The 144,179-nt window shown below is 36.1% G+C and overlaps 3 pseudogenes; 2 read left to right on the forward strand and 1 right to left on the reverse strand.

Annotated features, from left to right (window-relative positions):
- Positions 1 to 36,724: 36,724 nt before the first annotated feature.
- LOC122738659 lies at positions 36,725 to 117,309 on the forward strand (annotated as a pseudogene).
- Positions 56,628 to 56,776, reverse strand: LOC122745116 (annotated as a pseudogene).
- Positions 117,310 to 135,359: 18,050 nt separating the features above from the next.
- The window catches only part of LOC122738660, an 18,189-nt pseudogene continuing 9,369 nt past the window's right edge, over positions 135,360 to 144,179 (forward strand).

Consider the following 144,179-nt stretch of genomic DNA (forward strand, 5'->3'; position numbering starts at 1 on the left):
TGAATGTGTTGAATATAATGTCCACTGTCTAACTCTTTTAACATCACTAAAAATTGAGTGGGAGGTAGGTGCTCTTCAGAGGATCCCTCATTTTCCAAAATGTGTCACTCATCACCTTTTAGGATAAAAAATGCTGGGGACTCTGTATTTCAGAATAAACAATTTCAGAATAACAACCTGTGGTTAACATTATGTGCCTTGCTTGTACCAACAATGTAGAAGTTGTCCTTTAATCAGTTTGTAAACATGTGTTCTGAAAATTTCCATCAAAATGACAGGTTGGTTGTGCAATTTTGTAAGTCAAACACTACATATTATAATCATAATGTGCTGCAGGACAGATGTCTTTAGTCCTCTGCAGACTTATGTTTCTTGTCAACACTAGTGATAATAAAGCATTCTCATCAAGCAAAAATGATACTGTGACTATTAGAATTATTATGTCCTCTGCCCAGAAATATTATGTCCTTACCCTGAAATTTTTACTCTTTACCCTTATAGATTGCCATCCCAGCCCCACTTTCTAGGTCCACCACTCTTATATTCCACCAACTCAACTCTCAATGTGTCCAACCCAAATCCAAACCTCTACCAATATATCCTATGTCCATAAAACAGGTAAAATTCCCTCCCTAAACTCTTTCTAACTTTGACCCAAGAAAAGAAATAAAAATATAACACAGACCTTATGTGAAGATGTATTTACACACACACACATTTAAAACAAAATGCCTTTATTTACAATGTGATCCAAACTTTTCCATTGGGTTTTCAGAAGTTATCCACAATTTAAATAGTTTTAAATAGTTATCTCTTCTTTGAGACTTTGGGTGGTGGAACTCAACAGAAATGCCACAAGGAAGTGATGTCTAAGTCCCAATTGTTCCCTGTAGTGTCCCCACTGAAAATTATAGTATATTCAGTTCTGTTGGGCCTCTCATAAAAACAGGTCACCCCTTTGAAAGGCATTTGGCTGAGCTGGGCTGGTAGAAAAGTTAACAAAGTGAACTGTGCTAGAACCCCAGCCAATGTACCTCACCCAGTCCCCTAACTTGTACACCAATAACCCCAGCTTAGTTCATGATGTGACATTTTTTTGCTACTGCAATTTACTCAGCAGCAGTACTATGGGTTTTCTCCACCCTCTATTGAGGTTTACATTACCTAAGGTTCCCTGTGCAATGCTGTCCCATCCTTATCCTCTATGGGGAGTTTAGGCAACTGCACAGTGTTATCCCTCTCAGATAGAAATATCCTCCCTTTCTGGTACACTCCTCAGTACATATGCTAAAATATCCTTGTCAAATATGTCTTGGAGGCCATCTACTTACCATATGTTGGAAAATAAGCCTTGCAGTTGTAGAACAGTTGACATTCCCTGTAGCACCAAACAATAATCTTAGGAACATGTAAGAATATATTACAGCCATTTTCTCTTCACCATGGGGTTAGTGTACCAGAATCAGTTACAGAAAGTCAATGCTTATTCCAAAGCTTGTTGTAGAGATTGCATCAGCCATGCATGCTCAAAAGAGTTGAGACTATTGGCTATTACCAGTTGTCTCCTTTAAAAGGAGAATTTCTCATTCTCAGGATTTATGCTCACTGATCTTTGCTCAGAAAAGGAACTAGAAAGTTAGCAAAACTTGTAGGTTGAGAATGTCCTGTCTCCTGGTAAGCTTAGAATATTCTCCATACACTTCTCTTGCCTTCCCTTTCAATTTGCCACCTGGAATTCCTATTCTATAATGAATAAACTTCCCCTTATTTTGAACCTTTTCCTCTCATCCTTCTTCTTTCTCACTAAAATTTAGTTCTCAGTGAATGCTGCATCCCTGATTATGCTTTCGAATACTGTCAGCACCTTCAGCCACACCTTGCACTCAAGTACTGGGTCAGAATACTCCTTACATCACATGCCAGTTCCAATTTCTCCCTTAGAACAGCCTCCTTTGAAGTTTACTTTTCAGTATATGCTAAAAATAATGTTCAGTCTATATAGATCATAGCTGATGTTAACTGGACCCCAGATCATTCTCCATCCTTTCTAAGGGAATTCAATACCTGACTGCTGTTTTCTCTTTCAACATCTGCCTTTATTTTAGGGAAACTTTTAAATTTCCTCTTCTGTTAATACAGGCAGTTTATATTTTTGTGAATATTCATCCATTTCATTTAGATTGTCAAATTTATTGGAATACAGTTGAATAAAATAGCTCTTAGTTATTGCTTTAATTTCTACTTCATTGGTGGTGAATTCACCATTTAGATTTTTGATACTGGTAATTTGTGATGGAGGAGGCTAAAAGGGTTAACAGATATCCTATCAATAGTAGCTATCAATATTACCTAAAAGGATTAACAGAGAAAGAGGTTTGTGTTCTTACAGTAACCAAGAGGGTTCAATCCCTATCAACCCTTACTATCAACAGAGACAGTAACTAGGGACCATTAACTATTTTTTTTTTTTGCCAGGCAATGAGGGTTAAGTGAGTTGCTCAGGGTCATACAGCTAGTAAGTGTCAAGTGTCTGAGGCTGGATTTGAACTCAGGTACTCCTGAATTCAAGGCCAGTGCTCTATCCACTGAGCCACCTAGCCGCCCTGACCATTAACTATTAATAGTCATTAATATTCCTAGATGACAGGAAACCTAGAAACCAGATCTTAAGTAAAGAGATACTATCAACACAGAGACACTCTGAGATGGACAAGTCCTTGAGAACATTCGCAGAAAAGGTCAAATTTTTCCTTAAGTTCACCTTGTGATGTGTAAACTCCAAAAACACACCTCCAAGGAAAAAGGTACCCACTTCGGGGGTTGACTTAGGACCCCAGGAAGTCCAAATTAGTATAAGACCTTCCATGAACCTCCCATAAGGAGGAGACTAAGATAATGAGGAGATAAGCCACTTTTTCTAACTATAAATATAACCATTTTCATCCTCCTATTCAGGTCACCTCCCTGGTATTCTCCCTGTGGTCACTCATAGTATTGCAACAAAACTTGGGAAACAGTCACTGAGTCTTGCTATTCTTTGGGACACCTCATGCTCAATTTGATCCATTAATCCACCCTCCCACATCAATTTGGTTTTCTTCTTTCTTTTTTTAAAAATCAAATTAACAAAAGGTTTATCTATTTTATTTTTTCATAAAACCAGCTCTTAATTTTATTGATTAATTCTATAGTTTTCTTTTAATTTTATTAATCTCTCTTTTAATTTTCAGGATTTCTAATTTAGTATTTAATTGGGGATTTTTATTTTGTTCTTTTTCTAGGTTTTTTAGTTGCATGCCCAATTCATTGATCTCCTCTTTCTCTACTTTATTCATGTAAGAATTTAGAGATATAAAATTTCTCCTAAGAACTACTTTTACTTCATCCTATAGGTTTTGGTATATTGTCTCATTATTGTCATTATCTTAGATGAAGTTATTGATTGTTTCTATGATTTGTTGTTTGACCCACTCATTCTTTAGGATGAGATGATTTAGTTTCCCATTAATTTCAATTTATCTTTCCATGGCTTTTTATTACATGTAATTTTTATTTCATGATGATCTGAGAAGGATGAATTTACTATTTCTGCCTTTCTACATTTGACTGTGAGATTTTTGTGTCCTAAAACATGGTCAATTTTTGAGTATATTCCATGTACTGCTGAGAAAAAGGTCTATTCCTTTCTATCCCCATTCAATTTTCTATTGACGTCTATCATATCTAACTTTTCTAAAATTCTATTTACCTCTTTAACTTCTTTCTTATTTATTTTGTTAGATTTATCTAGTTCTGAGAGAAAGTTCAGATACTCCACTAGTTTAGTTTTTCTGTCTATTTCCTTTTGTAATTCATTTGACTTCTCTAAGAATTGGGATGCTATACCACTTGGTGCCTATATGTTCAGTATTGATATAACTTCATTTTCTATCATACCTTTTCGCAAGATACAGTTTCTTCCCTTATCTCTTTTAATTTGATCTAATTTTGCTTTTGCTTTGTCTGAGATAAGGATTACTACCCCTGCTTTTTTTACTTTAGCTGAAGATAATATATTCTGCTCCAGCCTTTTACCTTTATGCTGTGTGTATCTCTCTGCTTCAAATGTGTTTCTTGTGAACAACATATTGTAGGATTCTGTTTTTTAATCCACTTTGTTATTTGCGTCCATTTTATGTGAGAGTTTATCCCATTCATATTCACAGTTATGATTACTATTTCCCTCCATCATATTTTCCCCTTTTGTACATTTTTTACCTCTTTCCCCTTATTCCTCCCCATCAATGTTTTGCTTCTGACCCCTGCTTCCCCCAATCTGCACTCCCTTTTAGCAACCCCCCTTCATTTTCTTTCCCCTTTCCTACCCTGCTTCTGCCCTCCCTTCAGTACTACCTTTTCCCCCTTACCATTTTACTTCCTTAAAGAGTAAGCTAAGTCTCTTTATCCAAATGTGTGTATATGTTATTCCCTCCATGAACCAAATCTGATGAAAGTAAGGCTAAAACAATGCTCAACCCTCCCTTCTTTCTCTCTATTATAATAGGTTTTTTGTGCTCTTCATATGAGGTAATTAACCCCATTTCACCCTTCCTTCCCTCTCCTCCCTTTATTCTCCTTTTATTCTGTTAGGGGAACTTTTTAAGTTTTTTTTTCAAATACTTTTATCTCCCAGTTCCTCAAAAACTTTAATCCCATAATCAGTATATTCTTCAACTTTACCTACACTGTGTGAAAAAGATTGTCACAATCTAGATGTCATCATTATTCCTGTGTTCTTCCTTGATGAACAATTCTGGTATTCTTCTATCTGATCTTAATCTGTAGTGATTCCATCTCTATGTATCACCCTCCTAAATATATTCTTCTCCTTTATTGTAACTTCCAATTTATTTACCATTCAATAATCTTTCAAGTTATTGTCTCTGACTAGATGCCCTCTGGGGATCCCTTTCTACTCTGAGATTGTGATTCTATGAAAAATAATCCCAATAGGAGAGTCTGAGAAGGCCAGTGTGTGAAATCAACCCACAGGATAGAGGTGAACCTAATAATATCTCTCAAGAAGTTGATTCCTATTCCAATAGGAACTGGGGTTTAGATTAGAGAATACTTTCAACTCTGAGATTCTATGACTATAATAGGTCAGCGATGTTCTGCCACCTATTCTTGAATAACCATATCAAACTTGGAGATTTGATGGGAAGTGAGAAAGCTGAAAGGCTTTGCAGGACAATTCTTTCCCAAAGGACAGGGTTTAGGCAATTTTTCAGAGGGTACTAAAATGAGGTTATAGGTTTCACTCAGATACATACACACATACATACTAATATATACATATACCCACGAAAATTTTTGTAGGGAAAAGTGTGGTCTATATTCAGAACAATATGGCAGATTCACACAAATTATCTTACTTGAGCATCACATCTGGGAGATAGGATGGCTTGGTCCACTATTTTCTATTGGAGGATATTGGTATTTAGTGAACATAAGTGATTTTCTTGAAGTCATACAACTAGCAATTGACAGAAGTAGAATCAGAACCCAGATTTTCAGATTCCAAACATAGAGTCTATACAGGTCACATTCCTTTCCTCAGATTTTGTTTTATTGGAGTTAGTTTGCTGGTTCTCATTGTGGCTTTGATTTTGGCTATTTTCTTTTTATGAAAGATGATATAGATAGCTATGGAGAGAATAAAAATATAGATTAATCTAATACATCATTCAGCTTTCAAATCATCTGCTTTTTTGCATTTTATTGTTTGAACACTGTAGTGATACCTATATTAATGGATTCTTTGGAAAGTACCTTGTTAAGGGGTAAAATTCTAGCTAGTCTGTCTAAAATATTTAATGAGTGGTAGCCAATAAATTATAAGCTTTAGCAAGAGTTAGACTTTTAAGCATTTATTAAGGAGAATAAGAATTTGGTAAAGAGAGAGAAAGGCCTAGATTCCTATCTATTAAAGGGAGAGCACATTTCTAGCTCCGCTCTCCACCCGAGTCCAGAGGAAAAAGCGCGAGACTGAGCGCCAGTCTCTTCCTTCCTCCTCCCACTAGCCCGCGTCACTTCCTGACTCCTGGTCTTGCCCTCAAAGACCTTCCCTTCATGGGCAGAACTCTTCTACAGTAAGTATCCAGCAGGTGGCGTTATTCCAATCGTTACAGTCCCCCCTGTTGTTCCTCAAGAAACAAAATGTTTCCTTGACGGAACAGTAAAAAGAATATAATAACTATTGCTAACTAATAATATGTGAACAACAATATAGAAAAGGAAGAGAGGAAAGTTTTGTCCAGAGGGGCGATTTTTTTTTTGTCCTCATGAACCGACGCTTTGACATTGGTCTTGCAAAGGGAGGGCCTCTGCAGAGAATACATGTTACAGATGGTGTATATTATAACAGAAAGAGAAAAGAGAAAAAACAACAACAACAAAAACAAAACAAAACTGTTCATTTAAAGTCTCTGAAATTCTTTTTTCAGATGTCCTCTAGGTATAGTCGTAGAATGGAAGTCTCTTCAGGGGTTGATGTGTGGATGCTGGTAATCAGCCAGGAAAATTTCCTACAAAATTGAGCTTAACACAACTTTAAAATAGCTTTGTCAATAATCAAATCAAACAATGAAAGTTCTCAAAAACATGTCTAAGGGAATTCAGAATCTTAGTTGTTACACATGAAACATATAATAAAACAAAAATTGAAACATCCTTTAAAATTATATATTACTATAGTCCCCCCTTTTGGAGGGTAATTGAGAAGACAATTGCTGCAATATTAATTTTTTTAAAATAATTTTTATCTTTGTTTCATCACCTTTTGCATCATCTGCCTAATTATCCTCATGCCATTATGAGAAATTACAAATCTAATATAATTGGTAACAGATGTCAAGGCCAAATTCAACACTGTTATTTATCATGACATCTGAGATAATTATGGGGGTTACCATAAAAGAACAGAGAAATGATGGGATATGAGCATTCCCACACTTGAGCAATATATACTGTCCATGCAGTATGCCAGGCTTAAAATAGGTGGATGGAATATATGTCCATGCCACCGAACATATTGGAGGAAACTGAGTCAGACTTAATCAGATGCATGGGATTGAGATGTCCATGGCATCAGGCATATAGGAGGGAGCATAGAAGCCAGGTGTAGGAGTGAGATGGGTGGGATGAATACTTCCAGCCATCTGTACAATATTGTGGGGAAAAATAAAATAAAATATTAAACCAAGAGAATCCAACCTCAACATTTGTCAAAAGCCGTTCCCTCGGCCATACCTTGACTTCATGCATGTCTCCCCTCATGTGACAGTTCAGTGTCTGCTCTTGCATGTATTCCTCTTGTGATTGGATGGCATCTTGGCCAACTGGCATCTGATAACTCAGAATAAAGGCAATTAATATCTTAAATGATAAGTTCCCATAATCCAAGTCTCATATGGATTTAAAAATTGAGGATAATAAATGATTGCAAAAAATGTGAATACATCTTGACTCAGAACACAATATATAATTATGCAACAATTTCAAATAATACCCCTTTTTTTAACTTAGTATACAATTACTTTTTTGAAAAATCTGAACATATTTAAATACAAGTTAAAGCACAACACAATCTCAAAGAAAACTTTTACAAATGTTCCCCTCTTTTTTTTTTTTTGGAATATGCTTATCAAAAATAATACTTCTAGAATCAATTTACACTTGCCATGGCAAACAATTTGCCAGGGAAATGCTTTAAAGAGTTGGATCAAATAATCAGTTGAGAAAAAATAACAAAAACAAACAACTCAGAATATGGGAGCACAATACTCCTAGAATTAACATTGTATAATAAAATCAAAACCATCTTGCAATGTTTCAAAATTAGATAGACAAATGAATAGAAGAAAATACACATGGAACAATAAAATACAGTGAAATTCAAACTAAGGAAATCTAAATGAATATGAACTTAATATCAATAAGAGTATTATAAAATATAAACTTGATCACATGACTATAAAAAGCTTTTACAAATATTCTCCTTGTTTTAGAAACTAAGTATAAGACACAATCTCAAAAGCATGAAAATCTCTATGAAAATAAACCCATACCATTAATTTCAAAATGTATATATAATAGCATAGAAATCCTATGTAACCTCTGAACTGATACTATTACTCTGAGTGAATTCAGAACACTTTTGATTCCGGTATCTAAAATCCCCAATACTCATATCAGTACCTTGCTGCTTACTTCTACATTTCTGTAAAATATATACCCTTCCATGGCAAAAGAAGCAGAGTCTTGAACTATGTTGATTGTCATTCTTATTCATCTTAAGTTTTTCTTCTTTAACCCCTCTATATTGTCTGTCGGGCTTTTCACCATACAAATGCTTCATAAGATTACTAATTAAAGACAAAAGCAGGTTAGCAAAATTATGAACAAAACGAGCATATCTGGAATTTAAAGAGTTTTCTAAGATTGTCTCAAAAGCACAGCCAGGCTGGGGAAGGGCTGAGCCTGAAGCTGCAAATGTAGTTAGAGAAAGTTGCGCATGAGCATTAGATCTCTGGACTTCCCAGGCAGGGGAAGCAATGGGCTTGGCCATGGGAGGAGTAGAGGGTGGGGTCTGGGGAGGAGGGGAGGGACCAGTGCAATTTGAATCAGACTTGATTTTGAACTCAGGCCTGGATTCCTCTTCCCCCACTTTGCCTCCAGGTGCTAGGGGATTAAAAGCTTCTAGAGGGTGGGTCATTGCCTCCAGGCATGCAAAATTAAAGCAACAATTACTGTTAGAACTGGGAAAAGCTGCGGGAATCTCTTCAGGTTTCTCTGAAAAGGCATGGTTGGGAGAGGGAGAGATATTTCCTTGTGTGAGTAAGTTGCTGGCTCTTTTAACAAAAATAAAAAGAAAAATAGAAAATCCACAAAAACAAAGCATTAACATGATCTTATCTCCCATTTGTCTGGTTAAACAGACTAAAATCAAAAATAGGGTAATTAGGGAGTTTAAAAGGTCCATTCGAAAAAAATTTAAAGGGAAAACACCTGGCAATTCAGCAGTACTTCAGATTTAAAGGGTTAGGGTAGGGGAAATTTCTTACCCAACCGAAAGATCAGAAGTGAGGTTCAGCTTTCCTCTTCGTGGTCAGCCATCTGTTAAGGGGTAAAATTCTAGCTAGTCTGTCTAAAATATTTAATGAGTGGTCGCCAATAAATTATAAGCTTTAGCAAGAGTTAGACTTTTAAGCATTTATTAAGGAGAATAAGAATTTGGTAAAGAGAGAGAAAGGCCTAGATTCCTATCTATTAAAGGGAGAGCACATTTCTAGCTCCGCTCTCCACCCGAGTCCAGAGGAAAAAGCGCGAGACTGAGCGCCAGTCTCTTCCTTCCTCCTCCCACTAGCCCGCGTCACTTCCTGACTCCTGGTCTTGCCCTCAAAGACCTTCCCTTCATGGGCAGAACTCTTCTACAGTAAGTATCCAGCAGGTGGCGTTATTCCAATCGTTACAACCTTTATAAAAGTCTACCATGTTAGATTATTTTTAGCAGTCTAAGAACTTCAGGGTGGGATGAGGGCTGTGAGGATGAGGTTAACTAAAGTTTTTGGGTCCTCTAATGTGCTTTATTCTATTCAAGAACAGAGATTGAGGACACCTAGTTACTATCCTCTAGTTAAGTTAGGGAAGGTCTAGAAATTTGTCATTCTTTCTGACCCTTTTGTACTCCTTCCTATTCCTTTTCTTGTTACTTTGGAATCACAGATTCAAAGGAAACTTCAACAGATCCTCTCTTTTGACAGATGAAGAAACAGGCTTTGAGAAGCTCACAATATCATAATGAATTATTGATAGCAATGTGACAAGAATCCAGATGTTCTGACTCTAACTCTTAAGATCTTTTATGACATTTATATTTTTATCTCCCTCTTTCACTCTCCCATTTTCTCCTCTTCTTTTATTATTTCTTCCTCTCTTTACATTTTCCCTTCACCTCTAAGGTGCTGGATTGGGGGATGTGTCTATCTATATCTATATCTATATCCATATTCATATATAGATATAGATAGATGCAAAAGATATAAAAATAACCTATATTGAACTGAATGGTCTAGAAGCTATAGGTACAAATAAGTCTTTTCAAATTGGCTAAGGTAGATTCTAGAAATTATAGACTCTTCCACTTGAAGTTTATCTCTGGAAAAGAAAAGCTAACATGAAAGAACCAATTCAGGGCACATAGGATCTGGGGAACTGAGTCTGCTTCTTCTCCTTGAAGCGTCCAACAGTACTAGACCCAGGCATGCAGTTTTAGCTAAGTGCAGTGCTAGGGGAGTTTGGCTTCTAATGAGAGGAGGATGACAATCCATTTTCACCTACTCATCAATTTATAAAATCCCTCCACCAGAGCCTGAAGACATATTCAAAGTGTAGATTTACATTTCATATACAGAATTTCCCCAAAGGAGTAAAGTAAAAAGTTGTACAATGTACAATACAAATCAGGTATTAGACAGGTAATAATTTGTTAAACCCAAAAGAAATGTGAAACATGAAAGATTCTCTGAAGCACACCTACACAGCAGAACCTCTAACTAGAAACCTGGACAGGTGGTTGATACCTAAATTTTTAAAAAATTTATTTTATTTTAAGTTTATGTAATAAAACAAGATTTCAATAAAGTATAATAAAAAGATGACTACATGTGAAACTTCAAATCTATTATGTACAACTTGCTATTCCTTTTAAGTAGATAAAAAGGTTATCATGTAAATAATACACCTGGCCAGGTGGTTGATACTTAAAAACCATCTCAATATAAATCAGTTTGCCAAGACTGCTAATTAGACATTTAATCTTCATCTCAATTCTACACTGTCCAAAATACTTCTGATACATATCTACTTCTAAAACACTCCAGGACTGGGACAATCTCTTTCTTGGTGGTTATCTTTTCCAAAGAAGAAAGTTCCAGTGCTTCTGTTCAGTTATACTCATTGAATCCAGGCATTCTGTACCTCTCAATTTTACAAGGCTTCATTTAAGCCTATATATACCCACCTGGATGTTAAATGTTCAGTGCTACATTTTCAAAAAAGGAAATATAAATTGAAAAAAAAAGTCATTGACCTTGCACAAACTTGCCTAGTAGACTCCCTACACTACCCCCTCATGGTCAATCTGGAGATAGAACTCAGAGAATGTAAATCCTACCAAAGTGTGGTGTTCATGATTGTCTGCAACATTCAATATCCTAGATGAATTTTTCTCTTATTGCAGGAGACAGATCCAATATACATTTTATCAGCAACAAGACCATAAACCCTGGTAACTTTTGTCTCCAGCCCAGCATTCTGCTGCTCACCTTCTGTGTTAGGAAACAAAGAGCTCAAAGACTCTTTATTCCGGTTTAGGAAATTTTAAAATTTTGCTTATTACTGTCTTTAGTTTTTGTGACAAACTTATGGACAAAACTGGAATAAAATAATGAGAAAACTTATTATGACCAGTCCATTTTGCCTCCATTAGTCCTTTTAAATTACATTTTACATTATCAGTAGGAAATAAGGGCATAAGAAAAGACTATTTGCCAACAAAAACAACTGGCTGTTTTTAGGTGATAAATGTTTCTTGTCAAAAGAAACATTTAGCTTTATAAAAGAATGCCACAATAAATTATTCATTAAGAATAACAGCATATCCAAGCATAGGAACAATTGCATTTTCCTTAGAGTAGCAGTTATGTGCTTAATTTAATACAGGAAATCAGTACTGGGTATTTTTGTATTTAATTAAGAATTTTTGATCATCAAAAGCCTTCTCAGTCCAATGTGTTCACATCTTATGATATTTCAAATATGACTTTTAACTAATACTTTTTGGAATCACCAATAGCCTGGCTAACCCCAAAATTAAAGGGTCTTTTAAGACTTCCTTGCCGATACAACTTTCCTGAAGTATATATTGACTTTATGTGACTGAGTTGAAAGAACAACAAAGTTTTAAATTTCATATACACATACACATGTATAGAGAGAGTTGGGCAGGGGGTAATTTAATTATTTAATTATTCATCTGCAAAGTAATTTAAAACTGTTGAATTAGTAGTGCAGTATTTTAATAGAAAATAAAAACAAAACTGGGAACCATAGTTCATATTCAACATTGAAACTAGAGAATTACTTCAAACACTTGTTCAGCTCATCAGTGAAAACATTTTCCAAAGTTTTCTGAACTTTTCTTTTATCAACATACCTATGACATACCTATATCCTCCTTCATGAAGGTTTTTCCTAACCAACCTTCATTTTATGATATGATTTTTCCAAAATAATTCATCCACTTTGAAAAATCAGGTCCATAGGTAAGATATAGTTTTCCTTGGTGCAGTTTCCCCCCCAAGATTTCATTGGGTAAAGGAGAACTCTTATTAATCAATCAATCAATCATAAGCCTTTATAAAGCATCAGCTACATACCAGAAATTATCATAGGTATTGGGAATACAAAGCCAAAAATGAAATAATGTCTTCCCTTAAGGAGTTTACATTCTAAGGAGAGAGAAAAGATGAACATATGTGGTGTATACTAAGCAGATACAAAGAAAGTAAAAGGAACCCTTGGTTAACAAAGGGGTAACAAAGTGTAAACTCTTCTTTTTTCTTAAATGTTTAGAATTTTATTTTTTCCAAATTACATGTAAAAACAATTTTTGACATCATTTTTTTAAACTTTGTGTTCCAACTTCTCTTCTTCCCTCTCTCCCAACCCCAACCCCCCCCCCCACACCAAATTAAAGCAATGCAATATACATTATACATTAGTAGTGTGGTAAAAAGTTTTTAACAGTTGGTTAGGGAATATGGAAAGACACCAGTTTTTAAAGGACCACCCTTTCGGGGAGGAGACCGACAGCCGTGCATGGGCCACGCACGCCAGTCCAGCTGCTAAGCACTCCACTTCTGGGGTGCGAGCTTAAAAGGCAAGGAGAGAACGGAAGTGAGGTCTTTTCTTTTTGGCTCTCCTTGTCCGCTGGCCATGCTGTACACACAGAGGCTGACAGAGGTTGGACTAGGCCCGGCTCGCAGTAGCAGCATGTGCTTGACGCGGCTTTTCTCCCCAAAGGTGGCCTTGGGTTTTTGGTGAGTTTTATACAGAATATAGACTAAGCCTAGACTCAAGACTATTTGTTTTGTATTTCTACTTTCCTATCCCTCTAATAAACATCACCTTGTAATTTCCAAACAATAAAAGCTCTAACTAGAGACCAGAGGCTTCGTCCATTTACTAGTCTGGGAGATAAATAAGGGAAAAGTTAAAAAAGAGAGGCTAATGCTCTAGTATCCAATTTTAAATCTCACAGGAGTCATGCAAAACAACTTCACATTAGCCAGGTTGTGAAAGAAAACAGACAAAAACAAAACTTCAGATTAAGGAATTCTACCTCTTCCCTTTCCCATGCCACAATTCATTCCTCTCCCCCTTCAATTTTACCCTAAAGATGTCATCATAGGGCAGCTAGGTGACACAGTGAACAAAGCACCCACCCTGGACCCAGGAGGACCCAAGCCCAAATCTAGCCTCAGACACAAGACACTCACCAAACCTGACTGCACCCCCACCAAAATAAACAAAAAAATTAATGCTTTACAAATAACATTCCTTCAAAATCAATTCCTACCTGTGTCCTCTGTTTTAATTTATTCCTATCATCTTCCCTAATACTAAAAAGCTATTATGATTTAGACATATCATTTTCCTATGGAGGAATGTAAACAGTTTAACCTTTTAACATCTCTCATGATTTCTTTTCCTGTTTACCTTTTTATACTTCTCTAGGCTCTTGCACTTGAAAGTCAAATTTTCTATTCAGTTCAGACCTTTTCAACCCAAATACCTGAAAGTCTTCTTTTTCATTGAAGTCACATTTTTTCCCCTGAAAGATTATACTGCGTTTTTCTGGGTAGGTGATTTTTGGTTATAATCCCAATTGCTTTGCCCTCTTGAATATCATCTTCCATGCCCTCTGATTCTTTAATGTAGAAAATGCTAGATCCTGTGTTATCCTGAATGTGGCTCCACAATACTTGAATTGTTTCTTTCTGGCTGCTTGCAATATTTTCTCCTTGACATGGGAGCTCTGGAATTTGGCTATAATATTCCTGGAAGTTTTAATTTTGGGATCTCTCTCAGGAGGTAATCAGTGTATTCCTTCAATTTCTATTTTACCTTCTGCTTCTAGAATATAAGGACAATTTTCCCTGACAATCTCTTGGAAGATGATGTCTAAGCTCTTATTTTGATCATGGTTATCAGGTAGTCCAATAAATTTCAAATGATCTCTCCTGGATCTATTTTCCAGGTCAGCCACTTTTCCAAGGAGATATTTCACATTGCCCTATTTTTTAAAAATTCTTTTGCATTTGCTTTACTGTGTCTTGGTTTCTCCTAAAGTCACTAGATTCCATTTGTTCAATCCTAATTCTTAGGCAATTATTTTCTTCAGAGAGATTTTGTATTTCCTTTTCCATTTGGCTTTCCAAGATGCTGAACTTTTTTCTCATGACTTTCCTGCATCAGTCTCATTTCTCTTTCCATTTTTTCCTCTATCTCTCTTACTTTGTCTTCAAAGTCCTTCTTGAGTGACTCTATGGCTTGAGACCAATTCATATTTTTCTTGGAAGTTTTGGATGTAGGAACCCTGACATTACTATCCTTTTCTGAGGGTGCACCTCAATCTTCCTTGTCACTAAAGAAACTTTATGGTTCTCAACTTTCTCTGCTTGCTCATCTTTTACTGACTTTTAACTCCCTCTTACAGTGGGGCCCTACTTCCAAGGTACACTGTCCCAAGACTCAGAGGGTCCCAGGTGTTTTGGTTTAAAGAAGAGTAGGTACTTCACTCACCTGGCCTGTATTCTGGTCTGAAGATAACCTCAGGCCAACTTGCTAATTAACCAGTCAGCAAAACTTTGTGTTCTTTGGTTGTTTGCTCCAGCAAGCCTATTCCCCTTTCCCACCTGGGCCTCCTGCCACTCAATGTTTCTTCCTAGTTCCTGCTGGGGTAGGACTACCGAATTCCTCCTTAGGTCCTGCAGACACCCCTCTATTCCCCCACGCCCCACACCCAACTGTAAGCTTAGTTCCAGAAGACACTGGCAGTGCATCTGATACGTAGGCTTGGGCATAAGTTTGTCCGATGCAGCCTGCCTGGAGCTGGATCTATGTCAGCATGATCACATGGTTGGACTCCTTTAGAAACCCAGTACATGGGCACCCTCCTGTTGAGCTTCTAAGCTGTCTTTGGATGGAAAATAATCTCAGCCCATCTTTTTGAAGGTTCTTCTGCTCCAGGGACTGTTTTATGGATGTTTTTGGAGTAATTGTGTCAGGACCTCTGAGCGTTTAATGCTTTTCCTCTGCCATCTTAGATCTGCCCTCCAAAGTGTAAACACTTTTTTTCCATTTCATGTAGTCCATGCCATTTCATTATCTCCTCAGTGCTGTAATTTCCTTAAGTGGACAGGAGAAAATATATTTTTCTTGAATTCTTCCCTGACCATTGTCCCTTTCTTTAGCCCCACTACATTAGTAAAATTCAAACATCCTTGCTTCAGTCAATAAACATTTATTAAGCTCCTCCTTTGGTATTTTGCTAAGAACTGGAAATTAAAAGAAAGGGAACAGTTCCTTCTGTCAAGAAGCTCACAATATGGTGAGAGAGACAAAATGCAAACAGCTACATACCAAAAAAGATATATACAAGATAAATAGGAAATAATCAACAAAAAGAAGTCACTAGAATTAAGGCTGATTGAGAAAGACTTCCCATTGAAGGTGGAGTTTTAGTTTTGACCTGAAAGAAGCCAGGACAGCCAGGAGGCAGAGATGCAATGAAACCATTCCAGGTATCAGGAACAGTTGGTAAAAATGCCCAAAGTTAGGAGATGGAATATCTTGTTTGAGGAACAGCCAGGAAGGAAGTGTCACGGAATCAGATGTTCAATGGAAAATGGGTTGACACTAAATTAATCACTTTAAGTAGAACTGAATGAGAGAACACGGAGCTTGTGGTGAACTCTAAAGTATTTAGTTATTTTATTTATTTTGCATAACTCTCATTTCTTTTCCCATTTTTCTTCTACCTCTCATTTTATTTTTCATATCCTTTTTGAGCTCTTCCAAGAAATATTTCTGTTCTTGAGCCTAATTTACCTTCCCCTTTGAGCCTTCACATGTAGGTATTTTGACAGTGTTGTCCTCATCTGAGTTCGTTTTGATCTTCCTTGTTGACAAAGAAGCTGTCTATGGTAAGGGTTCTTTTCTCTTTCTTACTCATATTTAGGGCTATTTTGTGACTTAAAGTTCAATTCTGCTCCTGGGGCCCAGAGAACACTGTTGTAAGCTATAAGCTTCTTATGCTGGGGGCCCAGGGGCCCAGGCCTCTGACTCTTTTTCTTTCTTTCACTTACTTTCTCCTCTAAGGTCTGTGTGGCTTGCTTTCTGTGCTGGGATGGCTTGGCTTAGACATGCCTGTACTGTGTGGGTGGTTCTCTAGCTTACAGTTTGCTCTCTCAGCCAGGGCTGGGGAGTCTCACAACTGGCCTGCTGTGCCACCCTCCTGCTAAGCCAGGACCATGGGGCCTCAGCTGCTGATCTTTTGTGTGTGTGTTTGGCATTTATAGCTCTTCAAAAATTAGACTCTTTCTAATTTTTAGAAAATAATTCTTATACCTTATTCCTCTCTGTGGATTCTATGATCTAGTTAGGTCTAATTGACACTCCATTTTTCCATGCCTTTTCATTTATTGTCTCCCATGTCTAGAATGCTCTATCTATCACCTTTTCTTTTTTCTCTGGATTTCTTCAAGACTAAGCTCAAATATTATCTTCTTCAAAGGCCTTGTGTACATCCCCAAAACTTCTAATGTTTTTCAATTTCACATCACTTTCATGTATTCTTTACATACATATATATACATATATATATATATATATATATATATATATATATATAGTATTTTTGTATGTACATAGTATTCTTTTTTTGTGTGTGTGTGAGGCAATTGGGGTTAAGTGACTTGCCCAGGGTCACACAGCTAGTAAGTGTCAAGTGTCTGAGGCCGGATTTGAACTCAGGTACTCCTGAATCCAGGGCTGGTGCTCTATCCACTGCACCACCTAGCTGCCCGTACATAGTATTCTACATGTTGTCTCAGCCATTAGAATGTATACTCTTTGAGAGCAAGCACTGATTTTGTTTTGTTTTGTTTTGTTTTTGCCTACCCATAGCACTTAGCACAATATGTAGCACATAATTGTTCATCCTTTATTTTTGAAGAGAACTGGCATTGATTGATTAATCGGTGATTCTAAGTCAGAAAACACAATTTTAATAAAAGAGTCCATTATTATGTTCTTATCCACTTATCCCTTTTTTGATCCTCTTCTTTTCCTTCAATACAACTCTAAAAAACTCCACTAGGAAATAATACAATATCCTTTTGGGTGTTATCCTAAGCTTTCCACACCAGCCTCAGCTTATGCTGAGCTTTGGCACTCTGGGCACTATTCTTAGAAGACTATTTCATACAACATCAGCTGACCTTGCTTTCAGATCCTGTACACAGCTTTTAAAAAATGTAGCTTTCTTGGTAAGTTCCCTGTATGTCATCAAGCTGGTCTCTTTAAATGACAACTGATTTTCTTCCTTTATTGTTTCTCTTCTTGTCTTCAGAACTTCATTCTTGAGATCATTCTATACCTTTGTGGGATGACTTCCCCTGCTGAATTCCTGAACCCTTTGAAATCAGTTGTCTCACAATGTAAGATACATATCAGATTGTTCATAACTTTCCTTTCATTCTCTTTCATAGGTTCTAAAATGAGTTGTCACTGCTACATAAACTTTTCATAATTTCCACCCAGAATCTCCATGTTGGTAAGAATCATCCAAATTAGAATTTCTACTTAACCCTTTGAAGGGTGAATTTATTGCTAAAGAAATCATTAAGCCATTAATTGCTCTGTTCCTGTCAGAGAGAAAAAGCTACATCAGATGATATCCAGATAATTGAAGGCCCCTATACCTAATGTATCCTACCTTTATGGCAGGCTCATGATCTATTTCCCAGATTCCTTCTGTATTTCTGAATTCCCTTAAGTTCTTTTAGAATATCCTATTCGCTTTTCTTCCCCTGTTGAATTTCTTATCACTCATCTTTTAACGTGCAGCTCAAATATTCTCTTCTCACTAATGATTCTAGTAAGTAACAGTATTCCTTTTTCATGTCTCATGTAGCAATTTGTTTTGGACCTCTAAGTGAGATACAAAACAAAGCATTAAATTGTAGTTCTCTGGAAATATCTTTGACTAAACCACAAGCTCAGATAGATACAGTAAGTATCATATCTAAATTTTGTCTCTTAACTAGTACTTAGCATACTGTTCTGCACAGAGTGGGTAATAAAAAGTATGAATTGCTTTGATTAAGTAGTATGGTGGACAGAGAACTAGCTTTGGCACCAGAAATACTGTGTTAAACATCTTGGTTTTGCTATTTACCACTTGTGTGACTTTGTACAAATCATTTAATCTCTCTGATCCTCAGGTTCCTCAAAAATAAAATTAGGGGTGATAGATTTAGAGCTAGATGTGACCACAAATGTCATATATTCTAATCCCTTATTCTTCAAAAGAGAAAACTGAGGTTAAAAGAAGTTAGGTTATTTACAAAGGAATAAACCTAGTGGTAGAACTCAGATTTGAATCCAAGTCCTCTGATTCAAAATTAGCATTTCTTCCTCCTCTTCCCCAACCCCACTTACTTCACTGCATCCTTCTATGTCCTCAGGCTTGGAACATATGTTCTCTAAAGGCCCTTTTAACTTCAATGATTATGTGGCCTACCAAATAAGACCTATGACCATATTACATCAATATACTTTATCGTAATTCCTCTAATTTGTACTGGTGACTGAATAAAAAAGAAAGAATATATGTTTTGCTAGATATTTTTAGAAGTGCTTCTAGGGAGTAATCTCAGTTGGTTAAAGGGTAGTGTTAATGGGGCCTAGACTACTATTTCAAAACTTATAAGGCAATTAATTATGCAAAGTAGTAGATATTTTGTTAGTACTTAAAATTGTGCAAAGCACTTTAAATAATTCTCTCACTTGAGCTTCATACCAGTCTTATGAATGAGGTAAAATAGATATTATCATCTCTAACTTTCAAATGAAGAAATTAAGGATCAGAGAGGTTAGTAAATTGCTCATGACAGAAGTGGTATTTTAACTCAGGTGCCTTTTAGTTCTAATCTGTGAATTTGTGATCCTATTTATTCCTTGCATCTATGAAATAGATGCTATAAATGTTATTAGAAATTTATACATGTGATAGGGGTTTCATAAAATAAACTGATTTGTCACACATAAATTTTTGTTCCTGGAGATTTAATGCCTAGCAATATAAACTGAAATAGTATTTAGTGACTTCCCAGTCCATGGTCACATAGCTTAAAATGTACAAAGGAGGATTCAAACCTAGGACATAATAGATTCTAGCAAGTTCGGTAAGTTTATTTGATATGCCACAAGCCTTTTCCTTTGTTATATACTGCCATTCTATCCTGCTGCCCCCCCCCCCAATATATGATGTTGGTCAGAAGGTGGATCAGGAGAGAAAATGTCTCCTAATAATTCATCACCTAGGTGGCAAAACCAAAAATGCCCATTTTATCGATAGGAGATCATTAGTGTCATCCTTAAAAATAAGGTACAATATAATAAAATATTTGCATGTAATTAAAATTCATTCATAGCAATGTCTCCTAAATGGGATTGAATTGAAATTTATTAAAGGGTAATTTCTAATGAAGAATTTCCTGAGATTTTATGAAATCCATGGTGATGAGTCAATACCTTTGCCAGGTGGTGCCTAATACTATAAAATGAAGACCCTATGCACTAACAATTATGGATTTGCATAAATACCAATTTACTCAAAAAAGAATTTAAAAAGTAACTCAGTTGATGTCAATGAGATTCATGGGTTCCAGTAGTCAGAAGCTAAAAATGAAATTATTCAGGTGGTGTTGTGAGCAGAGCTTGAACATAGTATGTTAATAAGGTATGCTCTACTTCTTACTCCTTGAAACTTGTTGCTAAGCAATACAGACTGCAGAAGTGTAGGAGATATGAAAACATAATTCAGTTACGGAAACAATAAAAATTGATACAGTTTTCAAAAGAGGCTGCAATCAAACATAATTTCAGACAGAAACCACTCTGTAAGTGGCATGAGGGCTGCCGAACAGTGACAAATTATTCAGATTTATGAAGGGTTGATGTGAAATGGGTAAGAAGCTGATGTAAAATTGAGTTAGCATCCTTGCCATCCGTCACTTCACTAGGGCAGGACAATAACTATAACCACAATAAAATTACAGGGAGCCACGCATAGGCCAGAGATTGATTTCACCAATATCAAACTATTAAATCAAAGGTAGATTTTAAAGTCCACAATTTGTAGGTGTGGTACTCAATTCACACAAAACTGTGGATAAATTTAACATGTGTATTTACTTCTAAAAATGACTATAGCTTTAAAGAAACATCAACTCTGTCCTATTATTCAGAGTTTTATATACATAAATAGAATTTTTATTAGACAGTGAATTTTAACTTATTTTGAGCACTGACTTCCTCAACTGTAAATACAGATAATAATACTCATATAGTTAGGTCCTAATTAATGCCAACAATGAATCTCATGAAATGGTTAAATTTGTTAAAGTTTGCACTATTCAAAATTATAATTATGTAAATTATGGTAATTAGTTCTAGCCCAATGGAAACATGCAATAAAAATGTGGATAATGCAGCCACTTCATGGGATTCAATTTTTACACTAGTCAGGACCTTTCTATAGTATTTACCTCATGAAGTTGTTATGAGACTCAGATGAATTCATGTATGTAAAATTTAAGGAAAACTTTAAGAGCTATGTAAATTACAGTTATAATCAATGTTATCTGATTTTTCTCATCTTTTTTGGTGGGATTTATATTAGAATTGTCTGAGGACAAGTCATTTTCCTGTTATTCTTCTGTTATGTTTAATATTCTGTGGATGACTACTCTATAAAGTGACTGCTTTTTAAATTGAAAAATAATATTAAGATAAAAGCTTACTTTCTGTAATCACATTGAAGTCATCTTCAGGACTACTTCAAGAGCAGGAAGTATGATCAATGTGTCAATTACCTTATCTCATTCCACTGTGGTTTTTATTTCTTCTGGTAGATCTCTATATTTTGAAAGGTTTTTATAGCATGCCATTTTGAGATTATGTGTATTTAGTAATAAAGTCTGTTTAAAACATTATTAAATTTTGGTGGAACAATACTATGTTTTTTGGGTTGTGTGCAATAATTCTGTATGTAATGTGGCTTCAGTCAGTGTTAGACTTTATTTGTGACATTCTCAAAGGTATTGGGAGGGTCTCTATATATACTAAGATTTATATTTTCTTCTTGATGGTGTTATGATCAATGTGTCTTGCCTAGAAAACACTAAAGAGTTTACAAAATATCACCTTTGCCAGTTGGTTTGATTTGACATTCCAATTGAAGCTCAAAGCCTCTGTTTTTTCTTTGACATATCTTATGGATTTGGGCACATCAAATTTAAATTACATTTTTATATCACCAGAGAATGAATCCATAAAATTTAAGAACTATTTAATGTTATTTGGGTAGAGCCATTTAGTGATGCTATCCATCCATGTATGTGCAGGTGATTAATGAGATTTTTTGGTACAACATCCTCTTTAATTTGGAAGTCATATTCACTTCTATTCAGGACTTATGATAATGAGTTTAAGACTATGCAGAACAATTACAGGCTTAAACACCATCCCTGGAAAATGCCACATTTTATATAAACTCTTCTTGCAATTATTGTGTTGGTGCCATGTTTTTAAATAAAGAATAGTTTTCCATATGGAAATATGGAAATGCTCTAACTTTCTTACTATACTTAGGCTTCTCTCTCTCTCTCTCTCTCTCTCTGGTGGGGCAATGAGGGTTAAGTGACTTGCCCAGGGTCACACAGTTAGTATGTATCAAGTATCTGAGGCTATATTGAACTCAGATCCCCCTGAATCCAGGTCTGGTACTTTATCCACTGAGCTATCTAGCTGGTCCAGATCTCATTTGTATATTTATAATACTTAAGTCTTCCATGAATAAGGGTTAACCTAACCAGTGCTATTGCCAGTGCCTAACTGATGTTTCAATTATTGATGACAAATCTTTATAACTACTGTAGTGGTCTTAAGGTATGGAGAGTTCCAGTTGCATAGCATTCTTCTCCCCACCCTCATGCTCCATCTCATGGTTGGGATTTGAGGGGTTATCATTATCATGTTCATCTGCTTGATTTTTTTCTTCATGATTATTGTCATCATTACTGGTATTATTATTGACATATTGCTGATTCCCATTCCTAGAATTCTAGATTCTAAGTGCTTTGGGTTTTGGGGGGTCAAGGTTAACTACCAGAGTCCTTTGTTGTATTTATAATACATTTATTTGAATGGAGAAGGAGGTGTTGGTTATTTTGTAATTAGAAACTCGTCTCCCATTTCAAGATGACCACTGAAATTTCTATTCTGACGGGAGGGGTTATTGTTGTTTATACCTATTCTTTAAAAAATATGAGATTCGGGGAACAAGTTGAAAGTATTCTCATTTAGTTCTATTGCCAAGAGTCAAAGAACTCTTCCTGAGGAAGCATGGGGAAGTTCTCCTTTTATAGGAAGGATGACCATTTCATATTTCTTCAAAGTCTGCCTATAAATTAATTCTCAGAACAAGTAAGACTTGTCCTGAGATGCACCAAGTTTTTACCCCCAAAAGTAAAATCTCAAAACATTGACTCCGGATTCAGGGGATCTGGGTTTAAATATTAGCTCTGCCATATAACCTTGGTGACCTCAATAAATCACTTAATCTTCCTGAGACTCAGTTTCCTCAACAGAAATGTGGAGACTAAACTTGATGGCCTCTAAGGTCTCTTCCAACTCTAAATTTGATTCTGTCATTTAGTTTTCAGTGTTTTTGCTACAAAAATTCTGCCATTAATATTTTTGCACATTTATACTGTATCAGGATTATCTTTCTAGTAGAGTATTGCTGGGTCAAAGAGCATGTATGATTTAGTGACTTTTTATCTCCTTAACTCCTCATTTTCAACTTACCCCTTCATAATCATTTACTTGCTATGTCTTTTCTGTTGTATTTTTCTCATTATTTCTCTTATCTGTCCCCTTTTCTCTATTCACATCACAATCACTCTAGTTCTCTCCCTTAATACTTTTTATGTGGACTATTGCAATAGCCGACTAATTAGTTTCCTTGTACCTAGTCTCTTACCTCTCCAATTCATCTTCCACAAATTGTCAAATTGACTTTCATAAGATAAGAGAAGCATGAGTGGTGTCTTATTAGCTCTAGGATAAAACACCAACTCATCTGTTTGGCACTTAAAACCTTCACAATCTGACCCCAGCTGATCTTTCCAAATAAATTACACATTATTCCTCACATACTACAGTCCAACTCATCTACTTGTTTCATGATCTTCCTTCTTCTTCCTTAATGTGGAAATTTTCAATTGGCTTCTTCCACTGGCTATTGCCAGACCAGGGATAACATTCTATTTTCTCACCTCCATTATTTGGTATTCTTGGATCCCTTTAAAGCTCAGCTCAAATGTCATCTCATTCAAGAGGTCTTTTGTGATTTCTCCATGATTTCTCCTGATTACCCTATTATTCATTTCCTCAAGAAGAAGCTATGAACCATATTTTCCATTTACTTCCAATATTTGTCTCTTTTTTATTCATAGAAAAATGTCAATAAAAAGAAAGTTTAGTTCCTCTAATTGGGTGCCAACTCATGTTCATCAGGTACTGATTACGCATTAAGATTACTAATAGTTATATTAAATTAGTATTTGTAGATCATAGGTTAATATTTTTATTGCTAGAAGAGATTGTCAAGGAAATAAAGACCAACGGTGTCAAACTGAAATAGAAAATATATACCTGTGCAACATATTGTCTTAGAAAACTGTGAATTAACATTTTCTATGTTGTATTGTATTTGTATTTATTTGGTTAAAGAGTTCCAAATTATATTCTAATTTAGTTCTGGAGTTTTAAAAACTACTTCCTTTGGCCTTTTGTTTGACACTTTTGGTCTAGTCCAACCTTCTAATTTTATAGTTGAGTAAATTAAGACCCAAACAGGTTTCAAACCCAGGTCCTTTGATTCCAAATCTAAATCTGTTCACTGGATCATACTGCCATTTAAATATTGTAAGAAGTATATGATTCTTAATATCTGTCTTCATCTTATAGTTTTATTATCATCACTGTAGAAGCACAAGGGGACCACACAGCACTAAGAACAATTTTATATTTTAACCTATTTCATAAATTTCAGTTTCTGAAACATTCTGTACTTGATTGGCAACTTTATGGTTGTAATCACCTACATATTTAACTAGGATATTCTTTAATTAGACAAGGAACATAGTATAATGCTCTGACAAGTAAAACTAAATGTGTGGTTGCCTTATTCCTTTCCCAGTGTGGGGAAAACTAGTTAGGGATTACTTATAAATTAGAAGCATTAGCACCAGTTTTGGGCATTAAGCATTTATTAGTGAAGAAAGAGAACAACTGGGTCAGATAACCAAGAAAAAGCCTATCTATCCTTGAGTACTCAGCTTCACTCACCTACAGCCTGACTTGCTTTTCCTCTCTAATCTCCTGCCACAAAAAGAAAGATCCTGTACCTGTCTTAGGGGAAGCTCCCTTTGGGTCCAGAAGAGAGGTTGTCCCCACACACTGCTCCAAGCTAATTGACTGGTAGCATTCAAGTCCATTGATTGACATGACTTGAAGGTAGTCTTAAGTTAGTTAACTTCCTTTAGTTAGGAGTTCCTATTTGTGTGTGTGTGTGTGTGTGTGTTCTGAGTCTACAGCTTTTGAGAACAATACTCTTGAGGGCCAGTGGCTTCAATCAAGTCAACTTTAAGTAAGTTAATCAGTAAAGTCAATCACTCTCACTTAATTAAATCAATCCAAATCAATCTCATCCAGGTGGGGCCTTTGGGCATTGACAAATCCCATTATTTTCTCACAGTGCAAAGATCACTAGTCAGGAAACCTATATTCAAGATTCTGTCTCCAACTCTTACCATCTATAAGTCTTCTCCAATCAAAAATCTGCACTGTCAAGCAAAACATCTTCACTCTTTCCAAAATTATATGTATTATTCTGCATCTTGTGTCCATCAAATCTCTAGGTAACCAACATTTTATGGATAAATGGTCATTTTCTGGTCATTAAGAAATAGCCAAAGTGGGTAGCTAGGTGGCACAGTGAATAACGCATTGGCCCTAGATTCAGGAAGACCTGAGTTCAAATCTTGCCTCAGATACTTGATACATACTAGCTTTGTGACTCTGGGCAAGTTGCTTTACCTTCATTACTCTGCAAAAATAGTCAATATCATTTTTAGGCAATTTTTAGCACCTTTTTCTTATGACCAAATGAGTAGTACTTTGGTTGAAATACCAGGTTTTGGAAAGGTAAGCATGGGGAGTTACACAGTTACAAAGGTAGAGTTATTTGTTGAAGGATAAATAGGATAAAGTGGAAAGCATAACTCCATGGCCCAGTACTCCCAGCCTAAAATGGCAGCTTCATCTAGCATGACCTGCCCAACTTCAACCCAACTTAAATGTCAATTATTACAATAGCTCCATCACTTATTATTTGTATGAAGGAGAGAAAACTATACTAATATATTTGTTTTTCATTTTGGCATGTATTCCTATCAACTAATGTCTTTCTTTCCAAACTAATCATGGTATGGATGTCATATGATACTTTGGTTCTAAGCAACTAGGCCAGAAGACTATGAGTAACAGGTCTTAACAAACTGGAAAGGGTTTGAGTACAGGCCTATTACTGGGTAGTTTACTGATTTGTCATAGCTAATTGCCAGAGGGTTGGTTGTTGGGTAACGAATTACTTTTGGGTATAAAAATTCATGAAAGGAGGAGGAACCAGATGGTGAAAAGAAGCCAGGAAGTTTCCTGAGATCTCCCAAATTTTGCTTGGAAGTAAGCCTCTAAATGGATTGTGTAGCTACAGAACCTGCAGAAAAATGGAGTGAAACAGTCTTCTGGCTTAAGAAAACTTAAAAATGACTTCAGGAAAGATCTATCTCACTTGGTTAAAAGGGGAGGGGAGTGCAACACACGCAGAAGGTGTCTGGGCAAGCCTCAAAGGTGAAGATGAATTGGTGTCAAGACCAAAAAACCTCCTTGGGAGAGTTCAAAAAGGATTTTATAAATCATATAAGAAAAGTAGAAGAAAAATTGGGCAAAGAAATGAGAGTTATGCAAAACAGAATTAATAGCTTGTACAAAAAACAAAATTGACTGAGGAAAACAACTCATTAAAAATATAATTGCCAAGTGGAAAAGGAGGTACAAAAGTTGACCAAAGAAAATAATTCCTTCAAAACCAGAATTGGGTATATGGAAGCTAATGACTCTATGAGGCATCAAGAATCAGTCAAACCAAATCAAAAGAGTGAAAAAATAGTAGAAAATGTAAATACTCTATTGTAAAAACAACTGACCTGGTAAATAGATCCAGGAGAGATAATTTAAAAATTATTGGACTATCTTAAAGTCAGAATAAAAAAAGAGCATGAATAGCATATTTCAGGAAATTATCAAGGAAAACTGCTCCAATGTCTTAGAACCAGGGGGAAAATAGTCATTGAAAGAATTCACTGATCACCTCCTGAAAGATACACCAAAAGGAAAATTCCAAAGAATATTGTAGCCAAAATCCAAAATTATGAGGTAAAGTAGAAAATACTGCAAGCAGCCAGAAAGAAACAATTTAAATAGCAAGGCATCTCAGTCAGGATTACACAGGACCTGGCAGCTTCAACATTAAAGGATTGAAGGGATGGGGGCAGCTAGATGGCACAGTGGATAGAGCACCGGCCCTGGAGTCAGGAGTACCTGAGTTCAAATCCGGCCTCAGACACTTAATACTTAACTAGCTGTGTGACCCTGGGCAAGTCACTTAACCCCAATTGCCTCACTAAAAAAAAAAAAGGATGTAATAAAGGATTGAAGGGCTTGGAAGATGATTTTGGAGGGCAAAGGAGCTAGGCTTGCAACCATGAATCAACTACCCAGCAAAACTGAGCATAATCTTTCTGGGGAAAAGATGTTCATTCATTTAATGAAACAGGGCACTTAAAAACTTTACTGAAGACAAGAACTGGACAGAAAAATGAATCTTCAAATTCAAGACTCAAAAGAAGCATTAAAAATGTAAAACAGGAAAAATAAACCATGTTATTCAATAAGGTTAAGCTGTTTATATTCCTATACAGGAAGATGATACTTGTAGGTCTTGAGAATTGTATCTCTATTAGGGAAGATAAAAGGAGTATACATAGAGGATGTGAATATAAGTTGATTTTGATGTGATGATACATATAAAAACACTTTAAGGGTTGAAAGAAAGTATTGTACTGGGAGAAAAGGAAAGGGGAGGCAGAATAGGGTAAATTACATCATATGAAGAGGTGCAAAAGACCTATTATGGTAGAAAGAAAGAAGGGAGAGGGTAAGCATTATTTGAACATTACTCTCATTGGAGTTCATTTGGGTAAAGAAATATATCTTACCCTATAGGGAAGTAGGAGGAAAAAGGGGAAAGAAAAAGGAGGGTGAGCTGACAAAAGGGAAGTCAGATTGAAGGAGGTGCTGGTCAGAAGCAAAACACTGGTAAAGAGAGAGAGGATGAAAGGAGAGAGAAAAGTATAAATAAGGGGAAAATAGGATGGAGGGAATTATACAGTTAGTAATCATAACTGTGAATAAGTAGAGGATGAACCCTCTCATAAAACAGAAGCAGATAGCAGAGTAGATTAAAAACCAGACTCCTACAATGTGTTGTTCACAAGAAACATATTCGAAGCAGAGAGAGAGAGACGCACAGACTAAAGGTAAAGGCAGGAGCAGAATACATTATTCTTTAGCTGAAGTAAAAACAGCAAGGCTAGCAATGCTGAACTTACACAAAGCAAAAGCAAAAACATCTAATTAAATGAGGTAAGAAAAGAAGCTACAGCTTGCTAAAATGTACCATAGACAATGAAATAATATCAATACTTAACATATATGCACCAAGTGGTATAGCATCCAAATTCTTAGAGAAGTTAAATAAGTTAAAGGAAGAAATAGAAAGCAAAACTATTCTAGTGGGGATCTAAACCTTCCCCTCTCAAAACTAGAGAAATCTAACCACAAAATAAATAAGAAAGAAGTTAAGGAGGTGAATGGAATTGATAGGCCTCTGGAGAAAACTGAATTGGTATAGAAAGGAATATGCCTTTTTTCTCAGCAGTACATGGCACCTACGCAAAAATTGACTTTGGATCAGGACATAAAAACCTAATAGTTAAATGCAGAAAGGCAGAAATAGTAAATCCATCCTTTTCAGACCATGATGCAATAAAATTACATGTAATAAAGAACCATGAAAAGATAGACTAAAATTAAATTGGAAACTAAATAACCTCATAATAAAGAATGAGTGAGTCACACAAAAAATCATAGAAATAATAATTTCATCAAAGAAAATGACAACAATGAGACAATATACCAAACTTATGGGATGCAGCCAAAGCAGGTTTTGAAGGAAATTTCATAGCTCTAAATTTTTACATGAATAAAATAAAGAAATTAATTAATTGCCCATGAAACTAAGAAAAGCTAGAAAAAGAACAAATTAAAAATTCCCAAGTAGATACCAAATTAGAAATCATGAAGATCAAAGGAGACATTAATAAAATTGAAAGTAAGAAAACTATTGAATTGATAAATAAAACTGAGCTGGTTTAATGAAAAAAATAGATAAACTTCCAATCAATTTCATCAAAAAAGAAAGAAAAATATCAAATCTTTGATATAAAAAATGAAAATGTTGGAATTAAAGCAATAATTAGGATGTATTACCCAATTATAAATAAAATTTGACAATGTAAATTAAGTGGATAAATATAAAAATATAAATTGGTTAGATTAACAGGAGAGGAAATAAAACACTGAAATAAGCCCTTTCTAGAAAAAGAAATTGAAGAATTAATCAATGACCAACCCCTCCCCCGCCCCCGGCAACTCCCAAAAAAGTCTCCAGGACCAGATGTATTTACAAGTGAATTTGACCAGACATTTAAAGAACAATTAATTCCAATGTTATAAAAGTTATTTGGGAAAACAGGTGAAAAAGGAATCCTATCAAATTCCTTTTATGAGACAAATATGGTATTGTACTTATACCAGGAAGAACCAAAACAGAGAAAATTCTACACCAATTTCCCTAATGAATGCAAAATTTCTAAATAAAATATTAGCAGAGAGATTATAGCAATTTATCACCAGGATAATACACTATGACCAGGTGTGATTTATACCAGAAGTGTAGGGCTGGTTCAATATTAGGAAAACTTCAACATAATCAACCAGATCAATAATAATAATAATAAAAACCTAACCAAAGTCATATGATTATCTCAATAGATGCAGTGAAAGCTTTTGACAAAATACAGCACCCTATTAAAAACACTACAGAGCAGCATAGAAATAGAACTTTCCTTAAAATGATAAGCAGTATTTATTTAAAATCATCAGCAAGAATTATATGTAATAGAGATAAGTTAGAATGGGGGATAAGTTAGAATATGTAATGGGGATAAGTTACTTGACCTTGGGCAAGTCACTTCCCAAAAAGATGAGCAGTGAAACAAGGATGTCCATTATCACTTCTATTATTCAATATTGCACTAGATATGCTAATTTTAACAATGAGAGAAGAAAAAGAAATTGAAGGAATTATAATAGGCAATCAGGAAACAAAACTATCACTCTTTATAGATGATATAATGGCATACTTAGAAAAATCATAAAGAATCAGCTAAAAAACTACTTGAAATAATTAACAACTTTGTTAAAGTTGCAGAAAATAAAACAAACTGACATAATTCATCAATATTTACATATATCACCACCAAAGCCCAGCAGCAAGAGAAAGAAAAAAAAATTCCATTTAACATAACTGTAGACAATATAAAATATTTGGGCTTCTACCAGTAAAGACAAACACAGGAACTATGGGAATACAATTCCAAATCCTTTTCACACAAACAAAACCAGATCTAAACAACTCGAAAAATATAAATTGCTCCTGGATAGGCCAAGCTAATATAATAAAAATGACAATTCTACCTAAAATAATTTACTTATTCAGTGCCATACCAATCAAACTACCAAAAATTATTTTATATAACTGGAAAAAAAATAACAAAATTTTTCTGGAGGAACAGAAGGTCAAGAATATCAGGGAATTAATGAAAAAAATGTAAAGGAAGGTAGTCTAGTCATACCAGGTCTAAAGCAGCAACCATAAAAACTATTTTGTACTATCTAAGAAACAGAGTGCCTGATCAGTGGAATAGGTTAGACACATAAAACCTAGCAGGAAATGCCTATCCAATCTACTGTTTGATAAACCCAAAGACTCCAGCTTCTGAGATAAGAACTTAGTATTTGACAAAAACTGCTGAACAATCTGGAAAATAGTATGGCAGACAGTAGACATAGACCAATATTTTATACTGTATACCAAACAACTCTGAGGTACCACCTGACACCTATCAGATTGGCTAATATGACAAAAAAGGAAAATTAACAATGTTGGAGAAGATGTGGAAAAAATGGAACACTAATGCATTGTTGGTGAGCAGAAACAGGAGAACAATGTACACAGCAATGGAAACATTGTGTGATGATCAACCATGATAGACTTAGCTCTTTTCAAGGGGACAATGATCCTGGGGGCAGCTAGGTGGTGCAGTGGATAAAGCACTGGCCCTAGATTCATGAGGACCTGAATTCAAATCCAGCCTCAGACACTTGACACTTACTTGACCCTGGGGAAGTCACTTAACCCTCATTGCCCCTCAAAAGAAAAAAAGGGTACAAAGATCCAAAACAGTTCCAAAAGACTCATGATAGAAAATGCTCTCCACATCCAGAAAAAGAACTATGGAATCTGAATGCAAATCAGAGCATACTATTTTCACTTTTTTGTTGCTTTTTTGTTTCTTTTTACTTGTGTTTTTCCCTTTTATTCTAATTCTTCTTTCACAACATGACTAATGTGGAAATATGTTTAACATAATGGTACTGTATACCCTATATTAGATTGTATGCTGTCTTGCAGAAGGGAGCAGGAAGGGAGGGGCAGAGAAAAATTTGGAATTCAAAATCTTATAATAATGAATATTGGAAACTATCTTTACATGAAATTGGAAAAATTAAAATAAAATACTATTAAGAAAAAATCATGATAGCTTTAATAAGCACTTCTTGTTTATCCTTCATTTTTAGAGGACCAATGACATCACAGGTTGATGTCTTGAATAGTTCATGAATTAGATTTAAGTGAGGCAGAGTTACACAGTCATCAGCCTCCACTTTCTCTCCAAGAGTCATTGAAGTCCAGTGGCAAGAAAAAAGTCACGATGAGAGGTGATGGCCTAGAATGCAGTGGATGACCTTGGTGCCTTTGTTGTCTGACCAAGTTATAATCACTCAACAGTGCCTGCTTCAGCTATCTTTATAACCATTGGAACAAATTTTTCCAGTATCATTCCAGTAGGGGAAGTCTGCACCTACTTAGTGTAATAAGCACTAAGGTATTGAGGAAGTACCCACACTCATGAAATTAAATACCTTATGGAATATTGAAAATATAAGTAAGTTACTGAGATTTATTTTATAGAATGCTTCATTTGGAGGAATCACTAGGGACTCTACATAAAATGTAACTCAGAAATCGGGAGCATCCTTATAAGAATGTAGGGAATGGTGCCAACAATGTCACTGATTCACTGAACTATCATTCAGGCCAGTCAATGATAACATAAAACATATGAAAAATCCTGTTACCTGGTCTGATATTAATTTACAGCTTGATCCCATCATTGATAGAGATGGAGGAATACTAGAAAAAAACATGCTCTTTTTCAAAAAAGGGAAATAGCCTGGTATGATCAGCTAGTGTATATGAGTAATTTTAATAGTAACCTCTGTTGTTGCTTGTCTCTTGTCAAAGAGTACTGTGACATCAGTATGAGGTCTTGACTTGCAGTGAATTGGATTTAAGTGAGGCAGACATGTGCATGGTTGCCAACCTCACTCTCTCCTCCAGAGCATCTGGGTCCAGTGATATTATATATATATATTAGGATGACTAGAGATGGCTCTGTAACATGAAGGTCAATTGGGATTAAGTGACTTATCCAGGGTTATACAGCTAGGAAGTGTCTGAGATGAGATTTGAATTCAGGTCCTCCCAACTTCAGGGTCAGTCCTCTACACCACCTAGATGTCACTGCAATACTTAGGAAGATTCTGTAATCTACTTTCTTACCTGCAAAATGAGCAGCCTACATTAGATGTTTTACATCTATGAGAGCCAAACCTGTTACCCCTGCTTTGCCAGTTTTAGTTCATTTTTCATTAATATTTATACAAAGTTTTAAAGGAAAACATTTTGCTAAGTTTAGAACTTGCTAAAATTCATGAATTTAGCCTTTCTAATGAAGCACAAAACTTGGCATGCTCCAGTTCACTTACCCTTGAGAAAATGCAGTTTCACCTTATAATGCTGAACTGAAGTTTTCTGAGCCCCTTGGACAGAAAATAAATATTTTAATGAATTATTGAATAATAAAATAAATAAGAAAAAAATCAATAAAAACATGATGGTCTAAGTATAAATAAGCCAAATGAGGAATGACAAATGTCCTTCCCTTCTTCCGTTAAAATAAAGTTTTGAAATCTTGGAATAGAAAAATGTCTTCAATGAATTATACAGTCTCTGGTTTGTTAGTATGGTATACTACAGCTAGTGCTGGAACTGGAGTCAGGCAGACCTGGGTTCAATTTCCATCTGCAACATTTATTAGCTATGCAAAGATAGGCAAAACTTCCTATGATTTTAAGATATAGATGAGTTGTGCTTGATGTATTGATAGAATTCAATAACTCAAGTCTCCTAACTTTTGATGACAGAAAGTCCTAGATAGCTGAGGACCTTTGAAAATACTCAGAATAGCAAAATCATATAGAGGGCACTGTCCTAGCCTCCAGAAAGAATTCCATATTCAAAGAACTTATGCTTCTAAGATGCCTCTCTTCTGTTTGTTAAAAGCAATCACCTTGTTTTAAATGTTAGAGTTGATAATGTTGATGAGAAGTTGAAGGTATAGCCTAATAACCCTGTTGGAGAGTTTGGCTATGGTGGGATCTCTCAATATGCAGTTAGTGACCTAAAAGTAGTTCATTGGGGGCAATGAACTTAAGGAATTTCTTGTATTATTTTGCCGTGCCCTTTTTTCATTGGAAGAGTAAACAATGATATTAGATATATTGAGGAGGGGGACACTTTTTCCAAGGAGTTTAGAGTACAGATTATGGTAAAAACCGATAACATCTTTGAAATAGAAAGGAAAAATGACAAGATAGGAGTAATGGGACTAGAACAATGGGATAATAAAAAAGAAAAGATCACAGAACCATACAACATAAGACCCAGTCTTCTTATTTATTCTCTCTCTCTCTGGATGTATGTGTGTGTGTGTGTGTGCACGCGTGCATGAGTGCATGCATGTATGCATACAAATTTAGTTCAGGAAACAAGAAAATGGTTTTAATTAATCATCGCTAGAAACTTCCTTCCTATTTCCCTTCAGAAGTGTCTTTGAAACAGAAATATGCTCTTTATAAAATCCTCCAAAACCTCAACCATTTATACCTGCAAAGGAACTAGAAAGCAAGTTTTTTTTAAACAATATCAGAAGACATGTATTAATTCTAATTAATGATCTAGTTCTGGAATGAGGTGAATATATTTTGGGGTATGGATAGCCTTAAATGGAAGAGGGGAAACACTCCAAATATTCAATTAAGTAAAATAGAACTGGGGCAGGTAGGTGTCAAGTGGATAGAGTTTTGGGCCTGACGTCAGGAAAACCTGAATTCAAATCTGGCCTCAGACATTTAGTAGCTGTGTGACTCTGCTTCAGTTTGATCATCTGTAAAATGAACTAGAGAAGTAAATGACAAATTATTCCAGTATCTTTGCCAAGAAAAACCCAAATGGGGTCACAAAGCATTGGACATGACGGAAAGGACTGAACAAAAACCAAAATAGAACCACTAAGATCACAGGCTGAGCTTGCCTGCTGAGATATTGCACCAACTTAATATAAGCTAATGTTGTGATGTTGACAGATTATTTTCTTGCTCCAAGTAATAATTATTAACTTGGTCTAGCTTTTCCCCCCTGAAAATCTGTTGTCAGAGGTTGCAGCTTTTTATAACCTTCTTTATCATAAAGAAAAAAAATTATATATACCACGGATCATTAAGACCTGCTACTCCATATGGGTAACTAAGAAATTTTAGGTTCCTTCCAAGAGCATTACATTCTTTAAAGAAAATTATCAAGTTCTATCTCTTAGCTGAAAATCAGGCTAAACTTTCATCACTAGCAATATTACTGAGACAAAAATATACATAGCTACAGTTTTGTCTTCCATCAGAAGAATGCCTGAATTGTAGTGTATTGTTTTTCAGTCACTTTCAATTGTGTCTGCCTCTAGGTGACTCTGTTTGGGGTTTTCTTAGCAAACCTACTTGCAGTGGTTTTGCCAATTTCTTCTCCAGTTCATTTTGCAGATGAGGAAACTGAGGCAATTAGGATTATGTGACTTAGGGTCACAAGTTAGTAAATGCCTGAGGCCAGATTTAAACTCAGGAAGATGAATCTTCCTGACTCCAGTCCTGACACTCTTATCTACTTAACCACCAGAGCTGTGGCATAGTCTAATAGCAAAGACTTTCAATCTCACAATACTTAGTTTCAAGCTCAGGCTATGCTGTTAATCATCTAACTTTATAGCAATTGATGGCTTAATTTTCCTATCTCTTGGAAAAAGATATTAACAGATTTCTCTATATGCATAGAAGACATATTATGATACTAATAAATAAGATACACCTTTAAAAGTTTGACATCCTAATCTATAATGAAAGTATAACATAAGAAACAAGAAATTGTGAGATGTCAGGAAGTACTTATGCTTTTTATAACTGAATCGTCTCTATAAAGAATGACTACTAGTCTTGAAAGTAGACAGTTGATGTAGCAGCATCATTTACCTCATGCAGGGTAGTCTAGTTTTTCCTTAAAAGATATTGAAACTATCCTAAAGAATTAGTTTGCCTAGAGGTTTGGAGGAATTTGTTGAGGAGCCTAGGCTTAGAACATTGGTAGCTTCTGGTCATCTATATATAAAATCCAGGTCAAGAGGAATCAAGAGCTGCTTCCCCCAGCCTTGTGCATGCTTCTGACCAATATCATACCAGCCTGGCCAACACAGAGTTAGGAAACGGCATTTATTATGAATCAATTCTATATCCTTCCTCTGGTATGGCTAATTAAACATCTATCTTTTAACTGATAAATGGTTTACTTATACCTCATTTCATTCCAGTCCTGAGTCTGAACAACAAGACTGGCTTGAGTTAGAACTGGCCCACAATAACAGTAGAACCGTTACTTATCTAATGCCACCTTAGGTGGTTGAAAAGTTCAAGTGAGATAATAGATGTGAAAGTTCTTGGCAAATTCTTTTATATTAGAAGAATTATTATTGTATTTTTGCCATTTGGACTCTAGCCTACAGAAGGCCTGGATTCACATAGTGGAATCATGAGGAAAATGAAAATTAGAAAATGGTAGCAAAATGGATTTTTTAAATTGGTGATAAACTCTTGCTTTCTGCAAAAGGGGGAAGTCCTGATAAAGATCCTACAGAAATGGTTGCCCATAGCGGAACATTCTAGCATCACTTTTTCAATTCAGCAGGAAGCTTTTTAGAACCAATTAAGGTTTCTCTTTTTACTTGGATATTTCTCTAAGCAGCTATTAAAAGTAAGGAGTTATGTTGGCCAGCTGGGTTTAAGCCATAGTCACTGCAACTCTTAGCAGGTGTTGGTAGTTATGTTTGTGGCGTTCAGACATCAGTTGCCACTATAGCTAAAATTGAGAATCTCTCTGTTCCCTCTGTCTTTCTGTGAAGTCTGAAAATTTCTAGTCTCCTATAGACCCTCTCTGACACAAACACATAGGATTTCATAGCAGAAAAGGTTCTCAGAGTTTGAATAAATTCTCTCATTTTACCCAGAGAAGGAAATGACTCACCCAACCCAGTAGAAAAACCAACATTGGAGGCAGAGCCAAGATGGCAGAGAAAAGTCACGTAGTTACCTGAGCTCTCCCCAGTTTCTCTTAGAAACAACAATGAAATCCAACCTCTAAAAATTCTGGAGCAATAGACTCCACAAAAATGGAGCAAAGCAATTTTCCATCCCAAGATAACTTAGAAGGACTTCAGGAAAGGTCTGTTTCACTTGGATAAAAGGGAAGAGCAGTCTAGTAAAGGCAGTGTGTGGGAAAGCCAACACGAGTCTCTACGCCATGGCACAGATCATCAACCAAGGCTCTGTGGTCCTGGCTCAGCAGGCCAGTTGTAAATCCTCTAGCCCCAGTAGAGCAGGCAAACCAGCAGCCCTAGAAGCAAGGGCACAACATGCATGACTAGGCTGGGCCATGCTAGTGCAGTGCACAAGCCACCAGCCCCAGAAGTCCCCATGTGGAAAGGCAAGGATCAGACCCTTTGTCCTCAGAGTAAGGAGCTTGGGACTCAAGGAGAAGATGCTCAACTTTTAAAAATGAACAACAACAAAAAAAAGAGCCCTGACAATAGAAGGCTACTATGGAGACAGAGAAGAGCAAAGGAAACTCAGAAGAGGACAACAATGTCAAAATGCTTATATGTAAAGCTTCAAAGGGAAATATGAAATGGTCTCAAGCCCAAAATGTTCTCTTGGAAGAGTTCAAAAAAGATTTTAAAAATCATGTAAGAGAGGTAGAAGAAAAAGTAGGGGGAAAAGTGAGAGATATGAAAGAGTTATGAAAATAAGAATGAACAGCTTGGAAAAAGAAGAACAAAAATTCACTAAAGAAAAAATTGTACATGGAAGTAGCCAAATAGAGAAGGAGGTACAAAAGCTATCTGAAGAAAAAAAATCCTTAAAAATTAGAATTGGGCAAGTGGAATAATGACTCTATGAGACATCAAGAATCAGTCAACCCAAATCAAAATAATGAAAAAAAAATAGAAGAAAATGTAAAATACCTTATTGGAAAAATAACTGACTAGGAAAATAGATTCAGGAGGGGCAATTTAAGAATTATTGGACTACTTGAAAGCCATAATTGAAAAAAGGAGCCTGGATAGCATATTCCAGGAAATTGTTAATGAGAATTGCCCTAAGATCCTAGAAACAGAGGAAAATATAAACATTGAAAGAATCCACTGATCACCTCTTGAAAGAGATCCCAAAATGAAACTTCCAAGGAATATTGTAGCAAAATTCCAGGACAACCAATTCAAGGAGAAAATATTATAAGGAATTAAAAGCCAAGATGGCAGAGGGACCTTACCATTGAGAGATTCTATGTAGGCAAGAAAGACCAAAACACAAACTCAGATGAGGACAATACTGTCAAAATGCCTACATGTGAAGCCTCAAAGGGGAAGAATAATTGATCTCAAGGCCAAAAAGCCTTCTTGGAAGAGATCAAAAAGGCTTTAAAAATCAAATGAGAGAGGTAGAAGAAAAACTGGGAAAAGAAATGAGATAAATGAGAATTATGCAAAAAAATATGAAAAAAGAATCAACAGTTTGGAAAAAGAAGTAGAAAAATTAACTAAAGAAAACAATTCCTTAAAAAATACGATTGGCCAAATATAAAAGGAGGGGCAAAAACTAACTGAAAACAATTATGCCTTAAAAATGAGCATTGGAACAAAGTCCAGCATCAAGAGATAGAAAGAGAAATTTCATTTAAAGTAACACTAGATAATATAAAATATTTGGGAGTCTACTTGCCAAGAGAAACCCAGGAACTCTATGAACACAATTACAAAACACTTTTTACCCCAATCAAATCAGATCTAAATAATTGGAAAAATATCAATTGCTCATTGATAGGCAAAACTAATATAATAAAAATGACAATTCTACCTAAATTAATGTACCTATTCAGTGTCATACCAATCAGACTACCTAAAAATTATTTATATAGCTAGAAAAAATAATAACAAAATTCATCTGGAAAAACAAAAGGGAAATACTGAAAAAAATGCACAGGAAGGTAGGTTAGCTATGCTAAATATGAAGCACTACTATAAAGCAGCAATCATCAAAACTATTTGGTACTGGCTAAGAAATAGAGTGGAGGATCATTGTAATAGGCTGGGCACAGGAAACGCAGTAGTAAATGATTTTAGTAATGTACTGTTTGATAAATCCAAAGACTCCAGCTTCTGGGATAGGAACTCAGTATTTGACAAAAACTGCTGGGAAAACTGGAAGAGAATATGGCAGAAACTAAGCATAGATCAACATCTTACACCTTATACTAAAATAAGGTCAAAATGGGTACATGATTTAGACATAAGAGGTGATACCATATGTAAATTAGGAGGGGAAGGAATGGTATACCTTTCAGATCTTTGGAAAGGAGAACAGTTCATGACCAAACAAGAGATAGAGAATATTATGAAAGGCAAAATGGATCACTTTGATTACATTAAATTAAAGAGTTTTTTGTACAAACAGAAGCAATGCATCTAAAATTAGAAGGAAGGCAGAAAGCTGAGAAACAATTTTTATGCCTAGTACTTCTGATAAAGGCCTCATATCTAAAATACATAGGGAACTAAATGAAATTTATAAGAATCCAAGTCATTCCCCATTTGAGAAATGGTCAACGGATATGAACAGGCAGTTTTCAGATGAAGAAATCAAAGCTATCTATTGCTATATGAAAAAAATGTTCTAAATCACTATTGATCAGAGAAATGCAAATTAAAACAACTCTGAGGTACCACCTGACACCTATCAGATTGGATAATATGACAAAAAAGGAAAATAATAAATGTTGGAGGAGCTGTGGAAAAATTGGAACACTAATGCATTGGTGGTGGAGCTGTGAACTGATCCAACCATTCTGGAGAGCAATTTGGAATTATGCCCAAAGGGCTCTGAAGCTGTGCATACCCTCTGACCCAGAAATACCACTTTTGGGTCTTTTTCCCAAAGAGATCATAAAAAAGGGAAAAGGACCCACATGTACAAAATATTTACAGCTGCTCTTTTTGTGGTGGCAAGGAATTGGAAATTGAGGGGCTGCCCATCCATTGGGGGATGGCTGAACAAGCTGTGGTATATGAATGTAATGGAATTCTATTGTGCTGTAAGAAACGATGAGCAGGAGGAGTTCAGAGAAACCTGAGAAGACTTGCATGAACTGATGATGAGTGAGATGAGCAGAAACAGGAGAACATTGTACACATTATCATCAACATTGTGTGTTGATCTACTGTAAAAGACTTGATTCTTTTCAGCAATATAATGGTCCAAAATAGTTCCAAAGGGCTCATGGTGGAAAAGGCTCTCCAAATCCAGAAAAAAAAAGAACCATACTATTTCTTTTGTCTTTGGTGCCATTGTTTTTCTTTTTTGAGGTTTTTCCTTTTTGCCCTTATTCTTTTCTTTTGCAGAAATATGTTTAATGTTATTGTACATATATAACCTCTATCAGATTACCTGCTCTCTAGAGGAGAGGGGGGAGTAAGGATAGGTAGGGAGAAAAATTACTCTTAAAAAATAAATGTAGAAAACTATTTCTACACATAACTGGAAAATAATAAATACTTTGATAATTTTTAAAAAAATGAGCATTGGGCAGATGGAAGCTAATGACTCTGTGAGACATGAAGAATAAGTCAAACAGAATCAAAAGAATGAAAAAATATAAGAAAAAGTGAAATAGCTCATTGGAAAGATAACTGCCCTGGAAAATAGATCCATGATATAGTAGAAAAGGAGAATAAAATAGTCATTGAAAGAATCTAGCAATCTCCTCCTAAAAGAGTCCCTAAAAGGAAAACTCCAAGGAATGTTGTAGCCAAATTCCAGAATTATCAGGTGAGGGAGAAAATACTACAAGCAGTCAGAATGAAACAATTTAAATATTATGGAGCCACAGTCAGAATTGCACAGGACCTGGCAGCTTCAACATTAAAGGATCAGAAGCCTTGGGATATGATATTTTGGAAGGCAAAGGCACTTGGATTACAACCAGGATTCAACTACCCAGAAAAACTGACCATTTTCTTTCAGAGGAAAAGATGGACATTCAATGAAATAAGGGACTTTCAAGGTTTCCTGATGAAAAGACCAAAACAGAACAGAAAATTTGATCTTCAAATACAAGAATCAAGAAAAGTATAAAAAGGAAAACAGGTAAAAAACTTATTCAATAAAGTTAAACTCTTTACATCCCTATATGGGAAGAAAATACTTATAACTCTTGAGAACTGTATCTCTGTTTGGGCATATAAAAGTAGTATACATAGAGGATATAGGTATAAATCGACTTTGATGTGATGGTATAAAGAAAATTAAGGGATGGAAAAAAAGGAGTATATGGGGAGAAGAAAAAAGGGAGTTGGAACGGAATCAATGGCATCATAAGAAGAAATAAAAACCTATTACAATAGAGGGGAAGAAGGGAGGGGTGAGCATTATTTCAACCTTACTCTCATCAGGTTTGGATCAAAAAGGGAATAACATATACACTCATTTGGAGAAAGATATTTATCTTACTCTTTACAGAAGTAAAAGCGTAAGTGGAAAAAGGGAGAACTGATAGATGAGAAGGAAGAAACAGTGGAGGAAAGGGGAAAGAAAAAGGAAGGAGGCTGATCAAAGGGAGGGAAGATTGAGGGAGGCAATGGTCAGAAACAAAAGACTGGTGAAGAGGGATACGATGAAAGAAGGAAAAAAGTACAAAGGGGAAAATAGGATGAAGGGAAATAGACAGTATTCATAATTGTAAATGTGAATGGGATGAACTGTCCCATAAAATGGAAGTGAATAGCAGAGTGGATTAAAACCCAGAATTCTACAATATGTTGTTTACAAGAAACACTTTTGAAGCAGAGAGATACACAGAGTAAAGGTAAACATTGGAGCAGAATATATTATGCTTCAGCTGAAGTAAAAAAGAAGAAGCAGGGGCAGCAATCCTTATCTCACACAAAGCAAAAGTAAAAATATATCTTATTAAAAGCAATAAGGAAGGAAACAATATCTTGTTAAAAGGTACCATGGACAATGAAGTAATATCAATACTAAACATATATTCACAAGGTGTTACAGCATCCAGATTCTTAGAGGAGAGGTTAAATAAATCACAAGAAGAAATAGTTAGCAAAACTCTACTGGATGGGGCTCTAAACCTTCCCCTCTCAGAGCTAGAAAAATCTAACCACAAAATAAAGAAATTAAAGAGTTGAATAGAATTTTAGAAAAGTTAGATATAATAGATGTCTGGAGAAAATTGAATGGGGATAGGAAGGAATATACCTTTTTCTCAGTGGTACATGGTACATACACAAAAATTGACAATGTATTAGGGCACAAAAACCTCACAGTCAAATGTAGAATGACAGAAATAGTAAATGCATCCTTTTTTAGATCATGATGTAATAAAAAGCCATAGAATGAGAGAAACAATCAATTACTTCATCTTATGGGAAGCAGCCAAAGCAGTTCTGTGTTTTTTTGTGGGGGGGGGGGTTGTTTGGTTTTGTTTTGCTTTGGTTTGTTTTTTTTTTTTTTTGTGGGGCAATGGGGATTAAGTGATTTTCCCAGGGTCACAGAGCTAGTTAATGTCAAATGTTTCAGGCCAGATTTCAACTCAGGTTATCCTGAATTCAGGACCTGTGCACGCTTCATCCACTGCACTATCTAGCTGCCCCCACAAAGTAGTTCTTAGGGAAAATTTTATATCTCTAAATGCTTACATGAATAAAATGGATAAAGCGATCAATACATTGGGAATGCACCTAAGAAAGCTAGAAAAAGAACAAATTTAAAATCCCCAATTAAATACTAAACTAGAAATTCTGAAAATCAAAGGATAGGTTAATAAAATTAAAAGTAAGAAAACTATAGAATTAATAAATAAAAGTAAGAGCTGTTTTTATGAAAAAATCAATAAAATAGATATACCTTTGGTTAATTTGATTAAAAAAGAAAACCAAATTACCAATATCAAAATTGAAGGTGGTGAATTCACCACCAATGAAGTAGAAATTACAGCAATAACTAGGAGCTATTTTGTCCAACTGTATGCCAATAAATTTGACAATCTTAATGAAATAGATGAATATTTTCAAAAAAATATAACTTGCCAGATTAACTGAAGAGGAATAAAAGACCTTAATAGCCCCATTTTGGAAAAATAAATTGAACAAACTGTCAATGAATTCTCTAAGAAAAAATCACTAGCACCAGATGGGTTTACAAGTGAATTTTATGAAACATTTAAAGAATAATTAATTCTTTTTTTTTTTTTTTTTTTTTTTTTTTTTTGCTGGGCAATGGGGATTAAGTGATCTGCCCAGGGTCACACAGCTAGCATATGTCAAGTGCCTGAGGCCGGATTTGAACTCAGGTACTCCTGAATCCAGGGCTGGTGCTTTATCCACTGCACCACCTAGCTGCCCCCAGATTAAATCTAATACTTTATGTATGAATATTTTTGAAAAATAGGTGAAGAGGGAGTTCTACCAAATTCCTTTTATAACACAAATATGGGGTTGATATCTAAACCAGGAAGAGGCAAAATAGAGAAAGAAACTTATAGACCAATTACCCTAATAAATATAGATGAAAAAAATTTAAATAATATATTAACAAGGATACTACAGCAATTTATCACCAGGATAATACACTATGACCAGATGGGATTTTTACCAGAAATACAGGGCTGGTTTAACATTAGGAAAACCACAAACATAATCAACCACATCAATATCAAAAGTAACCAAAATCATCTGATTATATCAATTGATACAGAAAAAAGGTTTTGACAAAATATGCTACTCATTCCTATTAAAAACGTTGCATAAGAGTAAAGGGAGCGGGGCAGCTAGGTGGTGCAGTAGATAGAGCACTGGCCTTGGATTCAGGAGTACCTGAGTTCAAATCCGGCCTCAGACACTTAACACTTACTAGCTGTGTGGCCCTGGGCAAGTCGCTTAACCCCAATTTCCCTGCAAAAACAAAAAACAAACAAAACAAAAAAAAGAGTAAAGGGAGCTTTTCTTATAGTAATAAGCAGTGTCTACTTAAAACCATCAACAAACATATGTAATCGGGATAAATTAAAGGCATTCCGAATAGGATTGGGGTGAAACAGGGAGATGTCCATTCTCACCTCTATTATTAATATTGTCAGAGAAATGTTAGGTTTAGCAATAAGAGAAGAAAAAGGAATGAAAGGAATTAGAATAAGCAAGGAGGAAATAAAACTATCGCTCTTTCCAGATAATATGGTGGCATGCTTAGAGAATCCTAGAGAATCAACTAAAAATACTACTTGCAACAATTAACAACTTTAGCAAAGTTGCAGTATATAAAATAAATCCACATAAACCATCTGCAATTATATACATGACCAACAAAGCTCAACAGCAAAAGATAGAAAGAGAAATTTCATTTAAAATAACTATAGACAATATAAAATATTTGGGAGTCTATCTGCTAAGACAAACCCAGGAAAACTACAAACACAATGACAACATGTTTTTTTCACGCAAATAAAATTGGATTTAAATAATTGGAAAAATATCAATTGCTAATAGCTAGGCCGAGCTAATAAAAAATGACAATTCTACCTAAATTAATTTACTTATTCGGTGTCATACCAATCAGACTACCTAAAATTACGTTGTAGAGCTGGAAGAAATAATAACAAAATTCATTTGGAAGAACAAAAAGTCAATAATATCAAGGGAACTAATGAAAAAATGCACAGGAAGGTGGGTTAGCCATACAAAATCTGAAGCCATATTATAAAGTGGCAGTCATCACAAATAATTGGTACTGGTTAAGAAATAGATTGGTGGATCAATGGAATAGGTTAGGCAGAGGGGACACAGTAGTAAATGATGATACTAATCTACTGTTTGATAAACCCAAAGACTCCAACTTCTGGAATAGGAACTCAGTATTTGACAAAAATTGGTGGAAAAACTAGAAAACAGTATGCAGAAACAAGGCATTGACTACCACCTTTCACCGTTTAGCAAAATTAGGTCAAAATTGATACATGATTTAGACACAAAATGTGATACCATAAGTAAATTAGGAAAGGAAGGAATAGTTTACCTCTCAGATCTATGAAGAGGAGAAGACTTTATGACCAAACAAAAGATAGAGAATATTATGAAATACAAATTGGATGATTTTGATTACATTAAATTAAAAAAGGTTTTGTACAAACAGAAGCAATGCAGCCAAAATTAGAAGGGAAGCAGAAAGGTAGGGAAAATTTTTACAGTCAGTATTTCTGATAAAATATACAGGGAAGGGGCAGCTATATGGCACAGTTGATAGAGCACTGGCCCTGGAGTCAGGAGTACCTGGGTTCAAATCCAGCCTCAGACACTTAACACTTACTAGCTGTGTGACCCTGGGCAAGTCACTTAACCCCAATTGCCTCACTAAATACACACACACACACACACACACAGGGAAATAAGTTGAATTTATAAGAATGCAAGTGGGGCAGCTAGGTGGCACAGTGGATAGAGCACTGGCCCTGGTGTCAGGAGGACCTGAGTTCAAATTTGACCTCAGGCACTTAACACTTACTAGCTGTGTAACCCTAGGCAAGTCACTTAACTGCAATTGCCTCACAACCCTCCCCCCCCCAAAACAAAAACAAAAACAAAAACAAAACGCAAGTGATTTCCTAATTGAGAAATGGTTAAAGGATATGAACAGGCAGTTTTCAGATGAAGAAATCAAAGCTATCTATTGATATATGAAAAAAATGCTCTAAATCACTACTGATTAGATAAATGCAAAATAAAGCAATTCTGAGGTATGACCTCACACTTATCAGATTGGCTAATATGATGAAAAGGGTAAATAATAAATGTTGGAGGAACTCTGGAAAAATCGAAACATTAATGCATGGTTGGTGGAGCTGTGAACTGATCTACCCACTCTGGATAGCAATTTGGAACTATGCCCAAAGGTCTATGGGGCTGTGCATACCCTTTGACCCAGTAAGGCCACTACTAGGTCTGTATCCCTTAGAGATGATAAAAAAGGGAAAAGGGTCCACATGTACAAAAATATTTATAGCATCTCTCTTTGTGGTGGCAGAGAATTGGAAATTGAGGGGATGTCTATTAGCTGAGGAATGACTGAACAAGTTGTGGTATAGGAATGTATTGTAATACTATTTTGCTATAAGAAAAGATGAGCTGGCAGATTTCAGAAAAAACCTGGAAAGCTTTAGGTGGCTTGATGCTGAGTGAAGTGAGCAGAACTAGGAGAACATTGTACATAGTAACAGCAACATTGTGTGATGATCAACTGTGATAGACGTAGCTCTTCTCACCAATATATTGATCCCAGACTATTCCAAAGGATTCATGATGGGAAATGCTTTCCACATCAATAAAAAAAGAACTCTGGAATCTGAATGAAGACTGAACCATACTGTTTCTACTTTTTTTGAAGTTTTTCCCTTTTGTTCAGATTCTTCTTTCACAACATGACTAATGCAGAAATATATTTAGTGTGATTGTACATATATAATCTATATCAGATTGCTTTCTGTCTTGGGGATTTGGGAAGGGAAGGTAGGGAGGAAGAAAATTTGAAACAAAAATATTATAAAAACAAATGTTGAAATGTATCTTCACATGTATCTGGAAAATAATAAAATGTTTTTATGAAATATATAAAAATAAAAAAAAAGAATATCATATAATTAGCCAGAACACTTCAGATATCAAGGAGCTACAATCAGTATTACACATGACTTAGAAGCTTCTATATTAAAGTATCATAGGTCTTGGAAATTATAAGAATATCATATCTGGAACATATCCAATATGTGGAAGACAAAAGAGCTTGGATTACAAGCAAAAATCAACTACCCAGCAAAATTGGATAGAATCTTTCACCGAAAGAGATGGGCATTCAATGAAATAGGGGACCTCCAATCTTTTCTGATTAAAAGACCCAGTGTGAGAAGAGGTTGAGAGACTTTAAAATCCACCCCCACCACAACAAGGAAACCACAATCAGAAGGGAAGGAATCAGGAAATATGTGCTAAAGAAAGTAACCTGGAAGTGGGGGAGGAAACAAAAATACCAAAGATCTCAGGGAGAAGAAATCTTAAAAACCTTGAATATAAACAGATTAAATCAATGGGGCAAAAGAGTAACAGAAGGAAATATGACTTCCAGATCTAGTATTGAGCTCAGATATCAATGAATGCTGAAAAATGAAGGAAAATTATCCAATACTTGGAGACAGAAAACCTTGTAGAATTTGAGGAGAACATGGAGTCATAAAACATTGGTCCTGTGTAGTTTAAAAGAGAAATGAGAATTCTGGGAGCAGAATTTATGTCTTATATAGAAAAATAATAATGAGCAGAACAGAGAACCTTGTACCTGCAATGGCAAGCCTCACCAAAGAAACAGAAAGAACAATAGATTGAGAATAAAAATATAAAGAAGTGAAAGATAGCTTGGAAGAGAAGCAATAAACAAAACATTAAAAAAAAACATACTATGCAAGCAAAACAAATGAATCTTGATGACAGGATGCATAGAATTAACCTAAGAATCATAGATCTTCCTGAATAATATGACAGAACAAAAAAAAACCTTATAATTATAATGAAAGAAACAATAGAACAGAGTTGCTTTAAAGTTCTTAACATAGAAAATGAAATCCCAATGGAAAGAATTCACAGATCACTCCAGAAAAAATCAACAAGTATGCAAACTCCAAGGCATGTGATGGTTAAATGTAATGATTCAACTTGGAAACAAAATATTCTGTAAGCTATTAGGAGTAAGAGCATTAAGTGCAAAGGAAAGGACATATAAACAACACAAATATAAACTTATGCTCACTAGAATAAGGAAGAAAGAATGGGATCATATGTCCCAAAGACCATTGGCGCTCAAGATACAGCTAAGAGTGATGTGCCCTGAAAAATATGAGCCTAAACTTATAGGACAAAAGATTGACATTTGATAATAAAGGAAAGATTGAACTGTTTTTGGTAAGAAAAACAGAACTAAAGAGATTATTTGCTTCTCTAACACTCCAAATAAGAGAATTTCAAGAGCAGTAAGTAATAAATGCAGTGAATGACAGCAACAGAGTAACAAAAGAAAGATCATTAAGATATTTCTTTCTAAAGGAACACAAGAAGATAGAGTGAAGGGGCAAATATGGTAGAAGTAACAGCAATGAAGCAAACTGGAAGCATTATGGACAGAAGCTGGTAAGATCTTGCTTACAGGTGAATGCTTCTTTTGTGGAACTACATTATAACATGGACATGAAAGGGGAAAGGGAAGCAGGGAGATGGAAAGAAGTGAGTAATGAGTCAGGATCAAATTAAAGGCTAGCAATTAGGAGGTGATCTCTGTGGTCTCAGAAAGAGAAGAGCCTATAGGGAAGTGGATAAAGAGGTAAGGAATGATTTAAAAGAAGGGGGAGGAAGCAGATCCTATTTGGGAAGTGGGAGGGTATTCTACTGATGAATGTTCATATAGGTGAAGTAAGATGACTTTACACTGAATGAGGACTGTGGAATTTGTTTTCTGAAAAGTCTACTTGTCTTGGGAGGGGAAGAGTTGGAACCCTTAGGTTTTCCCCTAGAAGTGACTGGCATTTGAAGGAGTGGGAGATCATGGATAAAAGTATATTTCCATCCAAGTATAGAAAAAAAGGCCAAAAAGCATCTATATATCAGTGGGGGTTACGGAAGAAGGGCCCTAACATGGTGCAGTATCTTCTCTGACACTTGCAATGATTAACAATGTGATAAGAGTTAAGCACTTAGGGGGAACCTGTTAGGTAAGCCCTTGAAGACTGCATCAGAAAACTAGAAGGCAGAGCCTAGGATGGATACCTTGAAAGCTATTATTGTATAAAGAATACAGGAAGGAAAAAAGATAGACCAGGTGATTTCAGGGGTCATGATTCAGACGAGTATCTAGAATAAACAGAAATAGAAGATAGATAATGAAGAAATTGAGAGAAATCTTTTTTTTTGGAAAGGGCACAAAAAGTCATTTAAAAACCTAATGAACAGGACTAACCAGAGGAGAGGAAAGGAAGAGGGAATTTACATGACTCAGAGGGGAAGAAAGGAGGAAGAAATATATAACCAGATAAAAACAGGAAAAAGGAAAAAATAAACAAATCTCAAAGGGAAAAATGTAACAAACAAGAAAAGGGAATTGAGGGACAGGGAGGAGGAAAGAGCCAGTGGGCACAGGATCACCTTTAAAAAAGATTAAAGTAAAATAAGTAAAGTAACATAATTCTATGCTTAGAGAAGAAGAAGGATTAAAACATATCTTGAAAAAAATTAGAGACAGAAGAAAGAAACTATTAATGTAGTTTTTATACCTTTAAATGTGAATGGACCAAATAATCCAATAAAATGAAAAAGAGTGATAGATTGGATAAGAAAACAAGACTCTACAATACGTTGCTTACAAGACACAAATTAAAAAAGACATACACAAAATAAAACTGAGGGGATAAAAAATAATTTACTATACATCAAGTGAATCCAAAAAAGACAAGAGTTGCTGTCACGGTTTAGACAAAGCAAAAGCAAATATTCAAAAATAAAAAGGGACAAATAAGGAAATTATATTATACTGAAAGGAATTATTGACATCAACCCACTATCAGTAATGCACTTGTACACTTAAAATATCTAATTATTCAAATTCAAAAAAGAAAACAACATCTTAGCTTCAGGAAGACATACTCAGTAACATAATAGTGACAGGAGACTTCAATATTCCTCTATCAGTTTTCAATGTCTAACAGAAAGAAAAAGAAAGCAGAAATATGGAACTGAACAAACTTATGGAGTAATAAGAATTAAAAGACTTATGGCATCTTCTAAATGAGATAGCAAAATAATATTTCTCTGCAGCACATGGAACTGTTATTAAAAATGACCATTTAATAGGGCACAGAGATACTGCAAACAAATGTAAAAAGGCAGAAATAATTCAATCTTAACAGAAAATGATGCAGTAAGAATGAAAATTGATTCAGAGAGCCCAAACAAAAGCTAAAAACCCAAATAAAGATTTACAATTAAATCTTATATATGAATGAATCAATGAACAAATTGTAGAAACAATAAGTATATAAGAGATAATGATGAAACAACACAGCAACATTTCTGGGATTCAGCTAAAGCAGTCCTTGGAGAAGAAACCATATCCTTATAATCAAACATAAACAGAATAGAAAAAAAGATTAATGAACTGAATTTTCCTGTAAAAAAATGGAGAATCAACAAAGAAACAAACCTAAAATTAGAGTTTAAACTGATATATTAAATTTCAGGTGGGAATTGGAATATTTGGAAACTAAAAACTGCATAAACATGATAAATAAAACTAAAAACTTATTATTTGCAAAGACCAATAAATTAATAAATGCTAAGGTAATCTGATAAAAAACAGTAAAGCAAATCAATTAAATATCAAGTGAGCAAAGTAAAAACAAAGCAAAACCAGAAGAAATAGAAACAATCAGAATATATTATGCAAGTTACATGCTTATAAAATTGTAAACACAAAAGGAGGGATACATGCAAAAATTTAAATAAAAACAATAACTAAACTATCAGAAGACCAGATAGAGCTCTTAAATAACCTCATCTTAGAAAATAAAATAAATATAACTATAAAATAATTATCCAAGAAAAAAAAAGTCCTGGAACTGATGGATGCACAGGAGAATTCTATGAAACTTTAAATGAATAATTAGTGCCCAAACTTCATAAATTATTCTTAAAAATTTGATAAAGGTCCTGAGTATATTCCTTTATGGACAAATATAATCCCAGTACTAAAAACAAGGGAAAGATAAATAGAAGGAAAATGATAGGCCAATACCATTAATGAACACAGATTCAAAAATTTTAAACAAAATCCCATGAAATTCACAATAGCAATTTATCCAAGAAATCATTTGGTATGACCAAGTGTGGTTTATATTTGTGATTGAAATATGTTTCAACATTAGGAAAACAAGCAACATAATGAATCATATTAAAGCCTAAAACATCTAAATCATAAATCCAGAAAAAGCCTTTGACAAAGTATGACAATTTTAAATGATAAAAATGCTATGAAGTTCAGGCAAAGGGAAACCTGCTTAATATCATAAAATGTAGCTATATAAATTCAAAAGTTAGTATCTTTAAAATGGGGGAAATTTAGAACCTTTTCCAACAAATATAGGTGTGAAGGAAGGGTGAGCACTTCCCCCACTATTATTTGATATAGTTTGGAATTGCTAGCAATAGTAATAAGATGAGAAAGGATTTAAAGGATTTATTATTCATAAAAATCACATAAAACTCTCCCTGTTTACTGGTGATATGATTGTTTACTTGGAAAACCCTAGGGAATTAGCATAGATACCAATAAAGACAGCTAATAGGTTCAATAAAGTTATACACTACAAAATAAATCCTTAAAAATTAAAAGCATTTCTATATAATAATGAAACACAAGAAAGAATAATAAAAAGGGAAGTACCATTCCAGATAATTACAGAAAGCACAAAATATCTAGGGATTGATGTCACAAAGCACATAAAAGACTTGCACAGATTAAATTACAAAGCATTAAAAAAAACCTGAACAACCTAAGTAGCTAGAGAAATATTCAGTGTTCATGTCTAAGCCATGTCAATAAAATAAAAATAACACTTATCAAAATTAGTTCATGGTTTTAATGGTAGGCAAATCAAATCATCAAAGGGATATTTTAAAAAGCTTGATAAAATAATAGAAAAATTAATTTGAAAAAACAAAAATATTGAAATACTAAAGGAAATAATAAAAATAAGGAAGGACACAGAGGGAATAGCACTTTCAGACTTCAAACTATATTATAAAGCAGCAATCATCAAAACAATTTAATATTGGTTAAAAATAGATATATCAATGGAACAGACTAGACAAGGGAGATTCAGGAACAATAGAAATCAATAACTCAGCATTTGATAAAGTAGAAAACATGTTTCCTAGGGGAAAATTCCCTATTTGATGGGAAAAAAAGTTAGGAAAACTGTAAAATAGTTTCACAGTAATTAGTCTTGGATCAATACCTTACCTCACCCACCACAATACATTTTATTTTGTTTTGTTTTGTTTTGCTGGGCAATGAGGGTTAAGTGACTTGCCCAGGGTCACACAGCTAGTAAGTGTCAAGTGTATGAGGCTGGATTTGAACTCAGGTCCTCCTGAATGCAAGGCCTGTGATTTATCCACTGCACCACCTAGCTGTTCCCCACAAAACATTTTAAATGGATATGTGATCCTTCTATTAAAGATCACAGCATTAAAAAAATTATAAGAGAAACAGATAATGTGGCTTTCACAACTATGGGTAAGAGATGTATTCTTTTTAAAAAAAAATAAAAGTATTATTTTATTTTCCAGTTACATGTAGAGATAGTTTTCAACATTTGTTTTTATAAGATTTCCAATTTCAAATTTTCTCCTCCCCTCCCCTCCTTCCCCTCCTCCCCAAGACAGCAGGTAATCTGATATAGGTTATATATGTACATAACATTAAACATATTTCTGAATTAGTCATGTTATAAGAGCAGAATCAGAGCAAAAAGGGAAAAAAAAGCCTGAAAAAAGAAAAACAACAGCACCAAAACCAAAAGAAATAGATGGTTCAATCTGTATCCATATTCCACAGTTCTTTTCTTTTTTTTTTTCTGGATTTGGAGAGCCCTTTCTTGTACCATTGTATTGGTGAGAAGAATCTAGTCTATCACATTTGATCAACACATAATGTTGATGATACTGTGTACAATGTTCTCCTGTTTCTGCTCATCTCACTCATCATCAGTTCATGCAAGTCCTTCCAGGTTTATCTGAACTTCTGCTCATTGTTTCTTACAGGACAATAGAATTCCATTACATTCATATACCACAGCTTGTTCAGCCATTCCCCAATGGATGGGCAGCCCCTCAATTTCCAATTCCTTGCCACTACAAAAAGAGCAGCTGTAAATATTTTGTACATGTGGGTCCTTTTCCCTTTTTTATGATCTCTTTGGGAAAAAGACCCAAAAGTGGTATTTCTGGGTCAGAGGGTATGCACAGCTTCAGAGCCCTTTGGGCATAATTCCAAATTGCTCTCCAGAATGGTTGGATCAGTTCACAGCTCCACCACCAATGCATTAGTGTTCCAATTTTTCCACAGCTCCTCCAACATTTATTATTTTCCTTTTTTGTCATATTATCCAATCTGATAGGTGTCAGGTGGTACCTCAGAGTTGTTTTAATTTGCATTTCTCTAATCAATAGTGATTTAGAACATTTTTTTCATATAGCAATAGATAGCTTTGATTTCTTCATCTGAAAACTGCCTGTTCATATCCTTTGACCATTTCTCAGTTGAGGAATGACTTGGATTCTTATAAATTTAATTTAGTTCCCTTTGTATTTTAGAAATGAGGCCTTTATCAGAAGTACTGGCCATAAAAATTGTTTCTCAGCTTTCTGCCTTCCTTCTAATTTTGGATGCATTGCTTCTGTTTGTACAAAACCTTTTTAATTTAATGTAATCAAAATGATCCATTTTGCCTTTCATAATATTCTCTCTTGTTTGATTATAAACTGTTCTCCTTTCCAAAGATCTGAAAGGTAGACTATTCCTTTGTCTCCTAATTTACCTATGGTATCACCTCTTATGTCTAAATCATGTACCCATTTTGACCTTATTTTAGTATAAGGTGTAAAATGTTGATCTATGCCTAGTTTCTGCCATACTCTCTTCCAGTTTTCCCAACAGTTTTTGTCAAATACTGAGTTTCTATCCCAGAAGCTGGAATCTTTGGATTTATCAAACAATACATTACTAAAATCATTTACTACTGCATTTCCTGTGCCCAGCCTATTCCATTGATCCTCTACTCTATTTCTTAGCCAATACCAAATAGTTTTGATGACTGCTGCTTTATAATAGTGCTTCAGATTTGGCACAGCTAACCCACCTTCCTTTGCATTTTTTTTTCATTATTTCCCTTTTGTTTTTCCAGATGAATGTTATTATTTTTTCTAGCTCTGTAAAATAATTTTAGGTAGTCTGATTGGTATGGCACTGAATAGATACCTTAATTTAGGTAGAATTGTCATTTTTATTATATTAGCTGGGCATATGCATGAGAAATTGATATTTTTCCAATTATTTAGTTCTGATTTGATTTGTGTGCAAAGCGTTTTGTAATTTTGTTCATAGAGTTCCTGGCATTGTCTTGTCAAGTAGACTCCCAAGTATTTTTTATTGTTTACCATTACTTTAAATGGAATTTCTCTATCTCTTGCTGCTGGACTTTGTTGTTCATGTGTAGAAATGCTGATGAATTTTGTGGATTTATTTTATATCCTGCTACTTTGCTAAAGGTGTTAATTGTTTCAAGTAATTTTTAGTTGATTTTCTAGGATTCTTTAAGTATACCATCATATCATCTGCAAAGAGTGATAATTTTTTGTCCTTGCCTATTCTAATTCCTTTAATTCCTTTTTCTTCTCTGATTGCTAAAGCTAACATTTTCTAGTACAATATTAAATAATAGGGGTGATAATGGACATCTATGTTTCACCCCTGATCTTATTGGAAGGCCTAAGAGATGTATTCTTAACCAAACAAAAGATAGGAGCAACTAGAAAGGATAAAATTAGTGATTTTGATTACTTGAAATTGTAAACCTTATGCATAATCATTAATGCAGCTAGGATAAGAAGGGAAGTAGTTGAATGGGAAAAAAATATTTGTATCAGATGTCCCCAAAAAGGGTTTAGTATCTAAGATATGTAAACAATTTAAATCTATCATCTATGTATGTATGTATCTATCTGTCATTCCTCAAATTTTAAATGGAGAAAGTATATGTTCTCAAAAGAACTGCAAAGTACTCACCACCACATGAAAAAAATGCTCCAAATTACTACTAGTAAGAGAAATGTATATTAAAACAATTCTGAGGTTTGACCTCATGTTCTGTAAATTAGCAAAAATGACAAAAAAGGTCAATGTCAAAATTGGAGAAGTTGTGAGAAGTTGGGTAGAGTTATGAATTGATACAAATACTTAGAGCAATTTGGATTGTCAATAAAATGACTAAAATCTCCAAAATTTTAAAATCAGACTGTATTACCAGGCTTATACCACAGGGAAGCCATTGATAAGGAAATTGTCCCCACATGCTCTAAAATATGTAGTAGCAGCACTTTTTGCAATAGCTAAGAATTAGAAACAACGTATATACTAATCACTTAATGAGTGACAAAACAAATTGTGATAAATAAATGTAATAAGTCAATGCAGAGTAAAGTAAGAAGGGAAATTGAAACAACATATACAGTAACTACAATGATGTAAATGGAAAGACCCATGACACACCAAAAAATCAAAAGTAAATGTAAGAAAATTATAAAGATCAAATGGAAATTGTATGAAGAGATATAGCAAGACATCCCCAAACTACCCCTTCACAGAGGTCCACTGGTATTACATATTTTTGAACTTTTTCAATGTGTCAATCAGTTGTGCTGCATTTTTTATTCACTCTAAAAATAACTATTTGTCATATAGGATGGGAAGGGAAGAGGGAGGGCTACATAAGATCCTGTCATAATGTAAGAAATGATGGGGCAACTTGGTGGCACAGTGGATAGAGAACTAGCCCTAGATTCAGGAGGACCTGAGTTCAAATCCAGCCTCATACCTTGACACTTACTAGCTGTGTGACCCTGGGCAAGTCATTTAACCCTTATTGCCCTCCAAAGACAAACAAACAAAACCAAACATAATGTAAGAAACAGAAAATATCTATAACTTATAAAATAAACAAATCTGACCTGTCCCTTTTAAAGCATTTCCTATTGAAAAGGTCTTCACTCAAAGGATTTTCAGGAAAAATTTAAGTTTGAATTGAAGCATCTGAGGCATCAGAGTAACTCATTAGGCTATTTACTAATGTGTGGAGGGAATAGGTTTTACATGAGTGGGTAAATCATAGCTCCTTGAAGTATGGAAGCATGTGATCCAACACTTTCAGTTTAGACTCTATCACATTAATGAAAACTGCAATTCAGTTTGGCATTTCAGCTGCAATGTATTCTGGGATAATACCTCCTAACAACATTACTCCCAGTGTCTTTAGATTCTCAAATTCTAAGCCTTTAGTGGCATTAATTTCAGAATCAACATTACAGAACAAAGAAAATATGTTTTTATGCAGCCATGCATATGGGAGGACAATCAGTGCAATCTTGATAGTCATAAAAATTTGATTTATGGTACCTAGCTTTAGAAAATTGTGTTTGTAAATGACAAAAATCCTTTATTCCATTGTCCAGACACATGATAACAAGTAGATGTTTATTTGACTAATAAAACAGTGATCAAGTTTATTTTGGCTTTGCATAACACATATGAATTGTTTAATTCATACTGACTAGAAGTTTGCATTTACAGGAATCTACAGGGAGCCTTGCTATTGCAATTTTAAAAGATATTCAGGTAATTTCTTTTTCCTTAATACCTATGCAATTCTAGACTAATGAGGGGAGAAGTTAGCTAGTAAAATAGATATTGATATACAAAGTCAATTCAGCATTAGATAGGTTCTTAAGTGAAAATGATGTGAAGATGTAATATGCAAATATGCATAGTAAATCATGGCACTGGTCTAAAAATTAATTCAGGCTTTTCATTCATATGACTTCTACTTAGAACAAGTCAGAGGACTGAAGGCATAAGTGCAATTATTACTATGAAATTGAATAAAATAAAGGTAAAAGAAGTGGTATGAAGTAAAATCATAGTTAGGTGGTGTGGAGGATAAAGTATTGGGCCTAGGGTTGGAAAGATAGGTGCTCAAATCTGACCTAACCTAACTCTGCAACCCTGGGCAAATTGCTTAAACCTCTGTATACCTCAGTTTACTTACCTGTAAAATGGAGAGAAGAACACCTACTTCTCAGAGTTGCTTTGATGCTCAGATGATATAACATTTCTAAAGCACACTGTAAACCTTAAAGTAGTATGTAAATGATAGTTAGTATTATAATATAGAGAGACAAGAGGTACTTAGATATCCTCCCCAAAATAATTTTTTCCCCCAGGGGACAGCAGGATTGTAGTTCCCCACTGTCACAAATTATGCAGTTGAGTTTACCCACATTTGAGGAAATCACAAGGATCAGCCCATCCAGAATACAATGGATAAGTCACCTTCATGATCATGGAATCAACCCTGGCAGGTAAGCAGAGAAATTTGTATTTTTAAATTTTTTTAATGTTCTGTGGTTTGGATTTTTCACTATATATGAGTTGGGGGTGGGTCAGAACATGCAAATATGAAGTTTATGCCTGTTTTCTCTCCCTAGAGCTTCTCTTACTCTAGTCTCTTTGATGTCCAGGACCATCCCTTTTTGATCTCTTTTCTTTTGGCTCATTTTAAAATTGGTCAAAAATTCAGTTACTCTCTTGAATATAGAAAACTAGAAGAGTACTTTCTCTGTGCTTCTCCTTTCCAAACACAATCCTTCCATACTCAAGTTCTGTCCACATAGCAGTAGATGACTAGAATCCCTTGGGGTTCTTCCTCCTTTTGGCACCTCCTTAAATTGCTTTTCAGCAAAGGAAGAAGGTAATTTAAAGGTCAGAATGCTGGAGTTGGAGTCAAGAAGACCCAAGTCAAATACCACTTCCTATAATTCTGGGTGAGTTCATATCTCACCTCAGACACTTAGTAGCTGGGTGACCCTGAACCAGTCACTTAACCCCAATTGCCTTTAAATATCTGCCCCAATTCCCAGTCATGCTGGTATATGTCTTGCCACTGAGCCCAGATGACTAAGGAGGAGAGAGTGAGATTGGTGACCTTGCACAGCCCTCCCTCACTAAAATCCAATTCAGTGCAAGTCATGACATCACCTCTTGATGTCATGGTCCTCTTCAAAGAACAAAAGACAAACAATAACAACAAAAACACAAACTTATCAGCTGTAAAATCCTGGGTAGGTCACTCAAACTCTCTCAGCCTCAGTTTCCCTATCAAGATAAATGAGAGGAGGTGGAACCAAGATGGTGGAGGAAAGACAGTGACTTGCCTGAGCTCTCCCCAAGATCCCTCCAAATACCTTCAAAGAATGCCATAAGACAATTCATGGACCAGTAGAATCCACAAAGGACAGGGTGAAATAATTTTCTAGCCAAAGACAACTTAGAAGGCATGCAGGAAAGGTCTGTTGTACCAGGGTGAGAGTGGAGTGCAGCCCAACACAGGCCATGCCAGCACAGATCCAAAGCCAGTGCAGACCCAGCCCCAGCCCCAGACCCAGTGAATCAGTAGCAGGCCTTGGGAGCCTCTGAGTCAGTGGTGGAACTCAGCCCATAGATGGTAAGGGGATTGAACAACTCCAGAAGGAGATTACAGGGGTCTCTTTGCTAACACTGAGGCAGGACTCTGTTTTTTGCCCCTATTCAGATCTAGGTCACAGTCTTGGGTGATGGTCCCAGGTGAGGGAGGAGCACAAGCACACAAGAACTTGCAGCCATAGTAGAGCAAGATTCATTGCTCCCGGGCAGAAAAGCAGGCTTGTGGTTGCTTGCAGACCAGAGCACAGTACAGGAGAGTAGTAAACATACCTCTCCTTAAATCATACCTCCTTGGAAGAACTAAGCACTTATAAATTCCTAGAAGTATCTCTGAAAACAGCTACTCAAACCATCTGAAGCTTGGGACAGTGCACTCTCCACCCTGGAAGCAGTGCCCCACTTTAACAAAGAGTTAAAAGTCAAGAAATGGGAAGATGATTCTCATTATTAGGGCAGTTGGATGGAGTATATTTAGAGAGAAGGCATAGGTCTGAGTTGAACATGAAGGGATGATACCTCTAAAAAATAAAATTAAGGGGTAAGGGGAATGCCCTGGGAGAAAGGGAAAGGGAGAGATGGAATGGGGTAAAATATCTTACATAAAAGAAGCAAGAAAAAGCTTATCCAGTGGAGGGGAATATGGGGGAGGTGCTGGAGAGTGAGTAAACCTTAGTCTCATCAGAATTGGCTCAAAGAGGGAATAACATACATATTCATTTGGGTATAGTAATCTATCTTACCCCGTAACAAAAGTAGGAGGGGAAGGCATTAAGGTGGTGGTGGGGTGATAGAAGGGAGGACAGATTGGGGGAAGGGCCAGTCAGAAGCAAAACACTTTTGAGAGGGACAGAGTGAAAGAAGATAGAAAATAGATTCAATGTCATGGGGAGAGAATAGGATGGAGGGAAATTCAGTTAGCAATAATAAGTGAGAAAAAAATGAAGCAATTTTGTTTGACAGACCTCATTTCTCAAATGCATAGAGAACTGAGTCAAATTTATTAAAATAAGAGCTATTACCTAATTGTTAGATGATCAAAAGATATTAAGTTTTCAAATGAAATAATCCAACTTACCTATAGCCATATGAAAAAAAGCTCTAACACTATTGATTGGAGAGATACAGGTCAAAACAATTCTAGGGTACTACCTCATGCCTATTGGATTGGATAACAGGACAGTAGAGGAAAATGACAAATGTTGTAGGGGATATGGGGAAAATGTGACATTAAAGCACTCTTGGTGAAGTTGTGAACTGATTCAAACATTCTGTAGTGCAATTTGGAACTACATCCAAAGGGCTCTAAAACCATGTATGCTCTTTGACTTAGTAATACTACTACTTAGGGCAGCTGGTGGCACAGTGGGTAAAGCACCGGCCCTGGATTCAGTAGGACCTAAGTTCAAATTTGACCTCAGACACTTGACACTTACTAGCTGTGTGACCCTGGGCAAGTCACTTAACCCCAATTGCCTTACAAAAAGAAAAAAAGTAATACTACTACTACATCGATATCCAAAAAGAGATGAAAAACAAAAAAGCTGAATTTGAAATCGAGGAGATGCCTATCAATTGGGGAATGACTGAACAAATTGTGGGATGAGATTAATGATGGAACACTACTGTGCTATAAGAAATGATGAGCAGGATGCTATCAGAAAAGCCTGGACAGACTTACATGAACTGATGCAAAGTGAAATGTACTATATACAAAATAACAGCAATATTGTAAGATGATTAGCTATGAATGCCTTAGGTATTTTCAGCAATACAATGATCCAAGACAACTCTGAAGGACTTATGAAAAATACCTTCCATCTCCAGAGAAAGAACTGATGGTGTCTGAATACAGATTGAAGCAAAATATTTTTTTAGTTCCTTTTTCTTAAGGTTTTTTTTTTTTGTCTGTTTTCTTTCACAACCTGACTAATCTGGAAATGTTTTGCATGACTACACATGTACAACTTATATTGAATTGCTAGAATTCTTAATGGGGGTGTGGAGGAAGTGAGGAAGAGAATTTGGACACAGAGTTTTAAAAATGACATTAAAATTGTTTTTACATGTAATTTGGAAAAATAAAATTATAAATTTAAAAAAGCAGATAATAATAGCAATTCACAGAGTTATAAGTATCAAGTGAGAATATATATAATATTTATAAAGCAATTTGCAAATATGAAAACACCACATTATATATATATAAAGCCTATCTATAGGCTAATAACATTGATAATGTTGATAATAATAACTAGTATTTATACGCTATAACATTTCTGCATTCAGCTGTTCTCTTATTAAAATTTTAAGAGAAAATCTAAAAATGAGAAACCCTCCATTAAGTCCTTACAATGGTGCCCATTCCACTTCCCCACTGTCTTAATTGTTAGTAAGGTTTTCATTACATCAAGTTATTATGATGGGCCACCTGAATTTGATAGATCTGCCTTCTTTTCCAAAGGCTTTTATGAAACCCTGGATTAATAGGAGCAAAATGACTTTTGACCAAACTTCAAACTGAACCCAGATAGCTAGCAGATAAGTCCCTATCTGCTGACTTCTTTCCTCAGGATCATAAGTCCCTATCTTGTATAAACATTTGGATATCCTACTCCTTGCCAAACCCTTTTGGGGAATCATAATCTTATCATAGTGTTTCATTTAAGTTGAACTATAACTGAAATTGTTAAAACATCCATTCTCGTCATAGTATTTGTCATAGTATTTTAGGTTGATTTGCATCATGTTAATGAAACTGATAACACCCTGTAACCAGTGAGCAAAGAAATATACCCTCAGAAAGAGGGAGTCTTCAAACTCCTTCTTTGGAAGGAGTCTCTGTATGATTCATGCTTGCTTGTTCTTAGGACAAATAAACTAGTACTATGTTTTTCCTGTCTATCTCTGATCTGGTTTTTCCTGGTGGAGACATTATGAAAATAATTTCTCTGATCTTTTTTTTTCTATAGGAGACAGGCAAAAAACCCCAAAATTGACAAAGTCCATGTTTGCTAAAATCTTATATATATATTTTCAACCCATTTCTCCTATTACACTATTAATCTCTGGAAGGACATGAGAATGTTCCCTCGTATAAGAATCCTAGACTTTCTGATACTTTTAGACCTCTATTTGGTGGGGAGAATGGAAGAATTGTCTATGGGCTAGGTCTACAAACTTGTCAGGTATGGATGATACTAAATGATCTCTGAAGACTTTTGAGTTTTTATATTCTTTGCTTTAATAAGAGCTTAGTGGGATGTGAAAAGATGCCTTAACAGGCCTAAAAGGCATGGGAGAGGTACTACAAATAGGATCTATTCTCATATCTATACAATTTATTCCCACACCACTGCCACCCCCAAACTCCAGTCCCATATCACCAACTCGATACTGGATTTTTTAAAACTAGAAATATCTATGGGATATCTAGCATATCTAAAACAAAAATTATTATGTGTTCTCCTAAATAGTCCCTTTCCCCTAATTTCTCTATTTCTGGTAAAGAAACCACTATTTTTCTAATCATCAAATTAATAACTTCAGATTCATCCTTGACTGTTTTCTTTCCCTCATCCCAGACATTGAATATCCATATCTTCTCAATTTTAATTCTACAATATATCTCTTATCTGTCACCTTTCCTCCACTCATGAAACTATTATCCTCATTCATCCCTATTACTTCTCACCTGGATCAGTAAAATAATCTCCTAATTGGGCTTCCTGTCCTCTATCTTTTTTTCCAATTCATCCTCCACATGCTATCAAAGCAATATGCCTAAATATGTCATTCCCTAGCTCAATAAAATCCAGTTGTTCCTTATTGCTTTTAGGATCAAAACAAATTCCTGTTTGTCTTTTAATGCTGTGAACAAATTGTCTCCAAATCACCTTTGCAAATTTGTTTTATGTATGTATGTATGTATGTATATATATATATATATATATATATATATATATATATATATATATATATATATATATATATATATATTTGGTGAGGCAATTGGAGTTAAGTGACCTGCCTAGGGTCACACAGCTACTAAGTGTTAAGTGTCTGAGGCCGGATTGAACTCAGATCCTCCCGACTCCAGGGCCGATGCTCTATCCACTACACCACCTAGCTGCCCCAAAATTTGTTATATTCCTTTTCATGCATTCTATGGTCCAACCAAACCAATCTTTTTGTTTTTCTCACATTCAACTGTCTCCAACAACACCCTAACTCTAATATCCATGAATTAGCACAGAATTTCTTCCCCATGCTTCCATCTGATCTCTTCTTCAAAACTCAGCTTAAGGGTTGCCTCCTATATGAGGTCTTTTCACATCTTCTAAGCTGTTAGTGTTCTTCCACCAAAATTATCTAGTATTTATTTTGTATAAATATTATATGTGTGCATATATACATATATATACACACCCATCCCCATGCCCACCCCCATACCCAAATATATGTGTGTGTATGTGTGTGTGTGTGTGTTTTCTCCCCTAGTAGGACATAAGCTACTTGGGGTTAAGAACTTTTATTTTTGGTTTTGTATCCCAATGTGTAGCATAATGTATACAGTTAATATACCTTGTTAATTGATGAACTGATTGATTGCTATGTCTTAACCAAGGTGGAAAAATGTCACAAGATACAGATGGAAGCTTAGTCAATCCTTAGATTTAGAGATGTTGCCCTTTAAATAAAAGGACATCCGCATCCTCTGAAACTTTCTTTTCTTCCTCTCTTTCCTAAGTTTCACATTTGTGGTGGTAGCATCTTCCATTATATTTTCTGATCCACAAGGAGGAAGTGTTTGGAATGATAGTAGGTTTTCACGGGTATTAGTCATGGAAATACAAATACAAATTTTTGCTTTGAGGCATGCTTTCATAACAGCATACTTCCCTTGACAAGATTTCCAAAAGAAGACCTTCTACTACTTTGCTGAAGTGCCAGATAATTAGCAGACAATGAAGTGGGATTGTATCCACTGGGATAGCATCTTTTCCAAATTGCCTCCAACTCCAGAACACATGCAATCCACACCACTTTGGAATTAGTCATCTGGAAGATTTGCCCTCCTTAGCTTTTAGCCTGATGTGACATAACCTGTGGGTGGTGGCCACACTTTAGGCGGCTCAACACTACCATCTGGAAGAACCTAGATATTTCAACAGAGCTGAAAATCTCAAGAGAAAAGCTTTCCTGAAGTAACTTGTTTTCTCCTTGCTGAGTATTTATTGAGACTCTACAATGTGTTAGGAACTTGAGGAAAATAGCAAATTTGACTCCCTGGTTTTTTTCATTCTGAAAGTTTTAGCCTCTTTTTGTAAAACAAAAACAAACAAACAAAAAGAACCCAAAACTATGTGCATAGGATTTTTAAAGAAAAACTCATAGTCTCCATTTCTTTTTTTCTATCACTGAAAAGATGAACCTTAAATTACTTTGCATTATGAAGTGTATTTGCATTCCTGTCTGCTGAATAACATGAGATCAGTGATAACATTTAGATTGCTGTTTTTCATTTGAACTTTTGTGCCATTGGTTAATTCTATGGGACAGCCAGAAATTTCTATTGGTTTGAAAGTGAGATTAAAAAAAATAGGCTCAACTTTCCCTGTAAAACTCAAATTGAGTTTTCTATCTAATTTAGGAATTAAAGGGAACCTGGAAAGTGAACACCTGTAGGTACTTGTAGTTTGTTCTCAATTTTAGGAATCACAGCAAGGTGTTCTCTATTTTATATTGGCAAACTTCTGTGGTAAAAAGTGAAAGATTTTAACTAAGATTTAAGAGTTGGTTAGCGATAATTGAAGGACACCAGTTTTTGAAGGAATGCCCTTTCGGGGAGGAGACCGTGACGAACAGCCGTGTGTCTGCTAAGCACTCCACTTCTGGGATGCAAGCTTAAAAACGAGGAGAGAACGGAAGTGGTCTCTCTCATCCTGCTCGCGCGCGCGCGCACACACACACACACACGCTGACTCAAGTTTGACCGTGGTCCTTGGTGATCGACCTGGTCCTCCATAATAGCATGTGCTTGAGGTGGTTCTCAGCCTCAGAGGTGGCTTTGGGATTTGGTGAGTTCTATACAGAATATAGACTAAGCTTAGATCGAAGACTATTTATTTGTATTTCTACTTTCCTATTTCTCTAATCAGCATCACCTTGTTTGTTGGCTAATTAATTCCCAAACAATAAAAGCTAAGTAATCCATCTCTAACTAAAGCTCAGAGGCTTCTTTCTCTTACTGGTCTGGGAGATATATAAGGGAAAGGTTAAAGGGGAGTTTAATGCTCTTATATCCAATTTTAAATCTCACACTGCATAGTAAGTGACATTAACTTCTTCTAATCCAATATTAAGAAACTGATTTATAATTGTACAACTATGCATGTCACCATGTCATAAAGTTATCATACCTAGGGGCCAAATTTTAATTGGGGAGTGTTAGTTAGGCGGCTCACAGCAATATTGGGGCAAGGAAGGAGATTAACAGCCTCTTTCAAAAACAGAATAGGATTTATTAATAAAAACAAACTTAAAAACACAAGTAAGATTAATAGAATTAAGGAAAAGGGAAAAAGGGAATGGGGAAAGGAAAATAATATGACCTGAATCACACTACCTCCTGGGGATCCGCAGAGCATACAGCTGCATCCCATTTCTTTCCAGCTCAAATGCCAGAATGACAAATCTCCTCCCCTCTCTTTCCCAGCAGACCCTGGGCTGTCCACACGCAGCCCCAAGCTAATTGGCTGGCAGCCCTGAATGACAGGCACATGACTACCCTCACTGGGCTTCCAGTCATTATAATTTTGCCAGGCCCATGTAGGCATTGGCAAGTGGTGATGACATGAGCTACCAGTGCCATGGGGACAGCTACAGCCAGTGGGGTGGAGCACTGTGCCTATGTGGAGGCACAGCAGCTGAGCCCTGGCCAGTGTACCTGCTGGGTTTTTTTTTTAAATTATAGCCAAAAGATGGGGTCATAAGAACCTCAAATCACAATTAATTCTTTACATACCTTAGCATTACAATTACTAGAGAGTTTCCTCAAAGAATAATTGCTACCTGTAAAAAGCCACTTACAATGAATATAGTTAAAAATCAAAGCAAAATTTCAGAGTTGTAAAAAAGATTTGATTGTGATCTTGAAAATAAAATTAAAGTCATGAAAATGATTTTATTTTATTTATCATTAGCAAACTGAGGGTTGTAATTGCAACTGTGAGCTATATTTTGAATGAAAAAAGAATGATCCAGGGTTAGATTTTTTTTTGTCATTTTTTTTCCAGAAAAATTTTATACCATATCTGTAGAGGGATCAGGGCAACCTCCCTGGAGGCCTATTCTAGTCTTTTGGTTGTCATTTGCCTTCTGACTCTGCCTTCCTTTTCATCTTAATTAGTCCTTATCAGTTAGCAGGTCCATCCATCATCATGCGTACTTTGCCCTCTCTCACAATACTTTTTGTGTATATAAGTGATCTATCCACATTGCCAACATTGTAGTTTGAACATAAATTTCTTATTAAATAAATATGTTAAGTTGGGGTGTAAAAACAAATAAAAGAAATCCACAGATACTTTTAAAACTCTTGGCCTTATGCTGCTATCACATTCATTCCTACTTGTATATCTATAACAGATCTTTTATGACAGTTACAAATATAGGTTAGATACTATTCATGGAGACTCTGAAAAATTTAGGGACACAGAAGCTAAAGGAGCCTCAAGAAACTAACCACAAATTATAACGGCAGGATTGCAGTGGAAGGAAGTTTAGATTTGGACTTAGAAGACGGGTAGGAATTCTTCCTGTGATATTTATTACTTCTATGATCTTGCATAATTATGATAATTCTTTGAACCTATTTGAAAATAAAAATGAGACTACATTAATAATACTTTTCTCATAAGTTTGTTGGGAAAATCGCAGGAAACAATATATTGACAACTCCATTAAAATATCAGTGATTGTTATTGCTATTATTCCCTTATTGATGATTCACTTAGCATTATTGCTAAAGGTTCCGAGTTACCAAAATACTAATATATAATATTTACATCAGTTATAGTTCCCCTTTTCATAGATAACACTTATTTCTGATGATTAATTGCTCTGTTCTTGAATACTAGGCAGTAGAAGGCAGAATTGCCCATGGTCAAGCTTCCAAAAAATGGCTGAGTATCATGAAATATTCCTTCAAATCAATGCTTTTTAAATGGAAAATTCAGGCGAGGGAAACAAAAAACTCCATGGGGAGGTACTCTGGGATACAATGAGGCTATTATGGGGGTAAAATTGCCTAGAATGAGGGGGAGTGGGACAGGTCTAGATTGAATTGGAGGAGTTCAACTGATATGTGGCAGCACAGTGAGTGTGTGTGTGTGTGGGGGGGAGGGCTTGTAGGAAAATAAATCATCTGCTACTCTACTCATTTACTTAATTATTTTTCCTAATGAGGTGCTAAACTCATTCTTTTCTATCCTACTGTTTTCATGCTAAGTGTTCTCAGCACCCAATAAATTTTGGTGCCTTAGAGTAGAGCTCCATTCTCTCAAGTTATAACACTGATGGAGAGAAAAATAAGACAGAACAAGAGAGCCAATTATTTCTAATTCTCCCTCCTCTCCTCTTTTTTTTCTATAGTTGCATCTAGGGGTAGTGTACATTCTTCTCCAGTAGTCCCTGTATTATTTTATGTTATAATTAACAAATAATGAAAGAGCATTATCAAAAATCCTCCGTTCCTACCCATCCATGCCCACTGCCCAAATTCTTTTTTTTTTTTTTTTAAGGTGAAAAGAAAATGGATTAAATTTGAGCTTGGAAAGGTAACATCAGTAATTGAAGGAAACAAAGCCGGAATGATGAATTTTTTTTACCATAAAAAGGAAGGTATATATGCAGTCAGAAATGAAAAGATTTGAGCACTAATTGGATGGGAGGAGTGAGGGAATGGAAAAAGTCAAATATGACTCTATTGGTGGTACTGTCAGCAGAAATAGAAACATTAAGAAGATAAGATGGTTTGAAGGGGGAAATTAGTTCTATTTTAGATGCTTTGAATGAGAGGCTTTTATAAGATATCCAGTTAAAGGCATTCAATAGGCACTTGGTGATATAGGATTGAAGTTCAGGAGAATGTGGGATTGAATGTATAGATAAAGATGATTATAGGGGGCAGCTAGATGGCACAGTGGATAAAACACTGTCCCTGGATTCAGTAGGACCTGAGTTCAAATCTGACCTCAGACACTTGACCCTGGGCATTGCCCCACAAAAAATAAATAAAGATAATTATAGCTATCATTTATTTGCCATTTTAAACTTTATCAAGGAATTTACACACGGTATTTCACTTCATCTTCATAATCACTCTGGGATGTAGGTGCTATTATTAACTCCTTTTTACCAATAAGGGAACCAAGGAACGTTGAGGTTAAATGTTTGGTCAGAATCATACCACCAGGTAGTATTTAGGCAGAATTTGAACACATCATCCTGACTCCAAATCTACCACTCTATGCGTTATGGAGGGGTACCACTGGAGTCACCTCTTTAGAGCTGACTGTTAAAATTTTAGTGTGAACATTTATACCTTAGAAATTGGCAAAGGCTACAAATAAGGACTGGATTTATTGTTTTGTTGATTTCTAGACTTAAGAAAGTAATGTAAAAATGGTATTGAATTGCATCATTGAAATTGTGTCATACAAATGTTTTTTTTTTCCTAGAGAACTGTTTGTTAAATATTTACTAGCATACCACTATAACAACACTGCCTCAAAATTTGTGTAAGTGAAAATTTTTGGAAAATGAGAGAGGCTATAGAGAAGGAAAAGAGGACCAAAGACAAAGCCTTGGATAGTAATAGCAGCTCCCACAGATGTGAAAAGCCTATGAAGTCAAAAGAACTTGAACAGGCTTTCTTTTATCAAAAGAACAATACCTTATTATGTGACTTTCTGTGTTGGTTCTTCATATTATATAATCATCACTAGAGACTGGGCATGGCCTTTAAAATGCCAAGTGGACCATGCAATTAGAATGCAAAATACCCACTAAAAGCATCTGCTCCCTTCACCAGTAGATAAGGGGAAAGCATAAGGGACACTGGGTCTCAGAACTCACCAGAGATGACCAGGAAATACCTAGGACAAAAAGGGTCAAGGGCATGGGATTCTGTCATATAGCATTGCCTCTGCTTTGGACTCACTCTGGCTTAAAGATTCATATAACTTCTATTTTTTCTTTTTTAATTATAAAAGTATTTTATTATTTTCCATTTACACATAGACAGTTTTCAACATTTGTTTTTATAAGACTTTGAGTTCCAAATTTTTCTCCCTCCCTCCCTTCCCTCCCTCCTCCCCAAGACAGAAAGCAATCTGATATAGGTTATATATGTACAATTACATTAAACATAATTCTGCATTAGTCATGTTGTGAAAGAAGAATCAGAAAAAAGGGAAACACCTCAAAAAAGGGAAAAAAAACACACAAGAAGAGTAAAACAGTATGGTTCAATATGCATTCAGATTCCACTATACTTTTTTTTTTATTTTCTGGATGTGGAGAGCATTTTCCAACATGAGTCATTTGGAATTGTTTTGCATCATTGTATTGCTGAGAAGAGCTAAGTCTATCACAGTTGATCATCACACAATGTTATTGTTACTGTGTACAATATTCTCCTGGTTCTGCTCACTTTATTCAACATTGGTAGTCCACTTAAGTCTTTCCAGGTTTTTTTGAAATCTGCCTGCTCATCATTTCTTATGGCACAATAGTATTCCATTACATTCATATACCACAATTTGTTCAGCCATTCCCCAATTGATGGGCAGACCCTCAATTTCCAATTCCTTGCCACCACAAAAAGAGCAGCTATAAATATTTTTGTACATGTGGGTCTTTTTTCCTTTTTTATTATCTCTTTGGGATATAGACCTAGAAGTGGTATTACTGGGTCAAAGGGTATACACAGGCCCATAGACATACAGAGGCCTTTGGGCATAGTTCCAAATTGCTCTCCAGAGTAGGTGCATCAGTTCACAGCTTCACCAACAATGCATTAGTGTTCCAATTTTCCACAGCTCCTCCAACAATTATTATTTACTGTTTTTATCATATTAGCAAATCTGATAAGAGTGAGGTGGTAACTCATAGTTGTTTTAATTTGCACTTCTCTAATTGATAGTGATTTGGAGCATTTTTTTCATATGGCAATAAATAGCTTCTTCATCTGAAAACTGCCTGTTCATATTCTTTAACTATTTCTCAATTGGGAAATGACTTGCATTCTTTTCAATTTGATTTAGTTCTCTCTATATTTTAGAAATGAGTCCTTTTTCTGAAACAATGGCTGAAAAATTGTTTCCCAGATTTCTGTTTCCCTTCTAATTTTGGCAGCATTGCTTCTGTTTGTATAAAACCTTTTTAATTTTATATTATCAAATTCATTCAACTTGCATTTCATAATATTCTCTATCTCTTGTTTTGGTCATACATTTTTCTCTTCTCCATAGATTTGAGAGGTAAATTATTCCTTCCTCTCCTAATTTACCTATGGTATCACCCTTTATTTCTAAGTCATGTAGCCATTTTGACCTTATTTTGGTAAACAGTATACGATATTGGTCTATGCCTAGTTTCTGCCATACTATCTTCTAGTTTTCCCAGCAGTTTTTGTCAAATACTGAATTCTTATCCCAGAAGCTGGGATCCTTGGGTTTATCAAACAGCACATTACTATAGTCACATACTACTGTGTCTCCTGTGCCTAACCTATTCCACTGATCCACCACTCTATTGCTTAGCCAGTATCAAATATTTTTGATGACTGCCTCTTTATAGTATAGCTTTAGATCTCGTACAGCTAGCCCAACTTACTGTGCATTTTTGTGATTTTAGTTAGTTTTGTCATTGATGTGGTTGATTATGTTGATAGTTTTCCTAATGTTGAACCAGACCTGAATTCCTGGTATAAATCCCACCTGTTCATAATATATTATCCTGGTGATAAATTGCTGTAATCTCTTTAGTAATATTTTATTTAAATTTTTGCACCTATATTCATTAGGGAAATTGGTCTATAATTTTCTTTTTCCTGGTTTAACTCTGCTTGGTTTAGGTATCAACACAATATTTGTGTCATAAAAGGAATTTAGTAGAACTCCTTCTTCACCTAATTCCCCCCAAAATTCATACAGTATTAGAATTAAATGTTCTTTAAATGTTTCATCGAATTCACTTGTAAACCTATCTGGCCCTGGTGATTTTTTTCTTAAGGAGTTCATTGATGGCTTGTTCAATTTCTTTTTCCAAAACTTTCTTCTTTCTTTTTTTAAAAATCAAATTAAACAAAGGTTTATCTATTTTGTTGATATTTTCATAAAACCAACTCTTAGTTTTACTTATTAATTCTATAGTTTTCTTACTTTTGATTTTATTAATCTATCCTTTGATTTTCAGAATTTCTAATTTAGTATTTAATTGCGGATTTTTCATTTGTTCTTTTTCTAGCTTTTTTCAGTGCATGCCCAATTCATTGATTTCCTCTTTCTCTATTTTATTCATATACATATTTCAGAGATATGAAATCTCCCCCAAGAACTGCTTTGGCTGCCTCCCATAAGTTCTGGTATGTTGTCTCATTGTTGTCATTTTCTTTGATGAAGTTATTGATTGTTTCTATGGTTTGTTGTTTGACCCACTCATTCTTTAGGTAATTTAGTTTCTAATTAATTTTGTCTATCTTTCCATGACTCTTTATTATATGTAGTTTTTATTGTATCATGATCTAAAAAGGATGCCTTTACTATTTCTGCCTTTCTTCATTTGACTGTGAGGTTTTTGTGCCCTAATACATAGTCAATTTTTGTGTAAGTGCCTCATGCTGATTTGCCCAGACCCCAGAATCCATTTAGAGGCTTGCTTTTATGTTGTTTCTGAGGGAAACTCAGGAGAGCTAAGGTAACTCCCTGGCTTCTCTCTTCCATCTTCTTATTTAACTTCTAATCTCACAAAACTGCCACAGTTTTCCCTCCCATGCATTCTAGTTCCTATTCTATTCCACTAAGCTGGTCTGGCTCCTAACTGCTTGGATATTTGGATTTGGGTGTCTAGACATTCTGCTTTAGCCACTGGGAAGGAATGGCATGGAATCCTAACAAAATGTCTTTCTAAACATAAAGTCCCTGAAAACCATAGAAGGAACAGGGCCAGAAACTCATTATTATTAGCATAATAGACTGCAATACTTATCATTATCACCATCACATTACATTTTGTAAAGTACTTTGTATATATTTTCCAGATGAGCTTATGGACCTGAAAAATATTTCTTCCTGAATTCTCGTGTGGTCTTCTCTTAGCCTTGAACACAGGTGACTGGTAAACAGTTATGCATATGTATAATGATTTTTTCATAAGGAGTAGTGAAGTTGCTGATGAAAAAGGAGAGACCGAAAATTAGGAAGACAGAGGGGATGGATGATCGAAGGGACAATCTGGAGGAGCAGATAGGATCAAGGGTACAAGTATAAGTCTCTTCTGAGAAATGAAAAAAAAAGAGAAATGAGTGATGACCTTGAAGTTATTTGGAATGTTGACTTGGTAAGAAGAGATTACTTACTATGAAGGATCTGTTTTTGTTTGTGATGCTTTTGGGGGGATGAGATTTTGGTGATGGCTTCTGCTGGGGCAAGGGTCAGAGGTTACAGGTTAGGTGATCTGAGGAGGGAAAAGAAAGTCTGGAACCAATGCTGAGGTAATTGAGAGAGGGAGGCAATTAGGGAAGAGTAAAATGATAGGTATATACAACACTGACATCATAGTTGAGATCGCACAATATGGATTTATAATGAGCCCAAATAGCACAAGGGTATAACTCCTTACCTCTTGATTTGGCAGCACAAAAGTGGGACATGGCAAGGTGAATGATGGGTATAAACTGGGGATAAAGACTGGAAATGGGTGAATGGTGTTAGTACAAAGGTAAAAAGGGGATTTAAGCCAGAGGACTGTATAAAGTTGACTTTCTTAATGATTAACTCTAGATTTTGAAAGGAAGGAATCAAGTCCAAGGCAAGAGTAATGACCTATGAAATCAAGGAATGATAGAGGGAATGATAGAGTGCTTGAAAGTGGTGATAAGAATTAAAGAATCACAGAATAAGAGAGTTGGAAGTTACAGCAGTCTGGTCCAATCCATATATAAAAGAAATACTTACAAGGGTAGTGATTATTTAATGATTGTTTCTAACAAAAACGTACTTATGGCACACTGTATTATTAACATTTTCTTCATCACTTTATTGTCTAATTAATCAATACAACAATAAATTAAGCCCTAATTTTTAGGGTTTAATGATTTTGAATTGTAATTACACACAAAGAAAACCTAGCAATCAATCAGTTTTTTTTGAGCTAGTAAGAGCTGGCTCCGGCACACCTCAATAATCTCCATTATAGCAAATCAGACAAGTGGTTTTCCACCCTTTCTTGGTATCAACCCTGTTATTCATTTTGTTATGTCTTTTCTTATGGAAGCATTATTTTCCTTTGCTGAAAAGATAAGCAGCTCTGTTTTCATCAATCATTATCCCATGTACTTCAAGTAAACATTCTATTTTCTCTGTGATTCTATTTTTATTTCCAATAAAGTTTTCAAAAACCTCACCTTTTGGGGCAGCGAGGTGGTGCAATGGATAGAACCCTTGCCCTGGATTCAGGAGGACCTGAGTTCAAATCCAGCCTCAGACACTTAACACTTACTAGCTGTGTGACCCTGGGCAAGTCACTTAACCCCAATTGCCCAGCAAAAAAGAATAAACAAAAATGAAAAAAAACACATCTCACCTTTTTGTTGTCCCTAGCTTCTCTCTGTCTCTCTGTCTCTGTCTCTGTCTCTGTCTCTGTCTCTGTCTCTGTCTCTGTCTCTGTCTCTGTCTCTCTCTCTCTCTCTCTCTCTCTCTCTCTTTTTGCAGGACAATTAGGGTTAAGTGACTTGCACAGGGTCCCACAGTAAGTGTGTCAAGTGCATGAGTCCAGATTTGAACTCAGGTCCTCCTGAATTCAGGACTGGTACTTTATCCACTGCACCACCTAGCTGCCCCATCCTTAGCTTCTCTTAACAGTATCAGCTCATCCTGGGCTTGGTGATCTCTCACACTATTTTTACAGATATGAAGACCATACCACTTATTCATCCATTCTTTTGCCTTGTATGCTTCCTTCTTCTGTATATTTCTTTATTTAAATCCAGGTTTGGTAGTAAATTCCCTGGGCATTCACATCACTGAATATTTTTGAGACAAATAGAACTTTTCTTCTTCACTGAAATTGTCTCTATTTGTTAAGGGAAAGTTCCCTTGAGAATTTCCATCTTTTTTTTCCTCCTGGATAATCTGCAGTTTATTTTTTCCCATTTATTGAGAATTTTATTTTTCCCCAATTACATGTAAAAACAATTTTATGTCCATTTTAAAAACTTTGTGTTCCAAATTCTCTTCCTCCCTCCTTCCATCCCCTACCTCCCTGCTCCTTAAGAACACAAACAATTAAATATGTTATACATGTGTAGTCATGCAAAATATGTCCATATTAGTCAAGAAAATAGACAAAAAAGCTTAAGAAAAAGAAACTAAAAATATGCTTCAATCTATATTCAGACACCATCAATTCTTTCTCTGGAAATGGATCACATTTTTCCTAAGTCCTTCGGAGTTGTCTAGGATCATTGCATCACTGAGCATAGCCAAGTCATTCACAGCTGATAATCTTACAATGTTGCTGTTACTTTTTATACAGTACATCTCACTTTGTATCAGCTAATGTAAGTCTTTCTAGGCTTTTCTGAAACAATCCTGCTCATAATTTCTTACAGCAAAATAGAATTCCATCACAATCTTGTCTCACAATTTGTTCAGCCATTTCCCAATTGATGGGCATTGCCTCAATTTTGAATTCTTTACACCATAAAAGGGCTGCCATAAATATTTTTGTATGTATAAGTCCTTTAACTTTTTGTTTTTTATCTCTTTTTGAATACTGACCTATTAGAGGTATTACAAGCTCAAAGGGTATGTATACTTTATAGCCCTTTGGCCATAGTTGCAAATTGCTTTACAGAATGTTTGAATCAGTTTACAACTCTACCAACAGTGCATCAATGTCTCATTTTCCCCATATCTCCCACAACATTTGTCATTTTCCTATACTGTCCTATTATTCAATCCAATAGGTATAAGGTAGTACCCCAGAATTGTTTTGACCTGAATCTCTCCAGTCAATAGTGTTAGAGATTTTTTCTTCATATGGCTATAGACAGTTTTGATTATTTCATCTGAAAACTCTTCATATCTTTTTATCATTCACCAATTGGGAAATGGCTCTTATTTTAACAACTTTGACTCAGTTCTCTATGTGTTTGGTAAATGAGGCATTTATCAGACAAACTTGCTTCAAAATTTTTCAGTTACTATTGCTTACTGAATTTCCCTCAATCGTATTCCCTGCTCATGTTCTTTAGTCTATTCTGTATGTCTTTTCACCCTTTCCCTCCTAAAGGATGTTTTGCTTCTGACTGGTCCCTCCCCTAATCTGTCCTCCATTTTTTCACCTCTCCTCCTACTTTCCTGCAGATGGAGATAGATTACTATACTCATTTGAGTATGTATGTTATTCCCTCTTTGAGCCAATTCTGATGAGACTAAGGTTTACTCACTCTCCAGCACCTCTCCCATCTTCCCCTCCACTGGATAAGCTTTTCCTTGCTTCTTTTATGGGAGATATTACACCCCATTCCACCTCTCCCTTTCCCTTTCTCCCAGTCCATTCCTCTCTCACCACTTAATTTTATTTTTTTAAAAGATAACATCCCTTCATATTCAACTCACACCTGTGCCTTCTGTCTAAATATACTCCACCCAGCTGCCCTAATAATGAGAAATTTCTGATGAGTTACAAGTACCATCTTCCCATTTAGGAATGTAAACAGTTTAACCTTTTAATATCCCTTATGATTTCTTTTTCCTGTTTGCCTTTTTATTCTTCTCTAGATTCTTGTATTTGAAAGACAAATTTTCTATTCAGCTCAGTTCTTTTCATCAAGAATGCCTGAAAGTCCTCTCTTTAATTGAATTTCCATTTTTATCCTTGAAAGATTATGCTCAGTTTTGCTGGATAGGTGATTTTTGGTTCTAATCTCGGTTCCTTTGCCCTCCAGGATATCATATTCCAAGCCCTACAATCCTTTAATGTAAAAGCTGCTCAATCTTGTGTTATCCTGACTGTGGCTCCACCATACTTGAATTCTTTCTTTCTGGCTATTTGCAATATTTTCTTCTTGACCTGGGAGCTCTCAGGAGGTGATTGGAGGATTCTTTCAATTTCTGTTTAACTTTCTGGTTCTAAAATATCAGGGCAGTTTTTCCTGACAATTTCCTGGAAGATGATGTTTAGGCTCTTTTTTTTATCATGGCTTTCAGGTGGCCCAGTAATTTTCAAATTATCTCTCTTGGATCTATTTTCCAAGGAAGTTGTTCTAATGAGGTATTTCACATTGCTTTCTTTTTTTCATTCTTTTGGTTTTGCTTTATTTTTTTCTTGATTTCTCATAAAGTCATTAGCTTCCATTTGCTCAATCTTAATTTTTAAGGAGTTATTTTCTTCAGAGAACTTTTGCACCTCCTTTTCCCTTTGGTCAATTTGCTTTTTCAAGGAATTCTTTTCCTCATTGGCTTTTTGTACATCTTACCATTTGGCCTAGCCTGTTTTGTAAAGTTTTTTTTTTTCAGTAATTGTGTCTCCTTTACCAAGCTATTGACTCCCCTCCCCCCCTATTTTCTTGCATCACTCTTATTTCTTTCCACTTTTCACTCTACCTCTCTTATTCAGTCCTTTTTGAGCCCTTCTTTGGCCTGAGACCAATTCATATTTTTCTTGGAAGCTTTGGATGTAGGAGCTCTGACTTTTTTATCTTCTCCTGAGGTTGTATTTTGATTTTCCTTGTCACCATAGAAACTTTCTGGGTTAGCATTTTTTTTTCTGTTTGCTCATTTTCCCAGTCTATTTCTTGACTTATAACTCTTTGTAAAGTAGGGCACTGTTTCCAGGGTAGATGGTGCACTGTCCCAAGCTTCCGAAGGTTTGTGCAGCTGTTTTCAGAGATACTTCTAAGAATTTGTAAGTGCTTAGTTCTTCCAAGGTGGTATGATGTGAGATCATACCACCAGCAAGGAGAGAATGGAAGTGAGAGGTCTTTCCTGCTCTCCTGGCCTTTTAAGATCGCACCCCGGAAGTGGAGTGCTTAGCAGCTGGGCTGGCGTGCATAGCCCATGCACAGCTGTTGGTCTCCTCCCTGAAAGGGTGGTCCTTCAAAAATTGGCATCTTTCCATATTCACTAACCGACTGTTAAAGAAACTTTTTACCCACAATGATTTAAGGAGAGGTATGTTTACTACTCTCCTGAACTGTGCTTTGGTCTTCAATCAACCAGAGGCCTGCTTATCTGCTGTGTTGCTGTTAGCTCTTGTGTGTCTGTGCTCCTCCCCTGCCTGAGACTGCAACCCAAGACTGTGACCTGGATCTGAGTATGGGCAAAACAATAGAATCCTTCCTTAGTGCAAGGAAAAAAACCCCTGTAATCTTTTTCTGGCCAATTTTTCTACCCCCTTAACCTCTGTGGGTGAGTTCCAGAAGTAGTTCTTCCTGCTGCTGATTCAGTGGCTCCTAAGGCCTGCTCCTGGTTTGCTGTGGCTGTGGCTAGGTCTGAACTGGGTCAAGGTTTATGTTGGTGAGGCCTGTGCTGGGCTGCACTCTATTCTTATCCTGCTACAACAGACCTTTCCTGATGACCCTCCAAGTTGTCTTTGTCTGGGAAATTATTTCACTTCTCTTTTTGTGGGTTCTAGTGCTCCAGGAATTTTCTCATGTCATTATTTGAAGGTATTTGGAGGAATCTTGGGTATAGCTCAGGCAAGCCACTGCCTTTCCTCTGCCATCTTGGCTTAAGAATTTCAATCTTAAGCATATCTCATCCCTCCTAAGATGACTTCCCAGGAATTATTTTATTACATCACATCCTGCCTATCATTATTTTCAACCATTTGAAATCTGCTTTTCCCAAAATATAAGATGTGTTTAAGACTATGCTCATATTTCTTCTCTTAATTAGAAACTGGTCTCTTTGCCCTAGGGTTCCTATTATTTACTTCCCATCAATAGTTCTGTTAGGGAGAATCAGATATAGAATAGAATTTCCTTTTGTTTATTCCTCTGCCCATTGATAGAGGTACTTTTCACTAAGGGAAGCAAAGAAGTTTACTTTCCAGAGAAAGAGAAAGAGGGAAGGAGGGGGTGAAAGTGAGCTCCAGCAAATGTGGGGATAATTGAAATTCTTTATCATTATTATGCCATGCCTCTGTGCCAAATCTTTGGCTAAGAAAGGGAAAGTCACAGAGACTGATTAAAGGATATAGTTATGCTTATTTCTCTCCATGGATCTCATCTTCAGATATAGGGATTTCAGAGTTATAGGGGAAGTGATGGAGGTGATAAAGATCACTGGTAGTGATGAAGAAGTCAAAGATATATGTTTAACCAAGGACCACACATGAACACCATGGGAACTGAGAAGGTTGATAAACAGGAAGGTAAGTGTATTTTGTAGTACACAAATATGTTTATTTAAGTTCTTGATTTTAAGTGGGTAGGAGAGGGGAGGAATACTTTGAGATAGGTTTTTATAGGTATTTAAATGGAAAAAAGGCTAAATTTCTCCATCTACAGAGTGAGGCAATTTCACTATATCATACAATTATAATTCATAGAGGACTAACATCCTGGTGTGAGGGTTTGCCTGAGCCCTTTTCAAGGCTATTTCATTCACTTCTTTACCTAAGTCTTGCCTGTGGTTCCAAGAAGCTGTAGCATACACAGTAGCCACATCCCAGTAAACCATCTTGGCAGACAGGCTAGAGAAAGTTGAGAGTAACAGTTAAGCTTCAAACCCAGTGGTGAGTTAGGTGGCTGTCTACCCCAAACATGTGAAGACTTACCTCAGCTGAATGCGTGGATGAGAACAATTTGTTCCAACAGCCATGAAGGCAGCTGAAGCAGGCATCATAGAGTGCTTAAAGTTTGGTCAGATATCAAAGATGCCAAGGTCATCCACTGCAACCTAGGATTGTCCATTGTCCTGACTTTTTTCTTCCCCCTGGATTTCTATGACTCTGGAAAAGAGCATGAGGCTGATACTTTGTACAGCTCTGTCTCTCTCAAATCCAATTTACACAAAGTTAAGGCATCAAACCATGATATTATTGTTCCTCTTTGAAAGGATGAACAAAAACAATGATAAAAGTTCGAGATGGAAAGGATCTTAGTGATCAACTAATCCAGGTATTCTTAAACCATTTTGTATCCTTGACCTGTTTGACAATCTGGTGAAGCCTATAGAGTCCTCAGAATAATAGTTTTAAATGCACAATATAAAATAATATTGTTTTACAAAAAACCCTCAGTTATATTGAAAGAATGATAATATTTAAAAAGAAATGATTCATAGAATGCTGGTTTAGAACCTTTATCTGGTTCATCTGTATAATTATGCAAATGAGGAAACTGAGGCTCCAAAAATTCAAGGTCACACAATGAATAAAAAGCAGATCTGGAATTTAAATTTCAAATTCCATACTCTCCTTATTGCCCCATAAGATATTTCAAAGGTCCTTCCAATGCCATAGTTCCAAAGAAAATGAGGTTTAGAATCACCTTTTTTTTAATCTCTTTTTTTCTATTTTATCCATCCTTGCCCTTTCCCCATACCAGATATAAATTAACTTGCAAAATTATAAAGGGGAATAAATTATCTAAGAAACATGCCATATTTCATTCACTGTAGGAGTATATGAGTGTTGTCTATGTTATTTCTTAAAAATATTGGAAAATAGACTATATTAGCCAATGTTTTGATCTTTTCTATTCCACCCCAATAATGGAACTCTCATTTTTCCAACACAGGCCTATTATTTTGCTGTGACTGATTTTCAAAGGTGAAAATCTTTGCCTGATCATGCAATGCTTTTTACCATCCTTCTGAGATCCTTTGTGTTTAGCTACAGTTGAAAGGGTATAGAGTTTCATTTGGTCTGGTAGTTCTTTTTCATTTAGAACAGTGAGCAGAGGAATTAACCCCACTCCACCCCTATACTTCCTTTTTTTTATTTTCTTGCCCTTAGGTACACGATGATTTATTTCAGTTCTCTTTCAGGGATGTGATTTAAAGATTCAATAGATAATACACACTTCAATGTAATTTTTACTGTTTCCTGACTGCTTATATGAGCACCTTTGTGCTGTCCCTAATCCTTTGAAATCCATTTCCTAGTTTCCACTCCACAAATGCTATATAATCATTCTTTTCAGCTGTCTTCCTTGGGAGAAGACATTTGAATGAAAGTATTTAATAGGAGATTTTCTTTATGAGCTACTGTGTAGAATTATATTTTCTCTATAAAAAAGAGAAAAAAACATTAATTTTTCAACAATGCTAAAAGATAAAGGGGAGTTATGCTCAAATTCTTTGCTTTACTCCCATGTTGCCAAGAAATCAAAATAATTCTAAGCAATAATTCTAAATAAGATGTAACCAGTAGAGACCCTGTTTCAAGTTCTGCCTCATATATCACCAGTGTGAGAATGGAAAAAGTCACTTAGCCTCATTGAGCCTCAGTTTCTTTGTATGGAAAATTGGGCAGGGGAGGACAGGATGGTCTCTGCTATTCCTTCTGTCAGTAGAGAGATGATCCTATGTTCAGATACAAACCTGTAAATCAACTTTGAAGACAGCTTTGTACCTTCCTTTTCTGTGCCAAAGTGGCATTTATCAAACTACATTCCCATTTATCTAATCACAAAGCTGCATGAATTTCTGAAGTTTCTAATGCTCAATTCAAATGTAAACCAAAGACATCAGAGGCCATCTATTCAATTTGGCTAACAATCCCCTCTACAATAAAGCCGATGATTGGCCATCCAGCAACTACTTCAAAACCTCCAGTTAGAGGGAAACTCTTGCTCCAGACAGCGGGCCTTTTGTACCAGGATAAGAGCTAGGCAAATTTTTTAGATATCAATCTTATGCAGTTTCCGTAGTTCTGTTCTTTGGGTCAAAGCAGAGCCAACACAATCCCACTTACACATGACAGAAAGCTCTCATTCTCCACTAATGTCTTCTTTAGAACATGTAAGGGAACTTGACCTACATAAGACCATATCTCCTAATAGAGAGGCATCCAGTATCTTTTCTTTTCCTACCACATGAAGTAATGGATGCTAAATCAATCATGTAGTGAGAACAGGCTATGTCTTGAAAACTGACCAGATGGAGAGAGTATTTCCATTTGATCTGTGCTCTTTCCAGATGCTTCCAGAACACAAAGATCACAGTTCACCAACCATGTGAGTACCATGAACAGGCAGTATAGCTGTTGTCTGTTCATTGTTGTTTGTTCTCTATTTGAGATGCCTGTGGTGATCTCCCCATTGACCACAGGAATTTGCGTGATGAAAACCTTAAAATCAGGAGGAAGGATGGTGCTGTCTGCCTGCTTCACAAGGAATCCCAGAGAATCCAGGTTGCTTGGGACTAGAGCCTAAGGTGAGCTTTGGACTTAGAACTTTGTGCTATATAGGAACTGACCTAAATTATGAAATTATTCTCTTCCTCAGATACTGAGATGGTACAAGGAGGGGAAGGGGGTTAGTTTTCACATGTTGGGAAATAAGTTTGAATTTTTGTGATGATGTCTTTGAAGTACATATTACTTTGTAAAAGCTAATCCAACTGTTAGTGGTTAAATGAAGCTGAGGTACAGGGGAACATCCTTTACACTTGAGGGAATACCATCAGTGAGGGCTGCAGCTAATGGCAGAGCCTAGATATCCCTCCTCCATTCCTTTTATTTGCAATTCTGTAAAACATTATTATATTAGTCATTTTGTATAAGAAAACTTGAATAAAAGAAAAAATGAAAGAAAGTAAAAAATAGCATACTTCAGCCTGTGCTCAATCAATATAAGTTCTCTCTTTGGAGGTGGATAGATAGTATGCTTCATCATTAGTCCTTTGGGATTGTCTTGGATCATTGTATTGCTGAGAATAGTTAAGTCATTCACAGTTCATTGAACAATATTGCTGTCACTGTGCACAACATACTCCCGATTCTGCTCACTTGGCTATACTTAAATTCATATAAGTCTTTTGAGGCCTTCTTGAAATCATCCTGCTTGTCATTTTTTTTTGGGGGGGGGGCAGGTCAATGACAGTTAAGTGACTTGCCCAGGGTCACACAGCTAGTAAGTATCAAGTTTCAAGAGGGCTGATTTGAACTCAAGTCCTCCTGAATCCAGGGCCAGTGCTTTATCCACTGGAGCAGCTAGCTGCCCCCTGCTTGTCATTTCTTATAGCATAATAATATCCCATCACCATCACATATCACAGTTTGTTTAGCCATTCCCCAATTGATGGGCATTCCTTTGATTTCCAATTCTTAGCCACCACAAAAAGAGCTGCTATAAATATTTTTGTACAAATAGCACAATTTTTTTGTACAAATCATCCCTCCTTTTTGGGATGTCTTTCCTCCAATCTTTCTTAAGAACCCTGAAGAGGGTTGAAATGTACTATATGCAGCCCTCCGACAGTAGGGGTCAAGATAGGGAGTGTTATATACACATATTCAGTACTTCAAGCAATCTTCAAATATCAAGGTTTCCAGTTATTTCCTCATTTCCTACCCAGCTACTCTCCTCTAGACTTCTCCATCATGCTCTAAGAACCTCTTTCTTCTGGAAGATTGTTTTAGCCTTGGAACTCACAGGTCATCAGCACCCTCTACTTCTGGAATCTCTCCCTCTGTTTAGAGCATGAAGAACTCCTCCTAGAACTTTCATAGAAAAAGTGTACTCTAGGACTTCCTTTTTTTTTTTTTCATTTATCACCTAGCTGTACTCTTCTGAACTTCTCCATCATTTCCTCTTACCTTCCCTCTCCATTTCAGCTTCCTTCCATACCTTGTCTTCCTCCATTTGATTGTAAAGTTCTTGAGGAAAAGGGCTGTTTTCTTTTACATATTTGTCTTCCAAGCACTTAACACAGTGCTTAATAAATATTCATTGGTGAACTGATTTTCTCACTCCTAGCTACTCTCTTCTTTTTGCATCAACCTAGTGGTATTGTTCCTAAACAGTGACACCCTGAACCCAACATGCCAGATGTGATATTATCAGGGCACAATAAAGTGGAACTGTTATCTACCTTGTTCCAGACACTCGCTCTCATTGGAGCTTGGATTAGTATTAGACATCTAAGGTTATAGACAATTATGTATAACATGCTGTATGGTTGGCAAGATCTAGCTATGTTGGCAACAAAGCATAATCAGTTATCAAGCAAAAGAATAAAAGGTAAGAGTAAAGAAAGTGGGGCGGAGCCAAGACGGTAGAGAGTAGCCAGCAAATTGCATGAGCTCTATACTGTTCCCTCAAAAAGAACATTAAATCATGCCTCTAAACAGATTCTGAAACTATAGAACCTGCAAAGAGATAGAGAGACACAGTCTTCAAACCAGAGATAATTCTGGAAAGTTCAGGAAAGGTTGGTCTCACTCGGGCAAAAGGGAGGCTCAGCTCACTGCAGCGCAGCTTGCAGGAGAGGGTGGGGCAAGTCAGCAGGAAGCTGTGGGACACTGTTGAGCAACTGAGGCCCTTGGATCCTGGCACAACAAGCTGGTGGTGCAGCAGAACAGTGGCAAAACCTACCTGCACCAGCCAAGAGGGCAGGTTGCCGGGTTGAGGGATACCCACAGGACAGGCACCAGAAGGACTACTTATCCCAGCTCACTTGGACAAGAAGTGGCCACATCCACCGATCCCAGCGTGCTCTGACAGGAAGTCCAGGGCGGTGACACAGCCCCTATATCCCAGCACAAGAACCTTGAAACAGGGACCCTGGTGCCCCCAGGGGAGACCTCAAATTTTAAAAAAATAATAAATAAAATAAGCTGCATTATGAGTAAAAAACAAAAAAGAACTCTCACCATTGAGAGTTTCTGTGTTGACAGAGAAAAGGCAATCACAAATTCAGATGAGGACAATACTCCCAACTTGCCTACATGTGAAGCCTAAAGAGGGAAGAGGAATTGGTCTCAAGAACAAAAAACCTTGTGGGAGGAGCTCAAAAAGGATTTTAAAAATCAATTGAGAGAAATGAAAGCAACAAAAAAATTATGAAAAAAAGAATCAGCAGCTTGGAAAAAGAAGCACAAAGACTGACTGAAGAAAACAATTCCTTAAAAAATTCATCTGACCAAATGGAAAAAAGGTGCATAATCTCACTGAAGAAAACAATGCCTTAAAAATTCATTTGGCCAAATGGAAAAAAAAAAGGTGCATAATCTCATTGAAGAAAACAATGCCGTAAAAATAAAAGTTGGACAGTTGAAAGATAAGGAATCCATGAGACACCAGGAATCATCCAATCAGAAACAAAATAATGAAGAAATAGAAGAAAATGTGAAATACCTCATTGGAAAGACAACTGATCTGGAAAACAGATCCAGGAGAGATAATTTGAGAATCACTGGGCTGCCTGAAAGCCATGATCAGAAAAAGACTCTAGACACCATATTCCAGGAAATTATTAAGGAGAACTTCCCTGATATTACAGAATAAGAGGATAAAATTATCATTGAAAGAATCCACAGAACACCTCCTGAAAGAGACCCCAAAAGGAAAACTCCAAGGAATATTATAGACAAATTCAAGAATTATCAGGTGAAGAAGAAAATACTCCAAGCAGTCAGAAAGAAGCAATTTAAATATCATGGAGCCATGGTCAGGATTGCTCAGGACCTAGCAGCTTCAACATTAAAGGATCGCAAGGCTTAGAATATGATATTCCGGGAGGCAAAGGAGCTTGGACTGTAGCCAAGAATTTATTACCCAGCAAAACTGATCATTCCCTTTCAGGGGAAAAGATGGACATTCAGTGACATTGGGGACTTTCAGGGTTTCCTGATGAAAAGACCAGAACTGAATAGAAAATTCAATCTTAACATACAAGACTCAAGAGATGTTTAAAAAGGTAAATGGGGAAAAAGTTACTCAATAAGGTTAAACTATTTACATACCTACACAGGAAAATAATACTTATAACTCTTGAGAACTGTATAGGTATTTGGGCAGACAGAGGGATTATACACAGAGGGTATAAATATAAATTGTCTTTGATGTGATGACATAGAGGAAATTAAGGGGTTAAAAAGGGAGCCTATAGGTAGAAGAGGAAAGGGGAGGTGGAATGCCGTGAATTACATCATATGAAGAGGAGAAAAAAAACCCTACAACAACAGAGGGAAAGAAGGGAGGGGTGAACATTGTTTCAACCCTACTCTCATTAGATTTGATTCAAAGAGGGAATAGCATATATGTTCATTTGGATAAAGAAAATCAGCTTATTCTTTAGGGAAATAGCAAGGGAAGGGGAAGGGGGAATGATAGAAGGGAGGTCAAAAGCAAGGGAGAAAAGGGTAAAGAAAAGGGAGAGGGTGATAAAAAGGGAGGGCAGATTGGGGGAGGCAGCAGTAAGAAGCAAAACAGTGAGGAGGAATAGGGTAAAAGAAGGGGGGAAGTACAAAGGGGTTAAAGAGAATGGAGGGGAATAGACAGTAATAACTGTGAATGCGAATGGGATGAATTCTGCTATAAAACGGAAGCGAATTGCAGAGTGGATTAAAAACCAGAATCCTACAATATGCTGTTTATAAGAAACACATTTGAAGCAGAGAGATATGCACAGAGTAAAGATAAAAGGCTGGAGAAGAATATATTATGCTTCAGCTAAAGTAAAAAAAGCAGGGGTAGCAATCTTTATCTCAGACAAAGCACAGGCAAAAATAGATCTCATTAAAAGAGATAAGGAAGGAAACTACATCTTGCTAAAAGGCACTATAGATAATGAAGCAATATCAATATTAAATATGTATGCAACAAGTGGTATAGCATCCAAATTCTTAGAGAAGTTAAATGAGTTACAAGAGGAATTAGACAGTAGTACTATACTTCCCCTGTCAGAATTAGATAAATCTAGCCAAAAAATAAATAAGAAAGAAGTGAAAGAGGTGAACAGAATACTAGCAAAGTTAGACATGATAGATGTCTGGAGAAAACTGAATGGGATAGAAAGGAATATACCTTTTTCTCAGTAGTACATGGCACATTTTCAAAAATTGACCATGTATTAGGGCACAAAAACATCATAGTCAAATGCAGAAAGGCAGAAACAGTAAATGCATCCTTCTCAGATCATGATGCAATAAAAATTACATAAGAAAGAGCCATGGAAAAGTAGAATGAAAATCAATTGGAAACCAAATAATTTAATTACAAAGAATGAATGAATCAAACAACAAATCATAAGAAACCACCAATAACAATATCCAAGAGAATGACAATAATGAGACAATATACCAAAATCTATGGGATTCAGCCAAAGCAGTGCTTAGGGGAAAATTTATAGCTCTAAATGCTTACATGAGTAAAAAAGAGAAAGAGGAGATCAATGAATTGGGCACGCAACTTAAAAAGCTGGAAAGAGAACAAATTAGAAATCGCCAATTATATACTAAACTAGAGATCCTGAAAATTATAAATTAATAAAATTGAAAGCAAGAAAACTATAGAATTAATCAATAAAACTAAGAGCTGGTTTTATGAAAAAAAACAATAAAATAGATAAAATATTGATTAATTTGATTTAAAAAAGGAAAGAAGAAAACCAAATTACCAGTATAAAAAATGAAAGGGGTGAAGTGAACACCAATGAAATGGAAATTAAATCAATAATTAGGAATTATTTTGCCAAACTGTATGCCAATAAATATGACAATCTAAATGAAATGGATAAATATTTACAAAAATACAAACTGCCCAGGTTAACTGAAGAGGAAATAAAATCCTTAAATAAACCCATATTAGAAAAAGAAATTGAACAAGCCATTAATGAACTCCCTAAGAAAAAAATCCCCAGGGCCAGATGAGTTTATGGGTGAATTTTACCAAACATTTAAAGAACAATTAATTCCAATATTATACAAATTGTTTGGAAAAATAGGTGAAAAAGGAGTTCTACCAAATTCGTTTTATGACACAAATACGGGGGTGATACCAAAACCAGGCAAAGCAAAAACAGAGAAAGAAAATTATAGATCAATTTCCCTAATGGATATTGATGCTAAAATCTTAAACAAGATATTAGCAAAGAGATTACAGCAAGTGATCACTAGGATAATACACTATGACCAGGTAGGATTTATACCAGGAATGCAGGGCTGGTTCAACATTTGGAAAACTATCAACATAATCAACCACATCAATAAGAAAACTAACCAAAATTATATGATTATCTCAACAGATGTAAGGAAAGCTTTTGACAAAATACAGCCCCCCATTCCTAATAAAAACATTATAGATCTTAGGAATAAGTGGAGCTTTCCTTAAAATAGCAAACAGTATCTACTTAAAACCATCCGCAAGCATTATATGTAATGGAGATAAGTTAGAGGCCTTTCCAATAAGATCAGGGGTGAAACAGGGATGTCCATTATCACCTCTATTATTCAATATTGTACTAGAAATGTTAGCATTAGCAATCAGAGAAGAAAAAGAAATTAAAGGAATTGGAAAACGCAAGGAGGAAACAAAACTATCACTCTTTGCAGATGATATGATGTTATACTTAGAGAATCAACTCAAAAATTACTTGAAACAATTAACAACTTTAGGAAAGTAGCAGGATATAAAATAAATCCACATAAATCATCAGCATTTCTATACATGACCAACAAAGTCCAGCAGCAAGCGATAGAAAGAGAAATTCCATTTAAAGTAACAGTATATAAAAAACACCATTCACACAAATCAAATCAGATCTAAATAATTGGAAAGATATCAATGCTCATGGATAGATAGAGCAAATATAGTAAAAATGACAATTCTACCTAAATTAATTTACTTATTCAGTGCCATACCAATCAGACTACCTAAAAATTATTTTATTGAGCTAGAAAAAATAATAACAAAATTCATCTGGACAAAGAAAAAGTCAACTATATCAAGGGAAATAATGAACAAAATGCACAGGAAGGTGGGTTAGCTGTACCAAATCTGGAGCTTTACTATAAAGCAGCAGTCATCAAAACTATATGGTACTGGCTAAGAAATAGAGTGGAGGATCAGTGGAATGGGCTAGGCACAGGAACCACAGTAGTAAATGACATTAGTAATGTAGTGTGTGATAAACCCAAAGACTCCAGCTTCTGGGATAGAAATTCAGTATTGGACCAAAATTGCTCAGAAAATTGGATGATAATAGGGCAGAAACTAGGCATAGACCATCTTATACCTTATACTAAAATAAGGTAAGAATGGATACATGATTTAGACATAAGAGGTGATATGATAGGTAAATTAGGAGAGGAAGGAATAGTCTACCTTTCAGATCTTTGGAAAGGAGAACAGTTTATGAACAAGCAAGAGATACAGAATATTATGAAATGAAAAATGGATGATTTTGATTACATTAAATTAAAAAGGGTTTGTACAAACAGAAACAATGCTTCCAAAATTAGAAGGGATGCAGAAAGCTGGGAAACAATTTTTATGGCCAGTACTTCTGACAAAGGTCTCATTTCTAAAATATTTAGGGAACTAAATCAAATTTAAAAGAATCCAAGTCATTCCCCAATTGAGAAATGGTCAAAGGATATGAACAGGCAGTTTTCTGATGAAGAAATCAAAACTATCTATTCCCATATGAAAAAATGCTCTAAATCACTCTTGATTAGAGAGATGAAGATTAACACCTATCAGAATGGCTAATATAACAAGAAAGGAAAATAATAAATGTTGGAGAAGCTGTGGAAAAATTGGAACACTAATGCATTGTTGGTGGAGCTGTGAACTGATCCAGCCATTCTGGAGAGCAATCTGGAATTATGCCCAAAGGGCTCCAAAGCTGTGCATACCTTTTGACCCAGCGATAGGACTTTTGGGTCTTTTTCCCAAAGAGATCATGAAAAAGGGAAAAGGACCCACATGTACAAAAATATTTATAGCTGCTCTTTTTGTAGTGGCAAGGAATTAGAAATTGAGGGGTTGCCCATCAGTTGGAGAATGGCTGAACAAGTTGTGGAATATGAATGTAATGGAATTCTATTGTGTTGTAAGAAACAATGGGCAAGAGGAGTTCAGAGAAACCTGGAAGGACTTGCATGAACTGATGATGAGGGAGATGAACAGGACCAGAAGAACATTGTACACAGTATCATCAACATTATGTGTTGATCTACTGTGATGGACTAGATTCTTCTTATCAATGCAATTGTACAGATGAATTCCAGGGGACCCAAGATGGAAGGGGACCTCCAAATCCAGAAAAAAAAAGAACTGTGGAGTAGAGATGCTGATTGAACTATACTATTTTTTTTGCTTTCGGTGCTGTTGTTTTTCTATTTTGAGGTTTTTCCTCATTGCTCTGATTCTTCTCTTATAATATGACTAATCCAGAAATATGTTTAATGTTATTATGTGTATATATATATATATATATATATATATATATATATATATATATATATATATATCACCTATATCAGATTACCTGCTGTCCTGGGGAGGGGGGAGGGAGGGGAGGGAGGGAGAAAAATCTGAAATTGGAAAGCTTTCATAAACAAATGTTGAGAACTATTTTTTAAAAAATAAAATACTTTAATCAGCCAAAAAAAGAGAAAAGAGGGTAAGAATGGAATCTGTGGATCATGTATTAAGTGAGTGTGAAGAAGGTGATGAACACTGAATGAGCCTAGGTAGGAAGGAAGTTAATCTGAAGGAAGAGGGCACCTTCATGAACTTTTGTGTCTGAATGTGGGACAACTTCTGAATATGAACCCTTGGAAGCACTTCTATGGCAGAGTTTAGGAGCATATTCTTTAGTTTGACCAAAGGAACACCACTGACTTTGAGTAAGTTTTAAGTGAGAGGAAATGGGTTCAACTTCTGCTTTGCCACTTAATATTTTCATAACTTTGGGCAAGTCTATGAATTGTTCTGGGTTTCTTATTCACCAGTTAACTTATCAGAGTGAGTGGGTGTGAACCATGGGTACTAGATTCCCTCCGTGAAACAATTTCAGTAAGTGAGCTATGGTGAGTAGCCTCAGTCTGATTTGTTATTCTGTCACTTATCTGAATTAGCATTTCTAAGTTCTCTGTAGTGTCTGCAAAAATTCAGAGAATGCTCCGGTAGCAGTCAATGAACCTGGAACTTGGAGAATATTTAGTATAAATTTGTGGCATCCAGGTCCTTGATAGAAGACCATACTACATTTTTGTATTCATTCTCAAATTTTCTCTTCTATATCTCTCTTTTAAAAGTCTGAGTTGGTTGATGAGTCCATCCTGCAACCAAGTCTCTTTAGACTTCCTCAATTTTTCTTCTCAATTAAATTATTTCTTAACAATTTCTTTCCTGTCCTTATTGGATTCCCCTTTTAAAACAGCAGACTATTGCCTTTTAATCTTTTCTTTAACTCTGAATTGCACAAATTATGGGATGTATATCATTCCAAACCTGGAGAACAGTAACTTTATAAGGGAATCACAATTGGCCAATTTCTCTGTATTGGTTAAAATAAAGTTCAAAATAGCAATTTCTCTTGTTACTTTCTTCTGAGGAATAAATGAAGTTATCTTTAAGGCAAATCAAGATTTTATCAGCTGTTCTACTTTGAAAATAAATAGATATCTGGATAGTTGATATTGTTTCCTATTATACAATTGTATTTCCATGCCAACTTTTGTGATTTGTTTCTTGAATTAATCATTTATTTCCTCCTTCAGTCTAGGTGGTCTACTATTTATAAAGGCAATATTGTTTTTATTTTTCTCTCTACCCTCCTCTCCAAATTTTCATCATTCTTTCCTCTTCATTTTTTTTTATTTCATCCCAAGGATATATCTTCCTAATATACAGTGCTCCAGGGTAGTTTAGCTAGGTAAGGGTTGGTTTTTTTTTAAATGTGTCTATATGTACAAATCTGAGTTCATAGTTTAATTGCTGCTATTCTTCTTGGACTTTTTTGTTCATAGAGGTGTAGAACTTATCTGGAATGGAGCCTCAGATAACATCTAGTTCAATAATCATTTTATAGAGGAGAAAAGAGACCCAGAAAAGCAAAGTTATTTGCCTAAGGTGACACAATAGGGCCAGATCTGGAACCAGTTCTCTTTACTGGTAAGATCAGAGATTTAGAAGCAGAAGGGACTTCAGAGATCATTAAGATAAAACTTTTCACTTTATTTGGGAGTAAACTGAAATCCATAGAAATTAATTGATTTGCTCAAGGTCACACAAGTAGTAAGTGGCATAAACAAGAGTTCAGCCTAGGTTCTCTCACTCCAAATCAGCACACTTTCCACTACATTGCACTGCTCTAAGCCTAACACTTTTTCAGTTCCTATTTCTAAATGGAAGACAAAGATATTTCTAATGAAAGAAATAACAAGAACTTTAGGAATGAGGAAATAACTTCTTTCATAATAAGAAATCAGTAATTCCACTATAGATTTTTGAAGATCCTTAAAGGATTTTTAATCATACTATTTTAGATTTCATGTTCGTGTCACATCCCTCTGTCCTATACTGGTTTTCATTTTCTATCTGCTCAAGGGAAAGCAAACCTTTAAGCATTTTCCCAAAGCATTCTTTGACCCTATTTTTAAAGTGCGAAACTAAATTAAACTCTGTTTGGCTCTGGGTTATTTTCACTTGTCGGAGTAAGAAATGGGATCATGAATCAAAAACAGTAATGACTCGTGCTTCTCCATGGAACAGAGGTATGACTCATCTGGTTTGAGCCTTTGCTAAGCTAAAAGCATTTAACTCCCACGTTAATGATCTATGATGGTTTTGGAGCAATTCAATCTTAATAGATAAGAGGGAAATGTGTCTATAGATTGCAAGTCAGGCTGATACACAGGTAGGTGATATTTCTGCTCTTATTTCCACCTGTTAAATGAAAACAGTTTTTCTGTTACACCTGGACTCACTGATCTCTGCCTACTTGGTTTATTGTCATTTAGTATAGTTCTTTTCCAAATAAGTGTGCTAAGAAACCTTTTCTAAATTAAATGGCTTTGCTTTATATTTCTATAAGGGCAAGCTATGAGAAGAATTACAAGGCCAAATTACTTACTGTCTTGAAAATCTGGGGGCAGCTAGGTGGAGCAGTGGATAAAGAACTGGCACTGGATTCAGGAGTATCTGAGTTCAAATCTGACCTCAGACACTTGACACTTACTAGCTGTGTGACCCTGGGCAAGTTACTTAACCCTCATTGCCCCACCAAAAAAGAAGAAAAAAGAAAATCTGTCCCACCAAAAATAAATTTCTTAATTTTATTTCCTTGTGATAGTATCTGAATGCATCATATAATAGTTTCACATTTCAATGATAAAGTTAAAAAATCATTTTCATTATAATTGTTATAATTAGGGATCTCAATATTATCAAAAGTTAGTGAAGCAGAATTTCAGACAGTTGCTACATCAGGGTTGTAACCTGGGCAGTCTTAAGAAAGTCTGATTATCACAGACTCACCTTTACAAGATGGCTGTTCTCCAGATAATAGAAAGTTAGTAAGCATAGTTACAAAATTCAAGAAATACAGAGAGAAGAGGAACAAGATATAATACATGGTGCCTGTGCCTACTTTGTCAAATATTGATGTACCAGGAGAGAGATGTAGAAATATGCACTTCAAAGATGGCTTTTGGCGATGCCTTGCAATGAAACCATAAGCTTCCTCAAACTCAGAAGTTTATCTAGAGTTGAGTCACTTTCAACAGGAGGCAAGGTTCTATGATAATGCCATAAATTGTATATAATAATCCATATGTTTATATATCACACATATAAATATATGGACTATAGAATATAGCTCTGTCTATATAGTCCATATATTAATATTGGCTTGAGAGAGAAGAGTCAAGATAGCAGAGTAGGGACAACAAATCAACTGACCTCTCCCAACATTCTCCTCTAGACACCTTGAAAATAACATCTCAAACCAAATTCTGAAGTGGCAGGACCAAAAACATGTCAAGGTGAAATATTTTTCAAGCCTAAGACAACTTAATAGGTCAGCAGGTCAAGTCTGTGAAACCAGGGTCAGGGCAGGCTTGGAGCACAAGGTAGCAGCACCAACAGTAGGTTTTTGCTGTGGCAGTGACAGTCAGTAGCAACAGTAGCTTCAGGAGCTTTCAGCTGAGATATGGTAAGGTGGTTGGACAACTGATCAAAAAGAAATTACAGGGGAGCATTTGTTGGCACTGGGTGTAGTTGGTGCTAATAATGCATATGCAATTCTGAGTCAGAGTTCAGGGTGGAGAGGAGCACCTGTGGTTGGTCACAATGGAGCAGGATCCCTGATTGCAGTTTCAAGGAAGAGATGAATACTAGTACTTATATGAAGGAGAGTAGGGGCCCTAGTTACAGATTCAGGGCAAAGAAGAACTTTAGCACTAATAGCTGAAATCTAATAGACAATATAATTTTAACCCAATATCCCTTTTAAAAGAGAGTACAGAGTGAAACATGGTCCAGTCATGGCTATCTTCCTATTCTCCACAAATGGGGAAATCCCAGTATTCTTGGAGACATAGGGTAGGCCAGATCCTATATAGAAGCATGTGTAGATACATGGATGTCTTTATGTGTGTAAATATTCTCCTGCTCTCTACAAGAGTAGAATTCATACATACATATATGACTGTGTTTATACATATATATATGTGTGTGTGTGTGTATTTATTGGCATATAAATATATGTGTATGTGTTTATGTATAAGTGTATACATATATAAATACATGCAGACTATATTAATTTTGATGCTACTTGGGCTACCCTGGTTTCTTTGGCTTTTTGAAAAATGTTAAAAAAATCAGGAAGTTTGTACCTTCTCTAATCTTTTGTCTCTTTCCTGGTGTTTAAAAAGCCATTAACTATTGCTCAGATTTTACATGTCAATTCTTTCTTTAACCAAAGATAACATTATTAAGGGTTGGGTGACGTGAATTCATCAAGTTGTTGTTCAGTCATTTCAGTCATGTATGACTCTTTGTGACCCTATTTGGGGTTTTCTTGACAAATATACTGGAATGATTTGCCATTTCCTTCTCTATCTCATTTTAAATGTGAGAAAATTGAGGCAAACAGGGTTAAGAGACTTGCCCAGGGTCACACATCTAGTAAATGTCTGAGGCAAAATTTGTACTCAGGTCTTCCTGACTCCTGGCCTGTTACTCTATTTACTCTACTGTGTAGCTGAATTCATCAAGAATCTAACAATTACCAGAGCTCCTAGGTCAAGAAGAAAATATAGCAAAACACCCATAAAAAACATGCCAAATATTATGAAGTCACAGTGAGAATTTTGAAAAATTTAATAGTTTCCGCATTCAACTACCAGAGGGCTTGGAATAAGATGTTCCAGAAAGTAAAGGAGCTAGAATTACAAAGAAGAATAACCTAAGCAGCAAAATACGTATAATCCTTCAGGAAGAAAATGGATATTTAATGAAATAAATGACTTTGAAGCATTCCTGATGAAAATCCCAGAGTGGAATAGAAAATCTGATATTGAAACCAAAGATTCAAATGAAGCATAAAAATGTAAACATGAAAGTGAAATCATAAGGAACTCAATAAAGTTAAACTGTTTGAATTCCTATATGGGAAGATGATTGTTTATCCTTCATTGTCAAAGAGGACCATGACTTGCAGTGAATTGGATTTAAGTGAGTGAGTACTCTGTCTTCCTCACTCTCTCTTCCAGAAGCATTTGGGTCCAGTGGCAAGATAGATATCAGGACTGGACATGTCCCCAAATGGTTAAAGCAGTTGGGGTTAAGTGACTTGCCCAGGGTCAAACAGCTAGTAAGTGTCTAAAGGGAGATTTGAAGTCAGGTCCTCCCAACTTCAGGGCCAGTGCTCCATGGGAAGATGATACATGTAATCTCTAAGACCTTTTATCATTATTAGAGCAGTTAGGAGTTGAAATAGGCACCATAAATGTGAATTGACTTTGTTGGGATGATCTAAAAAAAAATTAAGGGGTGGAAAAGAGAGATGCTTTGGAAGAAGGAGGAAGGGAGAAGTAGAATGGGGAACAATTTCTTCCATAAACAGAGGTATGCAAGTAAGATGTTCAGTGGAGGGGAAAATGATCATGGTGGTGGCAGGCAATGTTTGAACCTTATTGTCATCATAATTGGTTCAAAGAGTCAATACTGTATGTACACATTTAGTTTGGCATAGAAATCTATCTTACCCAACAGGGAAATAGTAGGAAAACAAAGTTAAGAGAAAGGATTGAGGGGTGATAAAAGGGAGGGAAGATTAATTGAGGCAGTGTTCAGAAGCAAAACAGACTTTTGAAGAGAGACAAGGTAAAAAGAGAAAAGGAAGGATAAAGTGAAGAAAATAGGATGGAGGGAAATACACAGTAATCATAACTGTGAATGTGAATGGAATGAATTCAAACATAAAATGAAAAAGGATAGAAGAGTGGATTAGAAATTAGAATCTTTGTTTCTGACTACTTATTTCTTTTACCTACCTTCAATTATATCACCCCTCCCTTCTCTTATTTCCCTGTGCATCTATATAGGACTGGGCAATCTTATGTCTCAAAGGAGACTGAGATTTCCCCCTTTGTAGAGAGTAAGAAGGTAACAATGGCTGAACCATGTTTCACTACTCTCTCCAAAAGGGAATATTGAGTTAGATTTATATCTATTTCTTAGATACAACCTATTTGAACTCTAGGGGTTTGGTTTTGATTCTCTTTTGAAAGTTGAGGATACAAATCAATTTCCCTATTTACTCTGTGTGGAAAGTAACCCTTCCCCAAACCAGAAGAGTGTGATAAAATAGTGGGATTTAGCAGATACTCAAAGGCCCACCTGGAGATTAATCTAAACTGATTGAATTAAGTGAGAGTGATTGACTGCTGATTGGCCTACTTCAAATTAACTAGATTATAAACACACCTGGCTAGTCCTTAAGAAGGTACTGTTCCCAGAAGCTAAAGACTTTGAACTTAACTTGAGTGGATTTGATGATGCTAACCAACCCAGATTGAAGCAGTATGTAAGGACCACCCATGCTCCAGACCTATAAAAAGCTTCTACAATCAGTTTGCTGGGAAGTTCGTGATTGAAGCACCCTCATGGAGGAGGACTTGAGGAAAAACCTGACCAGGCTGGAACTCTAGGCTAGATAGGCCTTTTCTTAACTTTCTGAACTCCATGTGAATACATGTATGCTTTAATAAATATTTAATGCCAAAAGACTGGTGCTAAAGCTTCTAATTTAAGGTTGATCACACAATTTAGATTTTAAACATCACAAGGGCAAAAATTAAGTTCATCTCAGCCCTTTTGACTCTTTCTTACCAAGTGTTTATTATACAAAAGGCAATTAAGTATAATGAACAAATGTTTTTCAAAGTAAACAATTATAACACTAACCTTGGATATTATTTAGATAAGTTTAGATTAAAGAATACTTGAAAGAAAAGATGCTCAAAATCAAAGTGAAATGAAATATCAACTCAATCAAGGAGAGAATGTTCTCACCTGAGAAATCTGTTCTTAGAACTCTCTGAGGGAGAAAAAAAAGGTCATATTGAAATTCTAGCCAGGGGTATGCTAGAGCCAACTCTACCTGGCTTTCAAGAGTTGATTATTAAATTTTCCTTGGGAGCTGACTATTACCTTTTCCTTGTTAAAATTTACACTTTAGAAACCAAAAGTTACTACAAAACAAGGCTTGATTTATTGTTTTGTTGATTATCTAAACTTAAGAAAGTGTTAATAATACAGGTTAAAACTTTAAAATGTGAATATACATCTATTTTTCCTGGAAAGCTAGTTTCTAAAGATTTGTCATTGCTTCCTTATATTGCTCAATAAATAGAGCTCGAGTTCAGAATGTGTGCAGTAGAAGGTTCAAGGAATGAAGTCATCACCACAGTAAATGCCTATTGACTCTAAGATAATCATCATTTTCATCCTTCTCTTCTTCCTCATCATCAATTCTATACATTTGAGTTTCACAATACTCCTGGTGCTAGCTTTCTTCACATGAAGTTCTGATTCTGGTACTGTTTTTAGCCATTCAAAAGTTCTCATCTTCTCTTTCAACTGACCACCCCCCCACACACACACACACCAGTGTCTTTGAAAAGTCACTGCAAATCCAAAGTCATATCTCCCTATGTGTTCATAGCAAGCCTACCTGGGCTTAATATATTGTCTGCAAAGTATATGTTAGTGAATTTGACCTAAATATTTTACAAAAATCTAATAATTATCATTAAAGAGATTTTTAGTGAACATATAGAAAAAAATTCAGCGATCAGAAAGAGGGAGCATAGTTCATGAAGACCAGATAATAAGTTTATTTTATTCCTTTAAAAAAAAGAAACAGGGGTATTAAATTGGATAAAGAGGTAAATACAATTTACCTAGATTTGTTTTAATGAAGTTTTTGATAAAGTGTATTATATTATTTTTGTGAAAAAGTTGGAGAGAAAAAGTCTGGATGATAACATAAAATGATGAATTTGGAGTTGGTTGATGACAAGATTCAAAGATCAGTCATTAATTGTTCGATATCAACCTAGAAGGAAGTCACCTGAGCTCTTTAACATTTTCCTCAATAAATTGGAAAAATCCATGAAAAACTGTTTATTGAATCTGCAAATGACACAAAGCTTGGAGGGATAGCTAACAAAATGGATGTGAGAATAAGAATTTGAAATAATCTTTATATGCTAGAACACTGGCTGAAATGTAAAGTCTTCCAATTGGGATCAAGCAATCAACTTCAGAACTATAGTATGAAGTAAGCATGTTTAGACAGAAGTTTAAAAATATTTGTGTTTTTTAATAGATTGCAAGCTCAATAAGAGTTTTAAATGTTAAATGACAGTCAAAAATGACAGTGATTTTAAGATGCATAAAAAGAAGTGTAGTTTCCAGGAATAAAACAGCGATAGTCACAATGCACTATGTCTTGGACAGATCATATCTGGAATGTTTTGTTTCTGAAATCACAATTTAGGATGCCCATTGTTAAGATGGAGAATGTCTAGAGGAGAACAACCTGTATGAAGAAGGAACTAGAGGGGGCAGCTAGGTGGCACAGTGGATAGAGCACCAGCCCTGGAGTCAGGAGGACCTGAGTTCAAATCCGGCCTCAGACACTTAACACTTACTAGCTGTGTGACCCTGGGCAAGTCACTTGATCCCAATTGCCTCACTAAAAAAAAAAAAAAAAAGAAGGAACTAGAGATTATGCCATAGCAGGGTTACTTGAGAGAACTTATGATGTTTCAAGTGAAGAAGATAAGAAAGTAGTGAACATAATAGCAATCTTCATTAATTTAAGTAACTGTCATGTGGAAGAGGCATAGAACTAGATATAATGGGCAGAATTTGAGAAAAGGAAAATTTATGCTTGATATCAGGGCACAATAAATCATTTTATGTAAGCTCTGAGAAAATGGAATGGGCTACCTCAGAAATTCATGTGTCTTTGATAAATAGGTCCTGGAGACAGCAGAATTGGATAATTAACATATTTCTACTTTAGTGTTAACGCATGTAGGACTTTTGCCATGGTCTCCCATTGACTATAACATTGTTTGGCATTTTAGTGCTTGTCAGAGATATTACATACATGCTAGTGAACTGAATCATCAGATTATTTCTCTCATAAGAACTGTCTGGATCAGTAGTTAGGTACAACATCAATTGCAGATGTGGTAGCCATGATGTTATGTTGAAATTGGTTTAGGAACATATGATCCCCTTTGTTAAAAATGGGGCAGTTAATTTCTCCTTATACAAATCAGAGCACCTCTTTTTGAAGGTTCATAGTAGCATTATCCATATAGACCTCAACCTCTTTCTAATTAGCAAAATAGTTGTATGGGCCTTTTCCCTCTGTCAGAGAGAGTGATATTTGCTTTCACCGTGGATTTAATTTTCACTTATTCAGCATATAAGATTGCAGTGTCAATTAATTTTGCTACCACAACAGCCTTTATGAAGGCACTTATAAGACATATCCTCCTCCCTTATGGGCTCCTATGTACCATTACCTCTTATCAGGGTACCCATTGTACTCTCAAGAAGGCTCAGAATTCAGATAATTATCATCATTGTCACTGAGTTTTCCATAGTCCAAAACTTCCTTAAGCGATTGGTGTAATGGAATTTTGGAATGAACTTGTAAAATAACAGATTTGTCATTACTCCCTGATTGTTAGGATTGAATGCCCTTTCTTCCAGGCTATGTGTCTCTAATAAATTAGCAATATCCTCAAAGAGGGGCAGGCTTTTCCACTCCAGTAATTTCATAGATCCAATATCCAGAAGGATCTACCCAATCAGGATGGCATCTTTTAGATATATTCCCATTTCACCCCTTCAAGCCCTTCTTTTTTCCTTTCTCTGAGAGTTGTTGCTTGAGTTTCAATGTGCCTGTTGCCTTTGCAGGTTCTGTACGAATCCAGCAAATGGTTCAGTTCTCCCCTAATTTTTATTCTACACCAAATTATTTAGATAGTTCTTTCCTAGAAAGATATTGGGGAACCAAAGGGATTGAACTATTGGGAAGGGATTTGCATTTTACCGATGTGGGAGAGATAAAACCATCTTTCTAAAACTTGAAAATAAGAGTTTATTTTTTAAAAATGAAGTTGTCTGCTTAATTTGATGGTAAATTTGTTTCCTAGATGAGGGTGATAAAGAATATTCATCTAACTTCCACAGAAGAAAGGGATAATCTCCAGAGCCAAAAATCACTTCTCCATTTCAAGATTGTTTATATTGTTTTGTGTTTTTATCATATTAGGCTTTTCCTATAGTTTTTAGGGTTGTTTCCAAATTATTTTAGTGTTAGAAGGTCTGCTAGGAAAAAAAATTGGAATTGGATCTAGCTATCAAGGGATAGAATTTGGTAAGTTAGGTACTGAGTATTTTTTTTTTGGAGGGGGGAAGGCAAATGGGACTCAGGAGACTATCTCTGGATAGAAGGTACTGGGTTTCTGTGCCTATGAATTGCTGAGGTTACAGCCTTATTTTTGCTCCTGTTGGACCATGCCTTTTTCTGTACTTTTCCTTTTGTACTTGCCATCTCAATCTCTTTTCTATCCCCCCCCCCCCCATAGGTAGTCCCACCCAGCAATGTTGTACAGGGCATTCATTCTAGTGATTAGTGAACTAGGCTTTAAATGGGTATGGGATCATTTGATCTTTTTGCATATCGAAGTATAAGAGCTATATTGTGGGATGAAATTATAGCAGAAAAATACTTTCAGAAGTGTCTGCCAGAGTTTTTGACCTGGTGGCTGTGGAAGTGGAAAAGAGTGGCATTTTGGCATTTTTACTTCAAAGTTGATTGTTCTAATCATTTAATTAGTAAAATGTTTTTAAATTGTGTTTATAAAATCATAAAATAGCCCTAAAGCCTGAATCATTCATCTAGTTTATGCCTGACCCAGTAAAACTGCTTACTATATGAACTATGGTAGGTACTGGAAATAAAAATACAAAGGTTATGGTCCCTAACCTCAAGGAGCTTACATTTTAATAGGGAATATAGCAGGGGGAAACTAAGCAGTACAGTGGATAGAATGTTTGGCATGGAGTCAGGAAGACCTGAGTCCAAATCCAGCACCAGAAACTTACTAACTGTGTGGTCCTGGGCAAGTCATTTAACCCTTTTTATCTCAGCTTCCTTATCTGTAAATTGAGCTAGAGAAGGAAATGGCAAATCACTCCAGTACCTCCTATTAGGGGATATAGCATACCCACAGGTAAATAACTACTTAGAGCCACAGAGATTTGGGAAAGATTGCTATGTGCAGAACAAATGGTACAGTCGAGTTGTAGCAGAGAGCAAATGTAAGGAAATTGTTTATAATAAGCCTACAAAGCTGGTTTGACTCTTCAAATCCATTTAAAATCTGAAGCTACATGATTCTATGCCACCTCTAGCATAGAGATCATTTACAGTAATGACTCTGTGTCACAAGGTCAGTGACAGCTGTGTCCTAGACGTTTTTTTGAGCCCTTCCTTTATTTCTCATGTATTGTTTAGGCAGCTTTTTCCAGGACTCTTCTAGATAGATAATATTATTGAGTTGTAAGAATTTTCATGAGGTTTGATATGTGTAATGATTGGAATGATGCTACCTGCTGGAGACTTATTGTAGAAAAGCTTCACCATGAAGTAAAGGTCTTTGAGGGCAAGACCATGAGTCTTTTCTTTGGTGTCAGGAAGTGATGTTTGCTGGTGGGGGGAAGAAGGAAGCGCCTGGCACTCTGATTGTGGCTTTTTTCCTGGGGACTCTGGTGGAGAAGGGAGTTAGAAATGCGCTCTCCCTTTAATAGATAGATGAATGTAGGCCTTTCTCTCTCTCTTTACCAAATTCGTATTCTCCTTAATAAATGCTTAAAAGCCTAACTCTTGCTAAAGCTTATAATTTATTGGTGACCACTCATTAGATATTTTAGACAGTTTAGCTAGAATTTTAGCGCTTAACATATGGCAGATGGTACACTATTGCCTTTCATGTATGATCTGAGGAGAGAATTAAACAGCAGATTATTTTTAAACTTTGGATGATGAAACTATTATAAGGTTAGGATCCACATAATGTTGATTAATCCTAAAACCCAGGACATGAATAAAGATCAAATTAATTGAATTATCTCAATCTTATGCAAGAATCTTCTCAAAAATCTCCCAAGTATGAGTAAGCTAGAGTCAGCTCAAACATGCTTGAGAAAAATTGCTAAATTTTCAGTGCGAGCACTTGGAAATCAGTATACATTACAAATTAATGCTTTAGACTTGAGAAAGGGATAGAGAAAATAAGAAAATGTAGATTAACCTTAAACAGTGTGTAATGAGGTTTTCTTTTTGTTCTTTTTTATTGGAGAATTAGGTATTAAACATTTACCAGCGTTCCCTGGCTCTCTTCTCCTTTTGTTTGTTGATAAGGTAGGTGGATCCCTCTTAGATAGAAGGCTATAATCCAAGACTGTCAGGTTCCAATTGTTATGTAACCAAAAGGTAAAAGTTGAAGGTCAGTCATTAAAACCTAGGAGGGTCAACAGAATCCAGATCAGCAAAAATTGTACCTATAAATGAGGAATCCAACAACAAGTTGTTGGATGACCAATGACCAATACTGGTCCCTGATAAAATATGATGCCATCCACTATATATCTCTCAGTAAAGAACAGCAAGCATACTACTACTAGTACTGTTATTATTAGTAGTCACAAAAGTAGTACTATTAGTAGCTTGTCACATATTAGTGGATTGTCCCATATATTGCCTGATATAGTTACTTGGTTGACCTGTTTTATTTTGTTTTGTTTTTTTTTTGCTGAATTGGTTGGCTTCATTACAAGGTTGAGCACAATGGGAGTTAGGGGTAGCAGCATATTAAGAAACAATGATAAGGGAAAAGGACCCACATGTACAAAAATATTTATAGCTGCTCTTTATGCAGTGGCAAGGAATTGGAAAGTGAGGGGATGCCCATCAGTTGGGGAATGGCTGGACAAGTTGTGGTATATGAATGTAATGGAATACTATTGTGCTGTAAGAAATGATGAGCAGGAAGAGTTCAGAGAAACCTGGAGGGTCTTGCATGGGCTGATGTTGAGTGAGATGAGCAGAACCAGAAGAACATTGTACACAGTATCATCAACATTGTGTGTTGATCTACTCTGATGGACTAGATTCATCTCACCAATGCAATGGTACAGAAGAGTTCAGGGAACTCATGATGGAAGAGGATCGCCAAATCCAGGAAAAAAAAAAAAGTACTGTGGAGTATAGATGCTGAATGAACCATACTATTTCTTTTGTTTTTGGTGCTGTTGTTAGGAAAAATACAGACTTGTATGATATAAAATCAATGGTAATTATAATATCTAGCATTTATATGGTGCTTTAAAATGTGCAAAATTGTTTATATACAATATCTCATTTAATCCTCACAACAATGCTGAAAGGTATATGCTACTTTATTTTTAACAGATGAAGACACAAGTGAAAACAGGCTAAGTAAATAAAGTAAAGTAAAGCAGGCTCAGGGTCACATAACTCAGTAAGTGTCTAGGGCAGGATTTGAACTAAGTTCTTTCTGACCATCAGTCCATCAGGATTAAGAACAATGAATGCAGATGAAAAAGAATTATACATATAGTTTCTACACCAAAGTAAACACAGTCAACACAAAGAGAAACAAAATTAAAATCTATAGGATAGTCAGCTAAGCATAGATATCTAACACAGTGCTGGGCACATAATAGGCACTTTAACATATCAAACAATGAATTCATTATCTTCCACCCCAAAGCCTCCCCTCTTCCTAACTTTCCCATTACTGTCACCACCATCCAAGTTCCCCAGGCTTGCAAACTAGATTTTTCCTTGTCTTGTCACTTCTTCTCACATCCAATATGCAATCAGTTGTCAAATCCCATTGTTTCCACCTTTTTAACATCTTCATATACTCCTTTCTCTTGGCTGTCAATGTACATACGCCATGGCATAACCTCTCATCACCCCATGCCTGTATGATTGCTATGATCTGCTGGTAGGTCCCATACTTCAGCTGCCAAAGTAATCTTCCTAAAGTTCAGGCCTCACCATGTTACCCCCATCCCATTCAGTCAACTCCAGTGGCTTCCTATGACCTCTAGGACCTGGTCTCTTTTTATCTTTCTTTTAAAAAAATTTCTTTTTTATTTTTCCTTAATGTAGTTCAACAAAAATGATTATAGGGGCAGCTAGGTGGTACAGTGGATAGAGCACTGGACCTGGATTCAGGAGGACCTGAGTTCAAATCCAGCCTCAGACACTTGACACTCATTAGCTGTGTGACCCTGGGCAAGTCACTTAACCCTCATTGCCTTGCCAAAAAAAAGATTATAAATGAAATTCCAAATCTATTATGCACAATTTGCTACTTCTTCCAAATATATAACAAAATTATCATGTAAATTTCTTTTTTTTTCCTTCTCTTTCTCCTACCCCAGAGATGGCTACCATTAGACAAAAATATACATACATACATACATACATGCATAAATACATACACACACTTATTCTACATATAATGTCTATCAGTTCTTCCTATGGACTCAGATAGCATCTTTCTTCATATGTCCTTTGTAATTGTTTTGTGTAATACATAGAGAAAATAACTTATTTGCTCAAAATTGTTCTTTTTTTAGTGCTTTATTTATTTATAATTTTTCCCACATGTAAAAACAATTTTTCACAATGACTTTTAAAACGTTGTGTTCCAAATTCTCTTCCTCCCTCCCTCCCCACTACTCCTTAGAAACTTATACTTCAATCTCTATACAAATACCATCAGTTCTTTCTATGTAGATGTGGACTGAATTTTTCAAAAGCCCTAATAGCATCCTACTCATCATTTCTTATAGCACAATAGTGTTCCACCCTAATCTCATCCCATAATTTTTTTCAGCCATTCCCCAACTAATGGGCATCACCCCAAATTCAAATTCAACTTTTTAAAAAATTTATTTTAGGATACCAAACTAGTAGTGGTATTGCTAGATCCAAAGAGTATGAATGATTTTATAGCCCTTTAGCAATAGTTCCAAATTACTCTCCGAAATGTTCCAATCCATTTACAACTTTACAAAGAGTGTATTAATGTCTCCTTTTCCCCATATCACCCACAACATTTGTCATTTTCCTTTGCTGTCCTATTATCCAATCCAATAGGTATGAGATAGTACCCAGAATTGTTTTGACCTGAATCTCTCCAATTGATAGTGAGTCAGAATATTTTTTTTTCATATGGCTATAGGTGTATTTGATTATTTCATCTGAAAACTTCATGTCTTTTGACCATCTATCTATTGGGGAATGGCTCTCATTTTAACAAATTTGACTCAGTTCTGTATGTGTTTGAGAACTGAGGCCTATCAGATGAACTTGCTAAAAAAATTTTTTCACAGTTACTACTGAGAACTGCTCCATCCTATTCCCTACCCTTGATATTTACTCTATTTTCTATCTTCTTTCACCCTATCTCTCCTGAAAAGTGTTTTGCTTCTGACTGCCCCCCCAATCTTCCCTCCCTTCCTTCACCCCTTTCCCCTTATTCCCTTCTCCTCCCACTTTCACTCAGGACAAGATATATTAGTATACCAGCTTGAGTGTGTATGTTGTTTCTGCTTTGAGTGAATTCTGATGAGAATAAGGCTCACTGACTCCCCCACATCTCCCCCCTCTTCCCCTCTACACCATAAGCTTTTGCTTGCTTCTTTTATGTGAGATACTTTACCCCATTCCAGCTCTTCCTTTTCCTTACTCCCAGTGCATTCCTCTCACCACTTAATTTTATTTTTTAAAGTTATCATCATGGTTAAGTTAGGTGATGCAGTGGACAAAGCACCCACTCTGGACCCAGGAGGACCTGAGCCCAAATATGGCCTCAGACACCTGACACTCACCAGCTGTATGACCCTGGGCAAGCCACCCAACCCTGACTGCCCCACAAAAAAAAATTAAATGCTTTATAGATATCATCCCTTCATGTTCAACTGACACCTGTGCACTATCTAAATATACTCCATTCAGCTGCCCTAATAATGAGAAAGTTCTTATGAGTTAGAAGTATCATCTTCCCATGTAGGAATGTAAGCAGTTTAATGTTTTAATATCACTCATGATTTCTTTTCCCTTTTTACCTTTTTATGCTTCTGTAGGGTCTTGTATTTGAAAGTCAAATTTTCTATTCAGCTCAGGTTTTTTCATCATGAATGCCTAAAAGTGCTCTCTTTCATTGAATTCCCTTTCCCCCCCAAAAGATTATACTCAGTTTTGCTGGATAGGTGATTCTTGGTTGTAATCCCAGTTACTTTGCCCTCTAGAATATATCCCATGCCCTCTGATACTTTAATGTAGAAGCTGCTAGATCTTGTGTTATCCTGACTATGGCTCCATAGTACTTGAAGTGTTTTTTTTTTCTGGCTGCTTGCAATATTTTCTCCTTGATCTGGGAGCTCTGGAATTTTGTATAATATTCCTGGAAGTTTTCATTTTGGGATGTCTTTCAGGAGGTGATCAGTGGATTCTTTCAATTTCTATTTTACCTTCTGCTTCTAGAATATCAGGGCAATTTCCCTGACAATTTCTTAGAAAATGATGTCTAAGCTCTTTTTTTTGATCATGGTTTTCAGGTAGTCCAATAATTTTCATATGATCTCTCCTGGATCTATTTTCTAGGTCAGTTGTTTTTCTAAGGAGATATATTTCACATTCTGTTCATTCTTTTGGTTTTGCTTTATTGTGTCTTGATGACTCATAAAGTCATTAGCCTCCATTTGCTCAATCCTAATTTTTAAGGAGTTATTTTCTTTAGAGAGCTTTTGTACCTCCTTTTCCATTTGGGCAATTTGACTTTTCAAGTTGTTGACTTTTTTCTTGAGTTTCCCGCATCTCTTTCATTTCTTTTAGAACTTTTTCTCTACCTTTCTTACTTTATTTATTTTTTATTTTTATTTTTTAGCCACGTCAAAAATGTATTCTGCATATGAATCCATCACCTCTCTTTCAGGAGATACATAGCATTCTACATTCATCACAGATCCTTTGGAATCATTGATTACTTAAACAAATTAAAAAGAATGTCGATGTTATAACATACACAATATTCCTGGTTCTTCTCACTTCCTGTAGAAACTAAGGGGTTAAGTGACTTTTCCATGCTTATATACCTCTATACATTATAGATGGGACTTGAACTCATATATTCCTGATTCTACTTTTCCACACTTTTTAAAAACAGTGCAACAAACATTTATTTTATTTTTTCCAGTTACAGGTAAGGGTAGTTTTCAACATTCATTTTCATAAGATTTAGAGTTCCAAATTTTTCTCCCTCCCTCCCTTTCATCCCCCTCCACAAGACAGTAACCAATCTGATATAGATTATATATGTAGTTCTTTCTATGGGAGTGGATAGTATGCTTCATCGTTAGTACCTTGGGGTTGTCTTGGATCATTGTATTGCTGAGGGTAGTTAAGTCATTCACAATTGCTCATGGAACAATACTGCTGTCATTATGCACAATGTCCTCCCAGTTCTGCTCACTTCACTATAAATCAGTTCATATGAGTCTTTCCAGGTTTTTCTGGGATCATCCTGTTTGTCATTTCCTACAGCACAATACCATTCCATTACAATCATATGCCACAGATTCTTCAGTCATTCCTCAATTGATGGACATTCCCTCTATTCCCATTTCTTAGCCACCACAAAGAGTTGTTATAAATATTTTTTGTACAAATTTCCCCCATTTTCTCTTCTTCATGATTCCTATTGTTAACTGTTTCCCTCCATCTTACTCCTTCCCTATGGTATTTACCATAATATCTATCTTCTTTCACCCTATCCCTCTTCAAAAGGGATTTGCTTCTGTCTGTTCCCTCTCCCAATCTGCCCTCCCATCTTTTGCCCCTCTATCTTTATCCCTTTCCCCTCCTATTTTCCTGCAGGGTTAGAGAGATTACTCCACCCAATTGAATATATTATTTCCTCCTTGAGCCGATTCTGACAAGATTAAGGTCTTTGACCCAATTCTGATGAGTGTTAGGCTCATTTACTGCCCAGATTAAATAGATTATTAGACCCAATTGGGTGTGAGTGTGTTAATCTCTCCTTGAGTCAACTCTGATGAGATTAAGGTCTTTGAGCCCATTCTGATGAGTGTAAAGTTCATTTACTGCCCTGTTCCTCCCCCCATCTCTTCCCCCACTCCATAACTCCTTTCCTGTTTCTTTCACATGGGATTTCATCCCATGCTACCACTGCCCTTCCCCCTCCCCCAGTAAATTACTCTCACTGCTTAATTTTACCCTAAAGATGTCATCATGGGGCAGCTAGGTGACACAGTGGACAAGGCATCCACCCTGGACCCAGGGGGATTCCATCCAAAACCTAACCTCAGGCATAAGACAGTAACCCACTGCATGACCCCAGGTATGTACCCCAACTCCAATGTTTTATGTTTCTCTAGGGTCTTGTATTTGCAAGTCAAATATTCCATTCAGTTCAGGTCTTTTCATCATGAATACCTGAAATTCCTCATTTTCATTCATTTTTCATCTGAAAGATTAATTTTTTCATCTGAAAGATTATGTACAGTTTTGCTGGATACATGATTCTTGGTTATAATCCCAATTCCTTTGCCCTCTAAAATATCATATTCCATGCCCTCTTGTCCTTTTTATGGAGAACATGCTAGGTCTTGTGCTATCCTGACTGGGGCTCTACAGTATTTGAATTCTTTCTTTTTTGCAGCTTGCAATATTTTCTCCTTGACCTGGAGCTCTGGAATTTGGCTATAATATTCCTGGGAGTTTTCCTTTGGGGATCTCTTTCATGAGGTGATCAGTGGATTCCTTCAATTTCTATTTTACCTTCTGCTTCTAGAATATTGTAGGTAGACCAATAATTTTCAAATGATCTCTCTTGGATCTATTTTCCAGATCAGCAGGTTTTCCAATAAGATATTTCACATTGCCCTCTATTTTTAAAAATTCATTTGGATTTTCTTTATTGTGTCTTGGTTTCTTATAAAGTCACTGGCTTCCATTTGTTCAATCCTAATTCTTAGGCAATTATTTTCATCAGAGAGCTTTTCCATTTGGCTATTTTTTTAAATTGTTTTTCTTTTTTTGTGGGGCAATGAGTCTTAAGTGACTTGACTAGGGTCACACAGCTAGTACATGTCAAGTGTCCAAGGCCAGATTTGAACTCAGGTCCTCTGAAATCCAGGGTTGGTGCTTTATCCACTGTGCCACCTAGCTGCCCCTTCATTTGGATTTTCAAGTTGTTGACTTTTTTCTCATGTCTTTCCTGCATCACCCTCATTTCTCTTTCCATTTTTTCCTCTACCTCTCTAAGTTTATCTTCAAAGTCCTTTTTTGAGTGCCTCTATGGACTGAGACCAAAAGGTATTTTTCTTGGAAGCTTTAGATATAGGGGCCCTGATGTTGTCATCTTCCTCTGAGTGTGCACCTCAATATACCTTGTCACTTAGGAAACTTTCTATGGTCCTCACCTTTCTCTGTCTGCTCATTTTGCCTTTATTTTACTTGGCTTTTATTTCCTTAAAGTGGGTCACTGCTTCCAGGCTGCCCTATCCCATTCTTTAGGGGGTCCCAGGTGGTACTCTTTAAGGAGGATCAGATTCTTCACTCACCTGGCCTGTTCCCTGGTCTGTAGATGACCCTAGACCAACTTTATAATCAACCAGATTTATGTGCTGTGGCTGTCAGTTCTGATGAGCCTGTGCCCCACCCCCACCTGGGCCACTGGTACTCAAACCTACCTCTTGCTTCCCAGCAGGGGTGAAAAACCCAAGTTCTGCCTCAGCACCAACAGAGACCCCTGTAATTTCCCCCGTTCCAAGGGCTCAGCACTCTCACCTGACTGTGAGCTTAGTTCCAGATGACACTGGTGCTGCAGCTGATTCAGAGACTCAGGGTTTTTCTTTTTCTGGTGATTCCTTCCTGGGACTCGATCTGTGTCAGGGTGACTGTGGGGGTTGGACTCCACTCCTGTCTCAGCACAGCAGCTCCCTCCTTCTGACCTTCCAAGCCATCCTTAGTTGGAAAATTATATCAGCATGTTCTTCTGTGGATTTTGCTGCTCCAGGAATTGTCTTATGGCATTATTTGGATGTTTTTTGGAGAGATCGTGTCATGAGTTGCAGAGCTCACTTTACTTTATTTTCAAATTCCTTTTTGAGCACTTCTATGACCTGAGACCAATTCATGTTTTTCTTGGAAGTTTTGGATGTAGGAACTTTGAATTTGTCATGTTCTTTTAAGGGTGTATTTTGATTTTCCTTGTCTCCAAATAATCTTACTAGGATCAGCATGTTTTTCTCTCTATTTATTTTCCTAGCCTATTTCATGACTTTTAACTACTTCTTAAAGTGGGACATGGCTTCCAGGATGCCCTGTCCCAAGCTTCAGGGGGTTCCTGGTGGTATGGTTTAAGGAGAGGCATGTTCTGCACTCCCCTGGCCTTTGCTCTGGTCTATAAGAAACACTAAGCCTGCTTGCTCTTTAACTAGGGAACAGAATCCAGTTTCACTTTGATTACAAGCTCTGGCATGCTTGCACCCCTCCCCAATCTGGACTGCCACTCAAGACTGCCTCCTTATTCTGAGCACAGGTAAACCAAAAGAGTCCTGCCTCAGTGCCAGTAGAGATGCCTATAATCTCTCCTGGCCAACCACTCAACCCCGTCACCAGACCATGAGCTGAGTTCCAGAAGTAGCTGCTGCATCAGCTGATTCCAAGGCTCCTGAGGCCTGTTTCTCTGGGACTACCTGCCTGGGGCTGGATCTGTGCTCGCTCAGCCTGGGTCTGTGCTCCATTCTCACCCCAGTACAACAGACTTTTCCTGTTGACCTTTTAATCTGTCTTTGGCTGGAAAATTATCTCACCCAATCCTTTTTTGGGTTCTGCTGCTCTAGGAATTGTCTTATGCAATTATTTGAGGATATATGTAAGGGTTTGGGGGAAGAGCTCTGGGAAGTCACTGGCTTTCATCCATGTTGGCACTGCCCCCCTCCCCCAAATTGTTCTTAAAACAATATTGCTGTCATTGTGTACAATTTTCTCTTGATTCTGCTCATTCTGCTCTTCATCAATTTGTTCAAGACTTTCCCTTTTTTGGGGGGGGGGGGCGCAATGAGGGCTAAGTGAAATCATGTCTTCCTGAATCCAGGGCTGGTGCTTTATCCACTGCACCATCTAGATGCCCCCTTTCTTACTGTTTCTTGAACACAACAATCTATTTCCTTTTTTAAAAAATTAAAAAAAAATTTTGTAGGGCAATGAGGATTAAGTGACTTGCTCAGGGTCACACAGTTAGTAAGTGTCAAGTGTCTGAGGACAGATTTGAACTCAGGTCCTCCTGAATCTGGAGCTGGTGCTTTATCCAATGCACCACCTTGCTGCCACCACAACAATCTATTTCAAAAATCATGACATTTTCTCTGTTTGTCCATGCCTAAAATGTTCTCATTCCTCATTTCTACCTCCTGTGTTTTCCTTCAAGGCTGAGCTACAGTCTTCATGAAGCCTTTCACAGTCCTCGTTAATCTTAGTCCCTTCCCTCTGAGATTATTCCTTATTTAGCCTGTGTTTATCATGTTTGTGTGTAGTTGCTTTCATCTTGTATCCCCCTGGACTGGGAGTACCTTGAGGACAGTGACTGTCTTTTGCCTATTTCACCAGTGCTTATTGCAGTCCCTGACATATAGTAGGTGCTTAATAAACATTTGTTTGCTGGCTGATTGACTGTTGAAATTCCAATACATTTAAATATTCATTTAGAAAAAGTCTTGGCCCTTTTAAGAAAATTTCTTTGAACTGAAGTCTGAAAAAAACAAAAATACTGTCTACAGGGGAGACCTGTTCCAATGCAAATGAATGTACATGCTGAGAAGGGGGATGTTAGAGAGGAATGAGTCACCTAGAGAGGAATGAGAAGGGGATACATTATGTTAAGAACTTATTCACACAGCAAATTATATCTGAATTGGAAGGTGAGAATCATGAAGAGAGAAAACAGATAGGGAAAAAAGAGGTTCAGCAGCCAGGGCTTGTTTTTTCTCTCTGTGATGAGCAACAGAAAACTTTTGGTGCAACTGCTCTCCATACTGAAATTATGAAGCAAGAGAGGTCAAAGTAATAATCACTCAGCTAGAGGTGATTGCAGTACAACATGAAGTTAGTGACTGATAAACTTAGTGTATTCAGATGTTTTTTATACTTAAGTGCCTTCATTATACATAGGCATTATATTTCTGAGATTCTTCTGAATCTTTCTATAGAATACATAAATGTGATTATGCATCACTCTCAGAAAATATCTTCCTAGACTTTAGAACTTATTTTTGTAGCTAGAATCATTCTTCATAATTTAGTCCAGTGGTTTCTTTTATTTTATTTTTGCAGGGAAATGAGGGTTAAGTGACTTGCCTAGGGTCACACAGCTAGTAAGTGTCAAGTGTCTGAGGCTGCATTTGAATTCAGGTCCTCCTGAATCCAGGGCTGGTGCTCTATCCACTGTGCCACCTAGCTGCCCCCTAGTCCTGTGGTTCATAAAGTGTCTTCTGCATACCTATAGAGGTCCTTGAGACTATTTCAGGGGTCCATGAAACTATATATAATAATACCAACATGTTGTTTGCCTTTTTCACTTATGCTCTCATGAGCCTACAGTAGAATTTTGTTGTCACATCACATGTGAAGTAAAGATTTGGCTATTTACATGAAGATTGAGTTAATATATTACATGTGGCATTATATTTTTGCCAAACAAATAGATGGACCTACCAATATGGCTGGACTCTATTTTGCTTCTGGTCTGCTTCAGCCTCAAGACATCATGGAGGAAGATCTTTTGTATGGTAATTTATCAGTTTTAATTTCTAACATTTCTTATATGGTAAATACCAATAAGCATATGCCATATAAACAAATTCTTTGAGATCCTCAATTTTTATGAATATAAAAATATCTCGAGACCAAAAAACTCCAGAACCCCTATTCTAGTCCAACCCCTTTACAGTAATGAAATAAACAACAACCTGAGAAGTAGTGTGGTCATTGCTATTTATATATTATAGAAGAAACTCAGATGTTTGGGATTATCTGAAGTAATACAATTAGTAAATAACAGAGCTGAGTTTCTAGTCCAGGTTTTCTGATTCTAAATACTTAATTTTTCTCCAATCTCATAGCTATTTGTACTATCACCATGTCTTCTTAGACCATTGCTATCTCTCCTTTGGGTCGAATCTGATGTCTAGAAAACACTGCAATATTTTGTAATTGTTGCATGCATGTAAATCTTGTGTGATAGGGGCTGTCTGGTTGCTGTTTTTGAATGTGGATTAAGACAAGGTTTGTCAAATCTAAGTCATGATCTGGCTGAGAATTTCACATCAAATAGCTGTTCAAAGAGAGTTAACATCTGGAAAAGGAAGCTGTAATGATGAAGAGCAACCTTGAATCACAAGGGGTCCTATTTCATCACATAATCACTAGCAGATTGTTCCTTCTGTCTTCCTTCTTCTCTCACTAATCTTCAATCTCTCTCTCTCTCTCTCTCTCTCTCTCTCTCTCTCTCTCTCTCTCTCTCTCTCTCTCTCTCTCTCCATTCATCCAATTCTGTCTGCTTCCCTACTGCCTGCAAACATGTCCACACCTTCTTCATTCTCAAAAACCCCTTATTTGATCCATTCACTACCACTAGATGTGGTCCCATATTCTGCCTCCTTTTTATGGCTAAACCCTTTGAAGAGGCTGTCTATAATTCCTGCCTACATTTCTGCTCTTCTCACTCTTCCCTTAACTCTCTTTTGTCTCACTTCAGATGTAATCATTCAACTCAAATTGTTCTCCAAATTTACAAACATATTTTTAGGTATCTCTTATCTTCTCAATGAATTCTATCTCCCAACTCTGGATATTTTCATTCACTGTTTCTCTTGCCTGGAATTCTTTCTCTCCTCATCTCTATCTCCAGCCCTTTCTGTATTCTTTGAAGTCCCACCTAAAAATCTCATTTTCTACAAGAAACCTTTCCTTATCCCCTTAATGCAAATGCCTGCTTTCCGTTAAATAACCAAATGAAATCACCCTTCCTTTCCTTCCTTTGCACTTAATGTTTTTTATTGTTTTTATTATATATTATTTTCTGCATCTCATTCTCTTCATTATTTGTCCCCCTTCTATCTATTCTAGACTTTTATTCTTTGATGCATGGTCCTAATGTTTATTTAGCAAATCTTTAGTCTCTGCAGTACTAAGGGAATTAAAGCTTCTAAGGTACCTATTTTGGGTTCCTTCTTTTAAACAAATTCCATATTATTGCTTTGTAGATCTTGCCCCCAGCCCTGGTTTTTGGCTATGTCTTACCCTTAGAAACACCAGTTAATTCAGACAATAGAGAAGATATTGTCCTTGGTAGGGATTTTCCTATTGCTCTGATCATGTAATTCATCATTGACCTTTGCTCTCCCTATGTTCATTTTCTTTTTTTTTTTAGTTTTCAACATTTGTTTTTATCAGATTTCTAATTTCAAATTTTTCTCCCTCCCTCTCCTCCCTTCCCCCTCCCCTAGACAGCAGGTAATCTGATATAAGTTATATATGTACAATAACATTAAACATATTTCTCCATTAGTCATATTATAAGAGAAGAATCAGAGCAAAAAGGAAAAACCTCAAAAAAGAAAAACCATAGCACCAAACACAAAAGAAATACTATGGTTCAATCTGCATCCATATTCCACAGTTTTTTTTTCCTGTATTTGGAGAGTCTTTTCCATCATGAGTCCTTTGGAACTTTCTTGCACCATTGTATTGGTGAGAAGAATCAAGTCTATCACAGTTGAGCAACATCCCTATATTCATTTTCAACTCAATTCCATTGAATGAACATTTTAAAGTACCTATTATGTGCCAAGCACAGTGCTAAATAATAGAGATATAAAAAAGAAAAAAAAGAAAGACAGTCTCTGCTCTCAAGGAGTTTATAATTTTACAGTTTACTATGCAAAGTGGAAACTTCCCCCATCTTCCATGAAATACCCTCTTTAGGTCCATGCCTTCCCGTTATTCTGGGTATCAGTTGCTTCCAGGAGCTCTGATTCATCTTCTTATGAGGCAGGATGAATGGTTTCTCTAAGCACCAAATTCCTGCTGGTTATAGTCATTGTAAAGTCCCCATTTCCCTTTATCAGATCTTTTCCCATGAAAACATTCATCACTGAAACTCTCTCCCAGAACTGAAACAAGATTTTCCCATTACTTTATTTCTTTTTCAGTCCTTGTTAACATGATTCTTAAAATAATGGGAGACAATTATTAATGCTGATCATAATATGGACAGACACAATCTCTTAGTCATTCTGACACTGTCAAAATTCCAGTAATGCCCTTATATCCCTACCCTTAAGATAATGAGATAGGTTGAACTGTGTGCCATCTTCAGATATTGCCTTGTGGGGAAACCTGGCTCAAGGTGGATCTAGGCCTCTGATGTCCTTGTCCCATTCCATTGGGATTCATGGCACGAAGGGCAAAACAGCCAGAATGAAATGGTTCTCCTCATTCAGATTGCTAAGAGTGGCTAGGATATCATGACTCAGTCTTGCTACTTTATGTTACCTCTTCCCTCTACCTTCTCCCTCTCTCTTCCTAAAAATATAAAAACTTTTTCATGGATCTGTTTGGTTGGGGAATTCATTGTGCTTTGCCCTCATGGGACATCTTCTAAGATGACAGGTTTGCTACACTTTTATTTCAATTAAAGATGATTTATTTCTCAGATTCTGGTTTTGATTTATTTCAGAACTTGACATCCTATAGGCTCTCTTCTTTTTGAGACTACAGGGGTTATTTTCCTCTTTATTGTTAGCCTTTGACTTGATTGGGGGACAGCATATAGTCTCATCTATCTTCCTCCTTCCCTCCATATTTTTATGTGTCCTATTCTGTTATTTGAGTTTCATGGAGAACATTTATTCTAGGCTGTAGGCTAGAGGTTGTAATGTATACTTGGCCTATTGTTTTTCAGGCCTGTTTCTCTAATACCACTTCTACTTATCTTCTTTTTTCACCTTTGTCTCAATCGTGTACATGGAGAAAGAAATCTCTTGGCTGTGGCTGTCCTTAGGCCCACACCCAGGTGGATCCCAAAGGCCTGTGCTCCCTCACTTCACTGACTTCCTCCTCCAATTTCCACAGTAATTGCTTCCTTTCCTTCATGAGTGTTCCTGCCATTTGTGGGAAAATAGTGACAAGTTCTCTAGGGGCAGCAGATATGAGATGGCCTAGAAGCCCATGTGTTGTATCATTGTGTATGGCTTGAAGGGAGGCTTAACAGACAACTCTAGTCTCTTCTTTTCCCTTGCTTCTCTAAGGATGACTTCATTCATGCTATGGAGGGAATCAGGTAGTTGAGACCAGAATCTCTTTCTTCTCTTGAGAAAGAGGTGATACTGGGCTTGAATTATATCTATTTGCTCCCTTTAAGATTGTTATCCTAAAGGATATATTCTGGTTCCATCTAATTTTTTATTGCTTTATTATTTTTGAAGGAAGAAGGAACCCCAGTATCTATATCCAAGATTTGATACCTCCCCAACCTAATCCAATTTCCATAGCAAACACACCTATCAAATACCTAATAAATCCATTTGTCCAAATCAAAGCAAAATAGAAATCATAGGAATATATATACCAGACAATATAGAATGAAGAATCTTTCCCATTAGGAACAAGGCTACTCAGCTCAATCAAGAGAGAGGGTGTTGGATCTCACCCAAAGAGAAAGTCTTCAAAGTTTCGAGGGTAGCACGCTGAGGGTAAGGACCTAATGGAGACTGTGTGCTCCTCTAATGTTTTCCCAGAGTGTTTTCCTTCAACAATTTGAATTGACATTGGACTCTTTCATCTTCCCTCTCAAAGTTGGAAGTGAGAAGTGTCCAAAGCAATTCACTGCTGCTTGATTCTTGAAGACTTAAGCTTGAGTTCCCCCAAAGGGGGACTGATCCTGAAGGGTTCCAAAATAAGATTGAAAGGGGCTGCTCACTTGGGGATTTCCAAAAATAATTGGGGAAGGCTGGAGCTCTCTAAGCTCTCTTACCAATTTCACCCCACCCCTCACACAGGGCAGAGCATTAATCTACCAATAAGGGAAGAGTCTCATTCCATTGGACTTTGGGACAGTGACTATAGATACAATAAACTAATAAATTTAATTTGACTTAAGAATCCAGTCAAAAAATATTTGAATGTTTATACAAACCAGTGCTTTGGGAGAAAGGAATATTTGAAACCAGTATGGCCTTTTACTTCAGTTTGTCAAAGAAGATCTTTTTGAACCACTGACAGTCCCATTCTTGTAGGCTAATAGGCATAGTGACAATATGTGCTTAGAACTAATGCATCATTTATGTCTACCATTGTGGAACTTAACCAGGATGAGGATTGTGTTTATTTCAGCTTGTATTGGTATTATGGGCTATGTGAAGGAATGCTAAAGGATAAAGTACAAATAGAAAGTTGTAAAAGTTTTTTTTTTCTTTTTCTGTGTTTTTTTTTGTCAGGGAAATGAGGGTTAAGTGACTTGCCCAGGGTCACACAGCTAGTAAGTGTCAAGTGAATGAGGCCGGATTTGAACTCAGGCCCTCCTGAACCCAGGACTGGTGCTTTATCCACTGTGCCACCTAGCTTCCCCAGTTGTCAAGATTTAATATGCCAAAAATCTATACATTTTTAAAGACAGGGTACTTATGGATGTTGATTGTGGAACTAGAATTCTCTCTCTTTTCCTAAAGCTAGTTCAAAGAGTGCCATTGAAGTTGGATGGGCTAATCTTTCCTCTTTGAGTCTATGTTGAATTCTACAAAGGAGAAATACCTGGCAAAGGGAAGATCAGTCTATCATGACAGTTACATGATTAACCTAGTGTCAGTGGAAGATCCAAATAAACATGCAGATAGGATTGCTTTCTGGGATGAAGTAAATAGATACAACATATCTTACATGAAGAAATCAATTATTACAGAAGCTACCATGGAAACTTTGGACTCAAAGATGATCATTTCAAAACTCTATGGCAGGGCAGCTAGATGGCTCAGTGGATAAAACACTGGCCCTGGATTCAGGAGGACCTGAGTTCAAATCCGGCCTCTGACACTTAACACTTACTAGCTGTGTGACCCTGGGCAAGTCACTTAACCCCAACTGCCTCACCAAAAAACCAAAACAAAACAAAACTCTATGGCATATTTCACATATCCCTGACTTTGAGTTTTCTTCAAATTTCAGCCTGAAAATCACAAAATTGTCTATGTGTACAGCAGTTGCTAGCTACTTTGATATATTTTTCAAGAATTGACACAAAAAGCCTTGCTCTCTATTTTATTGGAAGCAAATAATATTTCTACTTGAGAAACCATTTTCTGTTAAAGCAGGTGAGGCCTTAAAAGGAAAGATAATCAGTCAAAAGTACATGGACCCACATTGTCTCCTCATTCTTCTTACATTGAATAACAACTCAAACCAAGAGCTTTCAGTGAAAAAGTTATTCTGTTTACACATTGCTAAGTAAGTGAAGACACTTTAGGTGAAGAAATGTCAGGTGCAGGGGAATTGTTCCTTCCTATGTTTGATAGGTACTTCACTAAATAACTCTTCTGAATAAGAGAAGGGTGTGAGAAATGTTTCACACAAGGAGCAACCAATTAATTTCTAAAATTGGATTTATATAATCATGTATTATTCAAAATATGACCAAAAAATCAAACATAGCCAGCTATGTTTCCTCTGCTGTGAAAATAATAAAAACCTAAATTGATTTAAATTTGGAATAAATGTAGCTGGAGGGGAAAAAAGAAAGACATCTCTTAACTGTCTCTCTTGTTGAGGTTGCTATTGTTGTTACTGTCTTTGCATTAGTTGATTGCGCTTTTAGATTTAACTTCTGGTCTGTTTTTCTTCTTAAAAATGTTTTGAAAGCCTCTTTTTTTCAAACTTCCAACTTTTTCATTTCTGGTTAGATTCAGATTTGCAAGGGAGATGAAATTGGACTGAATTTTGAGCTCCTTCATTTTTTAGAACACATTATTAAATTCCTTCCTGTGGTGTCTGGTGGGTACAGAATAGGCTTGTGCAATTTGAATTTCCTTTTCTTTATATTTGAAGGTTATTCTCCTGATGACTTTAAGAATTTTTTGTTTGGCAGGGGAATTATTAAATTTAACTACATATGTCTTGGAATTTTCAGTATAGGGTTTGCTATTTTTTTCTTTCTGGAGGTGATCTGTGGATTCTTTTGATTGATACTTTATCTTTTCTGTCCAAAATTTCTATGCAGTTTTCTTGTATTATTTTGCATAATGGTATTCTGGTTTTTTGACTTGTAATATTTTCTGGGTGACCAATAATTCTTCATTGTTTTTATACATCTTGTATTTAAGTTCAATATATTTTGCTTGTATAGAGATCATATTTTTCTTTTGAAAGTTATTGCTTTTGATTTTCTTCTTTCATATTGTCTTTTAATTCCTTGTATTTGCATTGCCAATCAGTTATCCTCTTTTTTTGTTAGTGAAATTTGTGACCAAAGATTCAGTTTTTTTTTCAATTCTGCAAATGATTTCTGTGGTTTAGGTAAAAAAATCTTCTTCCACATTTCTTGTTTCTTATTTAAAATGTTCAAGAACATCTTGCTATGGAATGGTTTCAGAAAACTTGGGAAGAACTGATGCAAAGTGAAGTGAGCAGAACCAGGAGAATATTGTACATAGTAACAACAATATTATAAGGATGGTCAACTGTTAAAGACTGAGCTACTCTGATCAAGACAATGATCCAAGACAATTCCAAAGGACCCATGCTGAAAAATGCTATCTACCTTTAGGAAGAGAAATAATGCCCTCAGTACATATTTTTACTTTCTTCATTTTTTGGGGGGTGGTATTTTCTTTTGCAACATAACTAATATGGAATTATGTTTTCCATAACTTCAAATGTATAATTAATTTCATATTTTTTATCTTCTCATGGTGTGAGGGAGGGTTTGGAGGAAGAAAATTTGGAACACAACTTTTAAAAGAAGTGAATGTTAAAATTTTTAAATGTCATTGGGAAGTATTAATAGTTCTACTTTGTGTTTGGAAGCTTTAATTGTAGATATTTGGGGATTATTCTCTTCTTAGTTTATTTCTTGAATATCATTTTTATGTTCATCCACTCTTTTAGTCTTATCACGTAAATTATGACTTTATATTAGGGCCACTCCCTGTGTACTTTTAGAGGGAATGTTTAAGTGATTTTTATTGTGACATAATCACTTAGGTGTTGTTGCTTTTCTATGTATTGAATATTATATTCTTCAAAGAGTTCAGGAACAGCTTATTCTAGGAAACTGACATTTTTCAGCTTCTTCATAACATTTGAAAGCTCCTGACTACAGTTTGGGTTTGTATTATAGACTGCAGGCCTCCCCCTGGTTGCAAATCAGATAGATCACTTCTGGCCCAGCTAGTTAGAAAGTTCTACAACTTAAGAGCAACACAACTGCATGATCTCCTTTGATTTCTGCTCCTTGACCTGGTCACTCAGCTGTCAGTCAGATAATGCTAGGAGTCAAAATAGGCACCATGTTCACTCCAGTGCCTCTCATATGCTCCTTTGCTTCCATTCATGCTTTTTGTTCAGTTCGCAGCCTCAGGTTAGATCTGACCTGGATCCAGACTGACTTTGCTACAGTGGGATGCTCTACATAGCTGTCAAAATAATCTTGTGCAAGTCTGACCATGTCTTCTCTCTACTCAACAAATTCCAGTACCTCACTATCACCTCCAGATGCAAATACAAATTCTTTTTTTGGCATTCAAAGCTTTTATAACCTCCCCCTCTTTTTTAGTCTTTTAACATATCACCTATCATACTCTTTCGCCTGCCCCCAGCCCTCACCACCATAGTCTGCAACCCAGTGATGCTGGCTTCCTTGCTATTTCTTTCTTTTTTTTTTTTAGTGAAGCAAATGGGGTTAAGTGACTTGCCCAGGGTCACACAGCTAGTAAGTGTTAAGTGTCTGAGGCCGGATTTGAACTCAGGTACTCCTGACTCCAGGGCTGGTGCTCTATCCACTGCACCATCTAGCTGCTCCCCTTGCTATTTCTTGAACAAGACATGTCTTCTCTAGACTCCAGGGACTTTCACTGGACTGGTATGGTCTCCTCCCTCATCTCTACCTCCTGGTTTCCCTAGCTTCCTTTTAAACCCAACTAAAATGTCATCCTCTAGAGCGAACCTTTCTTAATCTCCATTAATTCTACTTCTACCTTCTGTTGATTATAGCTTATTTGTACCTAATTATTTGAATATTGACTCTCCCATTAGACTATGAACTCCTTAATAGCCTTATTATATCTCCATTGTTTAGCATACAGTAAGTGCTCAATAAATTTTTATTGATTGACTGGTTGACACCCTAGAAAACAGCTTCAAATCAACCCAGATCTTTTTGCAGATCCCCTCCATGGATCATGAATGATCTGACATCTAGCTCTCAGGTTAAAAAGACAGAATTAATGGCTCACTTATGTTCCTTCTCCCTCCAAGGCCCATAATATCAGGCATAGTCCTTCCTGGATCTTGGACCACTTCTTATCTTGGAACACAACTACAAATCAGTTACAGTCTAGCTATGGGTTTCTTGCCTTTGTCCCACTCCCTTTTAATCCATACTGGATAAACAACTCATCCCTGGGGTTAGATCACCACAGCTGCTAGCTAATTCTTGTTCCTGATCCTGGAGCTGAAAGAAATTACTCTTTTCTCCTTGGATTTCCCAAACAACTATTTGGTCTGATGCTCTTCCTAAAGTTTTATTTGAGTAGTTGTACAGAAATAGTTGGTCATACTGCTTGCTCCTATTCCACCACCTTGACTAGTTTTCTTCGTATCTCATATATCATACTCCAATTCCACTGATTCAGTGCACTTTTCTAAAGCCTCCAACACATTTTCTTGTTCCAAGATGATATTTCCAAATGACCACTTGTGAGAGCAGCTAGTGCACTGCTGTATTCTTTCTTACCTAGCTTGTATATCACTTTATTTATTTGTATATTACTTATTTTCTTACAAGGGTCATCCTGATAAGTAGGGCATTGATAAATAATAACAACAAAATATTCATTTAGACACTGAAAGAGAGAAAAAATCATAGCTCTCACTCTTAATTGTTTAATTATCATAATGTTAAATCTTAATTCTGACTAATAAACCTAATATGTATTTAATGTTTCCACTTACTATGTTATTATTTTTGCTACAATTAATATCTAATACCATATAACCTACCATAATGAAAACCCAAATTTGAACAGACTCTCCAGGAAAATAAAGTATTAAAATTCTTCTTGCTATTTAAACTGAGAGGCAGCATAGTATAGCAGGAAAAGAATTGGGTTTAGAATCAAAAGATGTAAGTTCAAATTTGGGCCCCGTCATTTACTAGTTGTTTCACCTTGGGTAAATACAGTCATTTCTTTTATTCTCACTTTCCATATTTCCAAAATTGGATTAACCAATGTCACACAGGCACTAAGTGGCAGAGTAAGGATTGGGATCCAGACCTGACTTTCACTGCAGTGGGAAATTGGCTTTTCTTATAAGGTTGCTAAGAGGATGTAATGAATTTGAGAACACAAAATTGCTTGTAAATTATAAAGTATTTTATAAATGTCAGCTATCATTGTCATTACTTCAATCCTCCATGAATTCATGATTTTGGTGGTGAGGGAGCACCTTCTGCAAAAGCACATCACAATTCTTCCATGATTTAATAAATCATTTTGTGATATATTGTTGTCAAAATGATGAATCATCAAATAAATGGTCAACGTCTTAGGCAGTGAACCTCTCAAACTTTAGCCAAGGCTACTCCTTAGCCTATGAACATACTTCTTTGTGGGACGTATATTAAAATTGTTTCTGGTTTAGTTTAACCCACCAGATGTTGCCCTCTACTGCCATACCCATCAAGAACCCAGGGTTAATTCTGTTCCACACTGAGGTTTCACAATGTGACTATAGTAGAGAATTGTTATTGTTATCATTATGATTAGCATGAATAAGCTTATAAGTCCTAAAGTAGCCAAATGCTTAAAGCTTCATTAGTAAAGCAAAGTGGCTCAATATGAGGTCACCAAAGAAGATGAACAGAATATGAATTTTATGTAAATGTTGAATTGTGGGGAGAGAACTGCAGTGGAAGTCAGGTCTGGATCCCAATCCTTACTCTGCCACTTAGTGCCTGTGTGACATTGGGTAAATCATCATATTTCTCTAGACCTCAATTTCCCTTTCTATAAAATGAGGAGTTTGAGGGGGGCATCTAGGTGGCACAGTGGATAAAGCACCAGCCCTGGATTCAGAAGGACCCGAATTCAAATCTGACATCAGACACTTGACACTTACTAGCTGTGTGACCTTGGGCAAGTCACTTAACTCTCATTGTCCTGAAAAAAAAGAAAAGAAAAAGAAATATGAGGTCTAAGCTCTAAAAAAATGAGTTTGATAAAATAGGTGATCTCTAAAGATACCTGCCAGCTATCAAATCGGTGTTCTCTACTCCCTTAGTTTTACAAGTTAGAGAAGCAATTTCATAATGTTCTTTATGTGTATGTGTTTGTTTGTTTGTGTGTGTTTGCCCTCAAAGACAAATGATGGGAAAGCAGTAGTGTTGCATAATTGTATACTCATGAAGCTGTGTTGGCTTCAAAGCACTCCAGTTCATTGAAACCATGGCAACAGCAAAACCCCAGTCTGTAACACTGAAAAATCAAATCCCTGGTGTCTCAGTTTTGATCTAGCCAACATGAGAGCAATCATAAAAAGAGACAACCAAAACATATTTTTAAATGGATTCATAATATAGAAATTTAAGGTAGTCTAGTTGAGTGCTAAAGAAGTCTGAATTTTAGAGTTTGAAGTCTTGTTTCACTGACACCTTATTTCACTATAGGGATTCCACACATCCAGGTTTTCTTAGCTCTTGCACATCCCAACTGCCAACCCACCCCTCCCTAACACATGCATCTAAAAGACCTCATTTCATCATCATTGCTCTTGGCTAAGCTGTAGAAAACCCAGTAGCTATAAGCAATGATGAGTTAACATGCTACCTGTGTCATTTAACTGTTACATTTCCCTTCCAATTGCAGCCTCATTTGGCTAGAACTGAGGGTGACCCTCCAAAGAAAGAAGTTATAGGTGAGCAGGGTCAAGTGTCTATTTACACTACCAGAGTCAAATGCAGGGGTATGTAAATTGCTGTTTGCCTGAAGAAAGTTTTGTTATGACTTTTATCCTTCGAAGGCTGTTGTTAATATCACTGAGGTTCTCTGATGTAGTTATATTGGTTCTGTGTTTGGGGAAATTTTTAGTAGGATCAGAATAATTAAGAAGGTCCTAATATAGATTCAACCATAGAATAGCATTTCTAGGTCTTGTTTCAGGGATTTGAATTGATCTATTTTTTCCAGGAATGGGTAAGAGTGTGAAAAGACTATTAGTGGAGGAGACTGTTTTTTGTTTCATGTACTGGATTAGGCATCAGTTTATCTCCAAGTTGATTCACATTATTAAACTGACTGCTGTCAGGTGCTATGGGGTGAGGTGAAGAAGGAAATATAATGGAAAACAGTATTTCAGCTATAAAGGAAACTAAAGTTTCCTTTTGCTCAACTAAAGGCTTAAGAAGAAAAAGAACAGATATTGTGGTTGGCTATAAAGACTTTTCCAACTTCATTCTCCTTCACATCCCCAAATGCTTTTTTGTCTCTACTAGTTTGGGATTCCAGAAATGCCAAGATTTAATTTAAAAAATGAACCTTGGGGCAGCTAGGTGGCACAGTGTATAGAGCACCGGCACTGGAGTCAGGAGTACCTGAGTTCAAATCCGGCCTCAGACACTTAACACTTACTACCTGTGTGACCCTGGGCAAATCACTTAACTCCAATTGCCTCACTAAAAAAAAAAAAAAGAACCTAATGAAATTGAAATTTCAAACTGTTTTTTAAAAATTTTTTCTGATAAAAGTATTTTATTTTTTCCAGTTACATGTAAAGATAGTTCTCAACATTTGTTTATACACGCTTTCCAATTTTAGATTTTTCTCCCTCCCTCCCCTCCCTCCCCCTCCCCTAGACAGCTGGTAATCCGATATGGATATATATATACATATATACATGTATATACATATACACATACATACATATATACATGTATATACATATACACACACACACATATATATAATATTAAACATATTTCTGCATTAGTCATGTTAAAAGAGAAAAATCAGAGCAATGAGGAAAAACCTCAAAATAGAAAAACAACAGCACCAAGACGAAAAGAAATAGTATGGTTCAATCAGCATCTATACTCCACAGTTCTTTTTTTTCCCCTGGATTTGGAGATCCTCTTCCATCATGAATTCCCTGAACTCTTCTGTACCATTGCATTGATGAGAAGAATCTATTCCATCAGAGTAGATCAACACACAATGTTGATAATACTGTGTACAATGTTCTTCTGGTTCTCCTCATCTCACTCATCATCAGCCCATGCAAGACCCTCCATATTCCTCTGAACTTCTCCTGCTCATCATTTCTTACAACACAAGAGTATTCCATTACAGTCATATACCACAACTTGTCCAGCCATTCCCCAAGTGATGGGCATCCCCTCACTTTCCAATTCCTTGCCACCGCATAAAGAGCAGCTATAAATATTTTTGTGCTTGTGGGTCCTTTTCCCTTTTCCATGATCTCTTTGGGAAAAAGGCCCAAAGGTGGTATTGCTGAGTCAAAGCGTCTGCACAGCTGTATAGCTCTTTGGGCATGATTCTAATTTGCTCTGCAGAATGGTTGGATCAGTTCACGGCTCCACCAACAATGCATTAGTGTTCCAACTTTTCCACAGCTCCTCCAACATTTATTATTTTCCTTTTTTGTCATTTTAGCCAATCTGATAGGTATCAGGTGGTACCTCAGAGTTGTTTTAATTTGCATCTCTCTAATCAATAGTGATTTAGACCATTTTTTCATATGGGAATAGATAGCTTTGATTTCTTCATCAGAAAACTGCCTGTTCATATCCTTTGAACATTTTTCAATTGGGGAATGACTTGGATTCTTTTAAATTTGATTTAGTTCTCTGTATATTTTAGAAATGAGACCTATATGAGAAGTACTGGCAATAAAAATTGTTTCCCAGCTTTCTGCCTCCCTTCTAACTTTGGATGCATTGCTTCTGTTTGTACAAAAAGTTTTTAATTTAATGTAATCAAAATCATCCATTTTTCATTTCATAATATTCTCTATCTCTTGCTTGGTCATAAACTGTTCTCCTTTCCAAAGATCTGAAAGGTAGACTATCTTTCTCTCCTAATTTACCTATGTTATCACCTCTTATGTCTAAATCATTTATCCATTTTGGCCTTATTTTAGTATAAGTTGTAAGATGTTGATCTATGCCTAATTTCTGCCCTACTTTCTTCCAGTTTTCCCAGCAGTTTTGGTCAAATACTGAGTTCCTATCCCAGAAGCTGGAGTCTTTGGGTTTATCAAACACTGCATTGCTAGTGTCATTTACTACTGTGTCTCCTGGGCCTAGCCTATTCCATTGTTCCTCCACTCTATTTCTTAGCCAGTAGCACATACTTTTGATGACTGCTGCTTTATAGTAAAGCTCCAGATTTGGTACAGAAAACCTACCTTCCTGTGCATTTTTTTTCATTATTTCCCTTGATATTCTTTTTGTTTTTCCAGATGAACTTTGTTATTATTTTTTCTAGCTCAATAAAATAATTTTTAGGTAGTCTGATTGGTATGGCACTAAACAAGCAAATTAATTTAGGTAGAGTTGTCATTTTTTACTATATTAGCTCTGCCTATCCATGACCTATTGATATCTTTCCAATTATTTAGATCTGATTTGATTTGTGTGAAAAGTGTTTGGTAATTGTGTTCATAGAGTTCCTGGGTTTGTCTTGGCAAGTAGACTCCCAAGTATTTTATATTATCTACCATTACTTTAAATGGAATTTCTCTTTCTACCTCTTGCTGCTGGACTTTGTTGGTCATGTAAAGAAACGTTGATGATTTATGAGGATTTATTTTATATCCTGCTACTTTGCCAAAGTTGTTAATTGTTTCAAGTAATTTTTTGTTGATGCTCTAGGATTCTCTAAGTATACCATCATATCATCTGCAAAGAGTGATAGTTTTGTTTCCTCCTTGCCTGTTTCAATTCCTTTAATTCCTTTTTCTTCTCTGACTGCTAAAGCTAACATTTCTAGGACAATATTAAATAATAGGGGTGATAATGGACATCCCTGTTTCACCCCTGATCTTATTGGGAAGGCCTCTAACTTATCTCCATTACATATAATGCTTGCGGATGGTTTTAGGTAGATACTGTTTGCTATTTTAAGGAAAGCTCCACTTATTCCTAAACTCTCTAGTGTTTTTATTAGGAATGGGTGCTGTATTTTGTCAAAAGTTTTCTCTGCATATATTGAGATAATCATATGATTTTGGTTGGTTTTCTTATTGATGTGGTTAATTATGTAAATAGTTTTCCTAAAGTTGAACCAGCCTTGCATTCCTGGTATAAATCCCACCAGGTCATAGTGTATTATCCTGGTGATCACTTGCTGTAGTCTCCTTGTTAATATCTTATTTAAGATTTTAGCATCAATAACCATTAGGGAAATTGGTCTATAATTTTCTTTCTCTGTTTTTGTTTTGCCTGGTTTTAGTATCACCACCATATTTTTACCATAAAACAAATTTGGTAGAACTCCTTTACCTATTTTTCCAAATAATTTGTGTAATATTGGAATTAATTGTTCTTTAAATGTTTGGCAAAATTCACCTGTAAATCCATCTGGCCTTGGGGATTTTTTTCTTACGGAGTTCATTAATGGCTTGCTCAATTTCTTTTACTAATATGGGCTTATTTAAGGATTTTATTTCCTCTTCAGTTATCCTAGGCAGTTTGTATTTTTGTAAATATTTATAAATTTCATTTAGATTGTCAAATGTATTGGCATACAGTCAGGCAAAATAATTCCTAATTATTGATTTAATTTCCACTTCATTGGTGGTAACATCACCCTATTCATTTTTGATAATTGTAATTTGGTTTTCTTCTTTCTTTTTTTGAATCAAATCAACCAATATTTTATCTATTTTGTTTTTTCATAAAACCAGCTCTTAGTTTTATTGATTAATTCTATAGTTTTCTTGCTTTCAATCTTATTAATTTCTCCTTTAATTTTTAGGATCTCTAGTTTAGTATCTAATTAGGAATTTCTAATTTGTTCTTTTTCTAGTTTTTCAAGTTGTATGCCCAATTCATTAATCTTCTCTTTTTCTTTTTTATTCATGTAAGCAGTTATAGTTACAAATTTTCCCCTAATTTGGCTGCATCCCATAGATTGTGGTATGTTGTCTCATTATTTTCATTCTTCTGGATGTAGTTATTGATTGTTTCTATGATTTGTTGTTTCACCCATTCATTCTTTAGAATGAAATTATTTGGTTTCCAATTGATTTTCATTTTACTTTTCCATGGCTCTTTCTTACATGTAATTTTTATTGCATCATGATCTGAGAAGGATGCATTTACTCTTTCTGCCTTTCTACATTTGACCATCATGTTTTTGTGCCCTAATACATGGTCAATTTCTGAAACTGTGGATGAGAAAAAAAGTTTATTTCTTTCTATCCCCATTTAGTTTTCTCCAGACATTTATCATGTCTAACTTTTCTAGTATTCTGTTCATCTCTTTCACTTCTTTCTTATTTATTTTTTGGCTGGCTTTATGTAATTCTGAGAGGGGGATATTCAGATCCCACTAGTATAGTATTACTGTCTAATTCCTCTTGTAATTCATTTAACTTCTCCTCTAAGAATCTGGATGCTATATCACTTGGTGCATACATGTTTAATATTGATATTATTTCATTATCTATAGTACCTTTTAGCAAGAGGTAGTTTTCTTCCTTATCTCTTTTAATGAGATCTATGTTTGCCTGTGATTTGTCTGAGATAAGGATTACTACCCCTGTTTATTTTTACTTTACCTGAAGCATAATATATTCTGCTCCAGCCTTTTACCTTTACTCTGTGCGTATCCCTCTGCTTCAAATGTGTTTCTTGTAAACAGCATATTGTAGGATTCTGGTTTTTAATCCACTCTGCTTTTCACTTCCGTTTTATAGCAGAGTTCATGCCATTCACATTCACAGTTATTATTACTGTCTATTCATCTCCATTCTATTTACCCCCTTTGTACTTTCCCCCCCTTCTTTCACCCTATCCCTCCTCACCAACATTTTGTTTCTTACCCCTGCCTCCCCCAATCTGCCCTACCTTTTTATCAACCCCTCCCTTTTCTTTACCTTTTTCTCCCTTACTTTTGTCCTCCCTTCTATCAGTCCCCCCTTTCCCTTTCCCTTTTACTTCCCTAAAGAATGAGCTAAGTTTCTTTATTCCAATGAATGTATATGTTATTCCCTCTTTGAATCAAATCTAATGAGGGTAGGGTTGAAACAATGTTCACTCCTCCTTTCTTTCCCTCTTTTGTAATAGGTTTCAAACAGGGTCCGGGACCCTGTTTTGAGCTTCTCATGCTGGGGTATAGGGTCTGTGTCACCAGCTTTTTATACTGAGACCTCTATGGCCTCAGTATAAGGGTGGAGTTCCCCCACCCTGGACTTCCTGTCTGAGTGTGCTGGGATCAGTGGGCCTAGTCACACCTATCCTGTTCGTGGCCCTCCAGCTGGCAACCTTCCCTCTCGGCTGGTGCCGGTAGGTTTTTCCACTGTCCTGCTGAGCCATCATATTTTTGAGCCAGGTTCCAGGGGCCTCAGTTGCTCAGCTGTGGCCTAGAGCTTCCTGCTGAGTTTCCCTGACCCCCTCAGCACTGCACTGCCACCCTGCGCTGCACCTCCCTTTTGCCCGAGTCAGACTGACCTTTCCTGAAGTCTTCTAAATTATCTCTGGTTGGAAAACTATTTCAGAATCCATCCAGAGGCTTGGTTTAATGTTCTTTTTGAGGGAAAAGAAGGAGAGCTCAGGCAGATTGCTGATTCCTCTCCACCATCTTGGCTCCAACCAAAATTTCAAACTCTTAATGCTTAATTACCATAAATAAATTTTTTTGTCTTCTTAAACCAATGAAAATCAAATGAATAGCTCATATAATGATATTATTTTGATGGCTGACTACACATTTCCCCAATCTCTCTAGTCATACACACACACACACACACACACACACACACACACACACACAGAGGCAGAGGCAGAGGCAGAGAATGACAGAAACAGAGACACAGGGATAAAGAGAGACAGATAGAGAAATTATATATCTTATATAAAATAATTACAGCTGCTTCAAAAGACCAAAAAGAAAGAAAAAAACTTGGATGTGAAATCCTTATGAATCAATAATAAGCATTTAAGGATTAATCCTTAAATTAATTCCTCATCACCATTCACTCAGAAATCATTATCTATTCCCATCAGGGATGCCTAATTACCTGTGGATTTGTCCCCAAAGTTCATATTAAGATGCCTTTTGCTACAGAGGAAAACTAGGTGGTTGAGTGTATGTGTGTGTGTGTGTGTGTGTGTGTGTGTGTGTGTATGTTTATCATGGAATCAAGAAGATTCATCTTCATGAACTCAAATCTGGCCACAGAATCATACTAGACCTTGAGCCAGTCTCTTAACTCTGTTTGCCTCAGTTTTCCCATCTATAACATGAACTGGAGAAGAAAATGGAAAACTATTCCATAATCTCTGCCAAGTAAACCTCAAATGGGATCATGAAGAGTTAGACATAACTGACAAATGACAAGAATAACATCTGTCACAAAGATTTTACTAATATACCTCAATCCTTGCCAACCTTGAACACCACAACAAATTACAAACATTGATTCTTCTCCCTAGATATGTGAGGAGGAACAGAGTCTGATGCCTTCTGCTTGGGTCTTGATTGTTTTTCCCTCCTAGATTCTCTGAATACAGAAAACAAAGAATTAACCAAAATAATAAACAGATCAGCTCCAGATGGTGGAGAGGAATCAGCAATCTGCCTGAGCTCTCCTTCTTTTCCCTCTCTTCTTTTACCTCTCAGATCTATGGAGAGGCAAATGATTTATGTCCAAACAAGAGATAAAGAATATAATGAAATGCAAGATGGATGCTTTTTATTACATTAAATTAAAAAGGGTTTGTACAAACAAAAGTAATGCAGTGAAAATTAGAAGTGAGGCAGAAAGCTGGGAAACAATCTTTACAGCCAGTAATTTTTATAAAGACGTCATTTCTAAAACATATGGGGAACTAAATCAAATTTATAAAAATGCAAGTTGTTCCCCAATTGAGAAATGGTTAAAGGATATGAACAGGCAGTTTTCAGATGAAGTAATCAAAGCTATCTATTGCCATATGAAAAAATGCTCTAAATCACAATGGATTTAGGTAGAATTGTAATTTTTTATTATATTAGCTCAGCCTATCCATGAGCAATTGATGTTTTTCCAATTATATAGATCTGATTTGATTTGTATGAAAAGTGTTTTGTAATTGTATTCATAGAGTTCCCGGGGTTGTCTTGGCAGGAAGATTCCCAAGTATTTTATATTGGCTATGATTACTTTAAATGGAATTTCTCTTTCTATCTCTTTGTTGGTCACCAGAATCATAATTATTGTTTTCTTTTTTTAATAAAACCAGCTCTTACTTTTATTGATTAATTATAAAGTTTTTTTGTTTTCAATTTTATTAATCTCTTCTTTAATTTTCAGGATTTCTAATTTAGTATTTAATTGGGGATTTTTAATTTGTCCTTTTTCTAGTTTTTTAAGTTTTATGACCAATTCATTGATCTCCTCTTTCTCTTTTTTATTGATGTTAGAATTTAGAGTTAGAAAATTTCCTCTAAGCACTGCTTTGGCTGCATCCCATAGATTTTGGTATGTTGTCTCATTATTTTCATTCTCTTGGATATAGTTATTGATTTTTTCTATAATTTGTTGTTTGACCCATTCATTCTTTAGAATGAAATTCTTTAGTTTCCAATTGATTTTCAGTCTACTTTTCCATGGCTCTTTAGTACATGTAATTTTTATCGTATCATGATCTGAGGATACATTTACTATTTTTGCCTTTCTACATTTGATTATGAGGTATTTGTGCCCTAACAAATAGTCAATTTTTGAATATGTGCCATGTACCACTGAGAAAAAAGTATATTCCTTTCTATCCCAATTCAATTTTCTCTAGACATGTATCCTATCTAACTTTTCTAACATTCTGTTCACCTCTTTACCTTCTTTCTTATTTATTTTGTGGCTAGATTTATCTAATACTGAGAGGGGAATATTCAGATACCCCACTAGTTTAGTTTTGCTGTCTATTTCCTTTTATAACTCATTTAACTTCTCTAAGAATTTGGATGCTATACCACTTTGCACATACATGTTTAGCATTGATATTACTTCATTATCTATGCTACCTTTTAGCAAGATGTAGTTTCCTTCCTTATTTCTTTTAATTAGATCTATTTTGCCTTTGCTTTGTCTGAGATAAGGATTGCTACCCCTGCTTTTCTTACTTCAGCTGAAGCATAATATATTTTGCTCCAACCTTTTACCTTTTCTCTGTGTGTATCTCTCTGCTTCAAATGTATTTCTTGTAAACAAGATATTGTAGGATTCTGTTTTTTAATCAACTCTGCTATTCACTTTCATTTTATGGCAGAGTTCATAAACTTCACATTCACAGTTATTATTATTATTTTGTTTTGTTTTGTTTTGTTTTGTGTGTGTGTGTGTGTGTGTGTGTGTGTGTGTGCGCGCGCGCGCGCTGGGCAATGGGGGTTAAGTGACTTGCCCAAGGTCACACAGCTAGTAAGTGTCAAGTGTCTGAGGCTGGATTTGAACTCAGGTACTCCTGAATCCAGGGCCGGTGCTTTATCCACTGCAACACCTAGCTGCCCAACAGTTATTATTATTAACTTTCTATTTCCCTCCATCCTATTTAACCCCTTTGTACTTATTTCTCCTTCTTCTCACCCTTTTCCTCCTTACTAATATTTTGCTTCTTACCCCTGCCTCCCCTAATCTGCCCTCCCTTTTATCAGCCCCCTCACTTTTCTTCACCCTTTTCTCCCCTTCTTCTGCCCTCCCTTCTATCATCCCCCCTTTTCCCCTTACCCTTTTACTTCCCTAAAGAATAAGCTCAATTTATTTATCCAAATGAACATATATGTTATTCTCTCTTTGAATCAAATTTAATGAGAATAAGGTTGAAACAATGTTCACCCTTCCCTTCTTTCCCTCTATTATAATAGATTTTTGCACTTCTTCATACGATGTAATTAACCCCATTCCACCTCCCCTTTACTCTTCTCCCCATAAACTCCTTTTTTAACTCCTTAATTTTCTTTATATCATCACATCAAATACAATTTATGTTTATATCCTCTGTGTATAATCCTTCTGCCTACCCAAATAAATATACAGTTCTCAAGAATTATAAGTATTATTTTCTCATGTAGGGATGTAAACAGTTTAACCTTATTGAAAAACTTTTTGTCCCCTCTTTACCTTTTTAAATTTCTCTTGAGTCATGTATGTTAAGATGAAATTTTCTATTCAGTTCCGGTCTTTTCATCAGGAAGCCTTGAACGTCCCCTATTTCAATGAATGCTCATCTTTTTTCAGTTTTGCTGGGTAATAGATCCTTGGCTGCAATCCAAGCTCCTTTGCCTTCCAGAATATCATATTCCAAGCCTTGTTATCCTTTAATGTTGAAGCTGCCAGGTCCTCTGCAATCCTGGCTATGGCTCCATGACATTTAAACTTCTTCATTCTGACTGCTTGCCATATTTTCTCCTTCACGTGATAATGCTAGAATTTGCCTAAAATATTCCTTGGAGTTTTCTTTTTGGGGTCTCTTTCAGGATGTGATTGGTGGATTCTTTCAATGATGATTTTATCTTCTTATTCTGTGATATCAGGGCAGTTCTTAATAATTTCCTGGAATATGGTATCTAGATCCTTTTTCTGATCATGTCTTTCAGGCAGTCCAATAATTCCCAAATTGTCTCTCCTGGGTCTGTTTTCCAGGTCAGTTGTCTTTCCAATGAGGTATTTCACATTTTCTTCTATTTTTCTCATTTTTTTTTATTCTGTTTGACTGATTTCTTGTTTCTCATGGAGTCATTAGCTTCCAACTGTCCAATTTGAATTTTTAAGGCATTGTTTTCTTCAGTCAGATTATGCACCTCCTTTTCCATTTGGACAAATGAATTTTTTAAGGAATTGTTTTATTCAGTCCATCTTTGTGCTTCCTTTTCTTTTAATCTGCTGATTCTTTGATCTTCCTTTTCCAAGCTTCTGATTCCTTGTGCTTCCTTTTCCAAGCTGCTGATCCTTTTTTCATAATTTTCTTGTGTTGCTTTCATTTCTCTCCCCATTTTTTCTACCTCTCTCAATTGTTTTTAAAATTCTTTTTAAGCCTTCCAAGAAGGCTTTTTGGTTTTGAGACCAATTCATTTTTCCTCTTGAGGTTTCACATGGTGGCAATTTGAGAGTATTGTCCTTATCTGAGTTTGCATTTAGCTCTTCCCTGTCAACACAGAAGCTCTCAATGGTAAGACCTCTTTTTTGTTTCTTACTCATATTGGAGCTTATATTTTTTTAAGTTGAGGTCTGCTCCTGGGGCCCCAGGGTCACTGTTTCAAGCTTCTTGTGCTGAGGGATAGGGACTGTGTCACTGGCTTTCTAAGCTGAGGCCTCTATGCCTTATGGATTTTTCACCACCCTGGGCTTGCTCCCTGTGTTTCCTCCCAGGATGTTGAGATGGCCAGGTCTTCTCATGCCTGTCGTATGGGTGGCCTTCTAGCTAGCAGCCTGCTCTCTCAACTGGTGCTGGTGGATCTCACCACTGTCCCCCTGCACCATGAGCTTGCTGAGTCAGGATCAAGGGGCCTCAGTTGTTCAGCTGTGGCCTAGAGCTTCCTGCTGACTTGCCCAGCCCCCCCTCACTCCCTCCCGCACACACTGTGCTATGCTGAGTTATGCTGCACTCCCTTTTTTCCTGAGTGAGACCAACCTTTCCTGAAGTCTTCTAAATTATCTCAGGTTGGAATATTGTATCTCTCTGTCTTTTTATAGGTTCTGTAGTTTCAGAATCTGTTTAGAGGCTTGATTTAATTTTCTTTTTGAGGGAACTGAGGGAGAGCTCAGGGAACTTGCTGCCTTCTCTCCACCATTTTGGCTCCACCAACAGTTAATAATCTTAACTGTGAATGTGAATGGGATGAACTCTCCCATAAAATGGAAGCAAATAGCATAGTGGATTAAAAATCAGAATCCTACAATATGTTGTTTACAGGAAAAGTATTTGAAGAAGAGAGATACAAGTCAAAAGTAAAAGGTTGGAGCAGAATATATTATGTTTCAGCTGAAGTAAAACAAAAAAAGCAGGCATAGCAATCCTTATCTCAGACAAAGAAAAAGCTAAACAATATCTAATTAAAACAGATAAAGAAGGAAACTACATCTTGCTAAAATGTATGATAGATAATGAAGTAATATTAATACTAAACATGTATGTGTGAAGTAGTATAGCATCCAAATTCTTAGAGGAGAAGTTTAATGAGTTTCAAGAGGAAATTGCAAAACTAAACTAGTTGGGGATCTGAACCTTCTCCTCTCAGAATTAGATAAATCTAACCACAAAATAAATAAGAAAGAAGTTAAAAAGATGAATAGAATGTTAGAAAAGTTAGATATGATAGATGTCCAGAAAAATTGAACTGGGATAGAAAGGAATATACCTTTTTCTCAGTGGTATATGACACATTTTCAAAAATTGACCATGTGTTAGGGCACAAAAACCTCATGGTAAAATGTAGAAAGGCAGAAAGAGTAAATGTATCCTTCTCAGATCATGATGCAATAAAAATTACATGTACTAAAGAGCCATGGAAAGGTACACTGAAAATTAATTGGAAACTAAATAATCTCATCCTAAAGAATAAGTGGGTCGCACCCTGGGAAAGCCACCTGGTTTTTTGATCTCTGCCAATCCTCTTTCTAGATTTATCACTGTGCTATGGGAGATGTCAAAGAAGCTAAGATGCAAATAACACCAGAAACTCCAGGGAAGATCCAGGTTCTAAATGCTTTTGAAAGTCCAAATGATTATTCTAGTCTACAAGAACAAATTGTTTCCAGTCCTAATGTTTTTAAAACAAAAAAGCTTCATCAACTCCAGATAAATGTAGATGGGCTATTGATCAATTTGCTGTCATAAATCCCATGGAAATAGACCCAGAAGACATTCATCATAAAGCTTTATATTTTAGTCATTCTAGAATAGATAAAGATGTAGAAGAAAAAGACAAAAAGCAATTGAAGTGTTTTTCAACAAAGGCATCATTGTACCCTCTTCTTGGACTGAGCATGAAGGAAAATAACTTTCTGAATGTCAATCTAGTAAATTAGTTCTCTCCAGTGGAGGTATCTTCCTTTCACCCTATGCTGTTGATGGTTTTGAATGCTTTGGATAAAGGCAGAGGTGTTAAACACATGGAATACAAGCTTGAAACCACAGCTCTAGAAGTCATTAAAGATCTTGGTTGGCTCATGGGGCTAAAGTCTCAGACTGATGACATGACTTCCCCATTACTTGAGTACAAAATAGTCAGGAGCATCTTTAAAGGTGTTCTTATGCTCAGGTTGGGTAACTCAGGCAGGGGAGCTTCAGTCAATTGAACCAATTCAAGATATCCTCAATGCATGTCTTTGTGCATATCTTTCTCTGCTGTGGGTAAATAAATCTTTTTGTTGTTGTTAACTATTAAAAAATGAGTGGGTCAAACAACAAATCATAGAAACCATCGATAACTTTATCCAAGAGAATGACAATAATGAGACAACATATGAAAACTTATGGGATGTAGCCAAAGCACTGCTTAGGGGAAATTTTATATCTCTAAATGCTTTACAGCAATAAAAAAGAAAAAGAGGAGATCAATGAATTGGGCATGAAACTTAAGCTAGAAAAAGAATGAATTAGAAATCCCCAATTAAATACTAAATTAGAGATCCTGAAAATTAAAGGAGAAATTAATAAAATTGAAAGCAAGAAAACTAGAGAATTAATCAATAAAACTAAGAGCTGGTTTTATGAAAAAACAATAAAATAGATAAACTATTTGTTAATTTGATTTTTTTAAAAAGAGGAAAACCAAGTTACCAGTATCAAAAATGAAAGGGGTGATTTCTCCATCAATGAAATGGAAATTAAAGCAACAATTAGGAACTATTTTGCCCAACTGTATGCCAATAAATTTGACAATCTAAATGAAATGGATAAATATTTACAAAAATACAAATTATCCAGGTTAACTGAAAAGGGAATAAAATCCTTAAGTAAGCCCATATTAGAAAAAGAAATTAAACAAGCCATTAATGAACTCCCTACGAAAAAACCTCCAGGGCTAGATGGGTTTACAAGTGAGTTTGACCAAACATTTAAAGAACAATTGATTCCAATACTATAAAAACTATTTGGAGGGGCAGCTAGGTGGTGCAGTGGATAGAGCACTGGCCCTGGATTCAGGAGTACTTGAGTTCAAATCTGGCCTTAGACACTTGACACTTACTAGCTGTGTAACCCTGGAAAAGTCAACCCCCATTGCCCCACAAAAACACACACACAAAAAACAGAAAAATAACCTAGAAAAAGGGGCAGCTAGGTGGCACAGTGGATAAAGTAGCAGCCCTGGATTCAGGAGTACCTGAGTTCAAATCTGATCTCAGACACTTGACACTTACTAGCTGTGTGACCCTGGGCAAGTCACTTAACCCCCATTGCCCTACCAAAGAAAAAGATATTATACCTAGACTTTGGGGCAGCTAGGTGGTATAGTGGATAGAGCACTGGTCCTGGATTCAGGAGGACCTGAGTTCAAATCCGACCTCAGACATTTGACACTTACTAGCTATGTGACCCTGGGCAAGTCACAACCCCAATTGCCTCACCAAAAAAAAAAAAAAAAAGCTATTTGGAAAAATAGGTGAAGAAGGAGTTCTACCAAATTCCTTTTATGACACAAATATGGTGTTTATACCTAAATCAGGCAGAGCAAAAACAGAGAAAGAAAATTACAGACCAATTCCTCTAATGAATATTGATGCAAAAATCTTAAATAAAATATTAGAAAAATTATAGCAATTCATGACTAGTATAATGCACTATGAACAAGAATGTAGGGCTGGTTCAACATTAGGAAAACTATCAACAGAATCAACCACATCAATTTGAAAATTAACCAAAATCATATGATTATCTCAATGCAGAGAAAGCATTTGACAAAATACAACACTCATTCCTATTAAAAATATTAGAAAACATAGGAATAGGTGGAGCTTTCCTTAAAATAATAAGCAGTTTCTACCTAAAACCATCAGCAAACATTATATGTAATGGGGATAAGTTAGAGGCATTCCAATAAGATTAGGGGTAAAACAATAATGTCCATTATTATCACTAATATTTCAATATTGTACTAGAAATGTTACCTTTAGCAATCAAAGAAAAAGGAATCAAAGGAATTAGAATAGAAAAGGAGGAAACAAAACTTTCACTCTTTGCAGATGAGATGATGGTATAATTAGAGAATCCTAAGGAATCAACTAAAAAACTTCTTGAAACAATTAACAAATTTAGTAAGGTTGCAGGATATAAAATAAACACACATAAATCATAACCATTTCTATACTTGACCAACAAAGTCCAGCAGAGATAGAAAGAGAAATTCCATTTAAAGTAATGGTTGACAACATAAAATACTTGGAAGTCTACTTGTCCAGACTAATCCAGGAACTCTATGAACACAATTACAAAACACTTTTCACACAAATCAAATCAGATCTAAATAATTGGAAAAATATTAATTGCTCATGGATAGGCCCGAGCTAATACAATAAAATGACATTTCTACGTAAATAAATTTACTTATTAAGTGCCATACTAACCAGAAAACCTAAAATTATTTTGTAGAGCTAGAAAAAAAAATAACAAAATTCATCTGGAAAAACAAAAAGTCAAGAATATCAAGGGAACTAATGAAAAAAAATGCACAGGAAGGGAGGTTAGCTGTACCAAATGTGAATCTTTACTATAAAGCAGCAGTCATCAAAACTATCTGGTATTGGCTAAGAAATAGAGTGGAGGATCAATTGAATAGGCCAGGCACAGGAGACACAGTAGTCAATTATTTTAATAATATATTGTTTGATAAACCCCAAAACTCCAACTTCTGGGATAGGAACTTAGTATTTGACAAAAATTACTGCAAAAACTGGAAGAGAGTATGGCAGAAACTAGGCATAGACCAACATCTCACACCTTATACTAAAATAAAGTCAAAATGGGTACATGATTTATACATAAAAGGTGAAACCATAGGTAAATTAGGAGATGAAGGAATAGTTTACCTCTCAGATCTTTGGAAAGAAGAACAGTTTATGACCAAATAAGAGATAGAGAATACTATGAAATGCAAAATGGATGATTTTGGTTACATTAAATTAAAAAGGTTTTTTTGTACAAACAAGCAATGCATCCAAAATTAGAAGGGAGGCAGAAAGCTGGGAAATAATTTTTTAAGGCCAGTACTTCTGATAAAGGCCTCATTTCTAAAACATATTGAGAACTAAATCAAATTTATTAGAATCCAAGTCATTCTCCAATTGAGTAATGGTCAAAGGATATCAACAGACAATTGTCTGATGAAGAAATCAAAGCTATGTATTGCCACATGAAAAAAATGCTCTAAATCATTATTTTTTCCCTTTTTTTTCTTTTTTTAGTGAGGCAGTTGGGGTTAAGTGACTTGCCCAAGGTCACACAGCTAGTAACTGTTAAGTGTCTGAGGCCGGATTTGAACTCAGGTACTCCTGACTCCAGGGCCAGTGCTCTATCCACTGCACCACCTAGCTGCCCCACTCTAAATCATTATTGATTAGAGAAATGCGAATTTAAACAACTCTGACACTTATCAGATTGGCTAATATGACAAAAAATGAAAATAATAAATGTTGGAGAAGCTGTGGAAAAATTGGAACACTAAATAATAAATGTTGGTCGAGCTGTGAACTGATCCAAGCATTCTGGAGAACAATTTGGAATTATGCCCAAAGTGCTATAAAGCTATGCATACCTTTGATCCAGCACTACCAGTATTGGGTATTTTTCCCAAAGAGATCATAAAAAAGGGGAAAGGAAACACATGTACAAAAATATTTATATTTGCTCTTTTTGTGGTGGCAAGGAATTGGAAATTGAGGGGTTGCCCATCACTTGGGGAATGGCTGAACAAGTTGTGGTATATGAATATAATGGAATACTATTGTGTTGTAAGAAACAATGAGCAGGCAGATTTCAGAGAAACCTGGAAGGACTTGTATGAATTGATGTTGAGTGACATAAGCAGAACCAGGAGAACATTGTACCCAGTATCATCAACATTGTGTGTTGATCAACTGTGATGGACTAGATTCTTCTCACCAATAAAATGGTACAAGAGAGTTCCAAAGGACTCATGATTGAGGAGGCAAATACAGAAAAAAAAGAACTGTGTAATATGGATGCAGATTGAACCATACTGTTTCTTTTGTTTTTTGTGCTGTTGTTTTTCTTTTTTGAGGCTTTTCATTTTTGCTCTGATTCTTCCTTCACAATAAGACTAATGCAGAAATATGTTTAATGTTATTGTACATATGTAACCTATATCAGATTACTTTATGTCTTGGGTAGGGGGGAGGAAGGGAAAGGAGGGAGAAAAACTTGAAACTAGAAATCTTATAAAAACAAACATTGAAAACTATCTCTACATGTAATTGGAAAATAATAAAATACTTTTATAATAAAAAATCATTAGGGGGGCGGAGCCAAGATGGCGGAGGAGAGGTTGTGACTCCCACAAGCTCCAGATAAACCCGTCCATTCACGCACAAATAATGCGGTAAAAATCAAAACCCAGAACAGCCTAATGCACATAAGAACAGAGTGAGACTGTTTCTCCGCAAAAGAGGGCGATTCTGATCACCTACTGATCAGGCTGAACAGCTCAGCACGCGGTCCGGACCCAGCCAGGGACATTGCTTCCAACACGTCAGAGTCTTCAGCACCAGCAGCTTCTGAGGCTCCGATCATGGACTGGTGAGAGGGTTCGGAGGTAGGCCGGGGTGAAGTGGAGGCAGTATCTGCTGGAGTTGGGGCAAAGCGCCCTGGGTCTGAACCAGTGGGCTGAATCGAGTCGTGGTGGCCCAGTGGGGGAGGGGTAAAAGCACACCAAGCTTCCGACCATAGAGAATCAGAGTTCAATCAGACTTCTGTTTCCGGGTCAAAGAGAAAGCGGCTGTGATTACTCACAAGCCAGGCAGGCTGAGAAGAAGCCCAATCACCCCCTGGGCCACGCTGTAGCACGAACGGTGTGTCCGGGAAGCAGCGCTACACTTTAAGGAGTAAAAAGCCAAGAAACAGTAAGCCAGGATGAGTAGGCAGACAAAGCAGAAGACCATCGAAAACTTCTTTGGGGGAAAGGTAGACCACAATACATCCTCAGAAGAAGAAGATAATAATAGGGTCAAAGCTCCAACATCCAAAGCTTCCAAGAAAAATATGAACTGGTCTCAGGCCATGGAAGCTCTCAAAAGGGACTTTGAAGAGAAAGTAGGAGAGATAGAACGAAGATGTAGAGAAAGAGAGGAAGGAATGGAAAGAGAAATGAGAGCAATGCAGGAGAGTCATGAGAAAAAAGTCAACAGTTTGAAAAGCCAAATGGAAAAGGAGATTAAAAAACTGTCTGCTGAAAATAATTGCCTAAGAATTAGGATTGAACAAATGGAAGCTAGTGAGCTTATGAGAAACCAAGACACAGTAAAGCAAATCCAATTGAATGAAAAAATAGAAGGCAATGTGAAATATCTCCTTGGAAAAACAGCTGACCTAGAAAATAAATCTAGGAGAGATAATTTGAAAATCATTGGACTACCCGAAAACCATGACCAAAACAAGAGTTTAGACACCATCCTCCAAGAGATTGTGAGGGAAAATTGCCCTGATATTCTTGAAGCAGAAGCTAAAATAGAAATTGAAAAAATCCACCGATCACCTCCTGAAAGAGATCCCAAAAGGAAAACCTCCAGGAATATTATAGCCAAATTCCAGAACTCCCAGGTCAAGGAGAAAATATTGCAAGCAGCTAGAAAAAAGGAATTTAAATACTGTGGAGCTCCAATAAGGATAAAGCAAGATCTAGCAGCTTCTACATTAAAGGACCGGAGGGCATGGAATATGATATTCCAGAGGGCAAAGGAACTGGGACTACAGCCAAAAATCACGTACCCAGCAAAACTAAGCATCCTCTTTCAGAGGCAAACATGGAACTTCAAGGAGAAAGAAGACTTTCAGGCATTTGTTATGAAAAGACCTGAACTGAATAGAAAATTTGACTTTCAAATACAACACCCCGGAGAAGCATAAAAAGATAAACAGGAAAAAGACTTCATGAGGGATATTAAAAGATCAAACTGTTAACATTCCTATATGGGAAGATAATACAGAGGACACAGGTCTGAACTGAATACGAAGGGAAGTTATGTTTTGTTCTTTGTGGGGTGTCTTATGTATGGGGCCGGATTTGGTCTTGGGGCCTCCTGGGTCCAGGGCTGGTGCATTGTCCACTGTGCCACCTAACTAACCCATAATGACATCCTTAAAATAGGGTTGAGAGTAGGAGAAATAGACTGGGGGAGGGGGAAGGGGAGAGATGATCTGGGGAGAGGTTATTCATATGAAGGAAACAAGAAAAAAGCTTATGGAGGGGAGGGAAAGAGGGGGAAGGAATTGGGGAGTGATTGAACCTTAATATCATCAGAATTGACTCAAAGAAGGACTAACATACATACTCAAGTGGGTATAGTAATATATTTTGCCCTGAGGGAGGGGAGGGAGATAAGGGGGGAAGGGAAGGAGGGAAAGGCAGATTCTGGGAGAGAGTAGTAAAAAGCAAAATACTTTCAAGGAAGGTGAAGACGTTCTGCATAACGGCACAAGTATGAAATATTGAATTGCTTGATTTCATAGAGAGGGTTGAGGAGAGAGGGAGGAAGAAAATTTGGAACATAGAATTAGCTCAAAGACCTTAAACTCATCAGAGTTGGCTCATGGAGGGAATAACATTCACACCCAGTTGGGGGGAGTAATCTATTTAACCTTACAGGAAAGTATGAGGGGAAGAGGATAAGGAAGGAAGGGTGGAAAAAAAGGGAGTGTAGAGTAGGGGAGGGGACAGTCAGAAGTAAAATACTTTTGAGGAGGAATAGTTTAAAAGAAGATGGAAAATAGAGTAAATATCATGGGAAGGGAATAGGATGGAGGGAAATAGTTATGATGACTTTGCTGGGCTAATACGAAGAAAATTCTTTGTCAAGTTTAAGGTACATTATTTAGGGTATGATGAACAGGATACTATTAGAAAAACCTGGAAAGACCTACATGAACTGAAGCAGAGTGAAATGCACTGTATACAAAATAACAGCAATAGTGTAAAATGATCTGCTGGGAAGCATGTGGTTATTTTCAGCAAGGCAATGGTCCAATATAACCCTGAAGGACTATGAAAATGGCAACCCATCTATAGAGAAAGAAGTGATAGTATCTGAAATAGTTGGAAACACATTTTTTTTCTTTTCTCTTTTTTTTTTCTTTTTTGGTGAGGCAATTGGGGTTGGGTGACTTGCCCGGGGTCATGTGGCTGGTGGGTGTTGGGTGTGTGGGGCTGGATTTGGGCTCGGGTGCTCCTGGTTCCAGGGCCGGTGCTCTGTCTGCTGCACCACCTAGCTGCCCCTGGAAACACATTTTTTTAAAAAAAATGTTTTTTCTCTTTGACAATTCCTCAGTCTGAAGTTTTGGGAGTTTTTTGACTGTTTTTTCCTCACAACCTAGCTAATGTGGGAATGTTTTCCATGACTACTCATGTATAATTTATTTTGAAATGCTTGAGTTCTAGTGGGTGGGGGTGGGAATAGAGGAGGAAGAGAAGTTGGAACAATTTTTTTTTTAAAAATTGATGTTAAAATTTGTTTTTACATATATTTTGGAAAATAAAATTCTATTCTAAAAAAATAATAAAATAAAATTAAATTTAAAAAAAAACAAAATCATTAACGGATTATTTCCCTCCATTTTATTTTCCTCTTTGTACTTTTTTTCTTCTTTCATCCTATTCCTCCTCATCAGTGTTTTACTTCTGACCACTGATTCCCTCAATCTGCCCTCCCTTTTTTCAGCTGCCCTTCCTTTTCTTTCCCCTTTTTTCCACTGCTTCTGGCCTCTCTTCTATCAGTACCACCCTTTTCCCTTTACCCTTTTACTTCCTTAAAGAGTAAGCTAATTTTCTTTATACAAATGGGAGCATATGTCATTCCTTCCTTGAACCACATCTGATGAGAGTTAAGTTGAAACAATGGTCACCCCTCCCTTTGTTCCCTCTATTGTAATCGGTTCTTTTTGTGCCTATGATTTAATTAACACCATTCCACCTCCCCCTCTTTCTCCTCCCCCTATTCTCCTTTTCATTGAGATCCTTAAGTTTCTTTATATCATCACACCAAAGTCAAATTAATAACAATACCTTAATAGAGATATAAGTCCTGAGAGCTGAAAATATTTCCTCTCCCATAGGGATGTAAACAGTTTAACCTCATTGAAGAACTCTTTTTACTCCTGTTTACCTCTTTATCCTTCTCTTGAGTCTTGCATTTAGAGATCAATTTTTCTCTTTAATTCTGGTCTTTTCTTCAGTAAACCTTGGAAGTCCCCTATTTCATTGAGGGTCCATCTTTTCCCCTGAAAGATAATGGTCAATTTGCTGCATAGTTGATTCTTGGTTGTAATCCAAGCTCCTTTGTGTTCTAGAATATCATATTCCAAGTCTTCTGATTCTTTAATGTTGAAACTGCCAGGTACTGTGTAATTCTGACTATGGCTCCATAATATTTAAATTGTTTCTTTTTTTTTTTTTTTAAGTGATGCAATTGGGGTTAAGTGACTTGCCCAGGATCACACAGCTAGTAAGTGTTAAGTGTCTGAGGCCAGATTTGAACTCAGGTCCTTCTGACTCCAAGGCCAGTGCTCTATCCCCTGCACCACCTAGCTGCCCCTAAATTGTTTCTTTATGTCTGCTTGCAGTATTTTCTCCATCACCTGATAATTCTGGAATTTGGCTTCAGTATTCTTTGGCGTTTTCCTTTTGGGGTCTCTTTCAGGAGGTGATATGTGGATTGTTTCAA

Source organism: Dromiciops gliroides, chromosome 2 (genome assembly GCF_019393635.1).
Source record: "Dromiciops gliroides isolate mDroGli1 chromosome 2, mDroGli1.pri, whole genome shotgun sequence".
NCBI lineage: Eukaryota > Metazoa > Chordata > Mammalia > Microbiotheria > Microbiotheriidae > Dromiciops > Dromiciops gliroides.